The sequence below is a fragment of the Tiliqua scincoides genome, chromosome 4, assembly GCF_035046505.1.
Source record: "Tiliqua scincoides isolate rTilSci1 chromosome 4, rTilSci1.hap2, whole genome shotgun sequence".
Classification (NCBI taxonomy): Eukaryota; Metazoa; Chordata; class Lepidosauria; order Squamata; family Scincidae; genus Tiliqua; species Tiliqua scincoides.
In genome coordinates this window covers 172,844,922-172,989,100 of record NC_089824.1, presented here as the reverse complement: position 1 = coordinate 172,989,100, position 144,179 = coordinate 172,844,922, and the positions used below count along the sequence as shown (strand labels likewise).

The 144,179-nt window shown below is 42.7% G+C and overlaps 5 protein-coding genes across 7 annotated transcripts; 1 reads left to right on the top strand and 4 right to left on the bottom strand.

The window, feature by feature from the left end:
• Nucleotides 1–4,160: 4,160 nt before the first annotated feature.
• On the top strand, nucleotides 4,161–13,991 carry LOC136649492 (triggering receptor expressed on myeloid cells 2-like). Of its 2 annotated transcripts, none has more exons than XM_066626157.1 (5): nucleotides 4,161–4,240; nucleotides 6,585–6,929; nucleotides 7,472–7,529; nucleotides 11,574–11,734; nucleotides 13,587–13,991. In XM_066626157.1, exons 1-5 carry the CDS (start codon nucleotides 4,198–4,200, stop codon nucleotides 13,589–13,591), a joined length of 612 nt encoding a protein of 203 aa, XP_066482254.1. In that variant the 5' UTR covers nucleotides 4,161–4,197; the 3' UTR covers nucleotides 13,592–13,991. The 2 variants fall into 2 exon arrangements, with proteins under 2 accessions (XP_066482254.1, XP_066482253.1); XM_066626156.1 differs by having other exon boundaries at nucleotides 11,571–11,734.
• Nucleotides 13,992–30,818: 16,827 nt separating this feature from the next.
• LOC136648793 (large ribosomal subunit protein uL1-like) lies at nucleotides 30,819–37,082 on the bottom strand. Its single transcript, XM_066625028.1, has 6 exons — nucleotides 37,021–37,082; nucleotides 35,812–35,886; nucleotides 34,953–35,033; nucleotides 33,997–34,145; nucleotides 31,309–31,481; nucleotides 30,819–31,017 (listed from the first exon to the last, which is right to left on the bottom strand). The coding sequence occupies exons 1-6, from the start codon at nucleotides 37,023–37,025 to the stop codon at nucleotides 30,847–30,849; spliced, it is 654 nt and encodes a 217-aa protein (XP_066481125.1). The 5' UTR covers nucleotides 37,026–37,082; the 3' UTR covers nucleotides 30,819–30,846.
• Nucleotides 37,083–39,496: 2,414 nt separating this feature from the next.
• Nucleotides 39,497–49,904, bottom strand: FANCE (FA complementation group E). The gene is made up of 10 exons (XM_066625803.1): nucleotides 49,684–49,904; nucleotides 48,102–48,747; nucleotides 46,695–46,739; nucleotides 46,377–46,436; nucleotides 45,972–46,115; nucleotides 43,016–43,139; nucleotides 42,256–42,331; nucleotides 41,462–41,528; nucleotides 40,944–41,069; nucleotides 39,497–40,587 (listed from the first exon to the last, which is right to left on the bottom strand). The coding sequence occupies exons 1-10, from the start codon at nucleotides 49,902–49,904 to the stop codon at nucleotides 40,483–40,485; spliced, it is 1,614 nt and encodes a 537-aa protein (XP_066481900.1). The 3' UTR covers nucleotides 39,497–40,482.
• Nucleotides 49,905–54,160: 4,256 nt separating this feature from the next.
• LOC136649217 (probable E3 ubiquitin-protein ligase makorin-1) lies at nucleotides 54,161–66,162 on the bottom strand. Its single transcript, XM_066625678.1, has 8 exons — nucleotides 66,070–66,162; nucleotides 63,235–63,354; nucleotides 60,626–60,939; nucleotides 59,861–59,964; nucleotides 59,326–59,531; nucleotides 56,789–56,899; nucleotides 55,574–55,718; nucleotides 54,161–55,157 (listed from the first exon to the last, which is right to left on the bottom strand). Exons 1-8 carry the CDS (start codon nucleotides 66,144–66,146, stop codon nucleotides 55,002–55,004), a joined length of 1,233 nt encoding a protein of 410 aa, XP_066481775.1. The 5' UTR covers nucleotides 66,147–66,162; the 3' UTR covers nucleotides 54,161–55,001.
• Nucleotides 66,163–74,220: 8,058 nt separating this feature from the next.
• On the bottom strand, nucleotides 74,221–137,615 carry PPARD (peroxisome proliferator activated receptor delta). Of its 2 annotated transcripts, XM_066623566.1 has the most exons (8): nucleotides 137,527–137,615; nucleotides 130,553–130,654; nucleotides 94,760–94,999; nucleotides 93,416–93,567; nucleotides 89,430–89,568; nucleotides 88,907–89,109; nucleotides 85,911–86,361; nucleotides 74,221–76,330 (listed from the first exon to the last, which is right to left on the bottom strand). In XM_066623566.1, exons 3-8 carry the CDS (start codon nucleotides 94,893–94,895, stop codon nucleotides 76,083–76,085), a joined length of 1,329 nt encoding a protein of 442 aa, XP_066479663.1. In that variant the 5' UTR covers nucleotides 94,896–94,999; nucleotides 130,553–130,654; nucleotides 137,527–137,615; the 3' UTR covers nucleotides 74,221–76,082. The 2 variants fall into 2 exon arrangements, with proteins under 2 accessions (XP_066479663.1, XP_066479664.1); XM_066623567.1 differs by lacking the exon at nucleotides 130,553–130,654.
• Between the last annotated feature and the right edge of the window lie 6,564 nt (nucleotides 137,616–144,179).

Genomic DNA, 144,179 nt, shown 5'->3' with positions numbered 1-144,179 from the left:
CATTGCTGCACAAGTTGCTCAATAAAAATGGAATGAGAGCTATGAATGTGGAAGCAAAGGGATGGGCAGCTCAATCCAGTGTAAATTTCCGTGCAGTGATGTAGTATCACTGGTGCAAAGTATGCTGACACTGCAGGAGAATTTCAGGTGCTGGAGGTCTGCTCAGGGTAAGGGGACATTTGTCCCCTTGTCCCAGGGTAACCCCCAGCAGTTGCAATGGGACCTGTGCCAGCAATATCAGATCAGAACGAGCAGAAAGAGTTGTTCTGTGGCAGCCAGAACAGGGAGAAACAGTGGCTTCTTTTTCCATTCTCATTTAGCTACATTGAATTGTGCTTGCCACAGATGTTTCAGAATCTGGGTTCATGACAATGGGGCCCAATTCCTAACCAACTTTCCAGCACTGACACAGCTGTGCCAATGAGGCAAGTGCTGAAACCTGCAGTTGAGTGGCAGTCATGGAGGCCTCCTCAAGGTCAGGGAATGTTTGTTCCCTTACCTCAAAGCTGCATTGCCCTTATCTCACTGCTGGAAAGTAGGTTAGGATTTCACCCTGACTCGCCCAACAGAGCGTAAAAGGTGCATGTGGTTTGGAGAAGAGTGCAGGCTTAGCCCAGGATACAAGTGAAAATCTAACTACACTGAACTGGTCCATTGTGTCCCTCTGGAAAGCCAAGAAGCCATGCCCAAGGGCCAGCCACAACATGGCATATTGCAGGACAGAAAACAACCAGTTGGCACATGTTTGCCATGAAATGTGGGGCATTAAAATGTTCCACAAAAACACACCCACGCAGAGCAGCTATAGGAAAAGACTGCCAAGAAGAAGGCCTGCAGGGAGCAACTGCAGATACAAGCAGACAGAGGAACTGCTAAACTAAGCAAACAGAAGATGATGATGGAGGCTATGTGTGGAAAGAGGAACTAGAAGTACAGTGAGCTCACCATGGGTGGATTTCATGATCAGGTGGCAAATCAAAATGCACAGAGGAAGTCACCAAGTTATCCTAGTGATTTAGGGTGCAATCCTAACCCCTTATGTCAGTGCTTTCCAGCACTGGCATAGCAGTGCCCATGGGACATGTGCTGCATCCTGCAGTTGGGTGTTACTCACAGAGGCCTCTTCAGAGCAAGGGAATGTTTGTTCCCTTACCTCAGAGCTGCATTGCCCTTATGTCAGCGCTGGAAAGAGGTTAGGATTGCACCCTTAAATAATTATTCAGGGACATGATGGGTTATTTCTCTTCCCAAAGGAACTGACTATTCAAGGTTGTAGCCAGCCTTGCCAGCCAGGTGAGGCAGCCACATTTCTAGGTGGAGCTTTATATAGGTGACTGGGAAATCAGCAGTTTCCAGGGCCAGTCCTCCCATGAGACACACAGGCGTAGTTGCCTCAAGCAGTTGATTGGGGTGGCTCCAACGGCTTCTCGGTGACAACTGCCAGTCTGCCCATGAGGTGCACTGAAGCAGTTGCCTCAAGTGTGGGCACATACCCCCACTGCCATGAGAGCACCTCTGCCAGCTGCTCTGCTCATCCATTGCTGCTATATGGGGTTGGGCAGCTGCCACCTTCAGAAAAGCAATCCCTCACTGAGGCAATTCACTGCTTATCCCTCCCTTTGATTTACAAAGGAAGAAAAGGGAGTAAAATAGGAAGTGGAGAAGAAAAGAACAATAGGGGGTCTAGAGATCTTCTCATCACATTTTGGAGAGCACCAGCTACCATGGTTTCATTTTTTTTTAACTGCAGTGAATTTTCTTCTTAAAAGAGATTTTCATGTCACAAATGGAAACAACAGTTTTACAAAAAAAAAAATTATAACAGCTCAATCCTATCCTCACCGTATGATGGCAGTTCTTACAATCTGCCATCACATTGTATGGGCTGCCATCACATGAGCCACTCCAATGGCAGGCAGCTCACTGTCAATGGTACAGAAGCCAGTAAAGCCCATGCTAGCAGTGGTGAGCAGAAGACTGGCTGTTGGAGCATGTAAGGTGGTAGTGCAGCAGATTGGAGCAGTGAATGGAACAGGTCAGGTCCAGGTTGAATGTGGGGCACAGCGGATGTCAGCAGCAGACGCATTCACACGATTCAGAGCCCCCACCCTGGTCCTAACATGCGCCTTTTGACCTAACACATTTATGTCAACAAAATAACTGGTGTAGGTCTGTGTAGATGCATTGGAGACCAAGGTGTGGTGAAGGAGGTAAGTAAAAAACGTATTTACCAGTCCTCAGACAGTCCACCAAATGCAGCAGAGGCTGCATCAGCCAAACTCTGGCTCCAGTCCTGAACTCAACCAAGACTGTATATGGAAAGCCATTCTATGGATCTGTGAGTTTGTCCCCTTCAAGCCAGTTCCAGTGGTCAACTACCATCCACATTCCAGAAGACACCATAGCATGATATACCCAACATGTTGTCCTGAGGAGCTCAGATTTATTATTTATTTTTGTGGCCTGCCTTTTTCAGTTCTGGAGCTCAGGGTGGTTTACTTGGGGTTCCCAGTTGGTAACCCATTTAGCAGGCCTAGAATGACTTAGGGCCGAGTCCTATCCAACTGTCCAGTGCCAATGCAGCTGCAACCCAACCCCAAGATAAGGGAACAAATGTGCTCTTACCTTGAGAAGACCTCCATGACTGACTCCCACTGCAGGATGCAGAGCCGTGCCCTGTTGGCATGGCTGCATCAGCAGTGGGAAGCTGGATAGGATTGGGCCCTTAGCTTCAACAAGGTAGCTGTCACTTGAATCCTCAGAGTATGCCTTGGGGCAGGTATGCAGTGCAAGTTTCGCACTTCAGAAAGAGCCAAAAACAACATGGGGCACATTTCTGCCAGCCTCATATCTTTTGAGAAATTGCTGCATTTCAGAATCTTCTGCCTATAACATTCTCTGCATTTCCGGTCCATGTGTGAAGGTAGACAACATCTGTACAAGGAAGTCCAGTATAATACGTATGTCACATGCTGAAGTGTGTTCACTTTCTCCTGGAAACATGGTTCGTTTGTAAAGCCCCATGAATGAAGAGATTCTGTATCACACTCTCTAAAGCAAGAGATGAAGCTGGTCCACTCATGAAGATGGGTGAAACAGCTGCTTCAGGTGGCAGGCTGGGAGAAGCTGCAAATTGGTGGGAGGGTGCCTTGCACTCCATGCCCGGCCACCATCTCCACCAATTCACCACCCAGCCTGCTACTTCATCCTTCTTCTGCCCCACTCTTTTTCTCAAGCAAGAAGAGGATCAGGGTCTTAGTGACCCCATATGAACTCCAGCACAGCTGCCATGATTGCTTGTGATGATGACAATGAAAAATGTGGAACTGCTGTGATACTGTTTCAATCACTCCCCTCCTAGCACGATTAGAACAGGATCACATGTGCAACTTTATCTCCTCCACTACCTGGCTACTTCCTTAACCCAGGTCATGCTGGAGAGTGCTTGGAGCAGAACAATTTCTTCCGTTATTCTCCTATGCCCACTTGTATTAAGCCATTTCTGCCCAATATTGCACATGTGCAACAGGGACCATAATGTGTACACCTGTGGGCTGGGCAAAAATAGATTACGGAAGTGGTTGGGCTGTAGAGGAGGTGAAGGGCCCAATCCTATCCAATTTTCCAGCACTGATGCAGCTGCAATGCAGCCTTAATGTAAGGGAACAAATGTTCCCATACCTTTAGGAGGCCTCTGTGACTGCTGCCCCACCACAAGATGCAGTGCATGCCCCATTGGCACAGCTGCACCAGCACTGGAAAATTGGATAGAATTGGGCCAAAGTTGGCAGTAAGGGAAGGTTGGGGCTTATGTGTGCTAGCCTGCATGCTTTAAATAAAGGAGGAACATAATACTTGGGCTGTGCTTCAGATATCAGTCTGGGTTTAGTTAGGCCTATGTTCTTCAATAGTATCTTGATTTAATTGAATTTGCCTAGTGTGTATGGGCTATGATTGACAGTCAGTACGAATGTTATGATGCCCCCTTTCAGAATCCAGGCCAAGTTTTGTTATACATCATTGCTGATGCCCATATTTTCAGCCAAGACTTTTCAGCAGACTATTGCTTAATCCAAAACGGAGGTCAGCAGAAGTTCCTGTTCTTAGCCCTTTGTGCCTAGTAAGGCATAAGATTTGCTCTTTTGCAAGACCCATCCTTTGGTGAGGAACGTTCTTCTTTTGATCTCCTGGACAGAGATGGAGAAATTTGTGCATTTCATCTTCTTGATCTCCTTGTCAGGTATGAAATTAGAGTCCCTCTGGATGGAGGGGTGATTAGCAGGCTATAGGAATAGCTTATTGTCCAATATATAGTATGGACAAATATGGGCTGAAGCACCTTTATTCAGTTATCTTTCTCCTGATGGAGCTCCAAGACTAGAGTTTATTCCTGCCTGGAGACAAATAGCTGGGCAGAAGTGGTTTCAAGGAGAAAGTCATGGATTTGGGGGGGGGGGAGAGAGAGATGCAGCTTCCCCTCCTGCTCATCAATGGCCTCCACCCCTTTGTTTTATAGGAATTTAGAATGGCAGAGGTCATATTGCTATAATATCTAGTTTGCCCATTCAAGTGAAGTGCTGAAAAATAACCTGATGACATGCATTTGTCAGCCTGCCTGTACATTCTCATATAAGCTTCTTGTCTTTGTCTTTGTGTGTGTGTGTTTTAAAGATTGCAATAGTCTACCTCTGCTGTTTTCAAACTCCCAGGGAGTTTGAAAGCTGCAGTAAGTCCTTGCAGGGGTGGGGGGAAGGCAGCGGTGCGATCCCCAGGATCGTGCTGCTCAGGGGGGCTGCAAGGGCTTGGGTACACTTACCAGAGCCTCCTGCAGCCTCTCAGGGGTGCAGGGAGCCGTACGCGGCTGTCCGCAGGACTCCTCGATGTGTCACAAGTGAAAGTGGAGCAATTGCGCTCCATTTCCGGTTTAGCAGAAGCAGAGTGCAATTGCTCCACTCTCACTTATGAAGATTTGGGGAGCCCTGCGGACAGCCGTGTAGGGCTCCCCGCACCCTGGGGAGGCTGCAGGAGGCTCTGGCAAGTGTACCCAAGCCCCTGCAGTCCCCCTGAGTGGTGCAATCCTGGGGATCGCGCCACTGCCTCCTCTCTGCCTCCCCCTTAAGGGGAAACAGGCCAGGGCCCACAGGATGAAAACCCTGGTCTACCCTGTTAGCTGTTTGGGAGGCTCAGAAGCAGACAAGGAGAAATCCCTCTTGTCATTTAAAACATTAATATGACACAGTCATAGTCCTCTCTTACCTTGGAATGATAAGAGAGTAATATGAATCTCTTGTACTATGACTCAACCTTGCCATTCCAAACTGGCCCAAAGTCTTCTTATTCATCAATTTACTATGTGGGCTTTAAAATGTGGGTTTTTGATGGGAGTGAAGCCTGGAGCACAGATGAAGTCCTAAGCAGAACTTGTCTAGCTTCCATTGCACCTAGGGCCAAATTACAAAGCATGCATCTTAGACGATCCTTCCACAATTCAGAGATCTGAACTTACAGGTTCCAGACTTTGGCAGTGATGATTGACTGTAGCTTCTGTGCTGAAGAATGGAATGGAGAGAAGTGAGTAGACAAATGTCAGTAGCATTTCTTAGGAAAGGGATCAATCTCTTTATGTCTGTAGGACAGGAGCAGGAGTAATGATCAGGAATGGTGTCAGAGGTTAACCAGATTGGTCAAGAGCTTTTGCTCATCAGAAGAACCATCTGGGCAGATCAGCCACTGAACACTCATGATTGCATAGCATAATACCTGACTTGGATGAATCTGCACCTGAAGCAAAAAAGACAATTGCACATGCTAGAGAGATTAGAGGAAGGAAAAATGACACCCTTTCTGTAAACTGCTATCTGAAGCAACAGCAGGACATAGCATACCCTTTATTGCCAATTACGAAGAGCTACATCCTAAACACACTTACTAGGTCGTAAGTCCAATTGAACAGAATGGGACTTGCTTCCAAGTAAATACATATAGAATTGCAAGGATTGTGCTGAAGTTTATGTTTAAACCAATTCACCTTCCTTGCAATTCATAATATTCTGTTTTTTAATGTTGTCTTCCTTGTTTTTCCCATGTGGTATAACGCATCTTTTGTCTAACTTTTTTACCATGTATAAATGCAACCTTCTTTCATAACTAGTGGCTGAGTTTCAGGCTGTTCATCCCCTGCCCTCATATTGGGATACTCTGTCCCATAAGTGGTATGTGTGAATGAAGTGTCTAATATAACCCCTAGGTTCCATTTTTGTCAACAGAGCCCAATTTTCTTGCCTACAGTGATGCAGCTGGTGGGTGGGTTGCCCTCTCTGTCTGAAGAAACTTTAAATAACTCAGTGCCTGGTGCAAGCTGAATTCACACAGTTATTGACTACTAGAGCAACTCACACGCAATTCAGCAATTTATCCTCCTGCATCTAGGTATCATTTCCTCATTTATGCAGAACTCATGGAGGTTAAGCCTGGAACAGGTGGGTCATTCAGTATCTGTGGGAAGGGTGGTGTCAATGTCATAACTGATTCAGTTCTTAAGACAAAAATGGAAGAATGGAACATATACCTTATCCCCTTCCTAGAAACATATGTTTCAGAGGAGACTGTAGTGGTGAATGGTGTTGAAGGGAAGTCCATCTCTATCAACTGCACCTACAACCCCAAGGAGAACCAATGGAGAGAGAAGAGTTGGTGCAAGCACATCAGCAAGACAGAGTGTCAGTATATTGTCAGTGCCCGGCGCTTTTGGATGCAATTCCTCAAGAAGAGGAATGGCACCACTTCCATCTCTGACAACATCCAAGAGGGGATCCTCACAGTGACCATTAACCCTCTCAAGCTGCAGGATGCCGGTTTGTACCAGTGCAAGACAGACTTCTTGGGAACCAAGAACACCCTGTGCAAGGTGGAGGTGAATGTTCTGCCAGGTATGTCTCTAGTATGTCTGTAAATCAGTTGTGAGAGCTGCTGTTTAAATAGTCAGGTTTGTGACACAGTGCTATTACCCCAGTTAAGGTCACAGTCCTGCTGTTCAAAGACATGTCCAAAATGTAGCCCTGAAAATCTTGCACAGCTGGCAAAAACCAGCAAGATGATGAAGGGTTAACCCCTGTTAATGGGGCAAAGTGGCACATTTTAATTAATGGTTCTCTTTTATATTTAGTAAGGAGAGGGAGTAGCTCTCTCCTTGCTAAATATAAAAGCATAGTATTTTCCCCAGCAGCTCTTGAAAACTGGTATATAAGTATTTTAAATAATAACAGTAAGAGCCTTTTCCCATCATTTTTCTAACAGCCTTCCCGACTTTTACAGAAATAGATTCTTTAGGTCACAGATCATTGAGCTTTAATCCCCATCGTACATTTGCCCTCCAGCTGTCCGTTACTGATTGTAATAATGACCTGTTCTTTAACATTGTGTTGTCTCACTCCAACTATTTTTGGCAGCTAAATTGCTGTGCTTTTGCCAGCAGGCATATGGGAGACTGAGGCAGAAGAGGAGCCCAGAGTCATACACAGCATCTCCAGGTAATCCACATATTCATTTGCAGTGAATATTTTACAAAAAAAAATATGCAAAAGCTTGAGGTGTATCCTACCAACCCTGGCTACACTGACCTGAAGAGAACACAGTCAGTAGAAAGCATCAGGTATGGCACCACACTAAGGCAAAATAATAGAACATACAACTGGAGCCTTGTTTTTCAAAACAAATAATTAACAGCCCAATCCTATCCTCTGCCAGTCCATAGCATGCAGCTGCACCAACAGAGTCTGCGCACCATGCTATGGGGTGGGGGGCAACCAGAAGGCAAAACAAAGCTTTTTTTTTTTTACCTCTGTATAGACCTTCTGGCCACCTATGGGTTTACTCAGACCCATGCCAGCTATGGAGCTGGCATATGTCAAAGAAAAGAAAGGAAAGAAAAGAAAAGAAAGGGGAGGGACAGACTATGAAAGAAGGGATAGGATCCTGGCACAAGTCACTGTCACTGGGGGCTCCTGAACTGTCCTCTGCCCTCCCTCTCCCAGCCCTTGACATGCCCCTGCTGATGACTTACCAGAGTCAACTCCACAGTAGCAGGAGTGCAGAGCTACTGTTGCTCTGAGGTAGAAGCTGCAAGTGGTTTGGCAGTGGTGCGATTTTCACACAATTACTGGACCTTTTACAACAGCATATCAGGAGATACTTTGTTGTCAAAGGCCCATAGGATTGGGCACTAGAATATGGTTAGTGATGAAGACTGATGGCCAGAAATGCCAATGACAGGTAGATGGAATAGACAAGCAATGCCCATGCACTCAATAAAGGTCAGATCTGAAGCAGTGCCCAAATCCTGTGTGTGTGTGTGTGTGTGTGTGTGTGTGTGTGTGTGTCCTGCCCATGCCACCACCTTCCCTTGTCCTCCACCTTTGCCCATTGGATCTTCAAGACTGGCAGGATGAAGAGGATCTTGGGAGTAGTTCTTGGGATCCTCCCTGTGTGCCCAGTGAATTTGCAGAACTAGGCAGAGGTGAGATTCCATGCCCTACAAAATTACCATATTATTCATCCTCCTTCCCTGTGCAGAGAAGGGGGAAAAAACACAAATTTGGGGTCCTGTGGAATCTTATATTTCCTTGGAGACATCCTCCACTCTCTTTAACTGCATCTCACCAGGGATATGCAAGATTATTCTGACACAGAAATTACCAATTCTTATTATAGCTCCCACACTTGCGATCAAATCACAGAGGGCGGGTACAAATAGAACCACTACCATGAGATTTAATAAATTGCTGTGAATGTAACTCACTAGGGCTCTCCAGCTTGGACATCTCAAGAGTGATGTATTATTTGCCATGTTTTGGGTGCAAATAGACAGGATGGAAGCATGACTCAAATGAGGTTTTGCTGAATCCATATAAAGCAGTGGTGGGTTGGAGGGTGTGAGATCTGAAGAGCAACACAGAAAAACAGAAAGGGGAAGCTGAATCTTGCACTTTCCTCTCAAATGCATGCTTTAAAACTGGTTTTTCTTCTGGTGGAAGTTAACAGTTATAGAATCTAATCAGGAGAAAAATGGCAGTTTTTGGAGGAAAGGATGGGTGGATGGAATGGAGGTTTGCTGCAGCCCCTTTCCCTTCCCCACTTCCTAAGAATGTGGCAGCAACTCAACCCTGACACTCTGTTCTGATGCCATCATGTCTACTTTGGCCCTTAAAGAGCAGAGTATTTCCAGTCCCTGTAGAAAGGCTTTCCACCCACTCTTATGCTCCTGTGTGGAATGCAAACTCTTGGCAGTCAAGAGGATTTTACTCTTGCCAAAAGGAGTGTTAAACAAATACAACTTGACAGGAACAACATTTTCAAGACACAATGAACTGTGAAGGGAGGGGAAAGCGCCTCATAAATCTAACCAAGCTCAAAAATGTTGACTTTTTTCCCTCCAAGTAAATTTTGAGAGCAGTATTGTACTTCCATTCCCACATCCTCCACCGAGTTCGGTGACAAGGCACATCATCACAGGTGTTGTGCCATCCAGACACTGACTAGACTCAGGCTTGCTTAATTTTGGCAAAGCTGTTGAATCATGTGCCTTCAGACCACACAGCAGGGACTAGAGGAAGCCAGCTGACCAGTTTATGTTTGAAAACCTCACTGCATTCCACTGTCTCATCACATCTAGCTTGGCCCTCAGTGATCTATCTTACTGTACATGAGATTAACCAGCAGAGCTCAAAAGTAATTGTAGACCGTTATTCCTGACTGCCTTACTTAATGACGAATGGAACTATTATTATGTGGTGGTTTTCATTTCCATTGTTTCATCACTTCTGTAATTAATGCATTATTTATATTTAATGTACATTTATATGTTGCACCATGCGGGTTGTTCTAGATAATTTTATTATTTTTCTTGAACTAACGGGGAGTGTGGGAGACCCAGAAACAAACAACCTCTTAGATATTCACCCACCAAAAAAATCCCCAAACTGTAATCAAGGTGCTTGCCACCCCAGATAGGTCCTTCTCTTAACCCTCTAAAGTCCAGAATCAAGTCATTTTGGAGTGCTCTGATGGTTTCATAAAAAAACAAAATACTGTATCTGATTGGCAGCGGCATATAACACAGCAAGTGGGTGAATAGATTCAAATCCAGTTTCACATTAATGTAGCTAATTAAAAAAAGGTTCATCAACAGGAAATTCAATCGCATACAATTAAAAACATAAATAATATTTATTTTCAAAAGGGGTAGGGAACATACTTGCTAGAAGGCTACAATCCTTTGTGTGCTTTCCTGGAAGTAGGCCCCATTGAACACAGTAGGCCTTACATCTGAGTAGACCTGTGTGGGATTAGGCTGTAAAGTACAGTGTTCTTGGAATTAGGAACTAAACTTATTTTCCAGATGTATTTCAGGGCCTAAAAAGAAAATGACTGGCTGCCATTACTCCCAAATTTGTTGCTACAGAGAAAAAAAGAAACAGGAATTTATCCCATAGGCGCAGAGTACAGATCTCGCCTGGCCCTTTCTCAAAGGAAGCAAAATTAATCTCAGTCTCCCAGGGGCTGGAGCTCCTCTCTTTAGCTCTCAGGATCGGGTTAAGGGTGATCATCCCTCCCCTTCTGATGTGGACCAATAAATGTTTTACAAGGTCCAAGATAACAAGAGGACTGAAAAGTCAATTAGGAAAGCACATTTTCATATCAAATCATACCTCCCTGTGATAATTAGAGTAGGGCAAGGCATCCATGTCACTGTGCACCTGAGCTGGGAAACCATACCTCTGTACAACAACAAACTGATTAATATTTGGATTGAGAATTCTACATAAAGAAAACCAGTCTGGCCGGAATTCACAAACTGATGGCCCAAATCCTATCCTGCACCAGTCTGCATGGTCATTGACACTGTGGCCACTTCTGCCTGCAAGCCAGCTGGGTACCAGTCTGGATAGGAGTGGTAAGTAAAGAAAAATTTTACTTAACTCTCTGTCCACTACATAGGCCCCTATGAGCCCCCCTACTCAGCTCTACACCAGCTCTTCTTCTAGTGTAGATCTTAGGCTAAAGGGGGTGTGCCTGGGCCATCTGCTGCTGTCACTGAGATCTGCCCCATCCTGCCCCGTCCTTATCCCAGCCCTGATCTGTCCCCATTGCTACCACAAACTCTGACAGCTGGACTGTGCAGCACTGACACACTTGTCTTCCAGCCCTTTCACAGCAGGCAGTGCTCCACAGACTGACTTCCGTGATGGCAGACTGCTCAGTATGCTGGTGGACCTCAGGATCCAACAGTGTATCACATGGATAGGATTGGGTCTTTAATCCCTGGAGCATGACACATACTCACTATCTATGGTAGGCAGTATTAAATCAAGAAAACATGCATTCTAGTTAGAACTGAATGCTGTATAAGACTTCTGGTTACAAAGTAAAATAACAGTTGTGTTAAGGAAACTCAGGATTTTTAACTGGGGGTGTGTTTGTTGGAAACTGTTTCCCTTCCTCCTTTATTTTTATAAATGTTTACATACTAGAATCCATGCTTCATATAACTTTGCATTTGTGTCATCCCAAAGCAGACCATCAGATGTTGGCATAAATCTCTACTTCCTTCTGGCTGGATTCCTGGGTTGCAAACTCCTGGTTGCAACATTAATCTTGATTATTGTCAAGAGCAAGATGAACAGGACTGAGGATGAGAACAGAAGAGAAAATGAGCATCAGCTCTTCCCCATCGCAGGTGATGTCACAATTGGAGGTGTGAAAGACTGAGAGCAAGACTATCTTAAGGGCTTTTTTGTTTTGTTATTTGCTGCCACAAGCAAAACAGGGATGGGGCAAGGCTTAATGTTTTGCCTCAACCTAGAGCAGTGTTTCTCAACAAGTGGTACGTGTACCATCAGTGGTGTCTGAGCTGCTGTCCAGTGGTATGAGAAGTTGATTCTCCTTGTGAAGCTCTGCTTCTGCTGCCCAAGCTGATTTTTGTTACAGAATCAGCTTCTGTCTCAGGAAGGCTCCTGCTCACCAGCTAATTGTCAACAGTGTTGCTGACAATCAAGTGGTGAGCTGCCAGCCAGTAAGAGTGCAAATGTTTCCCGCCTTCTCTAGAAGCTTCTGCGCATCGGGAACAGCCATGGGTTGATATCACCAGTATTGGTGGTGCTTGAGATAGTCTATGAGAAGGTATATTGGGGACAAATTGAGAAACACTGACCTAGAGAAGCTAGAGTTGAGATCAGGTGAGGGTCTTTTCATGCAAATTGAGCATGTATCCCAGATCTCCTTGCAAGATCACAGGGATGCTAAAAATGATACCAGTAGCATGAGAACCAAAATCTGCCTGCTGCTTTCAGCATCAAAAATCTCCCCTGCTGCCCCAGGCAGCTGCCTAATCTACGCGTGTGGTCAAGCTGCTCCTAAAGCAGTTTCAGAACTTAGTGCAATTCAACTCTCATGCAACATAACAAAATTCTGGAACACATTTTCAGTTACTGTAGGGAGCTGGCCACATTGTGCGATCTCAGGCATCTACATTTTCAGAAGGATTGGCACCTCTTGAGTTGTGCTGTCCCAGGTGACTGCCTTACTCTGCCAGATGAAATGGCACCAGACTCTGACCAGGTTGGGGACTGGTCAAGGCTCTATGCCCATCAGCACATAGAGCACTGGTGTACCTGGGGAGTCTGGGAGGCAAATGCTCTGCAGCATCCCACGGGGGGGGGTGCCATGACCCTCCCCCCGCTGTCATTTTCTTTTTCTGGGCCCATTTTCGAGGCCTTAGAATGCCTTTTAAGGGCTGAGGTGGCTGCCTGCAGCCTCCCAGGTCCCCAGAAGGCCTTCTGGGGCCTTCAAAATGTTGAAAATGGAAGCTCCAGTTTTTGCAGAAAACTAGAAGTGTCATTTTTCAGGCGGGGGGCTGCATTTTGTGGTCCTGTGTCACTAGGTGGCACCAGGCACAAATCCGTAATTGGCATTACCACCTGGTCAGGCCATTCATAAACTGTCAGTACTGGTGGTAGTTGTAGTCACCAGGGTGTGGTGGGAGACACCATGAGGGCCCACTGAAAAACTTCGCCCCGAGTTGCCAGCAATCTAGCACCAGAACTATCTGCCTGCATAGTTAAGGCAACCTTGACAGAGATACAGTCACACCATAAACTCATGGATTTGTCCCAAGGAATCCTGGAAACTGTAGTTTTGGGAAAGTGCTGGGAACTGATATTAGAGAATGCCAGCAATGCAACCCTTCTCACTGATTGTGCCTTCTGGATAAAATCCCTGTCACTGCTAACTCAAACATTTAAATGAGTCACAACCACAAAATTATGCAACGTGCTTGCAAATCACAAGTTCTTAAAATGAAACACTTGAGAAAGAGTTGTCTTTTGTTGCTGAGCTTTGAGAAACACTGCCATTCCATTTTTCAATCTTTTTTTTACAATCACCAGTTGAAAGGTAATTTTTCAAAAGGTAATATGCTAGAGTATGCGCAGGACAGAAAAGACCCTCTGTTTAGCAATGGTGACCATGGGTTTTATTTGTCTCTCTGCTTCATTTCATTTTATAACTCATATACCCATCTCCATTTCCAGCATAACAGGAAAAGGTTGGTATAACTGGAGGTGATGGAAGGAAGGAGAAGAACAAGCAAGAATTCACAGAGAGGTGCATGGAAGTGGCTCTGACAGACATAGACCGTATGATCTGCTTGCTTTGTCCTGTGGCCCCATGCTCAACACATGGACTGCTGTGTTTGCACTTGCAAAGTCAGGACTTGCCAGCAAGATCAACAAAAATTGCTTTGCTGTAGAGAGTTTCAAACTGATGCTGCACAAAGAGGCACCTTTGTACTTTATCTTGGGAACAACTGAAAACACATAATAGCAGCTATGGTGTGTCTCCACTCAACTCTTTCTGTTGCAAAGAGTGGAGAATAATCATTATGTATAAAAAAGACAAGAAAGGCTGCAACTAAATGTATATAATTACAACAATTCAAAACAAATGCTTTATTATAACTGCTTCAAGTTCTTTCTTGGAGATTGTAAGAGTTCTATTTCAAGGCATACAAACAACACTTTGTGGGTCACCCATGAAATGAACCTGCACCAGTGAACCTGGAATGAATATTGCACATTTCCTCAGTACAACACTGATACTTACATTACCCCCAAAGTACACTCCTTTGTAGACATTGAAGAGAGTGGCATCTGAAGAGAGAAGACATCGAAGAGAACATCTTTTCCATTGTTGTGGCATCAGGGCTGGCCCAAGACCTCCTGACACCTGAGGCAGCATGCCAAATGCTGCCCCCCTTACCTAATGATGTATCAGCCTCTGCTTCTCCAATGTTCTAGCTCAGCCCTCCACATTTTCTCTTCCTCTCTGTCCTCATCTTCCTTTTCTAATCAAGGGAGTGGAAGGAGGAGGTGGTGGCAAGTAGGAAGACAGAGATGGGCACATCCCCAACAATCTACTGCCTGTGACAGCCACTTCAGTTGGCCTCATGGATAGGCTGGCCCTGTCTGACATAAATGCCTGCTCTACATATTCCATTGTGAAGACCAGAAGAAGGTAATGGGGCCTGCGTCTGGGTGTACTTCAAATAATTGTTGTTCTGAAAGGAAAAGAAAACAGGTCATTACAGCTCTGTCATATCTCTTATTATTAAAGTACAATTAACTGAAAAGTGCACAGAATCAGTTAGTACTCTGCTTCAAAGAATTGGGTACTTTGGTCAGAATAAGAGACAGCTCTACAATGATGCAGGGTGAAGAGGCCCACTTCAGGCAGTCAATTGTAGGCCACTTCTCAGGAGCAAGACCAGAACAGGATGAAGTCCCTGTCCCCACCTTGAAGATATGCCTGATAAGCCACAAAAATAAGTACTGAAGTACTTGCCTATGCAAGCATTTCAAAGAGTCCTGTCTGATTTAAATGCTCTTAACCATGGTACAAAGTACAGTCATACACAGGCAGCATTAGCATAATTCTGTATTTGATTACATGGGAGCCATGTGGAATGCTTACATATAGTGTTGCCAGATTCTCAGTCAGAGATTGGTCATTGTCTTTAAAGGGAGGGGTGCAGTCAGTGACTCTGCACTTGGACTGTGTGCCATGTCATTCTTCACTCTAAGGCATGTTGGGGCAGGGATTGGAAGGCCCCTGCTACTGGCCCACGGTGGCTGACAGGGAACGCACTGCTTTAGGGATTAAACATCATAACAGGACCAGAGAAGGTAGGTTCTCAGTGGGAGCAGCCACACAAGGCTTTTCAAGGTAAATTGCTGATCTGGAGTCTATTGAACGCTGTAGGCAGATTGCTGGGAAATGCTTTGGTAAGGTACAGTTAATGGAATTTCACCAAATTGTGTTGTTTACCCAAACATAGAGCCTTACGAGGAATTTCGTCACAATTCAGGTTGCAAAGGCCAATGGCGTCACTAGGGTTTGCGTCACCCAGTGTGGGAGGCAGCAAGTCACCCTCATGATGGACCCCCTCCCATGAAGTGGGTGGGCAAGGTGACGCACCATCACCCTGCCCAACTGGTTTTATTTGCTATAACTTTTGATAGAATAGAGATATTTCAATATGGTTTGGTTCACTGCATTCTGCATGAAAGCGTGCACCAAATAATATATAACGTGATGGTATTATTCCAAAATACCAATCTTTTTAAAATTTTGGCCAGTAATGGTATCATTCCCCCCCCCCCATGCACGTCACCAGATGTGGCCCACACCCCCGTAGGGATGCAACTGACAAAGGCCCAATTCTTAGTTGCACCGTCAGTATGCTACAGAAATAGATCAACACAGTTGCCTCAGCTGCAGTTTTTCCTTTCTTCCTGTTGCAATACCACCACTGGCTTCGAGTTCTTTTCAACACAAGCACCAGACCTAAACTATGCTTATGCCTCCTAACTAGAGAGCTTATTGCTTAATGAAACGGTTGATTACCAAATATTTCCTCATGGCATAACAAAGAAACATGAAGAGAGTTACCAACCCTCCAGGATTGGCCTGGAGTCTGTAGGAACCAACTCTAGATGACTACAGACAGCAATCCAGAATATTTTAACAAAGCCTCCATGAATTTCCAGCATTACATCATGTTGGAGAAAACTCTAAAACTGTTTTAGCCAGAGTTTGCAGCCCTATGAAGAAGGCCACATGGCCATGCTGAGTATGAAGGTTGACCATAGTCAATAGGGCAGTAGCCACAAAGAGGAGCAACTTGAAGGCCCTCTTCAGGCCTTCCCTCAGTATTTTCAGCTTCCATTTAAAAACAAAAGTCTCTTGCTAACCCTTTTACTTGTAGGGATATAAGGAAAAGTCAAGTAGGCAGTAATTTGTCTAATGGATCACTGAGTATCATAAAAACATAATTTAAACATTTTGGGCTACATGCATTAGTGTTTTCTATGTACAATGATTACTCACCCCCTTAGGCTCCTTCACCATATGATTTCTAGCTAACAGTTTGAGCTGTGGTTTTTTTCAATATCTGAGGGTTACTTCCCAAGTGACATATTGGTTCATATATTCATATTCACTAACCCAGTGATTTTCAATCTTTTTCGTCTCCTGGCACACTGACGAGGTACTAAAATTGTCAAGGCACACCATCGGTTTTTGGACAATTGACAAGGCACACCTTGTCGTTGGTGGGGGGCTCATATCCCCAATGGTCCTATTAATAAATGACCACCAAACTCCCACAGCACACCTGGGGACCATTCGTGGCACACCAGTGTGCCGCAGCACAGTGCTTGAAAATGGCTACACTAACCTGTTGTTGGGCACCAGTAAAGTATCTCCAATGATTTTTTTTAAACAATGTTGCTGTCCTCAAAATTTGATGAAGTGATACAGAAAAGAATATCCACCATCATCATACCCAAATCAACACACCCACTTGCACAGCTGCCCCACCCATTAGGCCAACAGAAGTTGGTCACCTCAGGCAGCAGATTGGTGTGGGGACTGATACCTATCCAGGGTGACCAGATGCAATGGAGAACAGCGTTCCTATCCCCTTAACCATTGCATAGAGGAGGGAATTTTGGCAGGTGCAGCTTTTTAAACCCTTCCATTTTGAGCTACACTTGCCAAAATTCTCTCTTCTATATGATGGTTAAAGGTATAGGCACTCTGTCCTCCATTGCATCTGGTCACCCTGTGCCTATCTCTGTCTGCCTACATACCTCCAATGCTCCTCCTCCTCCTTCCACTCTCTGAATTGGAAAAAGACAAGGATGACAAAGAGGTAGTGTGGAAGGCAGGGGAGTGGTGACCACTGGAGAGTGCGAGAAGCAGAAGCTGGAACATCATTGGGTAAGAGAGGCAGCAGTTAGCATGGTGCATCAGAAGATCTTGTGCTGAACCTGCAATATGTTCTTAGAAAAAGACATATAAGCAGCATTTGGATTAAAATAAAACATAGCTTTAATCTAGATAGTAACAAAGAAGCACCTAGCACAGCAGTTTCAAGCCTCTCAAATTTAATAGGCCACAGGGAATTTAGAGCACACCATCCAGTTACTATGTCCTTAACCCATTTTTGCCCAGCTCACAGGTGTACACATTTGGTCTCTGTTGCATATGATATATGCAACATTGGGCAGAAATTGCGTAATGCTGTTGACTAGAGACATCCCCTAACAACAGTAAACAATGAACTCTATATCTTTATCTACATCCAAATATCAATGATATATATGGAGCCACAGCACAGCCAGATCATGCTGAGATGGGATGTGGCTGTTGAAAGAAGGAATGAATTAGAACTAGACCTGTACAATAATAGTGGGTGTGTGAATATGTGTTCATGCCCACCAGTAGGGGAGCTGTTACCTATTCAGTTCCTAGTTTAAAAGCTTGTGGATTGCTCTCTCCTGCTTTGACTAGTATTTCTCAAACTGTGGGTCGAGATCCACTAGGTGGGTTGTGAGCCAATTTCAGGTGGGTCCCCATTCATTTCAATATTTTATTTTTATAGATTAGACTTGATGCTGCCATGGTACGTGACTGCATTTGGGGAAATGTTACAGACCTGTACTATGTATATTCTTTTAACAATGATATTCTTTTTATTTATTTTATTTTATTTTTTTCACAATGCTTTATTTATTTATTACAGATACAGGTAAGAAAAATTGGATAGACTTAGGGCTAGGACTACATAGGTTACACACAAGGGTGGTGGCCATCGATTACAACAAACATTAATCCAAATGGAATTATTCATCAATACAAAAATTATCATATTCATTAACCAACTGGTTAATACTTTAACATTCCATATTTTTCCTCTAACCTTATCTATCCCATCATTAAAAAACTTCAAATTTTTACTTATACACTCTTCTTACCACTAAACTAGTCTCTAAAATAAAATCTTTCTTATCTAATTCTTAATTTCTAATATCACATCTAAAAAAGAAGTCTCCGATTACAATGGTATTACCCCCTTCAATATCTCTTTTAACATATTATATATCATTTTCCATATCTATCCAATCAAAAAAGGCTTCAAATTTTTACTTATAGACTCTTCTTACCACTAAACTAACCTCTAAAATAAAATCTCTGATCCTTAATTTCTAATATCACATCTAAAAACAAATATCTCCAATTACAATGGTATTATACTTCGCCTATCCACCACATATTTATTAACCCAAAATACAGATTTAATATTTGCTCCAAAATAAATTGACATCTATAATTTATTTTATTTACCTTCTCTTTTAAAAAATAACCCTTTTATTTATCTTAATACCGCTTTAATTTACACAATACTTATATTCCAAATTTGCAATTCCATCTAATTTATTTCATATATTTACCACTTTAATTTTCAAAATACTTATATTCCAAATTTCCGCAATGTTTATATTTCAAATTTTCATTTACATCTATTTTGATTTAATATAATTTAAAAAAAATTCTACTTATTATTCAACCATTTTGACCTTCTTCTTATTGCTTATTTTGTACTCTATCTTATTGGTGTTCCCTCTTAGTCCTCCAACTGGTTCTTCCACTTCTTCTTTTTCTTCTTAAATCTGTTGATTTTCTTGGCCTCCCTCTGTTTTTCTTTTTTCTTTTTCATTCTGTTATTCTTGAATTACACTGAATTCTTCGGTGTCTTCCTGGCACCGAAGCATGCCTTAGTTGTTTAGGCACATGAAAACACATCTATTTCACAGTCCCTTCTGGAGCCCCCAAATTCACTGCAACTTCGCTGAGAGTTGGCTCCGCCCCCCCTTTTAACAATGATATTCAATGGGACTTAATCCTGGGTAAGTGTGAGTAGGATTGCAGCCTAGGATAGTTAAAAATTATCCTGCTTGATGATGTCACTTCCAGTCATGACATCACTTCTGGTGGGTCCTGACAGATTCTCATTCTAAAAAGTGGGTCCCAGTACTAAATGTGTGAAAACCACTGGACTAGATTACTCCCTAGTCTCTCTTCCAGAGGTGTAGTTGTTTTATGCCACCCTGCTAAGCAGCCGTGTCCATTTGCAGACATCCCGGGGGATGGGGACGGGGACTGGAAAGAATTCATGGCGAGGCCAGAAGCTGGGGAACTCACAAGACTGGACCAGGCACTCTGGGTTTGCCTCAGCTAACACAAACAAGCACCCAGGTGGAACACCTAGGAGAGCAGGGAGGAAACAGGGAGGGGGAAGGCCAACTTGGGGGGGCAGTGGCGTAACTAAAGGGGTGCAGGGGGTAGCAGTTGCACCGGGCATCAAGCTTTAGGGGGGCATCAAGCTGATCTTGAGACTAGTGACCAAATTGTGAAAATCTTGGTATGTATGCATATCATGTTATATATCTTTGGAAAGGTAATTTGATGCAGAATGCAATGAAACAAACTGCACTGGAATATCTGTATTCTATCAAAAGTTATGAACAAATTAACCAGCAAATGAAAACACAACTGCCTTACTGAACAAAAACTGGATTTTTAGTTTTCTTAACTCTTCTGACTTATAATATTGATCTGAGAGCCAATGAAGTATTATTATGTTGACAGGCTACAATGACATGTTATCATGATGCAGCATGAAACCAATAAGGTGTTTATATGAGTCAGCTCTCATTTCCACGTATCATAAAACAGTCACCCCTGCTAACTGGGTAAAAAGGCACTTTTTCAAGTGGTGCCCTATTTATATTAGAGGTTATAGGGGGAAAATAACCATCCCTCTTCACCCCAACACAGTGTCTTGAACTGATCAGGGACACACTTTTCATTTATTCACTTAATTAAATTTGATTTTGGCTGGGGGGGGGGGGCAGCTACAAATCTTCTTTGACCCCAGGTAGTAGATAGTTACCTTAGCTATGCCACTGACTGGGGGGAGACAGTAGAACAAGTGGGTGGCGAGCTGCTGGGGGAGGAGGTGGGTGCCTCCCAATTTTCAATTTTTTAAAGCCCAGGCGTGACATCACTTCCGGTCATGACATCACTTCTGGGGCAACATTTTGAGCTTGGCACTGGGCTACACGATCATTAGCTATGTGGGGGAGGGTATACAAAAAAGCCTGCCTGCTTGTGATGTGGCACTCTTGGGGAAAGGAGCTGAAGATGTCTGGCTTGCTGGAAACCAGCTACAAAGGGTGGAAAAGATGGGTGGGATGCCTCAACCCTCTTCCCACCACAGCTCTGAGGTGGTATTTATTTATTTATTTATTTAATTTATATCCTGCCTTTCTATCCCACAAAGGGTACTCAAGGTGACTTACAAATAAAACAGTACTAAAAACATTGAGGGTGTGTGTGTGTGTGTGTGTGTGTGAGACATTTTAAAACAATATTCTAAATAAATTGCTTATTTTGTTTTATTTTGCAGTACAGAAAAAACACTTTGTTTTTGTTAGCTGTGCTGTGAATGGTCTTGTTTTTTCCACAGTCCTTCTCACAGTTGCAACAGGCTGCATGGGCCCCATCAGTGACTATTCAGTGCCTTGTCTGTTTGGGCACATCTGGACAGCAGTTGCCCACAATCCTGGTTCAACATTGAAAATAGGAACTTGTTTGAAGGATCTTCCCACAACTCCAAACCCAGATAATGACAAAGGGAATTTGTTTCCTTCCGAAGGGCAAATTGACTACTCTGCTCTGCGATCCAAGCTGTATTCAGCTATAGGATGGAGCAATTCTCAGGTCTCCTGTTAGTGCTGATGCTATCCAGTAAGTGACAAAAGCGGGTTTCTTTCATGGTCATCAATATAGAATATAGTATGATGTTGAATTAACTGCATAATGAAATTATGCATTCCCACCCCCCATTTTTATGTGATTCCCATGATGCTTCTCAGTTTTTAATTATCATTAGTATTGTTTTACTGTTCTGGATTTTCTTATTGTTAAGTGATATTTCTGTAAGTCACCTTGGAGGTCCTTTGGAGAGCCAGAAGTTGGTGTATAAATATGTTAATAGATAGATCTCACTGATGAGAACAAGATTTTCTGCTATTTTTACAATCCTGACAATTGAGAAAGAAAGCTAGTTGATAACAAAGTGAGATTATGTTTCTTTCTCATGCAATAAGAGCATTGCCTGAGAGAGAGAGAGAGAGAGAGAGAGAGAGAGAGAGAGAGAGACTAAAGTGAATGTACAAGGTGAATGGAAGAGAGGTGGTTGCAATGTTGTGTGGAACACAGCTTATTTAGCTGCCAACATAATTGTAAGACAGCAAATTCCCTGAATCTGAGGCCTCAGATCAAGTCAAATACATTAAGTTGAAACCCATGATATGGGTGTAGGTGTGTGTGATACCATAGTCTTTCGAGACTGAAGGTTGCCAACAACAATTGGGAAAATTGGTACCTTTGATGTTTGCTGTCAAGTGAGAAAGGGATGGCTGTCAGCCCACTGAGGAGATACCCAGACCTTAAGGTTTGGATCTGAATCTCTTATTTCTTATCTTGTAGTTGCTTATCTCCTAGTAAGTGTCTACACAGTACAGTATCTTTACTTCTAGAATCAGGCACAGCTTTCCCTCACTTTCTAATAGAAAATCATGCAGGTCTCTGATCATTAAAAGAACTGCCTTATTTGTACTTGCCTTATCTGTCTAGTCTCTGCTATAGATCATCCATCAGGGTGACCAAAGCTATTCTGTTCTAAAACTGAGTCTGGAGATGAAATGAAAGGTGTCAGTAATTGGTTCCATCCAGGAAGCCCTGGATCAATTTCCTTGCCCAGAAATAGCAGGTTCAAAACTGACTGGTAGGTATCTAGTGATTCAGATATAGTGACTCTATTCATCTGAAATGTCAAAAAGTTTTTAACAGTTATATATAATTTTATGTATTTTTTCTGTTCTTTTCACAGGTTCTTTTACACCGAGTAAGACTTTCTCTGGGATTCTTGGCTTTGAAAGACCGAATGAATCAGCATATATAACAGAAGTTTTAACAATGATGGAAGGGCAGTCCTTTAACAGAATTGTCTTCTGTACTGAGGAAGGAGAAAAAGTCTGGTGCAAAGGAGAACTCCTGGAAGAATGTGACCTTGAAGTACCTCTAAGCCTCTTGGGATCAGGATGGAAACACATAACTGCTGACCCCACCCAAAGAGTTGTACTAAAGAATTCAAGCAATGGCTGTAGTTCTATAAGCATGTCAGCACTCCAAGTAGCGGACTCAGGGACATATTGGTTTGGGAATATTTACAATCTGAAAATTGCCCCTATTAAAAAAGTCAGACTGATAGTTCTTGAAGGTGAGTGCTTGTAAGTTGACATATTCTATATACAAAGTAAGCTCCTGGGGTAACTTGGGTCTAAGACCAGCTCAATATTTCATGGACCCTACCCTGTCTGGGTGGTCCCGTCCCTTCAGGTTTCTGGTGCGGTTTGCCTTGACAGATAGATGAAGTGATGACAGAACTCTCTTGAAAATTGATCTATCGCCACAGTATGAAGGTTATAGGCACAGAGGCTATCTCAGGAATTGGCAGTGAGCCAATATCTGGGCCATTAATACTTGTCCACTTAAACCACTGATAGTGGCCCAACTCTGTTGCAATTTACAGCAGTCAAATTGCATGGTGCAGCCTTCCTGGAACTGAAGGGATTTCATGGTTGAAACCTCTGGTAGAGAAGTTGAATGCCAGAAAGGCAGACAAGCCTACAAATGATAGGTATATTGCCAATAAACCTGTTCACCAAAGGCTGTAATCCTAACCACACTTTCCTGAGAGTAAGCCCCACTGAACAAAATAGGACTTACTTCTAAGTAGACCTGGTTAGGATTGTGCCTAAAGGTTAACAAAAAAAGCTGTTAGTTAAAAGAAATCATTAAAATGCCAGTTTTTTCAAAAGACAGAATGTGTTTTGTACATTCAGTGACTGCTTTGTAGTCACTGTTTATTGATTTATGATCGTGAGAATCATCAAAGTAGACAAAATTTACTAACCCCTCCCCCCCCCAAAAGCTGTAAAGGATAGCAATATGGCAAGTCCAAAAATCTTATTCTTTTCTTGGTATATCTTTATTTTCAGGACAGCAAAATAATGGCACTGTGACAACAACCAGTGAGAATGAACAAAGGTACCAACATGAAATATATAATTTAAAAGAATGAAGATTAGGGGATATGTGTGGGAGGGGCGGTTGGGGCTGAGTTTACTTTTTCCACACCTCTCTAGCATGGTTTGCTCCAAGCAAATTGTGCTAACAAAAGAATCATTGTAGAATCTACCAGCTAATATTTAGTCCCAAGGACAGGATTGATTACTGTACTGTGGATTGTTTCAGAGTTTACCATGTTGTCTTCGTTCTGGGTTCCATTGCGTTTGGCATAATCATTATTGCAATTATCGTGCTAATTGTCATGATGCTCATCAAGAGGAAAACGAGAGGTATGTTAATGTATCACTTTGTTCTCATGCAGCTCAGACTTTTTTTATTGCAGTCTTTAATTCATCACCTTATTAGTATTGAATGTATTTATTTACTTAAAAAGCTATATCCTGCCTTTCTGTTACTGATCAAAGAGACTAACAATTATACAAATGAAATACAAATAAAAAAATAATCAGTTAATTGAAAGAAACTAATGATTGAAAACTGCAGTCATAAAACAGATGTGTAGAATATATTAATAAAATAAAATGAGATTCTCTTCTTGATAGCAGCAGATGACCTGAATTTTGGTGATAACCCAAACTGTAGAGTAATAACATTACAGGTAAGATTCCCTTTCATAAGTTAGAAGTTCTGATCATATGCAGTTTCCTCTTTGTGGAAAACTAGTAGCATGAACATTACCCATTCATGAAGGGACATGTACTCAGGTATGCACTATTCTGCTAGACATCATGATCAATTCAAATTTTTGCTATTGCATCTACATGGGTGTTGGGATCTGGATTAACAAATAAATATCAAATATTAATGTCCTAAAAGTTTGCAAACATCTGTAAAATACTGTTGAAATTTGTTCCCATTACTGAAAGCTGCATCTGAGAACATCTTTTCTGAGCATTCCTAAATAATGCCCAGCTTCTCATCCGTGCCATTTTTAGTAACATAAAAAGCTGCATGAGGTACATGTATTTGTGCAAGGCAAGAGTGCTCTGGGGCTTTGCTTCTAAAAGTGTGGTCAGCAGACCAGTATTGGTCTGTGAGCCATTGACTGCTGGTCCACAGTATAGCTCTTGTAGCTTCTGGCTTCTCCGGTAGATTAAGGGCGCCTGAAGAGATTGCAGCCCTGAAGTCTTCTAAGGATTGCTGCAGGACTTGGATGTTGCCGCTTGGAGTTGGTGCACCAAGCCTTGTGAGACAGAAGACAAAAGAAGAGGGAAGCAGGAGGTCTCAAACATGCAGGGGAACAGAGTCAGGAACGATAAGGGGAGGCTATGAGGAGATGTAGCAGAAGACAGGAATTGGAGGAGTGGCCAGAAAGGGACAGCAGATGTGCTATGACTATGAACATTTCTACATTTCTCTCTCTCTCTCTCTCTCTCTCTCTCTCTCTCTCTCTCTCTATATATATATATATATATATATATATATAAGAGAGAGAGAGAGAGAGAGAGAGAGAGAGAGAGAGAGGGAGAGAGAGAGTTTTATTGCCCTAAACCAGGGGTCTCCAAACTCCGGCCCCGGAACGAGATGCGGCCTGCACCAAGCCTCTTTCTAGCCCACGGCCAACCACTTGTCCCCTGAAAGCCTCTGGTCCACTCAACTGAACATGACTAGAACTGTGCTCTGATCGTTTCTGGAGGGTCTTCTGAGGGCCAGAGAGGTTGAATAAATGAGCCAATTCATTCATTTATTAACTCATCTATATTCCATCTCTAATTTATTTAAATTTTATATTTAAATTTTTTTTCCGGCCTTCCACACCAAGCCAGATATTTGATGTGGCCCTCTGGCTGTGTAAACTGCCCTGAGCTCTTTGGAGGAAGGGTGGTATAAAAATGTGAAAAATAAATATAGATGAAAAATGCAAAACTCCATGCACAATGGTATGAATGAGAATTTAGTCTTGGGGGGGTGAAGTAAGGCTTGACCCTTAAACTGATTTTTTAATTGTTCAGATACGTGAAAGCAACATCATCAACTGTTCTTTGAACAAGGAAATGAATACAGTATACGCCATATTGAAGAACCCCAAATCAAAGACAGAGGATGCTACATATGTCAACACAAACTTTCCACTAAGGTCAAGTATCATCAGGCATTCTGGTGACCCAACTGGGGTACAATCCTGTTCAGGATCTGTGGAATATGCAACCATCATCTTTGGATCAGGCATTCCAGAGATCAGACAACCTGACCCTAACTTTAAAAACCATAAAGATTCTGCTCAAGTGCAATAATGAAAATACATGCAGTGTGCCAAGGGTTGTATTTGCTTTTAGTGTATATCCCAGATGTTACTTTAGTTTTTTGACATCTGCTGTCAGGCTTTTTTTTAAATTAAAAAAAAATAACAGGCTAATCAACCATTCTGTTAAACTAGGGCCAGTTCAGAGCCAGGTGCCTGTATCTGAGAGCAGTCTTGGCCTTATAATATGAAGTAACATTAACATAAACCAGCCTGTGACAGAAAGTTGGCTTTTATCTCTAATTGCAATCTATTGTCACTGCTGTAACATATTAGTTACAGGTCAATGTAAATAGGTCAAGTTGCTTTTGCTCCTTAAAAAGTCAATTCTCATTCATGCTAGATACATTACGCTCTTAATGTAAATGTTAACTGCAGTATATTATGAAATGTATGTATTGGGGATGAGGCTGTAGCTCAGTGATACAGTACATTACACCCAAATGGCTCCTGGCATCTCAAGATAGGGCTTAAAAAGACCCCTACCTGAAATCCTAGAAAGCTGCTACACTTCACTATAGTATATAGACAATAATAAGCTACGATCCAACTTCCTTGAAGTAGAGGCTATTATTGTAATTATATTTTTGTGCCTAAAAACATACCACATGGTGAATTTTAGGAAAACAAAACCATTTTCAAACACCTCTATGTATAATTTGAAAGCACCTTCAATATATCAGCCCTGCCCTCTGTGGTGGTGATAGAGCACGGCTGCAGCCCACTGCCCAGTGTGAGGAACTGAAGGCTGGGCTGCAACCAGGCAGGCTGGGTCAGCCCCATGAGCAGACCAACAAGGGGGCAGGCAGCCTGAGCGGAGCATGGTTATGGGTATGGGAGAGTGGAGACTCAGAAGGGGTGGTGGCCGAAGCTGAGAGAATAAGCCAATGATGATGGGGTTGGTCCTTCACTAATGGGAATATGAGAGACCATCAGCTTGCCAGACTTCTGGCCAAGGCAAAGGCCCAAGACCTGGGGAAGGACAGAAAGGAGACCACTGGAAGAGGAGCGTGAGTGCAGCAAACCCCTTCCCAGTTAAGTTTCTGAGTCCCTGCCTGCAGTCCCAGACTAAAGGGGATATCTCCTGAACTCCAGAGCCAGCAACAGGAAGGCCCCTGAGCCCAGCAAAATGTCCCTCATTTTACAAAAATGTCAGTTTTTCTAAGTGATGTAATTGAATAAATTTGTTTTTGCATTGAGACTGCACTGTAATTATATTAAACCTGATTGATGCTTACGAAATCGCACCTGTAAATAAAAACACAACACACTATATTTTGTGTTTTAATTCAACGAATAAAAAAATTCAAACACCTCTATAAGGGAGCTTCATATGCTCTTAGTGAAGAGAGAGAGAAAAAAAACACTGGGAGAATTCCCCCAGGAAATAAACTTATTCTGATAGAAGCCATTTGAGAGTGTGCCTAAAAAGGAACAAGAGATAGACATACACTTCCTTTTCAGTGAGCTTCACATTTTAGCATTTTAAAAAAATGCTGTATCTAGAAATAGCAAAGCCTGTTGCTTTAGAAGGAGAAATTATTTTCAGAAGAAAGCAGTGAAAGAGAAACATGCTTGTGCTATAATGAAATTAGGCAAAACACATAATCCTAATTCTACTTGTCACCAATTTCTAGGCAAGTTTAAAAATACTGTAGCATCTATCCAGAATCGCAGTGTGGATTCCGAGCCAACAGGTCCAGCACCGCTATGGTATTCTCCCTTAGACAGCTGCAGGAGAAATGCAGAGAACAACAACAGCCACTCTTTATAGCCTTCATAGATCTCATGACCGGGACAGCCTCTTCAAGATTCTCCCCAAGATTGGATGTCCACCCAGGCTCCTCAGCATCATCAGGTCTTTCCACGAGGACATGAAGGGCACTGTTGTCTTCGATGGCTCCACATCAGACTCCTTTGGCATCCGAAGCGGAGTGAGGTAGGGCTGTGTTCTTGCGCCAACCTTGTTTGGGATTTTCTTCACTGTCCTGCTGAAGCAGGCCTTTGGAACTGCAACAGAAGGCATCTATCTCCGGACCAGATCAGACGGAAAGCTCTTCAGCCTCTCCAGACTGAGAGCAAAGTCCAAAGGCCAGCTGAAATGTCTGTGTGACTTCCTCTTCGACGACGATGCAGCTGTCACTACCCACTCTGCCAAAGATCTCCAGTAGCTCATGAACTGTTTTAGCAAGGCCTGCCAAGACTTTGGACTGACAATCAGCCTGAAGAAAACACAGGTCATGGTTCAGGATGTGCTCACCTCCCTGCATTACAATCTCTGCCCATGAACTGGAGGTTGTCCATGTGTACCTTGGCTCAACAATCTCCGACACTCTTTCTCTCGATACTGAGCTAAACAAACGCATCGGTAAAGCAGCTACCACGTTTTCCAGACTCACAAAGAGAGTCTGGTCCAACAAGAAGCTGACGGAACATACCAACATCCAGGTCTACAGAGCTTGCGTCCTGAGTACACTTCTGTACTGCAGTGAGTCATGGACTCTTCGCTCACAACAGGAGAGGAAACTGAATGCATTCCACATGCGCTGCCTCTGACGCATCCTCAGCATCACCTGGCAGGACAAAGTTCCAAACAACACAGTCCTGGAACGAGCTGGAATCCCTAGCATGTATACACTGCTGAAACAGAGACGCCTGCGTTGGCTCAGTCATGTTGTGAGAATGGGCGATGATTGGATCCCAAAGGATCTCCTCTATGGAGAACTTGTGCAGGGAAAGCACCCTACGGGTAGACCACAACTGTGCTACAAGAATATCCGCAAGAGGGATCTGAAAGCCTTAGGAATGAACCTCAACAGATGGGAAACCTTGGCCTCTGAGCGTTCCGCTTGGAGGCAGGCTGTGCAGCATGGCCTTTCCCAGTTTGAAGAGACATTTTGCCAACACACTGAGGCAAAGAGGCAAAGAAGGAAGGCCCATAACCAGGGAGACAGACCAGGGACACACTACACTTGCTCCCAGTGTGGAAGGGATTGTTACTCCCGAATCGGCCTTTTCAGCCACACTAGACGCTGTGCCAGAACCACCTTTCAGAGCGCGATACCATAGTCTTTCGAGACTGAAGGTTGCCAACACACTGTAATCAGTTCTCCAGTAGTTTAAAAGTTTGCTTATTAAATACATACATGTAAATACTGCATATTTTATATCAAGTGGTTATCAAGTGGTTTTTGTAATGTGAAATTTAGGGACAAATTAGACATGATGGCAGAATTCTATGCCTTTAAGAACTGTCCCAGTGCTGTAAAAAGAGAGGAGCGGGATCAGATTTTCACAGCAAACAAAGGACATGAGGGAGGAATGAAAGGCTTCCCATCCAGACAGCTTTACTCAGCATGTGCTTTTCCCTCTTAGCTGAGCTTCAATACTGGAAGCATGCTCAGATGGGCAAAAAGCAGTTGGGAGAGGGGTTAAGAGGCACATGACAGGAAGGGCTCAGCAACCTTCACCCACAAGTTTATTCCATCGTTAAAAACAGCCACACACATACTGCTATCCCTTTTCCACATTAGGGTTAATTTTGTGTTTAAACATATCTGACCAGTGTGAGTCTTTCATGATGCCATTCAGACAGTAGGTTTCTTTTTGCTGGATGTTGTGAAAGACCTCATGTGATCTGCAAAAGTGATGCGCTTATTATGTATCCGCTTTAATGTTCAAAGCCTTACAGGGCCATTCAGTTACACCATGTTAGTCAAATTGACTTCATGGAACTTCTGGTTTATAGATCATTTACTAGTGAGTAATGAGTTTAGCTGAATTTTATTTATCATCACTGAATTCACAAGCAACTTCCAAATTATAGTTTGAGAAAGGTGGTGGTTTCCTTCCACAAACCAGTAGACAGAGGCTACTTTATATTTATGAGACCTCCAATAGGTTTGTTTTGAAGGGGAACTTCCCTGCCATGGAAGAGGCAAACTCTCTACCTATAAAATGGTCCAGATTGGCAGGAGCTTCTAGTGATTAATGAATGTGAAAGCTATTTCCCTTCCCACAATAATCTAAAGACACACCTTCATTATAGCTCTGTATGCTTCTTAGACCACAATTCTAACCTGTTCTGATACAGCCAAGCTGTAATGGCCTGCACTGTGTCCAACACAGGTTACAAGCAGGTTGGAGGTCATCTCAGGTACGGAGATATTTTTCCCCTTACCCCGTATAACACCCCAGCCTTCCTTATGGGGCTACTCAGATCTGTGCCAGCTATTTAGCTGGCGCAAATTTAAGAAGTCCGTGTAGGACTCCAAGGTCCAGGAGTGGGGGTTATTTGGCTTTCGTTGAAGGCAACTTTCCAGCTACGAATTTTCAAAATAACTTCAGCCCTGGCTTTTGTGAAAAGATTGTGCACTGCTTATCTTCTCCACCTCAACAGCAATCCACAGCTATATCAAACCTGGCATTATAAGCCAATTTCTATTCGTAAGAAAAGTTATAGAACCTCTTGTCAGCTTACTCAGCAGAACAATTACTATACACACTACAGACTCAAGTTCTTGAATTATTCAGTACAACAACTCAAAACCAAATTCATGATGGGTATTAAAAAAGGCAGGATCTATCCTGATGTGACCTCTGGCTAGATACTGAAGAGCAACTCCCCAATTCTCATTTGGTTTTTACAATCTCTGCTTTCTAACTGCTTGGACCCCAAATTCTCAATCTCCTTCACATGTGCAGTGTTTAGTCTGCATTCCTTCAGGAATCTGGGGAACTGGTTGGGAGGGAGCAGATGCAGCAAAATGTTAAGAAGATCTCTAAGGGAGTAGAATAGAAAGGCAGAGACGTGCATGAGGACATAGAACCTTTTGTTTCTTATGCTGAACTATATAGGTGCAGATGGCTCAGTCTGGAAGAACAACATTATCTAAGTGTTATCTAAGCAACAACTTATCTATAACTCAAGAGATGCACAGATTAGAAAAATGCAAGAGTCTGTAAAACAAGAATGCTGCATTTTATTATTAGTACAGCCGCTGGGGTTTTCCCATGGTACTCTTGATATACAAGGCACGTACATTTTGCCAGTTTTTCTTGAGCAATGATACTAGGAAATTTATAGCCAAATGAATGTTGTAGACCAATTCATCTTCTGCCATTTTAACATGGCCAACAGCAACAGCCAGACAGAGCACCTAAGAGGAGAAATTTAATACACATTTAATAACATTAAGTACAAATTTAATATTACAAATAGACACAAATGCTAATAGATGTGTAGTTATCAGCAAGTGAAAGCTAAGCAGTTGCCTTCCGGCAGGTAATTCAGAATTTCCATTGTTATGTTCATGATACATATAATATGTGGTTAAATATTGATTTCCGACAGTGCCTTCACAGAACATCTCCAGCCTGGTCTAGACATAAGTAGGGCTACGGCATAGACTTTCATAAGGGTCAATATCAAAATCTTTATACATTTTTACCTTTTTCATCTGAAACTTGATAGTGGACTTGACTTCATCAGCTTTGGCCACCATGTTCTCATTGTGAGTGAGGAGAGAGGGAAACTTGCCAGCTTTGTTCAGGCCTGGTCCCAAGATTCGAGGAATCTGTTTGATCAGAGATTCAGATGCCAAGAAAGCATCATACTTCTTTGCTGTAAACAAAAAAAATGACAATAAATAAGTGCTCTTACATACTCTCTTTAAGTCTAGTACAAAGTTGAACTGATCCTAGAAGTTATACAAAATCAGTTTTTCTTCTTTGATGGAATAACGAACACAAGCAGCAGGAATAAAGATCTGTGTACAACTACAACATAATGTACTTTAAAGCTGCTACAAGTGTAATTAGATTTGTATAAACAAGGCACCTCCCATGTAGGAATTAAACAGGCAAACTTTAAGTAGTTTATAACATGCAACAATTCTGTGTGAATTTTTCCACAAATATTTGCACTGGGAAATCAGAATCCTGGATTCTATGTATAAAGTCTGAACTTGCACATTAACATTCAGGTCATACATTCAGTACCTTCTAAAGAAAGGTACTGTGTAAAGAAAGGAAAGTGTAAAGTCATGCACACTGGGGCAAAAAATCAAAACTTCACATATAGGCCGATGGGTTCTGAGCTGTCTGTGACAGATCAGGAGAGAGATCTTGGGGTGGTGGTGGACAGGTCGATGAAAGTGTCGACCCAATGTGTGGCGGCAGTAAAGAAGGCCAATTCTATGCTTGGGATCATTAGAAAAGGTATTGAGAACAAAACGGCTAATATTATAATGCTGTTGTACAAACTGATGGTAAGGCCACGCCTGGAGTATTATGTCCAGTTCTGGTTGCCGCATTTCAAAAAGGATATAGTGGAAATGGAAAAGGTGCAAAAGAGAGCAACTAAGATGATTGCTGGGCTGGGGCACCTTCCTTATGAGGAAAGGCTACAGCGTTTGGGCCTCTTCAGTCTAGAAAAGAGGTGCCTGTGGGGGGACATGATTGAGACATACAAAATTATGCAGGGGATGGACAGAGTGGATAGAGAGATGCTCTTTACACTCTCACATAACAGCAGAACCAGGGGACAGCCACTAAAATCGAGTGTTGGGAGAGTTAGGACAGACAAAAGAAAATATTTCTTTACTCAGCGTGTGGTTAGTCTGTGGAACTCCTTGCCACAGGATGTGGTGACGGCATCTGGCCTGGATGCCTTTAAAAGGGGATTGGACAAGTTTCTGGAGGAAAAATCCATTACGGGTTACAAGCCATGATGTGTATGTGCAACCTCCTCATTTTAGAAATGGGCTATGTCAGATGCAAGGGAAGGCACTAGGATGAGGTCTCTTGTTATCTGGTGTGCTCCCTGGGGCACTTGGTGGGCCGCTGTGAGATACAGGAAGCTGGACTAGATGGGCCTATGGCCTGATCCAGTCGGGCTGTTCTTATGTTCTTAGAAGTTTAAGTAAAGCAAAATACACCCATTAGAGTTTCCCCAACATACATTTACACCCACAATTAAAAGAACACACAAACAGCAAAGTACAGAAGACTTACATCAAAGGCTGAACAAATGTTTACAAGATAAAATAAAAAAATAATAATAACTTTATTTTTACCCCGCCTTTCTCCCCGAAGGGACTCAAGGCGGCTAATTATGATTATATGGAGCACAAACATGAGAGAGCATAATAATCTTTTCATAGTCCATGATTCATAGAAGAGTGTGATTATACACTCTTTTTACAGCCTAGAAAGACTTGCAAAGTAAAAACACCACAAAATTCCACAAACCAGCAGTAGTGTGCTTTGAAAAAGCAAAGAATCCTAAATCCTAATCAAAACCCATACAGGAGCCATGCACAGTTAGATCTTTGGTTCAAGGGTTTAGTTTATGTTCAGCCCCCAGGGAAAAAAAAGACACCATTTATATAAAGATAAACACAAGTTGATAGTTCATCCCATTTCAGGGCTTGAGGAAGGCCAACAATTGTAACACACACTAAATCAGAGTGATAAAATAAAAATATAGAAATGTGTTCAAATTGTCCATCCTGGCTTAACTCAGGTCCATTTTTAAAAAGCCCAACATTACATTAATATGGTGCAAGTTTCCACTGAGCATAGTAGTACTTCTGAGATTATTAAAGCATTTGGTTCCAGAGGAGTGTGTCACAAGTTTCTACATTTGTTCTGCAACAGGCTAGATCGGTTTTTCCCAAACTGTGAGTCGGAACCCACTGGCGACCCACAACTGGTGGGTCACCAAAGACTATAGGTACTGTAATTACCCTGCAAAGAGCTGAGCTTGAGTTTGCAAGAATGTGTAAATATGGAGATAAATGTCTTTTTCTGGTTATTACATACATTACTACAGTATTACATACACTGGGACCCACTTTTTAAAATGACACTCTATTGGAACCCACCTAGGTTTACCAGACTTTTAAAAAAGGAGATCTAGAAATATATATATTATATAAAAAATTTTATAGATAGATAGATCTAGAAATATAGAGTATCATTTTAAAAAGTGGGTCCCAGTGCTAAACAGTTTGAGAACCACTAGGCTAGATACTAGCACATTAATACTCACCTACCTAAATACTCTTTTAGCAAGTTTACTCACTGACATAGAAAGTTTTAGACCTTTTACTGGTCCCATACCCAATTTTGCTCACCAAGTTTCTTCACTAGCTTCTTGTTCTTATTAAGTTTCTTTAGAGCCTCTATATCCATGTGAGGCATATCAACTGCTTTGGCCTCATCACAGTGCTGCTGGTCCCCCAGCACACAGATTGAAAATTTAGGTCGTGGAGCTGACTTCAGCCTGAGTGAGAGAGAGAGAGAGCATCATCATACAGTGCTAACTACCTGCAGTAGTACAAATCTATAACAGAAACTGAAGTCATGACTAAAACCTCGTACCAGCCACATAGCAAGATTCACAGCCCAATCCAATGCAGGTTTATTCAGAAGTCCCACTGTAGACAATGGGGCTTACTCTAAAGGAAGTGTGTATAGGGTTGCAACCTTAGTCCACCAGGGTCTAAACCAGGGGTGTCAAACATAAGGCCCGGGGGCCAGATGCGGCCCGCGGAAGCTTTTTATACGGCCCTCAGGCTTTCAGCTGCTGAGTAGTGCTGAGGTGTTAGTGCTGAAAGGGCAGCTCATATGAAAATTGGGCTCTTCCATATCTTGAAATATGATCAAGATTCATATATTTTCTCTTTTGTTATTTGAAGATAATGAGTTCCTAAGTGAGAAAAAAGTGTTTATTTTTGGTTATGATCTGTTTAATGACATCACTTCTTGCCTAATGACATCACTTCTGACCCTCAGCAGGCATCATGAATGCTATGTGGCCCTCTGTATGAAATGCGTGACACCCCTGGTCTAAACAGTGTCTAAAGAGGCTGGTGGGATCCACAAGAGTGCTTCACCACACACACACACACACACACACCCTCATGCTTTAAAAACCAGGACAGGGGTCCATCCAGTCACACCCACTTTCAAATAGGGATAAATTCTGCATTAGAAAATGCAGAACATGCTCCTAGCTTATTTAGCAGTCAACAAGTTTTATTATTAGCCATGCAGGCTGAAAACTGAGTTATATCAAAAGTAATCAAACCTGACAGTGCCAGAAAAACGCTTGTCCTTCTGTGGGTCATAGTTTTTCAGACTGACTTGCAATTCCACAGACTCCAAGAACCTAAGAAGAGAAGGCAAGACAATATTTACATTCATCTCCCCATAAGACCAAATTTGAGACCAAATACCACAAAAATTTAACCATAGAAGTAAATATTCATCCTTGCTAACAGGGCAAAGAACACCCTTTAAAAGAATAGTACTCATATTTAGAAAAGGGGAGAGCAACCATCCTCTTTCATCCAAACATAGCATCCCTTCACTGGCTGTTTGCTCGGGTCCCTCTTGCATTTTGAAAAAGGGGAAACAATTTTTTTAATTTATTGTGCTACACTTTAAATCAGTGTTTCTCAAAATGTGGGTTGGGACCCACTAGGTGGGTTGCGAGCCAATTTCAGGTGGGTCCTCATTCATTTCAAAATTTTATTTTTAATATATTAGACTGGTATGTGACTGCATTTGGCAAAATGTTACAGGTTTGTACTTTTAACAGGCTACTATGTATAAGCTTTTAACAATGACAGTCACTTCTGGGTAAGCGTGGGTAGAATTTCAGCCTAGGATTGTTAAAAATTTTCCTGCTTGACAATGTCACTTCAGGCCATGACATCACTTCTAGCGAGTCCTGACAGATTCTCATTCTAAAAAGTGGGTCCTGATGCAAAACGCTTGAGAACAACTGCTTTAAATGCTTTGTGAACTTTTTGTGTTGAAAGTTGATATATAAATATTTTAAATATTAGAAAATAAAACACAGCTTCTACTACTTTTCACAAAGTCATCTTTTCAGGAAAGCTTATACACACACACAAAACAGAATGATGTCAAAGAGTTCATACTTGCGTGTTTTTGTCTGACTTCCCTGAAGAACTTCTCGCACTGCTTCGTACAGAGTATCACGAGAAACTTTGCTGCTGTAGATATGAAAAGCGCACACACAAGTCATACCCAAGTCATACAAATAAATATAAATCAGGCATCATTATGCAAAGTAAATATAAAGCAGGATCCATTCTGGAATAGCAGAAACAACTGCAAGTAAATCATCAACCATGTGGTATAATGGACACTTCTCAGAAATAGACATTTGAAGGTACTTTCTCCTGATTTTAGAAATGGGCTATGTCAGATACAAAGGAGGGCACCAGGATGCAGGTCTCTTGTTATCTGGTGTGCTCCCTTGGGCATTTGGTGGGCTGCTGTGAGATACAGGAAGCTGGACTAGATGGGCCATTGGCCTGATCCAGTGGGGCTACCTTTATGTTCTCCAGCAGCTGCACGAATGCTTACCTCAGTCACCATTCATAAAAGTGATTCATAAATTCATCATTTCATTCCTTATGAAAATGAAAAGGGAGGTGCCAGTGTTAATTCAGCTTCCCTTAGCAATAACAGCATATAGCTGCACTGCAAGTCTCAGAGCTTGACAGGGTTGGCATGAGATATAACCTGGGAGGAGGACTCAGCTGTGTTTTATGGCTATGCTAATGTTTGCTCTGATTCTATACACCCCCCTAAAAGGGTGCCCCCCCCAAAGTGACACTGTAGATCATTGTGCTTTTGGCACCAAGGAAGGAGGGGCTGTTACTGGTTGTGCTTGGCCAAGTGCGGACAGTCACCCTTCCCACTCCAGAGACATGGGGGGGGGGAGTGGGGAGCGGTTGGGAAGGGTTCAGCCAGGAAGGGGGAGGAGGGCAGAGGCAGGAGCCTCCCTAGATAGAAGGAAGATGCTGTGGGTGGGGAGGCAGGTGAGGCAGAGCCTCCCTACCCAAGAGCTTCGAATAGCAGCGCCGCCTTGCGGTACTCCGGTAGGGAGGCTCCGCCTCACCTGCCTCCCCACCCGCAGCACTTCCCTTCTACATTGAGGCCTCCATGGGGCCATCCACAGGCTCAGCTCCAGGCCCTCCTGCTACCCCGCCCCCCAGGGGAAGAGTAGTTCCCTCAACAGCCTCCTGGACCTGCCCCCCTAGGCTGGCGAGCCCCTGCCGTGGGGGGGGGGGGAATGACCACAGGTGAGCAAGCCACGTCGCCCAGTCGCAAGCAAGTACCTCATGGTGGCTTCTCGACGGCGACCGGAAAAGGAGGACGGAGTTCCGGTCTCGCGAGAAGTGCGAGAGAGTGAAGGGGAGGGGCAAGGAGGACGGGCCGGGCGGCAGGCGTGCATGCGTACAAGCCACTGCAGCGTCTTGCACGCTTGCGCGGTGGGGCGCACTTGGGTTGTGCGAAGGGCAGACAGAGCCCTAAACCAGCAAAGCAAGTTTAGGCTGCAGTTCTATCTGCACTTACCTGGGAGGAAGCCCCATTGGCTATAACGGGACTTACATCTGAGTAGACATGCAGAGGCGTGGGTTCTGAGGCTGCCATCCTCTCCACACTTACCTGGGAGTAAGCCCCATTGGCTATAATGGGACTTACTTCTGAGTAGACATGCAGAGGGGTGGGCTCTCAGGCTGCACGCCTATCCACACTTACCTGGGAGTAAACCCCATTGACTATAATGGGACATCTGAGTAGACATGCATGGGATTGGGCTGTTTTAGCATTGACACGCAATGTCTTCTGACACCTTTAACACAACCACAAACCTGCCAGAGGGTGAAATTCTGTCACATTCATCCACATGAATGCCATTTCTCATCACCACATCCTGTGGCAAGGAGTTCCACAGACCAACCCCATGCTGAGTAAAGAAATATCTTCTCTTGTCTGTCCTAACCCCCCCCCCAACACTCAATTTTAGTGGATGTCCCCTGGTTCTGGTGTTATGTGAGAGTGTAAAGAGCATCTCTCTATCCACTCTGTCCATCCCCTGCATAACTTTGTATGTCTCAATCATGTCCCCCCTCAGGCACCTCTTTTCTAGGCTGCAGTGGCCCAAACGCCTTTCCTCATAAGGAAGGTGCCCCAGCCCAGCAATCATCTTAGTTGCCCTCTTTTCCACCTTTTCCATTTCCACTATATCCTTTTTGAGATGTGGTGACCAGAACTGGACACAATACTCCAGGTGTGCCCTTACCATCGATTTGTACAACTAGCATTATACTAGCCTTTTTCTTAGATACATTTTCTAATGCTAATTCCCAAGCATGGAATCAGCTTTCTTCCTGTAACAAACTTTCTGTGACAGTGGTTAGGTCTGAACTAGTCTAAATAGGACATGAAATTTGCTATTTTGCTAACTTGCCAGAGAGTGAGCCAGCCTGAACACACTAGATTGCACATTTCTTTTGCCACAGGGCTCCTCTCCTAATGGACTGTGATAGACTTCCCCTGTTGCTGCTCCTGCGGGAGTAGGCAAAATGAAGTGAACTGTAATGTAATGCTATACAGTGACTAGTCAACCATCCAGCAGCTGCCTTAATTTGAGAGCACCTCAAGGAGCGGGGTGGTCGTGAAAGTGAATGCCATTCACAACTTTAAGTGCACATAAAGTTTTAAGAATATGTGAGACCATTTTAATCTAATATTCAATATTTACAATTAGAGAACAAGCACATGGACACAGCTCGATCCTAAGCTTCCTGACACCCAGAGGAACAGCTGTGACAAAATGGTGACCACTGTGTCCTGTGGGTGTTGGGAAGCTGCTGGAGCTCTACTCCGGACCTCGTTTGCCTCTTTCCCCTGAGAAACTGCACAGGCCGCCACCATGGGGCCTCTCAAGTCTGTCCCAGCTATTTTGCCTCCACCGGTCCCATACCCCCTCCTGGGCCAGTTCCTCCCACCCCAGAACACCTCCCCACTGCCTGGCAGTCTCACTCACCTGCAGATAGTGTTGGGTCCAGTACCAGTGCTCCCTTCTCCTCTGGTGCTGTAAACATGCTTTATGAAATATATATGTCACCTAGCGCCAGCGCTATGGCCCAATAGGATTGGGCCCTTAAACCTTCCAATAATAGGGCCACGACTTGGAACATTTTGTCACCTCTTAATCCCAGATGGCCACTTTATTCTCTGGTGATGAAATGGTTGTTTAGAATGTACCAGGTGGTGTAAAGAAAACAATACCAGAACCATCAAATAAGAGCACTCAAATCTCAAATTTCACCTTTCATATAATTTCAGATGAATGATGTTCGAAGTTCTTATAAATACTTAAGTTTTTATAAGAGTTAAGTATTTAACATTTATAATTGTTTTTGCTATGTTTTTGCTTAGTCATGTACATTGATTGGTGCTATATAAATAATTATAATCACCCTAGCTGAAACCGCTGTAAATATTTCCATTTACAATCAAGTAAATTTTAATCGAATATTGTACAGATTTTGAACATTTAGCTAAAACATCTTAAACCTACAAAGGAGCTTACACTTTTGGATTAAACCCTCTCCCACCTTGTGCTTCTCACACTATTTGAGGAAACATATTTTCACACATAAGATTTCAATTGTTTCTTAAACGCTATTTAGATATAGCATACTTGCTCAACAGAAAATCTCCATGTAGGTTCAAAAAAAAAAAGCACACCACAAAGTATGAAGATAACATGTTTATTTTTGTTGCAGTTAACATTTGGAATTCATGTCAGCCAGCGCAAAAATCACTAACCCTTTCAAATTGAAAACCTCTGTTTTTATCCAATGTTATTAGCTTAGGTTTTATGGGATGGTGTTCTTGCCCTCCTCAAGGACCCAAAGAAACAACTTCCTTTAGTAACAACCTTATGGGCAGTGACCCAGATACACCTTGTGCTCTCTAGAATATGGTAGTTGGCCAAGTTCAAGCCTAGTTGGATGTTTTGTTCTTCAAAGGCAGGTTTTCCCAGTTTGTCTGCTGTGGCTTGCTTGGCTTCCTGACTCTCCTGTTTGCTACTTGCTCAGGTAGTAGAAACAGAAGGTAGAGAGTGTTAAATTTTATGTAGTTCTCTCCTCACTAACCCTCTGTTTTCCGCTGCATACTATACTCTGATGCAGGGACAGCTGGCTATCTTGCTCCAGCCTTCCCCGTTTTGCCTGCTTTGCTCCTTTCCCTTGATCTGTCAGCATCTCTTATATTCCAAATGAAATTGGATCAACCAGGAAGTATCATGTCCCCTGCACCTGGTCCTTCCTTTTCTTGCATCTGTCAACACCAGTGTACTTTCCCCTCCTCCGAGTGGTATCATTTTGGGGTGGCCTAAGAGACTGGTTGCCCATCAGCCTGTGTAGTGGTAAGCTAGGGAAGTCACCATGCCCACTGCTCACATGGATTATAATAACCCTTTATTTTTAATGTTTTCTTAAGAAATCATGAAAAATATAAATAATGCTACATTACAGCAGTCCAAGATGATATTCATCTCTGATTTTATCCATGTAAATGCTGAGGCTTCAGGTTCTCTAATGGCCGTTTTTGTTAAGTCAAAGAAATTAGTATTAAGAGTTAATACTTTATCAGAAGATAAAGTTCATATTTGATTCCTCAGCCTCTAAGGTGCTTCCATTCTTTCTGCATCATTACCAGCACTGAAGAAAAACAAGGTTGTCTTCCTGCATTCTCAACAAACAGAAGGCAGTCAAATCTACTTTTCATTTGGTGATCAAACGCTTTAGTGCAACCTGAAGAGACTTCTTTAAGATGGTTTTGTTGAGGTCCAGAGCACAGGATAAGTGATGCTGGTGGGACAATGTAATCTGAAAAGAGAAACAGAATGTAAGCTATGCTGGTTCAAACCCAGGTTGATTCTCTGTCCACACCATCCTCACTCTGCCTCTTAATTGCTGAGTAGGTCTACTATAAAAGTTGCAAGACAAAACCTATTCTTTTTCTGTATGGACTTACACTTAAAGGGTCAGTTATAGTTTGTCTGCTAATCCATAGTGCTACTTTGTCCTTTCTCTTAATTCCTTGGGGCTGTGGGAGGATTGTTTGCTTAAAGTATTTTTAAAAACCCATTTCACCAATGGGGTGAAATGTATCCATGGATGTATACAGGGGATTAAGTTGCCATTTCCCACCATGCTTCAAAGCTCCTAGCACAATCACTTACACTGCTTTGGTACTTAGTCAGTACAGTCAAAACCAATTTGGCATAATGCATCGACTTGGCAAACTCTTGAGCCATCTGACAAAGATTTAGGACCAATATGTTGAAAACGTCAGGAGACAACTCCACCTAAAAAAGGAATGGACAGAAAGGAAGGGGAGAGTGGAAGAAAGTTACTTTAAAAATTAATCTGCTACAATCTGAGCAACTGTTCAGAATGTAGAAAGTCTTGAGACAAGCCAAACTGGTAAAAAGTCAAATTGGCACCTGGAGAGGAAAAAATTTGCCCTGTCAGAGACCCCAATGAACAGAACAAAAACTCAAATCACAAAACATTTTGATCCTATTCTTAACATTTTCCACCTTCAGCAAGGCAAACACTATGATGTTGGGAGAAAGGACAAAAATGTAGTCATCAGAACAGTCAACACACTGGTGTGAGGAAAACAGATTTTATTCTCTAGTTATCCAAGTAATACATGTCATCAAATACTGATGCACAGAAAAATGCACAGACCTACCTGTCGCCCCAACAAAGAATGTACAACTGTGAGAAGATCTTCTGTCCAGGGCATCTCTGTGATCTGACTATAGAGGTAGAAAGGAGAAAGAGATCAATGGAGGGAGAGAGAAGTGAAATTATTTGAAGTATGAAATTCGTGTCAATCACAATGACTCTTCCTTGATTTATACCACAAGTGGCTAATTAAAATTGCAGGCGGCCTGCATTTATGTAAGGGTTACGTTCCAAGATCAAAGTGTAGAGCCAAAATTGTGTATCTTTGAAACTCCATTGAAGTCAACGTATATGTACTGTTGGTTTAAGAACTAAAAGACATGGCAACTGAGGGAACAGCAGCTTCATGCTCCCATTTCTGACTTGCTCTGTTACATAAACAAAACAGAAGGGTGAGTGGAGTCACCCGCACTATTCAAACTGTTATTCATTGGGGGGGGGGGGAGGCAAATACTTGAATTTGCAGGAGTCAGTCATATGTAAAAATGTGAACTGTGTCTCTTCTAAAGAGTTTTAGGAGCCTTTCTATAGATGAGTGGTTACAGAAGTTGCGATAACTAAAAGTACAATGAAAGATACCCTTGTAAAAAGCTAGCAAAATTTAGTTAATTTTTTTATAAATAAGAGAAGTAATTTGTTCATTGTTACAGTGTGCAGATAGATATATGGATTTCATAATGAAGGGGAACACCATTTAAATAAAAGCTCAATAAAATTGTGCTCAGGATTATCAACAAAATGCACTTCAATACAATTCCTACATTACATTACATTTCATATTATACTAGGAACATTTACCTGAACACCAGTTTCACATATTCAGGCTCCAAGCACTCTTCAATTAACTTGCACACTAGCTTCATCTGCTCAAGGCCTGCAAAAGCAAAACTAAGGGACTTGAAAGTTGCCTTTGTACAGTATTGTTCAAGGAACACATACAGATATTGTAACCAGATAGATAAGAGAAATGATTAAATTCTCTTCAAATGGAACCCAAAAAATTGGTCAAGTTACAAGGAACTTGTCTTTTACTTCCAGAGCTTACTTTCTAAATATGCTGTCAGAAGTCTTCCAAGTCAGGCATCCTGCCAGATATATGTGATTATTTGGGAATTAAAGGCTCTCTGTACATGGTCAGAGATGTGCCTCTTTATTTTAACATCATGTATTCATGGTCCAAGCTTAAACTATGAAAACAATTTCTGGCCTAAGCCAGTGGGAGCAAATTCACACAAAGGTGGACTTGGATCTAGGTTCAAATGCTATGTCTGTTGTATTGCATGACCTGGGGCAAGTATTCATATGTTGCCAAGAAAAACAGTTGCCCTATATTACTATCCTAGGATCCCACTGTAAGGCTGCAAAGAATTTTGCATATTACAATGATGAACAATATAAGAAGCTCAGAACAGGAGACAAAGCAAAAAAAAAACCCAACCCCTTTTAAAATAGTTTAAGGCATATTTCTGTCTTCACAAAAAAAACTGAGCACCACAGCACAGTACAGAACAGACAAGGCCAAACAGAATTTATATTAGAGCAGAGCTAATGAGCTCACCTTTCCCTGGAGCCCGCAGAATTGAAGGAACTAAGGTACAACAGACTGGACGAGCATATTTGGAGCAGAACATCATCAGGGCAGTTGTGAGTGGCCAGGAGGCTGGCTCAGTCAGCAAAAGAACCTACATGCCACAAATCAGCAGAGAAAGAGAGAGAATATTATTTCATATTCTGTCAACAATCCTGTATATCAAGATGACACAAGGGCATTTAGGTACATCCATTTGGTATGGTCAACAAAACCTATATTTAGGAAGGCAGGGGCAGTCATGAGTCTTTCTAAATTAGAGAGAGTATGCTAAAAAGATCCAACACCTCTTTCAAGTTACACAGGCCAACACACATTTTGCTTCCTTAAATGTTACACCAATTCCTGGGTATACTTGGGGTGCCAATTCCAAAAATGTCATCCGTTTTGCCCTATCATGTCTAGTTTTGGAGAGACAGCATAGCCTCTTTAGTGAATGGTTCAAGCAGCTTCCTCATGAGGAAGGCTACACCATGGCTTCCTCATGAGGAAACTGCTTGAACCATTCACTAATGAGGCTATACTATATCTCCAAAACTAGACATGATAGGGCAAAACGGATGCCATTTTTTGAATCGGCACACCAAATTCATATCAAACCACCATAAAGTTTGGGAAAAACTTTTCTGACCCTCAATTTTGTAGGACTGTGTTATTTTACTCTTATGTTGGAAGTTGACATGGGGATGGAAGAGGATATACCAGATCAGACACTATCACACAATCCACAACTCACAATAGCACCCAAGACCATTGCAGCAGTTCATTTGGCTAGTGGGATCTGGGGATAGGATGTAGGATGCAATTCTATCTAATGTGTGATACTGCAAGTCACAGCATTTGTAGACCCTCTCGTAGGAAACAATGACTGGACGAACTACTGAGTTTAATGTAATTGTTATTAATTGCATTTTGAATAGTCTGTAGTTATAATCATTCAGAACAGTCTGGGGATTGTCACTGATTACATTATTTGCTCACTCTTAAACACAGTGTCAGATAAAACAGAGATCAAATATACATTTCAATGGCCAAAACCAGCATTCCAGGAAAACTGACACCATCAAGGACATCATCCAGCCATCTTACTTTGACACTCTTTAGTTTGCTCTCTACAAGAAAGAACACTCTCTGCATTCTGCCAATAATTTCTTCCTGATATATGTCCATCTTCTTCCCATGCCTGGCCAGATGTATCCTAAGCACTTTATTTCCCAAAGGGAATATTAACATTTAAAAATCATATAGGCATATTTTAAAGAAAGAAGATTCATGAAGAGAACTAAAGACAAGACTGCCAAGAGAAAGAATGAAATATCAGAACTTCAGAAACTGAAGAATCACATGACATGGGTATATTAGTCTCCAGTTTTTTTTAAATTAAAAAAAACTGAAACTACAGGAGTGGAGGAATTATTGAGATTTGGGGGGGAGGAGACTTTCTAAACCCTTTCCTCTCCAGTTGCTTTTTCTGCTCAAAATTTTCCACTCCTATCTGCTTTTCTGTCAATAGCGTAAGAGTTATAGGCATCCTGTTTTCCTCCCCAGTGAATGGAAAAGCAGATGGGGTGAATTTTCAACAGACAAATATCTGGGGGGTATGGTTAAGCAGCCTGCTGATGTGTTCTCCTGATCACAGCCTCCTATGGCTATTTAGTTATTTTAAATCAGGCAATTATTACACACCTGTCCATGGCAATATCTACTTTGGTCCTCATTCACAATATGCAAATAAAGATTGCAATCCTTTCTTAAAAGCATGACTAACAGCCCAATCCTAATCCTTGCAGCGCCACCGGGTGCAGTGACACCAAAAAGGCTGCCACTGCAGCCAGCAGCCCTGCAGAGGCCAGAGGAGGACGGGGATGTTCATCCCTTCTCCCAAGTAAGGGTGCAGGCCCCACAATGGGGTTACTCGACTTTGTGCTGGCTATTCTGCCGGCACAGATTGGAGAACCTGTGTCAGGGTTTTCAGTTCAAAACGGAGGATAGAATCTGGCGGAGACCTCCACCGATCCCACCCCCTTCCACCCTGGCCCACCCACCACCTGGCACACCACCACCCAGCGGTTTATCTTACCTTGGCAGCCACACGTTGTCCTCCTGCTGGCACCAAGGCACAGCGCTGGCACTCCCCCCTCCAAGCATGCCGTAAATGTACTTTATAGCACATTTACACCTAATGCTGGCACTATGGGCCCTTAAGATTGAGAGCCCATTCTTATGCATGTCTACTCAGGAGTAAAGTTTTGCATCTAAGGTTGGGCACAAATACTTGAGCTTCATTTTAGCAATATTTGTCCCTCTAAATCACAGGGTCTCACTAGATGGGCAGGAGGTCTGGTCTAGAGGGTACTCATAGAGCCTCCGTTAGCCTGAAGATAACATCAGAAGGTCGCCAGTTCAAGAACATTGGTAGCTCCCTGAACGGCAAGACCTTGAAGCAGCTGACAAGCTGAGTCGAGTTATTTCATCTGTTCTGAGCGAAGAAACATCTTGGCTGCCCTCCATGTGGGAGCTGCTGTCAGCCTGCGTGGGAGGCACTGGAGGCCAGAAGTGAGATCAGACCTGGAAGATCCATCTGAAATGTTGTGTGGTTCTTGAAAGAGAGAACCGTTTATGATTGTAAAAATCCCCTTGAGGGATTTAGAAATGCCTGCCTATGTAAACCGCCTTGAATAAAGTCAGAGGAGTAATCCGATGACCAGAAAGGCGGTATATAAATACCAAGTTATGATGAGGAGGAGGAGGAGCAAGGAGATTTCTTCTGTAAAGCTTCTTCCAAGACAGTGGACCTAGAAACCTTTGCCACTGAACAAGCAGGAGAAAGCAGTGCCCTTCATTAACAGTAAATCCAGCAACAAACCAAACCTCTGAAGTTTCTGCCAGTTGCAGGGACAGAATTTTACTTTGTTTAGATTCTCACCCGTGACAGGAAGAGCTTTCCAGCAAGAACTGCTGCATTACTATATCCAAGATCAGGTGAGAGCAAAACTAACCAAGTGCAGAACCGCAAAAGTTCATTCTCTGGACGCTCCGAGAGCTGTAGTAAAGAGCACAGACCTTCCAGCTAAAAAGAAAGGAAAAAGGAAACAAACATCACCAGGACTGATCCATTTCCCAGATTGCAAGAAAGGATTGCAATCATCACTACCCAGTCAGTGAAAAATAGGATTCCCCTTACAAGGTTTCAGTAGGATCCTGAAGTTTGAAATTACAACACTTACCTGGGAGTAAGTCCAATGAATTAAGTGAGACTTACTTTCAAGTACTGTAAATTGGGTTGCTAAATGCCACCTACACAAAAGTAAATGCTCTGTAGCATACTAACCTGGTTTGGGCTACATTCATTCAAAACCTGTAACTCAGGAGGAGCAATCCCATCAGAAAGCTAAAAGGAATTAAAAAACAGAACACTTTAGAGGTTTTAGAGAATGGAGGGTGTGATCACGAAACTGACCAAAGAACAGATTGTGTTTTAATGTCATTTTAAAATGTTTTGTTAGCCACTCTGAGTGATTTTAAAGGAGAATGGTGGACTATGAATATGTTTGTCTCTGAAATAAAGATCTCCCCAGCTGAACAAAATTGTCTTTTAGGAGGTACATCAGCCTTCTGTCCAATGTGAAAGGCAGGAGCAAATACTTACACCAAACTGCATCTCTAGAAGTTCTTTAAGTTTGGGTACATGTACCTAAAACACAGGAAAGAAATCAGTCAAATCACTCAGACCTCAGCTACTTTCCTCACATCAGTCTAAGTAGCCTGAAGAAAAGAATTACTATATAAATAATAAGTATAGTTGTATAAATAAGTTAAAGTCAAGTTTTGAAATGTTTCACAGTGATGCACATAAGATCTACATTTCTAGAATAAGAAGTGGGTAATGCAAAAACAAGGGCTCAACATGAAGGACTCTTGGGGCCTAATCCTATCCAACTTTCCAGTACTGGTGCAGCCATGTCAATAGGGCACACATTGCATCTTGCAGTGGGGGGGGGGCAGCCATGGAGGCCACAAGGTAAGGGGACATTTGTTTCCTTACCTCAGGGCAGCAACGTGGCTGCATCAGCACTGGAAGATTGAATAGGATTGGGCCTTAGTAAACTGAGGGTACACCTATAGAAATGCATTTGATCCCTGCAAGACACACAGATTCTCTTATCTTATAAGCCCCTATCATCTCAGGGAAGGTGTCTTCCAGCATGAGGTTCCCCAGCCCTTGATATCTTCTGATGAGGTCCTGATCCAGATTCCATCTCACAGGAAGGTTAAATTAGTCTCCATCAGGATCAGGGCCTTTTTGACAGCAGCCCTGATGCTTTGGAACTTTCTTCTTAAGAAAGCTTGTATAGTCTCCTCTATATTTTCTGTCTGAAGATGTATAAGAAGTCTTCCTCTTCTGAAAGCTGTCGATTGTTCATTGCCACGCCCTATGCCATATGTTCTCTTGGATTTTTGTTTAACTGCTGCTTAATTGCTCATTGCTTTGGTTTTTGTTAATATTGTATTACTTTGTGGTTTTTTTATTGGATATATTTTTAATTTGTATAAACTGCTGTGAAATTTTGGGTGATCAGTAGTGATCAACTGGGGTTGGTCATCATCCGCATGCAAGTAAGACAGGGATGAGGGTGGAGCTAGTGTGGGCTCTGATGTCAGCACACTGTTGGTGAAGGAGTCACACATGCCACATTATGACAGCATACATACCCCAAAATGTTAAAAAAAAATTGGAAATTTTATACCACTTACATTTATAGATCCTGTATAGACATATTGTCTACTGTACAGACATATTGTCAACCCTGTTGCCCATTTCCATAAGCCAAGCAACAGAAAGAGACCCTTTGACTCCACAATTTGTTCTTCTGACAACCTCCCTAAAGCTCACACCTTACATCCTGCAGATGTAGAGCATGTTTCATCTGTTCGGGATAATACTGCTTAGTGGACGCTAACAATGAAAGCTGCCAGCCCTCGCTAGTAAAGAGGATTATGTTTCATATATTTGCAGTGCCAGTTCACCAAGAAAAATAAGAAAACTTAGTAATACCTTAATATGATCAGGGATCTCTGCTGCAGTGTCCTGCTGGGAACTATGACTGGCAGTCCTCCTTTCTACTTTCTCCTTTTGAGAACTATGATAGTTGTTGTCTAGGCTGTGGACATCTTCATTTCCAGAAGCTTCCTTCACAAGTGAATTCCCTATACTAAACTCCTGCTGAACAGTACATGGTTCAGAAAGTTCTGTATCCAATTCACTAACTTCCAGGCGAGACCTCTTCTCTTCAGGACTCGGAGTTTCCCCAGTTACTGCCTTGTTTTTCCAAATCAGAGACTCAGTGTCTGATGCACTTCCACTTGGTACTAAGCAGGGTTCTGCCCGTTTAACATACCAGCTTAGTCTTCTTTCTAAACCACTTTGTCTGCAACTAGAGGGCCTAGCCTTCTGGCATAGTTCTTTCAACTGCTGGTGACATGAATCTGTTAGTAGAACTGATGCTGAAGAGCTCTTATCTTGCAGCCCAGCTTGTAGTAAGTCCCTCAGTCTCTGCACCCATAAGTCTAGGCTTGGCTGCTGTCTAGTGGCCTGAAGTAGACAGTTGAGGCAGTCTTTTGGAACTGAAGACTGTATCATAAGCAGCAAGGAAAAGAGATTTCTTTGGCATAACACTGGAAGCAGCAGCAATAACGGTTTTCTGAAAGGAGCACATGGAAGATGAAAAGCAGACAGAAGTTTACTCAGTCACCACAAGAGAAGATATAAAATGGACAGTGCAACTCCTTCTACAGGGCATACCAAGAATTACAAGGGACTGGATAAGTGCCAAAAATGGCATCCCTGTTTTGAGGTCTCTCCAACGTGGAAAACTTGCCTCATATCCTGACAGTGTGCATTTCCCCATCGCAAATCATTTGCTGTGGCTGATGGGGGAAACACACAGCATCATGACAACACAACACAAGGTGCTATACAGATATAAGAAGCTGCCTGACACTGATCCAGAGTATTAATCCTTCTAGCCAAGTACAGTCCATCCAACCAGAAGCAGCATTCCACAGTCTCAGGCAGCCCTACTTCCTCAGAACTTTTTGGTTTGGAGAAACTGGGAATTGAAACTGAGCCTGTTGCATGTGAAGTGCATGTTCTGAGCTATGGCACTGTTTGGATACCATCTTTGGCAATAGTTCTGCATATTTCATAACATGTATAGTTCTGCCATTGCAGGGCAACTGAAGGTCTCTTAACTCCTCAAGGAATGTGGATTTGAGGCCTTGATGCAAAGACGGCGGTAATGCAAGAAAGAAAATATAGTTTCACTGCATTATAATACAGATACCAATATAAAAAATATCAAAGATTTCCTGACAGAGAATTATTAATACACTAAAACAAGTATTTATTCATGCACAGAGGTCTGACTCGACCACCTTTCACAGCTGAAAGGGTCTACTACAATCAATAAGAGCAGGATATACACCTCAGAACATTCTTACTAGTGCTGAGCAATCTCCCATACAGTGGAGTGCATGTCACATGCTGCATGATCAGATTTTTGAAGACTGAAATAATTCTGGCATAAAGTAAGACATACTATTCTAAATGTTTTCAGTGGAAGACATGAGCAACTTACAAGGCAAGGGTCTTCTCAGGCCCTTTGAGTACAGGCTCTTGAGCACATAAGTTCTCCGTAAAGATATGCCAGTTGAAACCCTGCCTTGGTTCTTCCATGGATTGGGAACGCTGAAGGAAGCGGAAGGCGGCCAGGGCTCCCCCAGGCCCAGACAATGCGCAGAGAAGGAGACGGGAAGACTTATCAAACCGCTGGAGCCAAGGTACTGGGAGACTATCCATGCTGATGACCATCAGTGCTGTTAAGAGGAACAAGGCAATGTGAAAAAGTACAGTATACTAAATAAAATGATAGAGCTGATGAAGCATACCTGAAAGTCACCTAGTACAACCATATGCTTTAAGACAGACCCTTCTTCAGGACTCCACACTGTTTACATCAAAAAATTACAAATAAGATGCAGCTTAAGCTACTTCTGCCCAATGTTGCAGTTATGCAACAGGGACCAAAAAAAGTACACCTGTGGAGCAAGCAAAAATGGGTTTCACAGAAATTCCAAGAGAGTGAGCTCCATGGACTGTAATAGGACTTACTTCTGAGTAGACACACATAGGACCGGGCTCCCTATATCGATTTCCGGTGAGAAAGAAAAAAAACCCTCCCAACAGTGTGCAAAGTGCCTCTCCTGCGAGTCATCAGAAGGGTGCCGCACTGGGGGCCCTGCCCACAGCAGCAGCAGTGCTCAGGGGAGGACGCGCAGTTCTGTCCAGCAGCTGCTGCTCTCCCCGCAAACTCCTCGCTTACCTGCTGAGCGGCTGGTTTCGAAAGCGCCACCTGAAGCCCGCCCTCCTTCGCGCCTGTGCAGCAGCTGCAGGGCCAGCCCAGCCCAGCTCATGGGAGGCGCCTGCTGAGCGGCGCGAGAGGCGCAGCGGCGCTGACTGGAGAGGAAGGCTGTTTGCAGGCGCCGCTAGTGGAGATCTGGCTCGGGGCTGCGGAGGCGCAGCGGAGAGAGACGGCCCCAAGTAGCAGGCCAACTCCTGCACTGCTGCCAGCTCCATATTCCCGGAGGGGGTAGCCCTGTGAGGCTACAGTCCTGTACACACTTTCCTGAGATTAAGCCCCACTGCATGCAATGGGACTTATTTCTGAGTAGACATGCAGAGGATTGCACTGTTGAAGCCCAATCCTATGCATACCTACTCAGACCTACATTCCATTATAGTCAATGGGGCTTACTGCTTGGTAAGGGTGGCTAGAATTGCAGCCTGAGAGCCCAGTCCTATGGGCTCTGAGCACTGGTGCCAGGTGTCTTGAACATGCCCTAAAGCATGTTTATGGCACCTAGCAAGTAAGGAGTGCTGGCCCAGTGACAGGCAGCGCCGCGTCCAGCACCAGATGGATGCCACCCAGAGCACAATAAGAGTTCTGGGTGGTGGAAAGATCTTTTGGGGCATGGAGGTGGTGTTCTGGGGCAGCAGGAGGAACTGGGGTGGGAAGGGGTTGGATTAGTGGAGCCCTGCTCTGCCGTATCCTATCCTCCGTGACAGGCTGCAGAGTCCAAGACAGAGGCTCTCAAGTTTGCACTGGCAAAATAGGGGCTTTCTCCAGGGGAAGGGACAAAATTTTGGCACTGCTGCACCTGGCTGGGGATATAGGATTGAGTTGTTTGTTGCAACATAGACAGGTGACAACCTGCAACAGCAGTCTTATTGCTTGCTGAGAAACCCTGCTATTTCCATAAAATTTCCTCCTGCCAAGCAACATTTTGTAGGATTGCAACCTTAAAATATTGACCTGCCAGTTTCTGTAACTAAAACCCACTTCATTAGATGCATGAGGTATGTTTAGAACTGCAGCTAGTCACTCTGTATGCTTGACAGCTCATATGGCAGAGCCTAACAGCACTGCATGTTTACTCAAAAACTAATGTCCATGTAAGTGTGCATAAGATTGTACTGTCAGACCAGCACCCAAATGAAGTGAGATTAGAGCAAGGCTAGTAATGTATGAAGGCAGGTTAAAAAAACAACCTTGAATTCAATAAACCATGGCATAGTTTTTTCAGCACACTCCTCAACCCCTTCAAGTTAATTATAGTTATGATTAATTCCACCCTTCACTACATGGGTAATTTCTTTAGTACCAAGGAATGCTTACAGACAAGTAAAGCTTCTATGAAAATAAAGGTAGCTCCAATGGAACCAGATTACTGGCTGAGAACATTAAAAAAATGACTACTGGACTGATGTAACTGACATGGGGAAGTCACCAAGTGCATCCACTTCAAGCCAGTATTTAGCAATAGTTCCAGCTCTCAAAAATAGGTAAAGAGTAAAGCGGCATAAAAAGTATTACAGAAGAAATTGTGAACACGGAAGACGGAGGGAAATGCAACATATTGCAGGTTATATGCTATGCTTCAAGAATCAGGTTCTGTTCCACAGAACACATATCCCTATTTGATTCAGGCTCATAGCACTACTTCAAATTTTTTAATTCAGTTTTAAAAAGAAAGCTTCCCTCTTTACCTCACTTTTTCCTCTTTTGGGAACAGTGAATTAGGCACAAGCCAGAATGCTCAAGGTGGTTACAAACATGCCTATAGTCAAGCCCGCAGCCATTTTCAGCCACTGTGCCACTGCATGCTGGTGTGCCATGAGTGGTCTACAGGTGTGCCACAGGAATTTGGTGGAAGGTCATTTATTAATAGGGCCAGTGGGAGATATGAGCCCCCACTGGCAGCATGGTGTGCCTTGATAATTGTCAAAAACCTGGTGGTATGCCTAGACCATTTTAGTGCCTAGTCAGTGTGCCATGAGATGAAAAAGGCTGATAATCATTGAGTCAGGGCCTAGGAGAGGGGGGTAATTTGTACCCAGGCCCAGGGTCAGAAAAGGGCCCAGAAAGTTCCTGGGACATGACATTTTCTTATCTCACCTGAACTTGCTGCCAGTGCATAATGCCATGTTAATTGCTGTTAACAGCAATGCATGTTAACAGCATGTTAATTGCTGTTGCAAACCATAAACACCAGGCCCAGGAAAGCATCCATGACCCTTCTTAACAGTGTCAAATCTGGGAGGAACCCGACCTGCTACAGTAGCTCTTTGGCTTATGGATCCCATAACCATGAAGGAGTATATAGAACCTCAGAGACCCAGCTGTTGGGCTACAGCTGCCGAAGTTCATTTTGATCTATTATTGCTGCTGCTGCTGTTGTTGTTCATCAGTTGTGTCTGACTCTGCATGACCCTATAGACCACAGCACGCCAGGCCTCCCCTGTTGATTCATTCTAGTGTGGGACTAATACGATGATGCTAATTTTCTGCAATTGATTTTCTATATTTCAAAAATTTTAGGGTGACTTAGGAGCGTGTTTGCTTTTCCATATTACTGTTTCTAGCTTCCAATACCGCATGGTCGGGTAGACCTGGACTCTGCATCAAGAAGCCTGGTAGATCTGGGCTCCAAAGGCTATTGTGTCTGTCATCACCCTCTCCCGTCCTATTTTGCCCCCCTCTCCCCCATTGCCCCCCTTCCCTTTTGGGAAGGGGCCCAGAAGAAACTTTGTACCCCTTGCTAAAATTCCTCTCATAGGCCCTGCCTATAGTTCATCATCCCCCCATCTGCACTCTTATATGAACTATCTGGGAGGAGAGACGGCTGTGTTCTACACCCCAACAGCAATTCCCCTCTCTACTGGCAGCCTAGAAAAGGCTAGCCCTACCTTATTAGAGGTACAACTTACTAAACACCAAGCACTTACCTGCTCATTAAGTTTTTTTTAATGACTTCCACTTCAGTAGATTCACCACCTCCAGTTGCAAGCCCTGCATAAGCCAACTATGAACATCATTTGACCACAGGGAAATAGTTCTTGTGAGACCAGGGTAGAGAGACAGGGCAGCTGGCAGCTCATCCCAAACTCAGTTTAATAGTGCCCTGCAGCAGTGGTGTAGGGCAGGAGATATGATATTCTCAAAGACTACAAACAAAAAAATTTACTTTCTTTACTGGTATATTTTCTTCTCCTATCATTTACTTTTACTTTGATACATTTTCATTTAAATATTTAGTTTCATTCTAAACTTGTGTGGGTTGAAATATTTAAAAAGATAATATTGAAAGTTGGGATAATATAAGAAGGTACAAGTGCTTCCTTTTTATATTATGCATAAGTTCCATTTACTTAAACAGTCTGCTTCCTAGGACCCTACAAGCCAAGCCCCACTCCAGTCATGCCACAACTTAACACTTCTCAATACCTTCTCTGGGAAATGGCAAGATTCTAACTACCTGCCACGGCCACTCTATGGTCTGCAGCCAGCCTTGTCCATCAACAAGGATGGAGAGGTACATTTCAGTCCAGGGGGTAGGTAGAAGGTACTGCAAAGCATAACACTAAAGCATAAAAAAAAAAGATTCCCACTTTCAGCATATTTGCCTGTCCACACAGCTATGGGAGATGATTGTTGTATTGCATCATACAAGTTCAAAACAGGTCATTAACAAGAACAGGACACCTTATATAGCCACATTTTTAAATTTCAGTTTATTTTATGTTCTCCAGAAGCTTCTTGAGTTAAAAATACACATGGGGGGCTTGTGGATCCCAGATCCCAGGGACTAGGGTCTATCAACTTTCACTAATAATCCTCTAGTACTAAACTGCATCACTGCATCAATAAAAATTCAAGATTTAGTATAGACCTATCCCATTTTCCCCCTCCCTAAAGCCTACTATAGACACCCAACAGCACTGCTATACAACAGCAAGATGCAGGTGCCGCCTGCTGTAGCTAATAGCACTGCTCAGCAAACCTGACTTCCTGAGGAAATGAAATAGCAGCATGAAGATATCACAACACTCAGCCTCTCCAAAGTACACCATCTGAGCACCATAAAACCTGGCACCTCTCCTAGAAGAGGCAGCTGAGACTCTGTTCTGGGATATGCAAGATGCAAAAAACTGGCCAGGTGCAGGGCTAAACCAGGCTTTAATAACTGTTTAGCATTACATCTGAACCTGGCATCCATGTAAGGGCAAGGAGAGGAGATGTGAAGACAGAGGCAAGCAAAAGGTAGAAAAAATGGCAGTGTGATTAACGAGGTGTAAAAATGTCAAGTGGTGATGGCCTTCTCTTGCCTTGTGAATCAGGAGGCCTTCCCCAACATGGAATGGGTTCTAGCACTTATGTTCTCCTAGCTTCTGGTTTCCAGCCAAAAATTACAAGACCTGCCAGACAACTAAGAGCCATTAAGCCGATTATGAGCCAGACATCTTTCCTCCCCATCCCTGGCCTCCTCAAGCCACAGCTTCACATGTCATTAAGATTGTTCCCAGAACCAGCTATATAGTCTCGGATGAGTAGGTCATCTAGTCAGAATCACTTGTATCCCAGAGAAGAAAGTTTGAATAGTCAAAGTCCTCATGCAAAAGCGCAAAGGTAAGAGCCCACTGGACAAAGTACATGTCATCGTCGTCATCATCCTCATCTTCATCCGAGCTCTCAGATGGAGATAAGTTGTAGACCTGCAATATTGAAAAACAAAAAGGCAAATCACACCAAGTTGAACTACCACATCTCAGCACAAACCTTTTTTTTTTCAACCAGGTAAATAAATCATATATAGACCAGATAACAGGATTACCTGGGCCTCCTCATTTACAACTGCTGAAAAATGAGAATCATCCAGCTGGTGACAAAATAATGTGTTACAAATAGAAAAACTAGAACTATCCTGATTGCTTGGAAAGGCAACATTTTAGGGAATCCCCATGAAACAATGTGCATTTCAATGCTGCAGGCCTTTGCAAAAATGCCTGCAATCCTGCTGGACAGAATCTTTGACCAGCAGAATGTCCTGTTCCTGCCCTGGGAACTGACTACTCAGCAACTGGTTTAAGTAGTTTGCCTTCTTGAGCATTGTCAGCACAATTTTACTTACAACAGGTCTCTGCCTTCGCCGGTCTGGTCTCTGCCTTGGCCTAGCAGTAGGAACCTGGCCTCCAGGAAGCTCATGACGATAGATGCACTCTGATTTAAAGGGGCAATGACCATTGCTTCTGACAAAGAATTTGCATCTGATTTTGCTACAGACAAGAAAAAATTGGTTACAGCAGAGTAGACGCTTGTGGTCGTTTCTTCAGAAGTCAGTCCCCAAGTCTTCTGGCAAAAGCTTATTTAGTTTTAGATCTATAAAATTTCAAAAGCATTAGAAGGTGCAGTGAAGATGTTAGCAACTTCCTGCATGTCACTTTCTCATTCACCCTCTGGTTGTGCAAGAGGAGACCAAAACATGTTGGACCAAACCAACCTGTCTGCTGTTGCAGTGTCTCAGCCTGACCTCATGGGGGGAGGGGTAGATCCACTGCTATCAGAGGAAGAATTGATGGCCCAGGTTAGGGCTGGCTAGTTAACCAAGGTATTTTCTCAGCATTGGAGCACATTGTTTGAAGAGAGAAAAGGGAGCCAACTGTACCATTTGCTCTCTTTTCACACACAGAGCACTTGGAATAGTAGCTCAAGAAATCTAACCTAGAGCAAGTTGGCAAACAGCTCTTGGCTCTTTTCTTAAACAGGCAGAATTAGAAATGAAAAAATAGGCAAAGTATAACACAAGGAAAATACTTGTGATTGGAGGCAAGACAAAAACATCAAAGAAATGCTGAAGAAATCCACATACACGGGAGAAAGAAGAAGGATGTCCTCTATCACCAGAGGGGTGGACTATATTGGGCCATCAGCTCTGCTCTCCAAAACAAGCATGCAGCCCTCCCCCTATTTTACCCTTTTAACATGCATCTGGATTTGGGGTTTGGCACCTATCATTGGCTACCTCCAAGGCTGGAAATCTAGTCTTAGGAAAAGATTGGAAAACATGAGCCTTCCTCCAAGCTAAGCTCAAATGGGAAGTCTCAGTGAATACCACTGTTCTAAATAACATAGGTGCTAGATAGGATGACCTTTCCAGATGAGCCACACCTAAAGATCCTCTAACCTGGATAGGGAGATGCAAGGGATAAAGAGATCCTAATGGAGAGCTTGGAACCAGTCTAATTCAGATGCACGCAATTCATTTTCAGCATAGGGTACTGCTTTAATAACAGCGTGAAAGCCTTCTGCACGTCAGAGGACACCTGCTGAAGAATTGTTTACTTACCCAGTCCGTGCCTTGAAAGTCTCAATCAGCTTTTGTTTCTCCTCTGTATCAGAGACCCAATATTTATTGGGGATATAGTAACTTGAAGTGACTCTGCACTCAGGGCAGCCCCTATGGGACAAGAACACATAAGACAAAGTTCACAACTCATTTGACCCTGCAACTGAACATGTGATTTTGAAGGGGCTGAACATAGGAAGGAGCAAGGCGAGAAGGCAGGGGGGCCAGAATTCAGTAATCTGGTCTCTTCACCTTAACCCCTCTGGGTGGACTCCTGGAACATGTGCTGCATTTTCCACTTTGTTTAAAGAGTTTGGTGGAAGAGGGAGTAAATTAAGGGGTCTGCAGGTTGTGGGGGGTGCTCCTGGCAGCAGTAGTGTGGAGGGCAGCCTCAGGCAGCCCAATTGCTTCAACCAGCCCTGTATGTATGAATGGTGTCATATGAAAAGCCACCTTAAACTATGTAAGAGTGTTACACATTTGACTACTGCTTTGGTCTTTGACTACTACCAACATAACAAGTTGCTGTATACCTGCCTGGCACAGAAGGCATGCAATATTATACCCACACATAGCTGTGATTTAGATATCCTTTTATAGTTTTACCACACAGTTATGTCTTTGTTTATGACCTTTTCAGGGGGTAGCAATTTCATAGACAGTATTTTCTTTAATCAAGCTGTTATAATCCCACCTTATTACACAAGATAGTGACTGCTATGAAACAAGTGAAGAACTGAATTTGTAGATGTATTACACCTTCCATGTGGATCTGCTTACTCAGGACATGAACCAATGCAACTGTGATTGGGTAGGGCTGATCACATGCATCAAGTTTTTGGGGGGCAAAAAAATCAGAACTTCACATATAGGCTGATGGGTTCTGAGCTGTCTGTGACAGATCAGGAGAGAGATCTTGGGGTGGTGGTGGACAGGTCAATGAAAGTGTCGACTCAATATGCAGCGGCAGTGAAGAAGGCCAACTCTATGCTTGGGATCATTAGAAAAGGTATTGAGAACAAAACGGCTAATATTATAATGCCGTTGTACAAATCGATGGTAAGGCCACACCTGGAGTGTGCAGGGGATGGACAGAGTGGATAGAGAGATGCTCTTTACACTCTCACATAACACCAGAACCAGGGGACATCCACTAAAATTGAGCATTGGGAGGGTTAGGACAGACAAAAGAAAATATTTCTTTACTCAGCGTGCGGTTGGTCTGTGGAACTCCTTTCCACAGGATATGGTGATGGCATCTGGCCTAGACGCCTTTAAAGGGGAATTGGACAAGTTTCTGAAGGAAAAATCCATTACAGGTTGCAAGCCATGATGTGTATGTGCAACCTCCTGATTTTAGAAATGGGCTATGTCAGAATGCCAGATGCAAAGGAGGGCACCAGAATGAGGTCTCTTGTTATCTGGTGTGCTCCCTGGGGCATTTGGTGGGCCGCTGTGAGATACAGGAAGCTGGACTAGAAGGGCCTATGACCTGATCCAGTGGGGCTGTTCTTATGTTCTTAAGTTCCTTCTGTCAAATCTTTTCATATTTTGAAACAAGCTGCTCACGACATTGTTTTTTAACAAACCAGCATTTTAAAAATCTGTTAATTAGTAACTGACCACAGTAATGGCCTTAAGATTCCATTTCTCAAATAGGCACAAGATGTATCTAGGAACACTAATGGATATGGCTGCACATAGTGTATCTAATAAAACAACTACTCAAGTGGATTGCCACAGATTAGTAACTGCCTCATCACACAAGTCCTTGAAAATGACTATACTCCCTTACTTCCTGCTCCTCATAACTCCAGAAGGATGGTTTGCTTCTGTTCCAGAGTTTTAGCAATTACAACCCACCATCCCAATAGTTCTCACACATTTAGCACTGGGACCTACTTTTCAGAGTGACAATATGTCAGAATCCACTGGAAGGATGTCATGACTGGAAGTGACATCATCAAGCAGGACAATTTTTAACAATCTTATGCTGCAGTCCTACTCACACCCAGAAGTACACCCCATTGACTATCATTGTTAAAAGCATATACATAGTAGCCTGTTAGAAGTATAGATGTACAGTACAGTCACATACCATGGTAGCATCAAATTTAATATATTAAAAATGAAAAATTGAGATGAATGGGGACCCACCTGAAATGGGCTTGTGACCCACAGTTTGAGAAATACTGCTCTATCCCATACCCAAGGAACAGAATGGGTCTTCCAAAGCTTCTATTAGCTACACAGCCACGCCTAGTGTATGGTTTCGTGATCACTGGGTATAGCAGACAGAACCCGGGAACTAACTCTCATTTATCATAAATGTATCCCACCCTTTTTTCCAAGGAGCTCAGAACCAGAAAATGTAATTGTCTTTAGAGACAGACTGTACAGTATATGCAAAGCTCGGGGCAAAATATCCTTAAAGGGTCCAGAATGCTCATGTAAACGCGACTGTTGTAGTACAGAGATTTCTCACACCCACCCAGCGCAGACAGAAACAAAGCAAGCAGTTGCTGCAGAGCACTTACTTTATTACTGCATTTTGAAAATCTCGGCTCTTTCGCCACTTCCGGATGCAGCCAATGCAATAGGCATGGGTACAGTTGGGAAGAATACCAAAGAGACGTTCTTCAGGCAAGGCCTTCTCAGAGATTTTGTCCATGCAGATGCCACATACCATATCCTCACAGTCTTCTACCACAGCAGCAGCTGCCGCTCCCACACCACCAGCTGCCTGAAAGGGTAACATTGTGGCTGTTTAGCCTTTCCAAAGGAAGTTCCTTGTTGCCTTCTGAACTACTCTGATCTTCAGAGAGAGACATCTTTGGCAACTTTAGGTCCATATTTGTACCATGCAACAAAATACACCTGGAGTTTAGCTCAGAATAGAAATTCTACTTACTACCTAGTTTGCTGCTGTCTTGCAGAGGTTTCACCAAAATAGAAATGGGAAATCTATTATCCTCCCATTTAGGATAGAATTCTAAGACCTCAGGAGAATCCTTCTGAACTTCCTAACACTGTCAATTCTCATAATCTTGATCTTCAAAATGTTCCACTTACTGTTGACTCCTCTGGAACAAGAGAAACAGAAGGAGGCTCCTTGGTGGATCCACCTTCTAGTGCCAGGCATGGAGGATCAGGTCTGTGTTCATTGGATCTGGAACCTGACCAACAGAGAGGCAGCTAAACAAGAGATCATTTTTGCTACCAAGTTCACCCCAGTATGTCAGAGTGTTTTGGGTAAGGCTTAAAAGCCCTCCAACCATGTGGGCCAATTCCATTGTTAACACTAAATAACTGATTTATGTAATTAGGCAAGTTTAATATCTGAGCTGGACAGTAGCCGGTCACAGAACAGCTACTCCCTTGCAGCTGTGGTATTGCTCAGGTATCCCAAATAAACTTAATATTGATAGAAGGGGGAATGGTTGCTTGAACTGCCTCACAAGCGACATCAGAATATGGACAAGTTTAGACCCTCACACTCTAAGCACACAAAGACATTTTAATCCAGAATTATTAATAGGCTCTCATACAATGACAAAGATCCAGAGAAGCAGACTAAGGGAGTGGAAGCATTTAAGGCCACAAAAGACCGAGAGCTCTTTTAATGTGGCCCATTTAACTTGGGCCACAAAAGAACAAGAGTTTGTGAATCCAAGACACAATAGCTCAAATGGAGCCAATCTGTCATGCTTCTATTCAGCCTGAATGGTAGTTGGCACTTTGGTTCCCTCCAAAGTTACTTTCCTTCTCTGGGACATGTAGTCAAGAATCCAGCTGACAAAATGCCAGCCTCTCTGCATTAAGCATGCCGGGCCTTACCTGGAAGGGTCTGTCGAGGAACAAATTCTTTGCTGAGGGCCCAGTTAGGTGGATGCCAAGGAGCAAGGACTTCCTCCTTATGCTCATCTTCCTCATCAAATGACATGCTCATGCTTCCAAAGTTCATTTGCAGCTGTGTCATGCTCGAGACAGCTGGTTCAGAGCCACGCCGGGCTCCTCCCCAGCTCCTTACTGAAGCATCTGGCAAGATGGTGGGCTCCGAGCCTCGACGGTTCAGTGACAATGGACTTTCTCGGAAGGTAGACTCTGAAACACATCTGTTCAAGACTGGTGCTTCTGAGATATGCTGGTAGCTGAGAAATTGAACACAGATGAAGTCTCACTGACAACACAGAAAGCAAAAATTTATCCCAATTTATTTAACAGAAAATCCCAATTTATCTTTCCCTGATTAAAACATCCAATTCTATTAACTCACTGCTCAAACTATCAGACAAAATTGCTGCAATTTGTGGTCTACCACATCTGCCCTCTGGAACTACAGCATTTGAGTACAAAATCCACTTTAAGAGGATTAGAGCAGTGTTTCTCAACCAGTGGTATGGGTACCACCACTGGTATTCAAGGGACCCTGTCACCCAGCAGCAAGACCAGGAATGCAACACAACAAACAGCTGTAAGAGGCTTGGCTAAGTGGGCAGAGCTCCAAAGCATGCTTTTCCATGCTCAAAAAAACCCTTCTATCCACCCTGAGCCTCTTACTGGTATAAGTATCATTGCATCTGGCCTCTGAATCCAGATGCAACTGGTGATGATGTAATCACCAGTTACTTCCGGTGGTACGTTGAATAGATGGACTATGTGAAGTGGTACAGTGGAGGACAAACGTTGAGACACACTAGGTTAGAAAGATAATCAGATCCTAGTAGTAACAAGATTTTGGGCCCAATCCTATCCAACCTTTCAGAACCCATACAGCCACAATGTAGTCCCAAGGTAAGGTCACAAGCATTCTCTTATCTTGAGGAAGCTTCCGTGACTCACCGCCCCCCCTGCAGGCTGCAGCGCACATCCTGTGGGCCTTTTGTATATGCTTTTAAGCATGCAAACCATTTCATATCTATTATCCTGTTGTAATCCTTACCACAGCCCTGCAAGGTAAGTATTATCCCCATGTTGCTAATGGGAGAGCCAAGGCTGAGGGACTAATTTGCTTATGACCACCTATTGAGCTCATGGCAGAGGCAAGGTTTGAGCCAGAGACTTTGCAATGTATAGTTCAATCTGCCAGCACCATCAAACACCAGTATCCTTTAGGAGCCTAGTAATAAAAAACAAAGCCTAAGCAGAAGAAAATCCAAGGTCTGTGGCATGACAACCAGGAAAGAGTGCTTCAAAGTCACTAGTCTACATCAGCCAAACATCCACCAGGAAGCCCCTCATTCTCTCATCTCCACCAACAGTGGTACATAGTTGGTCAATGTAAGCCTTGCACAGCTTGTAAAGAGATTCCAGAGATGAAAGCCTGAAGTGCTTTGAACTTTCTAATTATACAAATCCTGCCACCCTCTACACTGCAGTACAAAAAGCAGCACCAATATATGGTTGGGGGCACAGCTGGCAGAGAATGAATCACACTGACACAGGGCTGCTGCAAAGTTTTCAGAAGTTAAGAGGTCTCATTTGGAGTTCTGCTAGAAGTTCACAACAGCAGCAGCCAACCAGACACTAACACTGAGCCCATTTGAAAGACACATGCTGGGTCAGTCATTGGGCTTGCAGTGCATAATCTATTCTTCCCTTGCTTTGCGCAGCCTATCACCAAGACACCACTTCCAACACCACCATTCATGTATGCTCCGTCTTGTGCAGAAGGCACTATAGCACACAGTGCATAAAGTTTTCAACTTGGCCAGTGAATCTGCATGTTTACTACATACACAACTTAATGCTACCTGTTCCCAAGCATAGAAATTGTCTTGTTGGATCAGGGCAGAGGCCAACCTGTTCTGCAAGCTTACTGTTACCTTTATTATATGCTTCTAGTCTCCAGTTCACACTCAACATCTGGTAGTAAAGAGAGATGCTGCTTTTGAACATTGAAATTCCATCTGATTATGTGTAATAGGTATTGATAGACATATGGTCAAAGAAGATGGGCAATTTTTCTCTCTTTTTGAAGTAGCCTAAGCTTTCTTTAAGCTATGATGGTCATGACCATAGCTGTGCTAGTTATAGGGCTAGTCATCTCAGACACACAGAGTAATTCAGACACAAAAACAGAATAACAAAAGTCACAAGGTCATGTATTCCGAATACTACAGCTAAACCAGAGGTGGTGGAACTGAAGACAAACACCACCACTTGAGGAATAAGACTTTCCCTCATAGGGAATACTTCCACTAGGTGCTAACAATCAGAACAGTCAGGGATGGAACTATGATCTGCAAGTCAGACTCCCACCTTATAGAATTCTTTTTCCAGACTGTGGCTAGGCACCACAAAATCCCACCTTTCTTGAAAAAGAACATTTTACATATGGAACATGCAATTCGAATGCATCTGAAACAAATGATCATGCTTATCAAAGTTTACAGTTCCTTGTGCCTAACAGACATAGGGACAATTAAATACAAAGCAATGTTTACCTGCATCGGTCACCATAGCCACAGAACCCATTCTGGAAATACCTGCAGATCTGGGTCGACTTCCTATCATGGGAGAATCTGCAGTTCTGACCCCATCTGCAGGATCCACGGGCAAAGTTTCTGAAAACAAAGTAGAAGCAGAATTTGTCATAAGAATCCAATGATCATCCTAGATGGGGGTATCTGGATGGCAAGTTCTATTAGAATCAGCGCGGTGAATGGAAGTTGAACATTCCTATCCTGGGCTGGGTTTTACATACTGGGTTCCAATGGGGGAAAAATTATTTACATTAGACTTAGCAATTAATACCATGAAATCACTGAAATTATTATCTACTGTGCCATATTTTATTAGCACTGCTCATGGACTGTCGTCATCATCCAATATTAGTTGCTCTTAATTCTATTCCCTCCACATGGCCAAATGCAGGTGAAAGTCACTCCAAAGTTCAAAATAAACAATTATTTCTGAAGCACACCCCCACATTTAGAGATATTCCTATATAGTTCTGATTTAGTTTTAGCCCGATCAACAGCATTCAGCAAGGAATCCACAACCATTTTCAAGAACTGCTTCAACTTTAAGCAGGTAAGGAAGAGAACTGCTATAAGATACATGTTCCCTACCACAAGTTACACTTTGTTACTTAAGCTTTACTACAGACTTTGACAAGCCACTGGATATGCAGGATTTAAGGTTCTGTTTAAGGCCAAGTCATGCAAGCAGCTCTGGGAGAGGGGGGAGAAAAAAGTTGGGACATGAATAGGGTCAGCAGCATTCTCATCTAAATGTACCACTATCTTATACCCCCCTGAAGGAGGAGCAGGACCTTGTAAATCAAGACAGTTAAAGGGCTGGACACCCTGGTGGATGTCCAGAAGACACAGAGGACAGAAAACTCCACTTGATTGTATTTGCTGTGTGTAGAGTTGAAAAGCCTGAAAAAAATAGGCAGTTAGATGCTGGACCCAGATTGTCAAAACAAAAACAGTCAAGAACACAAGGAAGTACTTTTGTCTGTGCTAGGTGGAGGAAGTGTTGTGAGGTAAGTGGGGAAAAAAGCATCATTTCAATATGTTCCCATTGAAGCTGGGGACAATTCCCAAGAGATCATTAAAGCACATGAAAATGCACATGCAATGTGGGCTTCCCTTCTCACTTCACTGTGCATACAAGAGCTCAGTCCTATGCCTGTCTACTCAGAAGTCCTATTATAGTCAGTGGGGCTTACTGCCAAGAAAGTGTGGTTAGGATTGTAACCCTAGAGCCCAATCCTATGTGTGTCTACTCAGAAGTCAGTCCCATTATAGTCAATGGGGCTTACTCCCAGGTAACTGTGGATAGGATTGCAGCAGCACTTTCAACAATTCATCCCAGAATAAGGTAAGAACTAGGAACTTGGCTGGTCAACCAGCCAGCCTTGTGCCCTAAACAGACAACTAGCATGGAGACTGGCAAGTCTTGGAGCCACAAAGTTTGGTGCTGGCTGTTTTTTGGGGGAAGGGGGGGAAGGGGATGCTACTGCAAGTTCCGCCTCTGCCATTTCAAAACTTCTGCTGGGAGCCTATCCCAGGGGCCAGGCGCTTCTGCAAGCGGAAGCTGGCTGCTCGTTTTGTGCTCGCCTTCCCCAGGCAGAGGAGAGTTCCTTGCTCCGCGTTCTCTTCTCTTCTCATCTCTGCGCCTCCACCAAGAAGTTGAGTCACTTCGCACCCAGCCACGTCCCTCCCCTCCGTCCTGGCCTCGCTGAAGAGCGACTGTGTTTCTCCCAGCCTTTCTGCAGACGGAAAAGGGAGGAGGGTCATGCTCCGAAGTGAGTGTGTGTGTTTCCGAGGGCGTGATCTGGTGCGCGACTCTTGTTTTTGTCTGGCTACAATGGACGCCACATCCTGGGGAGAAGAGCCACTCCTCGCTGCACATGAACCAGTGGCAGGGAGTCACCCCGCGTTTGCACTCTCCTGCAAGCGAGGGGTAGCTTAGCAGGGGGTAAAGGATCCTGATTTACAGCATAGGGTAATGGATCCAATTTAAAGCAAGGGGTAAGGGATCCAGATTTACAGCCCATCTCATGGATATGGGGTTTACTCCTAGGGAAGCAACTCAGCCTCAAAGTTAGTTCCATAGAGCCTCCAAACTTTTCAGCACCCACTGACCCTGCCCGCCCTCAAAGCAAGCTCAGTTCTCGGTGCGCCACACTCAAAGTCCAATCCTAGGCGTGTCTACTCAGAAGTAAGCCCCATTATGGTCAATGGGTCTTACTCCCAGGAAAGGGTGTTTGAGGATTGCAGCCTCAGCTCGCCCGTAGGTGCTGCAAGACTCTGATGCAAGTGCAAACAAGGTCACCCAAAGTTTGCAAGGACCGGGAAGGAATCCTCACTCCGATGGTAGGGCCAAAATGGGACCGCTACTGAGCCACTTGCCCAGGCGAGAACCTTAGCAGCACAGGCTACAATCCTATCCACACTTTCCTCGGAGCAAGCGCCATGGACTATAATGGGACTCTGAGCAGACATGCATCGGGCTGGGCTGGGCTCTAAGGCTACAATCCTATCCACACTTACCCGGGAGTAAGCCCCATTGTTTATAGTGGGATGTACTCCTGAGTAGACACGCATAGAATTGGGCTCCAAGGCTACAATCCTGTCCTGGGAGCAAGCCCCATTGACTCTAATGGGATGCACTTCTGAGTAGGCATGCATAGGACTGGGCTCACCAGCCAGCCCCTTTCCCCGCGCGGGGGAAGCTCCCTGCTGTGATGCGGCCACTAGGAAGCACATGGGGGCCGGGCTGGGCGCCACGCTGCCAGGGGACGCTCCGCGCTGCCCGCAGCTCCCTACCTGCACGGGACCCTGCTGGAACCGGGCCCCTTGGCGGCCTTGCGGGCACTGCCTCCCACCGACAGCCAGGGCTCCATCGCGCCAGCAGCCGGACTTGGGCTTCCCTCCCTCTCCGGAATATTTATGGCAGGGGAGTGGTTTGGGACGGGGCAGCCCATTGGAGAGGGCAAGGCGGACACACCCGGCCTCCCCGCAGCCCGTCGAATGGACTGGCTGCTCGGACGGGAAAGGGACGCGCTCCTTCCCCCATGTGATCGGGGTGACCAGGCGCAGTGGGGCGCCCGGAGGTGGGAAGCGGCCGGGCACCGAAGCGCCGCGGACAACATTCGCTTCGTGGCTTCCGGGGTAGCTTTCCGCGTGTCGATGGAGCACAAGGCGAGCGCTGCTTGTGGGGTTAGGGTGCCTGCAGAGAAGCCATCGAGTTGGGCTGCAAGCCTATCAACACCTACCTGGGAGTAAGCCCCGTTGACTATAATGGGGCTTACTTCTGAGTAGACATGCATAGGGCTGGGCTCTTAAGGCTCAATCCTGTCCAACTTTCCAGCACCGATGCAGCTGCAATGGAGTCCCAACATAAGGGAACAAACATCCGCTTACCCGCACACCCCATTGACACAGCTGCACCAGCGCTGGAAAGTTGGATAGGATTGGGTCCTAAGTCTGTTGCTGCAAGAACAACCAAGATTCTAGTGGCATCTTCAAAACTCACCTATTTCTTTGAGGATAAGCTTTGCAGATTTTACCAGCTGCAAATGCCACTGGCAAGTTTGTACACGTGTAGGACAGTAAAAAAATTATATACGGTTGTCATGATCCGCTGGGGTTAGGTTCCTGGAAAACCTAGAGTGGTGGTTCTCATGCGGTCCTCAGCACTGGGACCCACATTTTAGAATGAGAATCTGTCAGGACCCCCTGGAAGTGATGTCATGACCAGAAGTGACATCATCAAGCAGGAAAATTTTTAACAATCCTAGGCTGCAGTCCCACCCATTTACTATCATTGTAAAAGCCTTGGCAACTTTATGAACCAACTTGGCTGCCTTGAATTTATGAATTGTCCTAGTGCTATTATTTTAACTGATGGACTTGAGTGGGTGATCAGACATAAGATAACACGGTCTTAGATGGCTGTAGGCTTTGGAATGTAAAATGCAACAGTGTTTGGGAGGACAGAGAGATAGTTACAAGGAATCCTTGCACAGGAAGCTAAGAATGTTTAGGTATAATAGATGAAATGGAGGCATCTTTGGAGTGCCATTACCCTCTTTAGGAACCAGCTGCAGGATGAGCACTTGCATCATTTGTCTGCTCCTAAGGTGCTCTGTTTGTATATTTGTAAACCAATATTGCAAGCACACCATGTCTTGTGTTCTCTCAATAACAGGAAATGAAACCCTGCACTTAAAATGGCAGTTATTGGTCTTTTAAATTGCAAGTACAACTAAGGAAGAAATAGCAATGTGGACCTGTGTCTGTAAAGAAGCAACTTAGCAGCAATTTCACACTCAAAATGTAATTTTTAAAAAATGTTGTGAATCTGTAGGACAAAAATCTACAGCTGCTGTAGTGTTGTGGCTGTGGGTGTGAACCAGAAAGGCCCAGCTCAACTTTTGTCTTATCTATAAACTTGCTAGGTGACTTGGCAAGTTAACCCATACTCTGTCAGCCTCTTCCTCCTCTGTAATGCAATGTCAACCTACATTGCAGAGTTGTAAGTGGCAGAGGAACCCATGTTTTTATCACAGAGTAATAATAGTTATCCTTTAATGATGGAGGCATTCTTTATATCTGTTTTTTGAAACCAATGACTGATGTTCAGTGAAAAGCAGCTTTATGAGCAGGTTAAGTCATGCAGATATTGCCACAGTAAATAAGATTACCCACCACCCATCCTTCCCTTCCTAATCACATTTATTGCTTAAGACAGAGGTACCTGCATCAGATACAATCAGGCAACATTTATACATTCAGGTAAGGAGTAGCTGCCATGTTAGTCCTATTAAAGGAGACAAAGTGGATTCAGTATCTTTACATTACTGGTTCCCAACCTGTGTCCACAAGACCCTGAGAAGTGGTCCACGAGGTCTCAGGAATAAAATAATCTTTGATCAGTTCCAGCATCTTGCCAAGCAAGCACGCGGCAGTGAATGGACTGTCTGCAGCCAGCACCAAAGTGCCAGCTGCAGGCAGTCCATTCTCCACCCTTTGGTGGTCCATGGGGGAGTGCTCACTTAAGAGATGCTTCCCCATGGACCACCAGAGAAGGTGGAGAACAGACTTCCCACAGCTGGCACTGCATGTGGTTCACAGCAATTCCAATTTTTGCCTCAGTGGTCTGCGGGCTAAAGGTTGGGAACCAGTGCTTTACAAGCATGAAGATCTAATGGAAGTGAGGGGAGTTTTCTGGTCAATCAACAAACATGAGGGGGGAGAATACTGAAAAATATGAAACATCACCCATGGTTAAATATGTAAAATATCTTTTCTGATGCTTGTGGCAACATCCTACCCATGTATTACATGTTTTGCACTATGATTGTGAATAGGTCTTAATCTAAGCCAGAGGTCAAATTTCTCCCCTTCAAAAAAAACAAAAAATACATTTATTATTCCAGGTTTCAATTGTTCTCAGCACGTATGGAACAGTAGACTTTGTAACTGAGTAACCAGCACACATTTGGAGTCAAGGCTTTTAGATCAGAGACTTCTAGGCATACATCTCCTGGTCTCTTAAAACTGACAATTGCTTGTGAACAACTTATTTGGGGGATGGGTGAGAAGGATTATGATTTCTGGTATGGCTGTTGTATCGCTCTTCAGGCTAACAATGTGATAGGTTGACATTTTGATTCGGGGAAGAAAGGATGGGCTTGGGATAGTACAGCCCATAAGGAATTGGACAGAGAAAATTAAGTAAGGTCAAATGGCACTGTTTCCTAGCTCAAATACTGAGATCACGTCTGTTTCAACTCTTGATATGAAGCACTTGAGTATTTGTGCAGAGATGTGTAAAAAACACACTGATGACACCGGTTTATTTTTTTTTTAGCTGATTCTGGATCTGGTCTCTCATCCTGGGCAGCATCTAATATGGGCTGGGGTTATTCATCTGTGAGTTGATGAAAGCTAAATCTATACAAGGAGGAAACAATTAGTTACAGGGTCCTTTTAGCTAGAAAGAAGATATTAGTAGGTGATAGTTGTTAGCCTTTCCCAGGTCACAGAGGTGGAGTACCACATAGATTGAGAAAATCTATGAACTGCCTTATACTGCATATGACCAGTGGTCCATCTAGGTCAATATTGTCAAAAGAGACTGACAGCAGCTCTAGGGTTTCAGACTGGAACTTTTCTCTAGCCAACGTGGATATGCCAGGGATTGAACTGGGAACCCACTGCATGCAAAGCATTCACTTTGCCACCGAGACATAGCCCTTCCCTGCATGTGTATACAGCAACAGAGACCAGAGGCCAACAGCATTACAAAACAGCACCTACAAAGTAAAGTAGCATATATGCATCCACTTCACACCTGTGAAATTCCATTGGTAATTCCATTTGCCCAAATGCTTGGTTTTGTCTGTCCAGAATGAGAGTCTCCATTTGTGTTCTGTCCCAGCATGCCTCTGGATAACCCACGATCTTTTGCACAAGACTGTTCCATTCCAATGAGTTTGCCAGAGCTTTCTCATATTAAACCTGAAACAAACTGTATGTTCTAATAAAATGTTTTCATCCAAATCATGTCTTCTATTTTTAAAAAAAGTTTTGATGAACCAGCATAAGGCAGAATGTACCAAGGTTCAAAAGCTTGCACAACACAATGAATTATGGCTGAGCTTTCATAAATGGTATCATTTTCCTTTACTTCTGACCTTGACCACAGACCGGTGGAAAAGAGAGCCTAAAATGGGTGAAAGAAGTGCTACAATGTAATAGTTTCTTAAATATTTCCAATTTATTTAAAGTTGTCAGTCACTATTTATATTAAAAACACCTGGAGTTTGTACTTCTAGCAAAAATATACATCATTTTGAAGATTGCTACAACATCCCTTCCCCCCCCCCCTCAAAAAAAGGAAATAGAGTGTGTGCACTCCTCAAGTGCTGGAAATACATGTCTAGCATCTCCTGAGGGACAGCAAGGTGTCAGGTGAAGAGGCCTTCAAAAAGATAGTTGGTGAAGATGAAGGTCTAGGGCAGGTACTCAAAGTTAAAAATCACAAGTCATTCTTGTCAGTGATTTGCCCGTCGCTGGCTCTGCTACATGATGATTCCAAATCACTTTACTAAGATTCCATCAGCCTCACACCATTCCTGTGAGGTAGAACATCTCAGTTTTTCTGATCTGGAAATAGAGGCACAGCTAAGTCAAGTACCAGTCCAGTAGATCAGTGCAGAGCTGGAAGAAGACTGCAAGGATTAAGCACCTTGCTTCCCCTGCACAACACACACACACACACACACACACACACACACACACACACACACACACACACACACACACACACACACACACACACACACACACACACACACACACACACACACACTTACTTCAGCCAGTTACATTTATAAGCCATCATGTCCTGGTAAGTGAACGGAATTACCCTGTGGTCAAAAGGCTTCAACAGATTTCATGACCTTTAGGAACCTTGGCAGGGAGAGAAAAGCAGAAAATAATGGGATTTGCAGCTAAAACACTAATGGTCCCCATGACTAGAATTGCAGTCCAACTCCACATTTGAGCAGACATGCTTAACATTTCTGTTCTCTAGGCACCACAATGGGATGGTGATCTAGTTTGGGACTGTCACCCTTGGCCACTTCTGCATTCCCAGTTGTGGCTGCCTCTGTTAGCAATTGCCACTTGACTGTCCTACAGAGAAGGCTCTCACTGGTACCAAGAAGTCAAGTACTTTACCAACAATAGTCCCAGGAACTACAAGTGATTTGTCAGGAAGAAACAGCAAGGCTTCCATGCACAGCAGGCCTTTTATTTATTTTATTTTTTTCATTTGAGACAGATAGGATCCAAAATGGTTGAGATGAGAGCTCTTATGACCTTACCACTATGTTTTCAAAGAATTTCTCTACTAAGAAATCAGCCCAAAGGGAAAAAGAGGAGTGTCAGGTATTGCAGCATTGTTGGGTAATAAGGAGATGTCAGAGGTTTTCCCTGCCCAACAAGCTGTTACATAAATAGGTCTTGCCTTTGCTGCTGTGTATCCCTACAACCAAGAAGACAATCACACAGATTCCAGCATTATCAGACATGCGCAGAAGAGAGCCTTGAGACAGCACACAACAAAAAGGAACAAGAACCTATGAAGATAACACAGTCTGATATTGCTTGAATTGCATAGAGTTCTGGTCACCACATCTCAAAAAGGATATAGTGGAACTGAAAAAGGTGCAGAAGAGAGCAACAAAAATGATTAGTGGGCTGCGACACCTTCCTTATGAGGAAAGGCTACAGCTTTAGGGGCTCTTTCGTCTAAAAAAGGGGCCTGAGGTGGGGACGGGACATGATTGAGACATACAAAATTATGAAGGGATGAATAGAGTGGCTAGACGGATGCTCTTTTCCCTCTCACACAACACCAGAACCAGCGGACATCCACTAAAATTGTGTGTTGGGAGAGTTAGAACAAATAAAATATTTATTTACTCAGTGTGTAATGAATCGGTGGAACTCCTTGTGACAGGATGTGGTGATAGAATCTGGGCTACATAAAAGGGAATTGGACAATTTTATGGAGGAAAATTTCATCACAGGTAACAAGCCGTGATGAATACACCTCCTTATTCCTAGGAGTAGGCTATATTTGAATGCCAGATGCAAGAGAGTGGCAAAAGGATGCAGGTACCTTGTGTGCTCCCTGAGACATCTGGTGGGCTACTGTGAGATACAGAAAGTTGGACTAGATGAGCCCTTGGCTTGATCCAGCAGGGCTCCTCTTATGTTCTAAGAATTGGTGGCAATGTAGCCAGGTTATGAACAAAGCCTAGCCAGGTGGGTGCATGACTCTTATTGCCATAATGGCCATTTTACATTGTTGTTTATTTAAATTAATAACAAGCAAAAAGTTTTTAAAAACATCCAGCCAGAGCAGTTTGCAGAATTACAAGTTAGAACAACTTCAGAGATTTCCACTATCTGGCTAAGGTAGCTGGGTTACATAGCTTTAATAAAAGGTGAATCTTGGGGCCAAAATTCAGTTCTGATAATGTTAAGGGCAAAACATGCTTCTGCGCAGCTTGTTTGTAATAAGCTGGAACATTAGGAGGAGAAGTAAGTTAGAACAGATCTCATTTTATGCAGCAAAATCATTTGCTTTGTTGGATGCTGGGGTTTCCCATAGGTCACAGGGAGTTTGAGGACCGCAATAAGTCCTTGCGAGCAAGCGGGAAAGGCAGCAGGGGTGGGGGGGAAGGAAAGCAGATCCATCGCGCTCCGCCTCCAGTTTACAATTGCAAACCAGAAGTGGAGCACAATCGCTCTGCTTTCACTTTCTAAGACATGAGAAGCCCTATGGAGGGTCACGCAGGGCTCCCTGCACCCCCAGTAGGCTGCTGCAGGGACTTGTAAGTGCATGCCAGTCCCTGTGCCTGTTAGCAACGCAATCCTGGGGATCACATCCCTGCCCCCCCCTGCCCCCGCCCCTTAAGGGGGTAAAGTCCAGGGCCCACAGGCTGGGGTATCGCAACTCCCCAGTTTGAAAAGCCCTGCCATAGGTGTATGTCTGGCCCAATCAGCCTTCCCAGATGCACACACAGGTTTCTCAAGGTGAATATTTGAATACACAGTGAAGTGTGGAGCTACCCTCAGTATGCAAACACAGCTTTGTCTCTGGAAGTCATCGTCCAAAATTTTTACACAGTTGCACATGAGGACCACTTTATGGTCATCTCACATCCTCTTTTTTGTCACATCTCTCTGAAACAGGTTGCCAGGCTCAGGCAGACTACAAAGTCAGAGGGTATTGACCAATGAGCAAGCTGCAAAGGTGGCCTAGCAGTCTGCATACTACTCCCATGCTGTATGTATTCAGGCCTGTCTTAGCCCGAAGGAAGTATCCATCCTAACTTCAGCATGTCCTGAAAGCAACAGTATACATCTTGGGTGAGCTAGGACCGTTATTTCTGCTACAAGTGATATCTAACATATTTCAGAAAGCCACCAAAATATACTGAGTAATCTCAGCCCAAAGCGATATCAGTCACTCAAACCAGCTTTAGGTGCTCTTGCCCAACAAATCTACACAATTCCCAGACGAAGAGTTGTATCTTAACACTAATGAATGTGGAAGGAAGTTCCTATGCAGAAAACTTCCCTGCCCATTGCCCAGCCAACAGCATCCACAAAATCAACTCCTGGAGGTCAGGGGATACTCCAGAACAAGATGGAACACGGCACAGAAGCTGCTGCAGGAGAAAGAAGTTGCTGCAAAAATAACCTCCTCTCTTGGGTAAACAGAAATACCCTCTGTTCGCATAAAAATGGCTAGGATACTACCCAAAGCGAATATCTTCTTGTCTTGCTTATTGGGGCTAGAGTAGAGGAAAATCTCAAAGGCACACTGTCCACTTTCTCAGGCCCACTTGTGCCTGCTAAGTGGGCAAAGAGGCACCTTTTAAAGTTGTGTTCTCTTATATACAGCAGGGGAGAACAACTGTCCCACTTCACCCCAGCACGGTGTCCTTTCTATTGACTGTTGATGGTGTCTCTTCTGCATCTCATTTTAGATTGTGAGCCCTCTGGCAACAGGGAACCATTTATTGATTTATTTTGCTATGTAAACCACTTTGTGAACTACCTTTTTAAAAAAGTGGTAAATAAATATTCTTAATCATAACAACCATACAGGCACAGATAATGGCCAAAAATGAAGCTCTTGCAAAGGGTGTGTCATGCAAAGGGAAACCTGGGTCAAGAGCTTTAGTGTCAGAGAGGAAAAAACTGGTGTGGTAACTATTCTTCCTTCTTTTTATACTGATAAGGAAAATCGAAATTAAAAATATACAGTGCAAAATGCAAAACAGCTATATTAGTTGTAGTTTAAAAAGAAGCTCATTAAAATGGGGGGGGGACGGACGGGACGACAATGACTACATTATTTGGGTTGAAATGAAGGGACTACCAGTAAAATTCAACACCTTCCCAAAGTTTATCATCACACACTCAGGATGTCATTACATACTGCTTACTAATTCAAAGTTCTTTTGATAGCAATTTCTCTCCCAATCCCTGCTAAAAGCATGCAATCCATCTGAAAGCATACTGAAATAAACAAGATTGCCTAAGACCACACAGCAAGAAAACAGAATGAGAACCTCAGTGCCAAGGTTCTCAGGCCTCTCACCAGTATAATGCTGATCTTTACTGATGGAGTTCATACTGAGGAATATATTGGAAATCACAGATGGAAAAAAGCTGACAAGGTCACACAGGGTCTCAACCATTTCAAGGCAGGATGGCTTCACCTGGTCTATACATTCATGCAACAATGATTTCCCACAACTGGGAATCTTGATACCCAGCAGAAGAACCCTCTGCTAAATGAATTTAACAATGGTAAAAAGTGCCAGAGTGAGATCCCTAAAGACGGTAGCAGGTCCAATTCAGGAAGGTATAGATAGAATATACTGTAGTTTGTTCTAAAACCTTAAACATAAAAGTTGTGACTATTTGGGGAAGAAACCTCAAGGAAGAGATACTGAAATGCTGCTCACTTATGAGGAGGTCTCCATTTACTGTAGTGGTGAAAACAAATGGGTAAAACTGAGCACATTGAGTTTTATGTGCTTGTAGGAAAGGCACAGTTGCGATTCACACATCAAGAGTCCTTCAGCTCTCTTGGGAACAATTTTGGGAATACCAGGAAGACTGGAAGTAGGGAAGAAAAGGAGTATCAAAACAAAAAAAAAACCCATCACCACTCTTCTCACAACCTTGTGTTGCCCTGATCCACAGTGGCCTGTCTGCTGCCTTTCTAAGAGCAGAATTCACATTTCATTCCTCCACCAGGTGGGGAGAGAGATTCAGTTGCTTACGAAATGATCCTTCTTTTCAAACGCAAGGAAGTGCCAGATCTACCTTGGCTCAGATGAAGCAAGCAAATGGACTTTTGGCAGCTACCAACTAACAGCAAACACTCACATTCCCTTTCAGGTCCAACTTTGGCAAGCACTGGAGAGCAGCGCAAGGAAAGGGAAGAAAAAGCCCTCTCCTCTTTGGCAAGTTAACAAGTGCCACACATGCTCAATAAAGAGCTTCAACAAAAGGCTGCTGTAACACAAGCAGAGAGAGAGAGCAAGAGAGAGAGAGCGCGCAACGTGAACAGGAGGTATCACCTTTTATGCAGAAAGCATATCTTTTTTTGTGCACTGAAGGGGATGACCAAAGGTCTCCCTTCTCAAAAGTGTCTCCAAAAGGAGTGTTCGTACCCTTCATCAAACATTTGGAGATTTCTTTGGGACAATTTATACACAGATACACATGCACACCCTTTCTTTGTAACATCCTAAAGTTTACAGCTTAGGGCCAAGCTAGAGTTCAGAGTGCAATATAAAAATAATATACAACAGATATATGATGTTAAGTGCTGTTCCTGTACCTGCCAGGCAAGCCATCGCTTGCATTCATCATCCAGACACTATTACTGTTGTCTAACAGAAAAATCCAACCCATAGTTCAAGAGTATTTGCATGGTGTTTGTAAACACATCAGCTGCTCTGGAACAGTATAACAGCTGAACTGTAGCAACAGATGTTTAGCTTATGATGTGCCTTTAAGTTTTCATTTAGTGTATGTTAACGGAAGCCCTGACCTACCACCATGTGGTAGATAGAAAGTCTTATGCTGTACACCCCTACATACAATACGCAGCAATTGTTTAGAAAAAGCAACTCCGAAAGAATGAATGGAAGACACAAGGGGATTTCTTTGCTATTGTACAAAGCATTTTGGTGGACTCCATGGCTTTAACCTATCTCATAAATACAGGCTCCTCAGTACATGTCTTTGTAGATTTCCTGCAAGAGTGGATGCAAAGAAGTCTCTGCTTCTGTCTTTTTGATCTTCTGCACTAGCTGTGCATGCTCAGTCACTAGCTGCCGCAGGTCAGCCATCTTCTGAAGCAACTTCGGGAAGAGGTATTGAGTGTCTGGGTGATTAGCCTGCAGGTGGAACTCAAGGGCCTGGAGGATATTATCTTGAATCTCCTCTACCTGTTTGACGTTCATCAAACCAGGACGGTCTACAAAAAAAGAAGAGAGAAAGATCAAATGAGATAAAAAATATTTAAGCCTCTCAGCAATTCCTTATGAATATTTGTCATTTTACTAAGAATTTCATCCTAGTTTTTTTCTCAGTTGGATTTTTTTCTGTCTGCAGGAAGTTTTTTTTTTAATGGGGGACAGGATAAAAATATACAACACCTTCTCCTCACCTCCCCCCCCCCCAAAAAAAAATCAGGGACAAACACAGGCACAATTGTAGTGATAACAGTCCAGGAAAATGTTAACTTCTTGATGCTGCTGATTGTATAAACTGGTTCTAAGGCAATCAACTAGTACTAGCAGTTCTGAACATGTTGCTTAAAGTACTTCTGAGTCCTTAAAGCAGATTCATGGCCATAAGTAAGGAGATGAATTTCCAATCACACTTCACCCATGTGTATTTTTGTCGCCCATGAATAGAAGGACAGTTAATGTTCTATCTGCTATTTTTTTCATACAGTTATAAAAATCTGGAAATTTGTGTTTTCACATGTTAATCTCTCGTTCCTGTACAGAAACATCTAAATGATCACCATGAATAGGTATGACAGAATACCTCTTCATTCGTTCTGTGGGCATCTGCAGCACAGCCACCACTGCCTACCAATCAGTTCTCAAATGGAGTTGAAAGGGATGGACTAAGAAACATTATCAATTTTACCAGTGTGGTTGTTTGATCTTCACAAAAGGCAAACATAATATATGCTGGTGAAACTGACAACACTGGTCAATGTCATGGGGGGGCAAAAAGGTGAAGGAAATAGAGTGCAGTATTTGATCAGTAGGCAGCATGTGTTATATAGCTGATAGATTGTTGCCAACATAACACAATGGAACTGCATTCAAGCCTAGTTGCAGAACAGAATGGGTCACCATACTAGGTCAGGTCACAGCCACATACATTCTTTTGAATCTCAACCACACAGAAGCTGAATGCTTTCATTTCAAGGAACCTTTGCTCCAGTTCAGCCAACAGACAGGAGCAACATTTTAGGGTAGGGTAGGGTAGGGTAGGGGTGTATGTGACATCTGTATTCCCAATAGGAATGCACTATCTTTCATGTCTCACTACAGAATCTGATCAAACTGGTTCTACAGGTTTCATGGCACTTCAAACTGAATGGGAAATACCCAATTCCTCCACTGAAAAGCAATAAAAGCAGTTTCAAGTACAGCTTGGTCTATGATTGCTGTAGATGCCTACTGGCTAGCGTTGCATGACACTACTGGTGTCAAGTTAACACATTCCTCTCACCCACCCCATAATCCTGGAAGCAGTTTCAAGTGTTTTTCATACATATTGATTTAATCATATGCCCATAAACACACACATGCCTCTTAAAACAGAAGAGCACAAGGCTATCTAGCTGCCTGACTGCAGTGTCTGATGAGCACACTCCACTATATTTCCTTGATTAACAGCTATTGAAGCTAAGCTGGGGCTCACATCATTGTAGAGGAGGGTTCTCAAACTGCTGGGTTGCAGCCCAAGAAAGCCCGGTATCTGCCCTCTTAAGGGGTGGGACGGGCAAGGGCATGGTGGCAATACGATCCCCAGGATTGTGCCGCTGCTGGAGACAAAGGGGCTTTTTAAAAACTTACCCCTTTCTGCACCAGCCTCCAGGGTGAGCGGGGAGCCCTGAGAAGCTTTCTGGTGGGCATCCCATGCCTCAAAGCAACAAAAATATGCTATCACGGCCCAGTTGTGGGTTACAATAGCACAACCAGAAGATGATTGCGATCTCATTTTTTCATTAGAGTACAGTACTTTGAACAGGATCCGTACCCTACATGGTGTTTGCCAGGACTCAATATTTAAATGGGAGCTAATATCTACCCGACAGTGTGATTGCGGATTTTCCCGCCAAACCATATACCACACTGAGGGCGTATACTGGCCCATAGTCTGACTTTTTCATTGAAGGTAACTGTCCTTGAATGGCTGGACGAACTGGACATTGATATTTGATCTAGTCTAATTGTTATATAAGTCCATGTATTATATGTCATACGCTAAATAAATAAATAATTATTTTGAGGTGTGGGGAACCCTGTAGAGGGCTCCGTGGGGCTCCCAGAGGGTGGCACAGAAAGGTATTTTTTTTAATCCCCTTGGTTTCCAGCAGCGGTACGATCCTGGGGACTGTGTTGCCTCCATCCACGCATCTCCGCAAAGACTTATCAGGGTTCTCAAACTCCCGGTAAGTTTGAGAACTGCTGCTATAGAGGTAAGAGGAATACTGATCAGAAAATATTTTATTTGTAAGCACCAGGATGGCCTGACTCAACACTGGGAATCCCAGTTCTAATAGTCTAAGTAAATTCAGTCCTAGTCAATAGCTGGATGAAAAACTATCTGGGAATTCCATGTCTGCCATCTTAAGTTACATGAAAGATAGGCTAGATATAAACGTAAAAAATAAATTTTATGTTTCCCTCCTAATATTACTACGACCAGGGGAGGGGAACTTCTCAAAGAAGAGTGGTGAGTGGAGGAGACAACACTATAAATTCCCGTCCCTGTACTTTAACTCCCCCCCCCCCCCCCAAGGCTCCCAAAAAGAAGGAATTACTGCATTACCATTACCTTGGTAAATGTGGATAATCAAACATAGAAAAGACTACCAGAAATTGTAAAAACTGCATTAGAGGACACATGTAATATTTGAAACAAACAGGTAGCAGAACCATTGGTAGAACATTTTTCTAGATACAATCCAAAGTTTACTGAATTTCTCTTTTGTTTCATAAAAGTGAGACTTGCAGAATGCAGTGTTAGGTGTTTTTTTTTTCCATTATCACCGAAAAAAATCACACCTATATAAGGAATGATATATCACTCAACCTCATGAGTAGAAAACAGGGTGGTGTGTGTTTCTTATAGTTATTCCCAAGAGGGCAGTGGTTCTCACCCTTTTCAGCCCAGGACCCACTTCTGAGAATGACAATCTGTCTGGGAACCACCGGAAGGGATGTCATCAACCTGGAAGTGATGTCATGGCAGGAAGTGACATCAAACAGGAAGTGACATCAGTGTGATATCAGAGCCAGAAGTTATTTCATCAAACAGGAAGTGACATCACTGTTCTTACCTAGGAACTCAAACTGTAAATGACAAGAGAAAATATTCCAGCTCAGAAGCTTTTTCCAATTCTCACTACCATTGTACCATACCAGAAGTAAGCCCTTCTTACTGCCCATTGTGTTAAGTTGGGAACATCATTTAAAGTAGCTTTGTGATATTGTCCAAAAGGAAAAGTCCTTAAATCTTATTACTCACTCCCTGGAACTAGCCTGGGTCATGGTGCTTTGGAGACAAGGATGCCAGCAGGTAAAACAGTGTTTGGGTGGGCATAGGGCAATGTGGAAGTCAGGGCTCCTGAGTTCACAAAATTAATGACATGATTCTGTGCTCTGAAAAGGTCTGGTGTTTATATTTAAAAAGCAATTATCCATTTCTACTGAATATCTTAATGCTTCCAGGAATAAATGTGAAAGTTTAACAACTTGCATCCGTAAAACCACCACCAAGAAGTAGGAAGTTTTAAACATATGCCAGAACTGTCAGCTGGCAACAATTAAGCAAAATTGGTGAAAGACTATGGCAGAGCTGTAATTCTCTGAAGATTGAACCAGAGATAAAAGCAAGGAGTGAGTCTTGTGGGCTTTGAAATCACTCAGCTGCCAGGACAGCCACCACCATTCCCATCATCAGTAATGCACCCCATTTCACAAATTACCCTGAAGATTCCAAATGCTTCCCTGCCACATACACTGACTTTACTTTCAGTTAAGTTCACATACAAACCTAAAGATAACCAAAATCATGGAAATGGAAATGACATAAGCGGTCATCTAGTCCACCCCCTCTCTGTAGCTTCTCAGACATATGCTCAGTGCTTACTTTCAGCCCATTTCACACACAACCCTGAAGATCACCAAAATCATGGAATGACCTAAAAGGTCATTAAAAAAGGGACATAGTGGGCATAACGGAAACCTGGTGGAATGGGGAGAATCAGTGGGATACCGTAATCCCAGGCTATAAACTCTACAGGAGGGACGGGGGGGGGCGTGTTGGAGGTGGGGTGGCCATTTATGTTAAGGAAGGGATAGAATCCAGCAAAGTAGAGATTGAAGGTGGGTCTGACTCCACCATAGAATCTCTGTGGGTTGAATTACCAGGCTTGTGCAGCGATGTAATACTGGAGGCGTGCTATCGTCCTCCAGACCAGAAATCGGATGGGGACCTTGAAATGAGGAAACAGATCAGGGAGGTGACAAGGAGGGACAGGGTTGTAATCATGGGGGACTTCAATTATCCACATATAGACTGGGTCAATTTGTGTTCTGGTCACGATAAGGAGAACGGATTTCTTGATGTGCTAAATGACTGTGGCTTAGAGCAGTTAGTCACGGAGCCCACCAGAGGGCAGGTGACTCTGGATTTAATATTGTGTGGTACACAGAACCTGGTTAGAGATGTAAATGTTACTGAGCCGTTGGGGAACAGTGATCATGTTGCGATCCGTTTTGACATGCACGTTGGGGGAAGAATACCAGGCAAATCTCTAACAAAAACCCTTGACTTCCAACGGGCGGACTTCCCTCAAATGAGGAGGCTGGTTAGAAGGAGGTTGAAAGGGACGGTAAAAAGAGTCCAGTCTCTCCAGAGTGCATGGAGGCTGCTTAAAACAACAGTAATAGAGGCCCAGCAGAGGTGTATACCGCAAAGAGAGAAGGGTTCCACTAAATCCAGGAGGGTGCCCGCATGGCTAACCAGCCAAGTTAGAGAGGCTGTGAAGGGCAAGGAAGCTTCCTTCCGTAAATGGAAGTCTTGCCCTAATGAGGAGAATAAAAAGGAACATAAACTGTGGCAAAAGAAATGTAAGAAGGTGATACGGGAGGCCAAGCGAGACTATGAGGAACACATGGCCAGCAACATTAAGGGGAATAATAAAAGCTTCTTCAAATATGTTAGAAGCAGGAAACCCGCCAGAGAAGCAGTTGGCCCTCTGGATGGTGAGGGAGGGGAAGGGGAGATAAAAGGCGAGATGGCAGAGAAATTAAATGAGTTCTTTGCATCTGTCTTCACGGCAGAAGACCTCGGGCAGATACCGTTGCCCAAATGGCCCCTCCTGACCAAGGAGTTAAGTCAGATAGAGGTTAAAAGAGAAGATGTTTCAGACCTCATTGATAAGTTAAAGATCAATAAGTCACTGGGCCCTGATGGCATCCACCCAAGAGTTATTAAGGAATTGAAGAATGAAGTTGCTGATCTCTTGACTAAGATATGCAACTTGTCCCTCAAAACGGCCATAGTGCCAGAAGATTGGAGGATAGCAAATGTCATGCCTATCTTTAAAAAGGGAAAGAGGGGGGACCCGGGAAACTATAGGCTGGTCAGCATAACATCCATACCGGGTAAGATGGTGGAATGCCTCATCAAAGATCTCAAAACACACAGATGAACAGGCCTTGCTGACGGAGAATCAGCATGGCTTCTGTAAGGGTAAGTCTTGCCTCACGAACCTTATAGAATTCTTTGAAAAGGTCAACAGGCATGTGGATGCAGGAGAACCCGTGGACATTATATATCTGGACTTTCAGAAGGCGTTCGACACGGTCCCTCACCAAAGGCTACTGAAAAAACTCCACAGTCAGGGAATTGGAGGACAGGTCCTCTCATGGATTGAGAACTGGTTGGAGGCCAGGAAGCAGAGAGTGGGTGTCAATGGGCAATTTTCACAATGGAGAGAGGTGAAAAGCGGTGTGCCCCAAGGATCTGTCCTGGGACCGGTGCTTTTCAACCTCTTCATAAATGACCTGGAGACAAGGTTGAGCAGTGAGGTGGCTAAGTTTGCAGATGACACCAAACTTTTCCGAGTGGTGAAGACCAGAAGTGATTGTGAGGAGCTCCAGAAAGATCTCTCCAGACTGGCAGAATGGGCAGCAAAATGGCAGATGCGCTTTAATGTCAGTAAGTGTGAAGTCATGCACATTGGGGCAAAAAATCAAAACTTTAGATATAGGCTGATGGGTTCTGAGCTGTCTGTGACAGATCAGGAGAGAGATCTTGGGGTGGTGGTGGACAGGTCGATGAAAGTGTCGACCCAATGTGCGGTGGCAGTGAAGAAGGTCAATTCTATGCTTGGGATCATTAGGAAGGGTATTGAGAACAAAACGGCTAATATTATAATGCCGCTGTACAAATCAATGGTAAGGCCACACCTGGAGTATTGTGTCCAGTTCTGGTCACCGCATCTCAAAAAAGACATAGTGGAAATGGAAAAGGTGCAAAAGAGAGCGACTAAGATGATTACGGGGCTGGGGCACCTTCCTTATGAGGAAAGGCTACGCGTTTGGGCCTCTTCAGCCTAGAAAATAGAAGCCTGAGGGGGGACATGATTGAGACATACAAAGTTATGCAGGGGATGGACAGAGTGGATAGGGAGATGCTCTTTACACTCTCACATAACACCAGAACCAGGGGACATCCACTAAAATTGTGTGTTGGGTGAGTTAGAACAGACAAAAGAAAATATTTCTTTACTACGTGTGTGGTTGGTCTGTGGAACTCCTTGCCACAGGATGCGGTGATGGTGTCTAGCCTGGATGCCTTTAAAAGGGGATTGGACAAGCTTCTGGAGGAAAAATCCATTACAGGGTACAAGCCATGATGTGTATGTGAAACCTCCTGATTTTAGAAATGGGTTATGTCAGAATGCCAGGTGCAAGGGAAGGCACCAGGATGAGCTCTCTTGTTATCTGGTGTGCTCCCTGGGGCATTTGGTGGGCCGCTGTGAGATATAGGAAGCTGGACTAGATGGGCCTATGGCCTGATCCAGTGGGGCTGTTCTTATGTCATCTAGTCCAACCCCTTGTCTCTAGCTTCTCAGACATATGTTCAGTGCAGAAGAGATGACCAAGGCACTTGGAGAGATGTATCATATCGGTTTGACTACTTTTAATGGTGTGCATCAGAGAAGTGTGGGGCGGGGCCATGGAGCATCCCCCTCACAGCTGTAAAGATAGGGATGCCCTACCGTTCTCATCCCAGATGCTAAAAGGAGCCAAACAGTGGGGTAGCTATATTGGGAGCCCTCGCTTGTCCTGGCCTCTCCACACTCCCTCTCGCCTGGTTGAGCACGTGACAGCAGAGTGTGCGCACTGAAGCCGCCACCCATGGTCCCCACTCAGGACGCTTTTCCACTCCACCTCTCGCCTGGCTGAGCGCATGGCAGCAGAGTGTGGGCGCTGAAGCCTCCTCCGCAGCCACCCATGGTCCCCACTCCAGGGCGCTTTTCCAATCTCCCTCTCGCCTGCCTAAGGTTAAAGGGAGCCAAACAGAGGGGTCCTGCATGCCCCCAAGAACAAGGGAGCACTCGCCTGAAAATCTTCAAGTATGCTCTCCTCTTCTCTCCCCTCCTTTGAATGGGGCTGGGCAGTAGCACACCCACAGAGGAAAAGTGGCATGCTGCCTGCCCTGCGCATGTGCAAGCCGCTCTTTCTGTTTGTTTACTCTGTGCCTGGAAGCCTAAAATAGCTCCCCAAGGGTCTGTTTGCCCTGTCTCAAAATGGCGCCGCCCGGGTCTACTTGCCCTGTCTCAAAATGGCGCCGCCGACTTCATTTTGCCCTTTTTCAAGATGGTGGCCACCATCTTATCGCGACCCACCAAGTGGGTCACGACCCACAGTTTGAGAACCTCTGCAATAGGAAATAGATGTAGCTTCAAGTCAGCATATTTATAAAAAGAATGAGTCATGAGTATAGCAAACATTCATTTAACTGATAACTAAAGGAAATGCCACAAGACTTTTGACTTGAATTAAATTCTTCCCCTCAGCTCAGCTAGAGCAATGTTATCTGCAAATTATTTCACTGACAAAATTTTCATTGATAAAATTCTTCCCCTCAGCTCAGCTAGAGCAATGTTATCTGCAAATTATTTCATTGACACAGTGATAGTGGGGATGATCCTTTTTCAGTTCTTGCAACATTTTTGAGTACATACCACAGATTGGTTCCACAATGCATAATAATATAGGAGGAGAATATCTGAGCTCAAGAATCTTGAGGTTGAAGTTGACATGGACTTATTTGTTCCGAATACAGGTGGAGCCTACGTATCCGTGGATTTAGTTCAACGCAGGTTCCCCAGACCCATAATGAGCTAGCTCCACCTAAGCCCTCCAAAGGGTGACCAGAGCTTCACTCCAGTCACCTCCAGAGGGCTTTCTGAAGCCCGCAGAGGCAGCATGAATCAGCCTACTGCCTCTGCAGGTTTCAGAATAGCCTGGAAAGGTGAAAAAATGCCACTTCTGGTTTCCCTAGCAGAACTGGAAATGACTTTTTTAGCCATATAAGGCATTCTAAGGCCTGGGGAAGCCCCTGGAGGGAAACCGGAAGTGGCGTTTTTTGCCTCTCTGGGTCATTCTGAAGCCCACAGAGGCAATGGGTGAGTGCATGCTGCCTTTGCAGGCTTCAGAAAACCATCTGGAGGTGACAGGAGCACAGCTCTGGAACCCCTTCGGAGAGAGAAAGGGGCCAAAAATTGCAGATTTGATTATTCACAATTTTCTGTATCAGTAAGAGGTCCAGGAACGGATCCCCTGTGGATACCAAGGCCCCACCTGTACCAGAAAATAAATTTGTCTGCTAGTGGTATTGTTTCTTTAAATGTAAATATATTATTATAACTGATTATTTTCAAATATGATATGTTGTAGGTATGTCATTATTTCTTACATAACCAGTTTCTTTTGATAATTTAATAAAGCAATTATAAATTGTTTAATCTTTCCTTTAGCTCACCTGGAAAAGAGCTTACTTGAAATTTATCAGATGATGGCAAATACATTTTATTGGAGTTTGTTAATTAAAAAACTTTTTCCAGCTTTTGGGATCTCTTCTTTCCCCTCAGACTATGTATTTGTCAAGGTATCATCTAGCCCAGACTTCTCTGCCCTTCCCCCTCAAAAAAGAAAAAGGCCTTGAGGTACAGAACTCTCATACTTGAAAGTGCCAGAAACCTTAATGAAGACACAAGAAATCAAGAAGTTGCAGAAGACCAGAAAAGAGAAAATATGAACCATTGCTGAGAAAAGAAATTAAAAACAGTAAGTTGCAGGCATGCTAGAAGAGAAGAAAGAAGCAACAAAGATGTTGTGGAAAGAGGGTTGCTGGATATGGGTGCTTGAACATTCAAGAAGGAGGGCAGCAATCCAAATTCACCCTTGGAAGAGGTAGGGAATAGAAGTGCTTTGGAATTTGGCTGATGCATGAAGAGAAAGAACAGAAGGAAAATACTACTAGTGATACAACTACTGGTAAATGGGGGCTACTATGTTACTTAGGGCACTGGTAAAGCTTAACACCATTTCCACAGGTAGTACAGTAATCCTACCCTCTGACCATGATTAAGTACCCATATTTGCAATATTTGCAAAATCTCATATTTGTATTTGCAATGCAACCTGCTTTACCATAGCCCTGTACCCATCAGCAATTAATCCCCACCCACCCACCCACCCGCTTAAAAGACTCCCCAGTCTCACCTCCACACAGGATAATGGCAGCTACGAAAAGAGACAGGTCACTGTCATCCAGCTCTAGGGCATTGAACTTCACAGCAAACTCGAATTTGGGCTCCATGATTTCACTGAAGGGCTTACGCAAGCTGCGCAGGAACTCGCGTGTTACAAAGCCATTCCCATTGGCCACCAGGAGTCCATCCTTGTTCATGATGGAGGCAAGCATGGCAAAGATGGCCTCATGCACCCCGTATTTCAGCAGAGTCACTTGGTCATTAAGGTAAAGGCTGATGAAGCTTGGGATGCTCTTGGCAAATTCTGTTAGCTCCCGCACAGTTTCCACTGATGTGCACTGGCAGCGGTAAAAGACATGGACGCCAATTTCCTTGTATGGTGGTATTCCATTTACCAGCTGTTTCCACACCAAGCCCTTTTCTGCTTGCCACAAGGTATCCATGTCATGAATCACAAAAGGCTACAAAGAACAAATGCATGAAGTTATGATACTGTAGTAAGGAATCTAGCCAATGCCTGAACAAAGTCATTATGAACATCCATCTATGGAGCTGTTAATAATCAAAATTTTCCTAAAAAGAGATCTGATGTTCCTATCACAGTCTGGTCTTAGACGAAGAATTAAAATGATAGTTCCAGCAGGCTTTTCAGCACTTGTCACCTCTGAAATTGCTTTAAACTGCTAGTATTTTAATGACATTGTTTTCACTGATTTATTATATTACTAAATAATGTCTCCTCGAATTTATTTATACCCTGCCTTTCTATATAAAGTAATTAAGCACAAAACCTATAATCTTTGCAGCAACACAACGGCATGCAATAAAAATGCAGCTATAAGAGTTTAGTGAATTCAGGAGATACCTCTATCATTGCAGAAGCAATACAAGCATAATAACTCATCATCTAATCCTGAAGCTGTTCTCCACCAATCCTAACTAATCTTTTACAGTACTAAGTGCACAATCCTATCCAACATTCTAGTGCTGATAGCTGTGCTAACAGGGCATGTGCTAACGCCGTAGGAGGGGTGGCAGTCATGGAGGCTCATCAAGGTAAGGGAGCATTTGTTCCCCATACCTCAGGGCTGCTTTGCAGCTGCATCAACACTGGAAAGTTGGATAAGATTCCTCTGAACTGCCTGAAAAGTGGTTCCTGAGGGTTGCAGGTGCCTCCAGCAATAGCATAAGGGCTTTAGAGGAAATCTCCAGAAACCAGACAAAGGTACCATATGTGGGAAGATCGCTGCATCCCTGAAACTTCTACCAAGCAAACTGCTACCAAGCATCCCTCTACCTTCAGAAATGGATGTGAGGATATCCTCAGGGTTCAGCAATGGGGAAGAGAGTATGGAAAAAAATGACTTGCCCAAACGCTATTGTTGCTGAAGATTACACCCACAGGAATTTGGATGTCAAAATTCAGTTCGCCTGATACCTGCAAGCCACATAGGGAGTTTGCCAATTCCAACAGTGATAGCAAGTTGCCAAGTAAGGTATTATCCAAATAACCATATTTAGGGGAGAGATAGGAAAAACTGATTAAAATACTTTCTTTTTTAGAATGATTGAACTACCATTCAAGCTGGGTTTTAAAATAACATTACATAGCTAATTTGCACTGCTACAGATTGAAAAGAATTCAAGATTCAAAAGGTAGCAATGTAATGGCAACAGAACTATTACTGCTTATAACTGGATCTTGTAACAACCAGAACTTCTGAGACTTGCTGCTGGTAAAGCACTTGTCAAATGTTGCAGAATACAGAACATCTTCAGATATTTATTTATTTAAATTATTTATATCCTGCCTTTCCCTCTAAATAAACAGATTTGGTATAGAAGTACACCAAATAAACACAGAAGTTTAGTAGTGCAATATAGGAGCCTACTAAGCATATAGCTCCTGTAACATGCTGGAAAAGACTTAACACAAAGTTAACTTAACAAGCCTCTGACATTTTGCTTCTCACTTCCCTCAAATGTCTCCATCTTTTGTATCAACTGAAAGAAACTGACCAATTACTGAAAACACAGCTGAAAGTTCAAGGAATAAACTGAACTGAGAAGCTGTTCAATCTGTGCAAACCTTTCAGTTTCTGATATCTGTCAAGTTTAAAGTGAATGTTCAGACTAAGCAATTATGGAACCAGGACACTGATTCTAACTAGAGTTTTGATATTTGCATAAATATAGTAATTCCTAGGGTGGGGCAAGATATAAACCTAACAAAATAAAGATAAACAAAATGAGGTATCTATAGTTGTTATATTTATGGTATACAATGACAATCATATTAATTTTTCAATTGTAGTATATCATTGAACATCAACATTTATTGTTAGTCCCCACATTTCATTATATGGATGTTTTATTCTCTGAGCTTATTCTTTTGCAGTATGATAATACCTACGTCTTTATATTGTTTTGAAGTCAATATGATAAAACCTTTTATTTACTATAATATCTCCTTACACAAGACTTTTCTGCTAGTCCTTCCATGAGCACAAGAGGCTTAAAACTTTCTGGGTCCTTCATTCCAGTCACTTTGGGATTACTCTGGGCAGAAAAGGAAGGATTTAAATCAGGGCAATTAAAACTAGAATTTTTGGAAAACCATATGGGATGGAGATTTAGAAGAGAGAGGGAATTTCTTTCCTTGGGAAATACTCCTTCACCGGTAAGAAATGAGATAGTTGTTAACTTTTGTCCCCCTTGCATTCACAACTGAATCCACTGTGAATGGTAATGACTACTTACGACTTAGTAAACACCACAAGTACAGAAAACATTTGGCTTTGCAACTTTTTTCACCTTTTGGTGATGAGATTCAGATCATGCAACCAAACCTTGAGCCTTTTATGAGTGAGAAAAAACTGCTAAATAACACTTGGATGTGTGCTAGTCGGTTTTAGCAGCTCCTGCCCAGCTATTGATTGGACTGCAAATAACAGGAAGGTAACAGGCTCTTCTTCATTTTTAGCACCCTGGGACTGAGGTACTCACTGGGGTGCTGCTGGCTTTCCCAGTCAGAATGCCTCGTGCTTTCTTTTTGGTCATGTTGAAAATTTTCAGGTAGGCATTGTAGATGTGCTTGGAAAAGGATTTCAGGTCAGCCACCTGCTGGTTTTGGCAGCTGATTTCACTTGCTGTCAGTCCTGCTACTAACTTCCTTTTCTCAGCTTCAGGCATGCGGCCAAAACGAATGGCTGTGGAACAAGAAAGCCAGTATAGTTACAAGTCCTACACAAAAAATGGTAGGACCAATTCTCTGCACAACTGCATCACTAGACCTTTGTTTAGAGAAAAAAATCCAAACTTTAACCTTTTTTCCCCATAAACATTCAAATACAGACAAAGTAAAACAGTTACTAAAAGTGTATTCAAATTACTTAACACAAAACAGCGACAAACAAGCTGTAGGTAATCAATATTTCACCCTTTCCAGCTAGCTACGCTACCCCTCTCTCTCTCTCTCTCTCTCTCTCTCACACACACACACACACACACTGCAAGAAGAAAGCCTCACCATTGTGTGACATGCCCAAAGAGAGGCATTTCTGAAAGCGGCAGTACTGACACTTGTTCCGGTTCTTTTTTTGAATCTTGCAGTTCCGATCACATTTCTCATACTCCAGCTTCATCCGGATTGTTCGACGAAAGAAGCCCTGTTGATAAGTGACAGCAGAAATGATGCAAGGGGAGAAAATAAGAGTAAGGTTGTTCTGTTATAACAGTGGACATTAAAAAGTTTAATACTAACTTGAATCTTGGAACAGAGAAACACTCTGTGCAAAAACGAAAAAGGCTTCAGAACACAAAATTATGGCCCAATCCTATCTTTACCATGTGCCAGTGGAGCATACAGCACTTTGTGACAATGTGCCTTCTGGGGCAGGAGAAGGGCAGGGAGGGGTTGTAGACAGGTTGGGGCAGCAAGGACAGGCTGATTGGGCCCAAGGGGGGGGGGCAAGATCAGCTGCACTGGTGCACGCTGCATCCTATCTCCCTTTCCAGGCCTGATTCGCTGACACAATATTGTTAACACTGGTCCAAGTTAACCCACTGCAGCTGCTGAAGTTTACTCTGGTGCAAGGGAGCAAATGTCCCATATCCCGAGACCTCCAGCAGCTGAGATTCCCATGCGAGATTAATTGTAGGCCATGCCGGTGCTGCTGCATTAGCGTGGGGAAATTTAGTTAGGAATGGGCTCTATGTTTGTCACAAGAGATGAGGAACACACAGGAAAAAAAGTTAAAGAGAGAAGGGAAGTCCATACATGTTTGTATTATAACAGAAACCAAGAATGTGTGATACCACAAGTGGTCAGCAGGGGGGATATGAAAACAAATTCCAGTTTTCCAACGTAATTGTTTTCTCTCCTCAGCATTTTCTTGTTTTGGCCTTGAAGAATTTTAACATCTGAGCAAGTAGCTTAGCTCCTTTGGTATTTGTAGTAGGGGGTGGAATTTTATGACTGCCACAGCTAATCATGGAATTGGGGCAGAATATGTTCATTGGTACCCTGTGGCACACATCAGCCAAGGAGAATCTCTAAAAACAATCTCTATGTTCATTGAAACCAGAGATTCACTAGAGACTAGAGCAGAGAAGTGTATAGAAACTGCATAGCTGGAGAATGCATTTACAAAAACAGCCAGCAAGACCAACATGCCACTTCGTGACCGATTCCAAAGGGGTAGCTATGTTAGTCTGTGCAGGTTGGAAGTCTTATTACCTGCCTGTTTTAGTAGGACATAATTGTGTGAGCACAACACCTTATTACAAACATTGATTTGCACATAGGGGATTTTGCTCCGCACTGTCAGAATACAGATCTTTCTTAGGCCTTCATTCTGATTGCGACAGAAAGGCATTTGAATCTTTAGCTAAGAAAAAACCATTAAGCTTCTTTTCCACAGTTTACTGTTGCCTGATAGCTTTTATTTCTTTTTATTTTGATGCTTTCAGGGAACACATGTGTGCACATGTATATGTGGTGCTGGATGTCTGCCAAAAGCAGGGATGTGACCAGTAACATGATGTTAGTTCCAGGACTGATGGCAAGAGGCCTCAGATTCACAGGCAAAGAATACCACACTTTTAATGATGAGAGCAATCACATACACCCTGCCATCACAAGGCTGATTTAGATGGAGCTTTGCTGCTACAACATTCTATGGGTGACCACATCTTGTGCAGCAAATTTGACCTTATGAACAAATGCTACCTCCTAGGAGCTTCTTGACCCAGAAAAACAAGTTAATACAACAAAAGGATTCCCAGTCCTAGCTGCCCTCGCTAATTTTGTGGCTAAATTCAATCAAGGAGACACGTTAATGAACCAACAGAATTCCTGAGCTAGCTACTATACACTCAGCGAAGTGCAACAACAAAAAAAGCACCTATAATAATAAGTCAACAAATAAAGTTCCTTCATGAGTTAGCCCCATAAAAGAGTACATAGGATTCTGTGAGTGAAAATATAAAAACCTGGGTCACTAGATCCTCATGTCATTTGTTCCTTGCCTTCATTTTTACTTCCTATCAGTCTGTCATGCATTTGACCCATTGGTGTTGTGTGTAGCCATTCTCATTCCAGCCACAACCAAGAAACAATGTGCCAATCCAGCACCCAGGGTCAGTAATCCCTTCTCTCCTTTCCAACCTTTCTCCTTGCTTCTTTCCCTGAGTGCAACTAAAGCTGCTATGCTAACTTTCGTGAGTCATCTCATAAGTGCCCCTTTTCTCTGGGAAAACAGCTCTGACATTCTTGTCCTGATTCATTCCCTCAAGTGAATTCAAGCTACCACCAAGTTTTGGGGGCTAGCTTCAAAAACCCTCTTTCTGTCTTTAATCAGGAGATTTGCCCATTCTTGGCACTCTTCTCCTATGGCTCCTGCAACACACCACTCCCTACGTAGCAGATACAAATAGGTAAAATCGGACTTTGCTGCAGGCTTGCTACAGATAAACAAGTACCCCATCTTTAATCGTCAGTATTAACACACTTAGTATTCTTGATTTTCTGCCTTTGCATGAGAACTGTCCATGTATCTATTTTAACTGTTTTAGAGGAAGCCCGGGATCAGCTCCAGGCTGCCATTAGGAATTTCCTTGACCAACACACCAGTTGCTTGAATCCAAGCTGCTCAACAAAGTCCCCTTCAAGCAGCTGTAATCAGAGTTAAGAAGGTTTATCTGGCAGAAGAGATCAGCTACCTCACACAAATGGGTGAAGTGATTTCATGGTCTGCTGAGTTAGAGCCCAATCCTGAGTTAGAGCCCAAACCTCGGCAATCTGGTTTTCTGCCAGAGGCTTACCACCGGGCTACCACCTGTGCTAGCCCAGTGCTGGCCGGCACTGGGAGGCATGCCAGGGGGAGGGAGCGGGGAGACAGAGAGGCAGGTCTGGTGGAGCTCCACTCCACCGGATCCTGTCTGTTAGTGTAGGGCTCGGCACCCTACACAAACGCATTTACCTAAAGTGAAATAAAGTGAGCAGTCCCATTGCGGGACTGCTTTCCTTAACCAGGAGAAGGGGACTGTTGCCACCCGCAGCAGCCCAAGGTGTGCAGGATGCGGCAGCAGCCATTTTTGGTGCCGCCGAAGCTGGGCGTCCCAGGCAGTTCAGGATTGGGCTGTTAGTCTCTGGAACTTCTTGCCACAGGATGTGGTGATGGCATCTGGTCTAGGTGGCTTAAAAAGGGGATTGAACAAATTTCTGGAGGAAAAACCCATCACGGATTACAAGCCATGATGCGTATATGCAACCTCCTGATTTTAGAAATGGGCTATGTCAGATGCAGGAGAGGGCACGAAGATGCTTGTTGTCTTGTGTGCTCCATGGGGCATTTGGAGGGCCACTGTGAGATACAGGAAGCTGGACTAGTTGGGCCTATGGTCTGATCCAGCGGGGCTGTTCTTATGAGAAGCTCATGCCTATAGACCTTGGTTTAAGCAACAGAGAACTGCTCTCCAGCTATGGATTGTTGCTGTGACCCAAACCTCAGGAACACTTCGCCCTTCTTTTCTCTCCAATTCCCCAGTACCCTAAAACCCCAATTTCCTAACCCTGGGTCTCTCAGGGAAACCCACATCACTTTCCTAAGTTCCTTCTCCTCCTTCGTGCCTGCACCATTTTGCACTTCTTTTCCTTTCTTCTCTCTCTGCTGCTTTCTAAACTTCATAGCAACTCCTTACACTTAGAACCTAGCTGTGAATAAATGGTTAAGAGATACTGATTGCTTTATTTTGATTGCCTTTTCCAATTATTGTTTATTAACCATACAATAAAATTTGTTCTGTTGCACCTCAGCCCTGTGTCCCTTCCCCAATGAGCTACGCTATTGGCCAATACTAAGAATCTCCACATACAAAACAGTCGTCCCCCCCCCCCATATGTTCATGTTGAAATGCGCTCCTGGTAACACTTACTTAGTGCATGTTATGAAACAGCCTGCCTCCTGTACCCTTTGGGCTATACAAAGACTGTATCCTGCATGCTGTCCATACCTTGCAACCCTCACATGCATGTACTCCATAGTGAAATCCTGATGCCTTGTCACCACAGACTCTGCACTCTACATTCAGACTTCCTGAAGTTGCTTCATCACAACCCATCTGGAGTTGATCTGACAGAGAAGGAGAAGAACTCTGGGAAAGATCTAGAGGGAAATACAATGGAAATTCTTTACATTTCTGTATTGCAACAGTATACAGCCAGGCACACTACAATTCTACAGCAGAACCTCTTCATTTTCCATGTACATTCCCCTGGCAAAATCAAACAGTTTGTACTTCTAGACTGCTGAATTTTAGAGAGCTCTGGCGTCGGCCTGAATTTTGCATCACTGAGTACAATGCTGATATAACAGTTATCTAATCCATTGCTTGTGGGATGTATGCAAATTCCTTGTTTGTTCATGTCCAGAATGGACAAGGAACAAGGACTAATTTCAATCTCTCCATTCAGATAAACTTGCAACACTATTGCATTAGAGCCCACAAATACAATGATATTTAAGTAGTTCACCCCAACACTCCGGTACATTGCTAAATAATGTAATTTAGAATGGAATTTCTTGCCACTGCAACTATATGTGGGGAAGTCTTTATGGCTAGATTACACCAACTGTATTAGAAAGCCTAGCTGTTCAGCAAAGAAAGTTAGTTTTGCATGGCATAGTATATTTCCAGAACTCAGACTCCTGTCTGAAAAATCAAGTAACCCTTATAGCACATAAAATTAGCTGGTCTAGATGACATATGAGCAATATATGAAATCGGTTTTATCTGCAGTTGCTGAGAAAAAGGTAATCTTGGACATGCCAAAGAGAAAGAAATATAAGAGTATACAATTATTGCAACAGCCCTAACCCAGTCAAATCAAAAGCATCTCACAGGAATGTAATAGGCTAAAAAAAAATCACACATTCTAGATTTAGGATATATGAGATTTCGCTTCTGCAGTATTTTAAGCATAATTCATATATAATTAATGCTTGAAACCTTCTCACTCCAAACAATACTGCAATATTTTCCATCATGGAATAATTATATTTGTTCAAGATAGGCATCAGCTACTTACAGGAAACCTGGGCTCACACACTCCCTTCTCCTTTTCCCTTAAATTTCAACTCTAATTAGAAGTAAACCGCTGCATCTGAATGCAGCAAAATACAATTTGTCCATTCACCAGGATTCCAAACCAAGTCCAGATTCTGATCATAGGATAAGATGACTATCTTCCTATGGGTTAAAGTCAAAACTAGTTGAAGAGCTTATTCTGCCCTATGCAAAGCTAACCATTCATTTATTTATTTTTAAGTTTCTGGTGTGTTTGCCTTTCCAACCTACCTGTGTAACTGACAGAAGGTGCTGAATTATCTGGTCCTTCATTTGGGTCTGAGGCTCCACTTATTGCTGTCAATACCTCTTCCTCTTCCTCCTCCTCTTCCCTGACTTCAGGTACTTCCTCCTTTGGCTGTTCCATAGCTGATTACCACCCTTCAGTGCCAAGACTGCAGTCCCTGTCATAGCTCCAGCATCATCCACGTCTGTTTGGAAATGGGCCTCTATCTGGCTGTTCCTGCTAGCCTGCAGGGAAAAAATGGGAAACATTAAAAGCGGTTGGTAACTATCTCAGGTGGTGCAATAGAGCTATCCCACTACCACTAGGCAATGATGAATAAACAGGGCTTGGCACAGTCTGTACAGCAAAAGGGGAGGGCAGAGGCTGCACCCATCATTAGGCAAAAAAAGGGGGGAACCTCCAATCAGGTACCTTAAGAAAAGATTTATTTACAACAGGTTTTAGTTGGTCCACTGCATTTCAGCATGTGTCCTCCTCAAAAGTACTATGAAATGGAACAATTTTTAAAAGGAGAGTGAAAGCAAGATAAGAATTTGCAATCAGTTTATCACTGGGAGATCCCGTTAACCTCTGAACTGTCAACAGGCGCAGAACTAGAGATGTAAAATTTACGGAAATTTTGAAGCTTGGAAAAAAAACCCAGTTTTTTGCTGTTTTTTCAGAAAAACACAAATTTTCAGAAAAATTGAAAAAATGCTACATTAGCACTTTTTTTCTTTTTCAGACCGAAAGTTATTCTGTTACTTTAGGAACATAAAATATGACTGTGGACAATTTGACTTGGCATAAAATTATCACAACTAGCGTATTAAAAATAGAGTGTATCCAAACAATTATTACAAACAGCATTTCCTTTTTTTTATAATATTTGTAATAATAACAAATGGAGCAACAAACTCCTGAGCTGTTTACTAGTTTATGTGGAACAGACAAAAAACCTCCACAAAACAATATTAAAACTCCAGAAGTAATAATTATTCATATTTCCTCTCCACAGTATTAAATAAAAATAAAAACCCATTCTTATAAAAAGAATTGAAGGGGTAAGTGTATAGAAGGGTGTGGGACTAAGTTTCAATGAATGGGCATGAAATTTAATCAGAATCATTTTCTGAGCTGTAATGATCAGTATCAGTTTCAGTCTCTGCTTCTGCAGCTATTCTGTTGTGTCTGTCATTATCACAGTTATTATGGACTTCTAAAAATTGAAGGTTCGCCCGGATTGAAATAAGCTTCTCTACCCTTTCATATGTCAGTTTATTTCTTGATTTAGTGTGTTTCCAAACATAGACCAGATTCTTTCACATGCTGCAGAAGATGGAGGAATCTGAAGAAGGCGAGAAGAGGAGACAGAGGCTGTGATGTGCAAAGACCTTGCCACCATGTTGCAGGAGGAATATGTTCGGCAGAATCCCAGACTGCATTCCTGGACCAAATCCCTGAAGATGTTCTATATTCTGTAACAACTGAAAGTACCTTCCCAACATCAAGTTCTAAATGTGATGCTTGTTTTGTAATCCAGTCAAATGTAGTAACAGTGCTATCATCACTTCTATTTCCACCTTTGAATCTTGGATCCAGCAGATTTGCAGCAGCATGAACTGGATGGCAACAAAATTCTACCCTTTTTTAAATAAACTCTTTTGCTTTACTTTCTTCTATAGTTGTAAGTGGAGATATACTGAGATTTCAAAAAAGTTGTTTTTATCTTGGTCGTTAGATAAGGAATTTCTGACAAAACTGCACTATCTGATTCAGATGCAGTTATTGCTGTAGCAATTAGTTTTAGAATCTTCAGGGAATTTTGCAGCTGAACCCAGAAGACATCCTGATCAAGAACAGTGTTTCTCACACTCCTGGGTACTTTAAGATCTTCAACTATTACTGTTTCTTGAAGAGGTTTTTCAGTAAACTTTCAAATGAGATCACCACTCCAGCCCACCGAGTTTTACTACAGAGCTTTAGGGTCAGTATTTTATTCTTTGCATTTTTTTCTACTTGCTTCTTCTTGTAAACTGCAGCTACAATATGAGTACCTTTTACATGTTTTATAATTTATTTTGCTCATCTATAGATCATTTGAAGGGTGTTGTTTCATTAATATCATTAAGAAGCAAGTTGAGCCCATGAGATGCACATCCTATTGCAGTAATATGTGGATACTTATGATCTCCCATGCTTCATATTGCTGGCATTGTCAGTCAGCAAAGCAAATACTTTAACACTCCCAATTTTCTGTAGGACTTCACATATTGATATACTCTGCAGTATGTCTGTTTTCTCCTGTTTCAATGCTTTTGTAAAAAACTGGTTAAGGTGTTATAATAAAATTTAAAATTCCTTCTCCTCTCACATTTGTCCATCCATCTGTAAGTAGTGCAAAACACAGTGCTTCATTAATTTTTCCTTGCACAGATTCCATTACATGTTCATATTCCAACTCTAAAAGAGGCTTGCTCAAAGAATGTCTGCCGGGCAAATGGTATGATGGTCTTAGTAATTTCAAAGCTTCCTGCCAGTATATATTTTCAGGTGTTCCAGAAGAATATATTACTCTTGCAAGAGCTTGATCAATTTTTTCCTGATCTTCAGGTGTCATCTTGTCTACAAATGAAGTTATTGAATAATTTTTGGATGCAGCTGTCTTCAGTATCTGTTCACTTGAAAATGCTGCTGATGGGACAACACCACTTTGGGTTGCTGCTAATGTTACAGATGGAGTAGAAAGAGGACTTCTTGAACAAGAACATTGAGAAAAACTATGTGCATTTTCATCATTGTGGTCCTCTTCACTTAGATCCATGAAGGATTTTTTAACATCTACAGGAAACTTGTTACATACTAGAATGTGTTTTGTCATCCTGGTAGCATTCATCTGACAATATTTGCACATCACATTTTTCTTCTCAGAAGAACTTGTAATGTGAAAATGCCTCCATAAGCTAGATCGGGGTGCCCAAACCCTGGCCCTGGGAGCACATGTGGCCCTCGAGGCCTCTCAATGCAGCCCTCAGGGAGCCCTCAGTCTCCAATGAGCCTTTGGCCCTCCGGAGATTTGTTGGAGCCCGCATTGGCCCAACGCAACTGCTCTCAGCATGAGGGCGACTGTTTGACCTCTTGCGTGAGCTGTGGGATGAGGGCTTCCTCCACTGCTTGCTGTTTCACGTCTGTGATGCAGTAGCAGCAGCAAAGGAAACTTCATTCATTCATATAAGTTCATCTTTAATATATTCATTTATGTAAACTTATGTTAATTTATTCAAATTTTAAATGTAAATTAATTCTTTTATTCACCAGTCCCCGACACAATGTCAGAGAGATGATCTGGCCCTCCTGCCAAAAACTTTGGACACCCTTGTGCTAGATGTTGGTCTCACCATTTTCCTGAGGGGAGTAGGAAAGAAAAATAACACAGGCCAACACACATTTTGCCTCCTTAAACGTTACACCAATTCCTGGGTATGTTGGGGGGGCCTATTCAAAAAATGGCATCCGTCTGGCCCTATCACGTCTAGTTTTGGAGATATAGTATAACCTATATGGTTCAAGCAGCTTCCTCTTGAGGAAGCCTACACCATGGCTTTTTTCCAATTTTTCGGAAAGAAACAAAAAGGCTTCAGGAAAAAAGTGGGGGGGGAACCGTTTTTTCCCCAAATTTTTCCGGGCCTTCACATCTCTACATAGAACTCATTATTTGGAAGGGGGGGGGGAAAAAAGAGAAAACCCTTTCCTCCACATAAAGTGTGGAGCTGCTGGGCAACGGAAGACAGTTTATCACATAGTGCTAAACTCTGACTGCTTTTCTACAGAATGAAGTGAGCATTTTTTATATTTCTGCACCCGAGTAACCTTCCTTCTTAAGTCCAGTGAACATAATATTTCCCGTGTATTTATGAAAAGTCCCTGGCCTTCTTTGGAAATGGCTTTCATTAACAACAAGCATATTTGTTCTGTGATCACACCAGCACAATTTCCAGTCACCACAATTGTGAAAATTGCTACCAACCAGATTCCTTGAGTACCCAGTTCATACATTGTGCTTTTCCATGTGAAGATTTGTCTAGCAATAGTCAAGGTTGCTTACCTGTACATAAAACACACTGTATGATCTCGTACTCAGAGAAATGTTCCTCTAACTATATGTACTTAAAAAAAGAAAAAAGTACTATGATTTAATACAATGAAGTCACTGAGGTTGCTGTCTGAAACAAAGATCAGCAGGAGAGGGGGCTTTTTAACCTTTTTCCCTCAAGCAGTTTTATCTTGAAAGCCCCTCCCCCCCCATGAAGCTGCTGGGGAAGAGCATCTAAGGATGACTTTCAGCAAAAAAAGGACCGGAGAAGAAAGCATTAAAAAGGCTATGCTTGTGTGTGGAGGAGTTCACCATACTGATGTTCAAACTGCAATCTCAGTGGCTGCACTAAATAATTTTTAAAGCGAAAGAAGACCCTATCCACCCTCCATTTTTACACCTAATTCATTCAGAAGTGTCTTGATTTTCATACTTTAAAAATATTATTTCCCATACTTGATGGTTTTAGGCAATCAAGGAGCTGAAATTGTGCAACCACTGAACTTTTCTCCTGTACAAAGAAATGCTTGAGTGTTGGTTGTAAGTGTAGTCTGGAAGCTGCCCTCAATTCTCTACCCTCTGTTTTTGTTTTTCAATAGCCAACATCATCAGGAAACAAGAGATTGACACAAAGGGGCTCCACCAAGCTAAACTATTCCCACAGACTGTTGCATTTTGCCTCTGTAACTCTCTCTAAATTTCATGCCATTAATCTCTGCTGAGTCCAGGCTTTTCTCAACAGACACCTTGTAGAACTATAAACTTGCCAGTGTAGATTCAGTGCCAGAAGCATTTAATGGATGGATTAGGCTTTGCTGGAGGTGGGAAATCTTACACAGGGCACCTCAAGAAAATGTACACACACTTTATAATATCAAATTTATTATGCTATAATTCACACATACTATATAATACACACATATACTACATATGGTGTACACAGAAGCAGTTGCTTGACCCAATTAAATAATTAGACCAAATGCTCAAAATGTTCCCCATTGGTAAAGGTGTTTGAAAATGGTGTTATTTACCTTACTCAGAAGTCAGCCTATTCTGTTTAGTAACACTTGGGCTGAAATCCTATCATACTTACTGGAAACAAACACCTCTACCTATTGGTATTTATATACCACTGACACAGTTGACTATTGAAGCAGATATTGTATATACAAGCTCTATTTTATACATGACTATTTCCAAAGCAGCTTGACATCAAATGAGGGACTGTATGTTTGTAAAAATGAAGAAGGTAGCAGAAAAGGACACTGTGTGAGGATGGAACATTTCCCCAAACTGACACTCTGATTACTGGGCCAGTTGGGCCACACACTTTATTTCATTCATAAGATTTAATGAAGCCAGCACAGGATGCAAAAATACTGGGCTGCTTCATGACGAAAGGCACACTGCACCTGACAGACGCCAAAGGCTGTATTTCAGACTCAACCATACAACCGGCTGGCAAGAAGAAAGTAGCATGACTGCTATTTGCTAGAGCAAACTCCAGACTCAGCTGAAATCATACCACTTTCCATCATACGTGAACTCTTTCAGCATTTTCTGTTCATTTATTTTTATTCAACATGTTATAACCAATCCCCAGCTAGCTGCCAAAACAATTTTGAATGCCTTCTTACTGCTCTAAGCAGGTGTTAAGCCTCATCCAACCACAACGACCAACAGCAACAAGTTCTGGAGTACATCCCTGTTATTTTCTTCATCTTTCCTACAGGAGATCTAGTCATCTTACTGTTGCCCCACCTAGTTGTGCATCCTCTATTTCCTGTGCAGAGCAAGAAATACGAACACAATACAGTTAGGGGGGAAAATGCCTACCATATCCGAAGACATTTTTAAAAAGCCATGATATACAGCTTATTATGCTATTTTAATTTTTTTGCCTCCCCCAATGGCCAGTGCTGCAGAAGGTCAGTTGAAAACCCCCATTCAGCCTGCAGCAGCATGATCGTGGGGATCATGTCACTGCCTTTGCTCCTCCCCCGCAACAACTTACCCCAATTCCCAAACTCTTGAAGAGTTTGGGAACCGTTGCTATATATTGTGTACTGTTTGCCACATTTTTGCCTTTCCACAACACTGTTTTTACTTCTATTTATACTGCTTGTTGGCCTGAATTACTGAATTGTCCCAACCGTTTTTATTTTCTGTATGTTGTATGCTTTTACTGTTTCAGGTTTGTTTTTATGAAAAACTTTGTAAGCCACCTTGGGCATTTCCCTTAGCAACAGAAAGTCTGGATATAAGTTTTACACACACACACACACACACACACACACACACACACACACACACACAGTCTTCAAGGTCAAGAGCTAGGTCTCACCTCAAAAGCTAATCTGCAACATAGGACCCATTTTCAAGAGCCCAATGAACAAGCAGGGAAGCAAATGAATGACCATAGTCCCTTTTCTTTGTACCCAGTGGAACATAAGTCACATTTCCTAGTTAACCTACTCATTTGTTTCCCTATTACAGAAAAAACTTTTCTAGTACAAGCGTGACAAGGGCCAGTTTCTAGCAACCAGCTCACATTACCCTGTTGTCTGTTATCTTGAAGAGCCCTTGCACAATTTCTCTTCCCAGGAAACACACATCATATCACAGTGCTGTTGTTCCAGAGACTTGGACAGAAGAACAGCTGTTGCTGTTACTGTGGCCCATGAAACAACTTTGTGGCACTGAGCCTAGGCCTTAATACAGAGATGCATGTACCACAAAATACCACCTTCTGCAATCAATAACTGCCCTTCTTTCTAGAGCCCTCCGAGTTGAGAATCAAAGAACCAAGCAAGTTGCAGAAATGAAATTGCTCAAAGGGGAAAGGTCAAAATAACAAACATTCTATAATACTGTCATAAGAGAATGGGGGGAGGAATCTTAATATGCATAATCAATACCTGACAGAAACTCTGCTGATGGCAGAGCACATCACACACTAAGTTCCTGCTCCTTGTGTAAAGGCAGCTCAGCTGACAAGTTATCCATTTCATTATATCTCACCCAATGCCATTCCATAGCCAAATGATTTTGTAAAGGGAAACTGGGCAGGAGGTCTGGTCTAGAGGGTATCACCAGTTCGAGGCCACCGGCACCGTGTGACCTTGGAGCAGCTGACAAGCTGAAGCCGAGCAATTCCATCTGCTCTGAGCGTGGGAGGATGGAGGCCAGAATGTGAAGCCAGATCGGATTGAAGCACCTTGAATGTAGTAGTTCTTGAAAGAAAGAACCTTCTTTGAAATTGTAAAAATCCCTATTTAAAATAGGGATTTAGATAAAGCCTGCCTATGTAAACCGCCTTGAATAAAGTCTTGAATAAAGACCAAGAAAGGCGGTATATAAATACCTGTTAATAATAATAATAATAATAATAATAATAATAATAATAATATTATTATTATTATTATAAACTGCACCACATGATTTTAAATTAAACTGCTTTGCATCACTTCCTGCTCCTATGATTAGCTACACCCCAAATTGCTAAACCAAGAACTAAGGCAGGTATTTAAACACACACATACACTCCTTTATTTGCAAGTGCTCTGCCATGCAACATTCTGAGGATTATCCCTTCAATTCCTACAGTAGAACCTCACCTTAAGAAATCCATCTTTAAATTTGTTTTTCTTACATCTGTATCCCCCACCATCATGAAAAATACAGTACATATAGTTGTACCTTTCACTAAATTGTACTAGAAACATTTATCATTTTGTGGCAAGAAACAGAAAGTGAAAGTCACTGGCAGTTCTGCTCCTTGTACCCTCAACGCATACTGTTTTGCTTAGATATAGCCAGGCAAATTAAATGCCAAAGTTTGTTTTTAAGAGTTATTTATATTTTAAGAGACAATATTGTGGATGAATTTTGAGACAAGCTGAGAATTTATATGCTTCTATTTATTAATGAAGTAGGACAATTTTACTGAGAGTGGGTATAATCAAGAAGTCATCTCCTTTTACAGTTCATGAAATAAGAGCCAGAGGGGAAAATATTATTTAGTTAGATATTGACTTTCTAGAGTAAAGGTTTCTCCCCTGCCAACCAATACTCCAACATTAAAGATAGCTGTGTATGTGAACAAAAATTAGGAGTCCAATGACTTCATAATAACAGCTCATTTGGTGCAAATCTTTTTGCCTCAAGGCTCAGTTTTGCCCATCTTTTCCCTGCAAGTTCTGAACAGTAAAGCTTGACATTAGGAAGGTGCCTTCTACCTCAGTACTGTTTACAGTGTTGCATCTCTCCAGAATTTTCAGATAGGGGCTTCCCCAGGCCTACCTGAAGATGCCAGGGATTGAACCTGGGGTGTTCTGCGTTTTCTATCATATAAATACAGCCAATGATGTATACTTTCTACAGCTTTGTAGAGACCTGAGGAAAATGCAGGTTTTGAAAACTACATTTGGAGCCAGTGAGGGGGGGAAAAAAAGTACATAGAAATCTTTAGTAAGTTTAGTTTCCTTCACACACATTCCTCAATCAGAGCTTGTAGAAACTGAACATTACTGCCTTTACACAGAAGTCAGTGGGAGAAGGTTGCTCTGGTTGGCTGCACCCTGCTGTTTTTATTCTCACAAAAACTCACAGCATCAAATAGTTATCACTTCTTCTTCGTAAATGAAACAACAGAGCTCTGAACATTTATTTTCCTCACTGTCTCCAAGTGCAATTTTCAAACAATACAAAAAGTAATCATACAAGAATGTGTATGTATAAAACCCCCATGTTTCTAAGAGTGCCTATAAGAGACAAATCTGGAGAGCCTTCTTAACTGAAAAATTCTGGTACCTTGAGGACATACAGCATGCACATACATATGTTGGGGGTGTATATATACATTACTTACCTGTAGATGTGCACATACATAAGCGCTTACCCCTTTCTGTGCTCTGTAATACCTCTTTGCATGGATCTATTTTTGGGGCCAGGAGGAAGTGCCTTGCCAGCTTCTGGCTCTACCTCCCACATTAATTTTTCATTTACAGTGGGACTATGCAAAAAAGTGAGAAAAATAATATGGCCTGCTTTTAAATAAGTGGAGAGTGCTTCCCTTTAGCATCTTATAGACACTGAGACCCCATTCACACAGACTGTTATCCTTGGCCCTTTCCCACACACTTGAACTGTAGGAAATGGCACACACAGAGGAAAAACTATTCACTGTAGTTTGAGAGTAATGAGCTGAATCTTTAAAAAAAAAACCTAAATAAGATGAATACAGGACCTTCAGGAAGTGCATCTGGTGGAGGTTTTGAGAGCTGAGATGAAACCAGGCATGAAAAAGCTGTACTAAGATAAACACAAACACAGCCACATTACCTAACCTCCAATAAGACTTTTTTTAAAATCTCTAAAACCAAATCAGAGCAATGAGTCCTAGATGTTTCATTTGAAAACCAAATCAGAGCAATGAGTGCACATGTTCCCTTTGTTCACAGTACACTAGTGTCTCAATATAATGATGGCACATTGCCCAAAATGTTTCTCCAGAGGCCAGTACTCTACTCCTTTAGGCAAGCTCAAAACAATATTAAAGCTCACTGCTTAACCAGGCCAAACATAGTTCACTCACTATGACAAGGAAAGCATAGCATGTGCACGGACCATTTTAAACAGGTTACAACCCAACCCTAACCTGCACTGTATCCAGTGCAGGTTAGGAGGCGGCTGGAGATCTCCTTAGAGTAAGGAAATATATTTCACCTTACCCTTGGTTAAGCCCCCAGCCACCCCATGGGTCTTCTTGGATCCATGCCAGTTATATAGCTGGGGTAAGTCTGAAAAGCTGGTGTAACACCAAACTGGCCGGGGGGGGGGGGGCTTAGGATATGGTGAAGGCCTGCTCCACTGATCCACCCCCATCCTGAGCCTAATCCACTCCATTCTGCCCTCCCGCACCCAGAAACACCCTCTCCCCGCCATCTTCCCCACGCTCCTGTGCCTCTCAGCACAACCTTACCTGTGCTGGCCAGCAATGCTAGCTCATGAGTAGTCGCAAACGTGCTTTACAGCATGTTTGCAACAGTTGGAGCCAGCATAGGGGCAGCTGTGCCAACTAAACCAGCAGTTAGGATTGCACTGTTAATCTTCTGTGCAACACAGCACAAGTTAAATCCTCTAGACCAGGGGTGCCCAAACCCCGGTCCGGGGGCCACTTGCAGCCCTCAGGGATTCCCAATCTGGCCCACAGGGAGCCCTCAGTCTCCAATGAGACTCTGGCCCTCCAGAGACTTGCTGGAGCCCACACTGACCAAAGCAACTGCTCTCAGCCTGAGGGCAACTGTCTGACCTCTCACATGAGCTGTGGGACGAGGGCTCACTCCATTGCTTGGTGTTTCACGTCTGTGATACAGCAGCAGCAGTGAAGGCTGGCCTTGCTTTGTGCAAGGTCTTTTATAGGCCTTGAGCTACTGCAAGACCTTCCTTCATTCATATAAATTCCATCTCTAATATATTCATTTATGTAAATTTATTCAAATTTGAAATGTAAATTAACTTTTTCGGCCCCTGACACAGTGTCAGAGAGATTATGCGGCCCTCCTGCCAAAAAGTTTGGACATCCCTGCTCTAGATGTCTGGCATTTGTCACAATCCTGAAATTCATCCAAAGTGATATCCCAAGAGACTTTACAAAGAAGGCAGCATCAATGCCAAAGTTTTGCAGTTGGACTACATTTAACACAAGAGAGGCCCATTTTAAGCTTAAATTATTAATCCATCATTTATGGGCAATTTTGCTACACAGTAAAAATGCTACACTGCACAAAGCACACACAAAGCACACTACACAAAGTCCTGGAACGTGCTGGAATCCCTAGCATGTATGCACTGCTGAAACAGACGCCTGTGTTGGCTCGGTCATGTCGTGAGAATGGATGATGGCCGGATCCCAAAGGATCTCCTCTATGGAGAACTCGTGCAAGGAAAGCGCCCTACAGGTAGACCACAGCTGCGATACAAGGACATCTGCAAGAGGGATCTGAAGGCCTTAGGAGTGGACCTCAACAAGTGGGAAACCCTGGCCTCTGAGCGGCCCGCTTGGAGGCAGGCTGTGCAGCATGGCCTTTCCCAGTTTGAAGAGACACTTGGCCAACAGTCTGAGGCTAAGAGGCAAAGAAGGAAGGCCCATAGCCAGGGAGACAGACCAGGGACAGACTGCACTTGCTCCCGTTGTGGAAGGGATTGTCACTCCCGAATTGGCCTTTTCAGCCACACTAGACAATGTTCCAAAACCACCTTTCAGAGCGCGATACCATAGTCTCTCAAGACTGAAGGTTGCCAACTCTAACTCTACACAAAGCATAAGAACTGCCATCTAAAACCAGTTTTCATAAAGATCCCTAGAGAGTCGGAAATTACTAACTTAGGTTAGTTAAGGATTGACAACTTAAAAATTAAGGTATTATTGTTTCAAAATTAAAGACATTGGTTTAGCATAGTGGCTAAGAGATTGAGCTGCAAATCAGAACTTCACCAGTTACAAACTCACTACGACATAAATTCACTAGGTGGCCTTAGGCAAGCCACTCCCCCTCTGCCTCAGCTCTCCAGTTTCAATATACAGTGGTGCCTCGCATAACGAAAGTAATCCGTTCCGCAAGTCCTTTCGTTATGCGAGTTTTTCATTTTGCGAAGCACGTTTTCCCATCGGAATGCATTTAAATTTATTTAATGCGTTCCTATGTGCAAGAAAAGTCAGAACAAAGTCAAATTTGGTTTACAAAGTGTTTATTAAGTGCTCTTTAAAGGCATACATACTGTACAGAGGATTTCAAAAAGGGGGGGATGCTGAGTGGGGAGCTTGAAGGCTGTAATCCTGTGCACACTTTCCTGGGAGTAAGCACAATGGGACTTACTTCTGAGGAGACACGCACAGGATTGTGCTCTAAGCTGGGGAGGACAGAGCAGCTGCACTCAATTGCTTGCTTTTGCCGTGATCATGGGGGGAAACGTGAAGGAAATGGGGCAGTAAGCGGGTGAATGAGCGATGGGGGGGATGCTGAGTGGGGAGTTTGAAGGCTGTAATCCTGTGCAAACTTTCCTGGGAGCAAGCACAATGGGACTTACTTACATAAAGATCCTCCCCTTACTAGGGTGGACGGGATCATAAACTGACATAAAGATCCGCCCCCTACTAGGGTGAAAGGGATCATAAACTGACATGAAGATCCGCCCCTTACTAGGGTGAACAGGATCATAAACTGACATGAAGATCCGCCCCCTACTAGGGTGAACGGGATCATAAACTGACATGAAGATCCGCCCCTTACTAGGGCGAACAGGATCATAAACTGACATGAAGATCCGCCCCCTACTAGGGTGAACGGGATCATAAACTGACATGAAGATCTGCCCCTTACTAGGGTGAACGGGATCATAAACTGACATGAAGATCCGCCCCTTACTAGGGTGAACGGGATCATAAACTGACATGAAGATCCGCCCCTTACTAGGGTGAACGGGATCATAAACTGACATGAAGATCCGCCCCTTACTAGGGTGAACGGGATCATAAACTGACATGAAGATCCGGCCCTTACTAGAGTGAACGGGATCATAAACTGACATGAAGATCCGGCCCTTACTAGAGTGAATGGGATCATATACTGACATGAAGATCCGCCCCTTACTAGGGTGAACGGGATCATAAAGTGGCATGAAGATCCCCCCTTAAGTCAAACCAAAACCAAAAAAAATTCGTCTTGCAAAGCACGGGTCATAAAAATTTGTTGTGCGAGTTACCAAACTTCGCAAAACGCTTTCGTTCTGCGAGTTTTCGCTGCGCGGGGCATTCGTTTTGCAAGGTACCACTGTAGATATAATAATATTTATCATACAGGGTTGTGGTAGGATTACACCAAGAAAATACACATGAAGCACTTTGAATGAGCTACATAAATTCAAAGTATAATAATAATTACCATTCAATTCCTCTCAGCAGTATTACAAATACCATCTGCAGCACTGCACAAATCCTTTTTCACCTTGGTGAAAAATTGTCTCTGTTCTAACCAGTGAACTGAAACTACCACCTCCATCACCAGACAATCATCATAAAGGATAGTTGGAAAATATAATGTCCTAATATCTACAGACTGATTAGCTATATATCCCACTGAAATCAAGAGGCTTTCCTGTCCAACAACATACATTCAAAGTCCTACTGCAATCAATAAAACATACCTTTAAGAAATTTTGGATCAGGCTCCCTTTATACAGTTATTGCTGTACCCCAAGAAAGTGAACACTATCCTGATCCGTGGAAATGCCATATTCCTACAACAGTGTTTTTCTTGCAACACCCCTGCATTCCAAAAATGGCAGGGGGATTCGTTCCTGTGGAATCAGTGTTCATTTAAAAGCCTCACCCATTTCAGTGGATGAAAGCAAGAGCAGCCATCATCCTAAGTGAAGCTAACACAGCAAGTAGGAAAGCAGCTGTTAACAGTAGTAAGTAATCAAAATAGAGTGAAAGAAGCCGAGAGCAGCACAAACACAAAGGAACATTGTGCTGGGAGGCTCTTCCATGCTTGGCTCCAAGGACACAACATGAAAGAAGTTTTTTAATTGACTGTAAAATGAGTGGGGAAGGGAAACTTTCTGCTACTGTCAGCTAGTAGCATTAAGATGACATTTGCTAAAATGAGCCAGTAAGACTCATTCAGGTTCTCAGCAGACTGTGCTCACACCAACAACATCGTGATTGGAGCAAGATCTAATTTAAGAGCATTAGAGTAGAGAACATTCTCCTCCTTCATTCTGTCTGGGATCTCATCTGCCTGTCCATCTGCCCTTCCCCCCCATCTTTGGCAGATAGGAAACTGAAGCAGCAAGAAACATTTCTAATGTAAGAGCAACACAAGAGCTGATTATCTGCTTATGCAGACAGTGGGGGGAAAAGTGAAAAAAAAAAATAAACTGCAGGTGTATAAACTCATGTTAGCAGCCGCTTGCTCCCCTGGAGTGCTTGACCCAAGGCTACATATTTCTTGAGCAGTTTTACCAGTCCAGCAAAGCATCTCCTGCATGTGCTCTAGCTGTATTTTTTGAGCAATTATCTCTTTTGTATTCCATAAAAGCAGAACACATAAGCATTTGCTCACAATCACTTCCCAGATCTGTCTGATTGGTACTTAACAAGAATACACTACACACCTTAAACAGAGCTGCACATATACAATGTGTGTCAAACTTTCACCAGCTTTTGCATTAAGAATATTACCTGGAAGCTAAAGGATTAGCCATTTTTCTTAACCCTTTGAAAAAGGGTACCTGCTCTTTCACACTTCTTGCCCTCTCTGCAGTCCTGCTCCTGTGCCTTTAACAGCAATTTGGTACAAACAGATTTCAGGTGGTGACTGTTTTCCCACCATTTATTTCCATGGCAGGAAAAACTTTACCTCTTTAATTGCTGCACAGCAAGTTGCTGCTAAAGTCACAGAAGTATGGCTAGTAAAAAAGGGTGGTCACCCAAATTCCTACTCCTTCCTAGCTATTTTCTCTCCTTATTTTCCTTCAATCATTTGTCTGATCTCCACAGAGCCTTTACCCCTCATTAAAGTAAAAAACATATTTATAGGCTTGACTGATAATACAGTACATTCAGCATGACCTTGTTTTTAACATGGCCCATGAAGTCCCTTTTGCTTAGTTCACAAAACTGTACAGCTTAAGTCAATACTACTTCTGGGTGTTTTGCATTTGAATACAAACCTCATGGGACAAAATACAAAGGAAACAGGTAAAGCTGCAAAACATCTCCATGACTGACCACTGCAGAAGAAAGTTGCAAACTAATGACTGAATGAGACTGATGGTGTTCAAAGCAAAATTTCCACTATGGATTTTGTGGCCAACAATTTACTGATCTCTGAGTCGTGGGTGGATTAAGCCACATACTTTATTCACTACACCTACATACTGCTAGGCAAAACTGTTCTGCAGTTAAGTATCTGAACTCCAACACAAAATGCTTCTTCCAGTGAGTTTTAAACACCATTCACATGGAAATATCTTGGAGTCTGTCCCATTTCACAGGACAGTCATTTCTCCAGGGATTCATGTATAATATGAACTGCTTGATATGCATTTCATGATCCCTCTGTCTCACACATCAGCTTTTCTATGCTAACATCCTCCCAACTGTTCTTATTTACTGGGTACAATACCAATCTTCCAATACCTGCCTCTAGTAAATCACCATTTCCACTTTTACTTGGGGGGGGGGGAGAGACAGACAGACACATTTTTTAAATAGAAACATTGTTTTGAATAAAAACAGATGGATGCATGAGCACTAGATTCTCTTCATATCTCCTTATCTATGTGGATAGTAAATGTTGCTGACTACATTTAATTATGTTGCAGCTATTCTATACACATACACCCAGACCCATAGTGAAATTAAACTATCAACTGGTCGTATCTTTTCAAAAGGAAAATGTTGCAGTCAGTTTACTAAGATAAACAATTGCAAAATCCACCATAAGACCACTTATTGCAGAGTAAGTGCATTCAGCAGGCAGAGAGGATGCTTCAGGAATGGGTGGGGACACTTAGGTAAATGTGTGACCCATGGTTTGACAGTAGGAAAGTAAAAAAAGTGACCCTGTGAAGCAGTAGAAACTATGCTACCCTTATAGTTCTCATTGGTGCAGCATTTTGAGAAACAAAGCAGTAGTTAAAAGCCAGAGAATACTGATGTGACTTGAAGTGTCATACAGTAGTATAAAATACACTTCAGACATAACAGCTAAGTACAGTATTATATGCAGAACTTACTTATTTATTGCTTACCACTGCTGTTTTGGATTTCCCGATGTGCTAACAGCTGCTGACAATGCCCTACTCAACTGCTGCATACTGGTTTCACATATTCTGTGTAACCAATTGCAGTGATCAAACCTATCAATCATTTTGATCACAACATACTGTTTCTAGCCATTTATTATGCTCCTTGAGAACTTGGCATAATTTCATATGCCTCTGTCTGTTTAAAATTAATGCATTCAGCCTTCCTATGTCGCCCTGCTACGTACAGTACTTATCACTCTTAACTACAGAGCTTTGCATTCACCCACCACTTTAATCCTTGTATTTTGTACACGATGTCTGGCGGCAATATATTTATCATTGCATATTTTACAGCTGTGAGGTAGTCTTCCAATTAAATATTTTTATCCAGAGATTTGTACTAATTCATCTAGATTTCATTTCCTCCTCTCCAGTGAATTGTATATTTTTGTTACAACTCTTCATCCAGCTCAGGGGTGCCCAAACCCTGGCCCGTGGGCCACTTGCAGCCCTCGGGGGCTCCCAATCTGGCCTGCAGGAAGCCCCCAGTCTCCAATGAGCCTCTGGCCCTCCGGAGACTTGCTGGAGCCCGTGCTGGCCCAACACAACTGCTCACAGTGTGAGGAAGACTGTTGGATCTCTCACCTGAGCTGTGGGATGAGGGCTCCCTCTACTACTTACTGTTTCACATCTGTGATGAAACAGTGGTAGTGAAGAAAAGGCTGGCCTTGCTTTGTGCAAGGCCTTTTATAGGCCTTGAGCTACTGCAAGACCTTCCTTCATTCATATAAATTCCATCTCTAATATATTCATTTATGTAAATTTATTCAAATTTTAAATGTAAATTAATTCTTTTTTCCCCCAGCTCCCAACACAGTGTCAGAGAGATGATGTGGCCCTCCTGTCAAAGTGTTTGGACACCCCTGATCCAGCTGATGGAACATCTGTCTCAGATAAGCATTTATAAAGCACATTTCAAGCATTCAAAAGTATGTCATGGGCTCCTTATAACAGCCCTGTAAGGCAGGCCAGTATTATTATTCCTATATTGCAGTTGGAAGGACTGAGGAAGACAAAATGGAGGCTTGCCTTCAGCTCAGTTGAGATATCACCCAGGGACTTTCCAGTTCATGTTCATCCGATTTATAAATTGTGACTCTGTAAATTACAATAATGTTATTTTAGAAGCCACATGCATTCAGGGAGCCCAGTATGACCACAAGTTTAGAAAATGAAGAGGCAACACCATATAGTAAGTCTACTAGAAGAGGATCTGGTAGTAAAGTTTCTGGAAACTGAAGTCTAGAAACTGAATTTAGATTTCCAAAGAAGCAAACACCATACCAGCAAGACATATTTCTGTTCTCACTGCAGTTAAAGCAAGGCCACATGTTAACAGCCTAGTATATCATATCTACTTAGTGTACACAAACACATGAGTCTATAACCTCTTCCCAGAACTGATTTTACAAGAAAATATCAACAGACCATAAATAAATGTTCCTTTACACATACAATTTTTTTTTAAAAAAGAAATTTCATTTTTGTTTTTCCAGGTGTATCATTTTCAAGTTTATACATGAAAGCAGCTGCCGCTATACTGTCTAGTACTGTTCCAACCCTTCTCAGGTGACAAAGCATATCTCTTTGGCAGACAACCCACCATATTGGCTGAACAGACTGTAAAACAGGAAGATCTGCCAAGTGCATGCTGTTGCTAGAGATAGTCAGGTTTTCTGGAAAGATTCTCCAGGACATTAAGCAACATTTTGAGGAATCAAATTACCAATTGGGGAAATCAATGAAATCTACAGAGCACTGAGCCCCTGTTAAGGAGTCTCACTTTATACTCTATGAATGAAAAGGTATAACCATTATATTTAGTTATGTGCGTGCACACTTTATGTATATATTTATAATTTATATTTATATAATATTTAGATATGTACAGAATCCAACATAACAGGAAAAATGGATTAGCCTCTCATTAACTCTCATTAACTCATTTCAGTGTAAAAGACCCCTGGCGAAATAAGATCAGGTTACTTGGTTCTATCTTGAGTAAATTACCACAGTTATTATTAGGCAACATTAATTGTCCCCTATGGAAACCACTCACCTTTCTGTCTGCACTGGGCTATGTCATTTGCCTCTAGTCCTTTGGAAGTGGATCTTTTGCCTGTCTTGGACCATGCCACACTTCTGATCCCTTGGACAGATTCCCCACAGAACTTATCACTAAGGTGTCCAAGCATTTGGGAAAAGTGGAGTCTCTAACAAATTCAGCTTCTTGGGGCACAAGACAGCGTGTAGCTACATCCATTACTGCTCAGCAAGCAAGCAAGCACAGGTGCAATCTATTTATCCACAGATTTTTTATCTGTGGATTTGTCTCAATGCAAATCAGGTGGGGGGAATTGAAAGTTGAACTGATGCATTGTTCCTTTCAAGGCAGCCCAAAACACTGTAAAAAGGCTCTGCCTGGCACGGGCAGGGAATAGCCCTGGAGTCATGGAAGAGGTTCCCCTTGCAAAGGAACAGTAAGACTCCTGGATCCCCTGAGGCAGCAAAGAGGTTGAAGAGGGGAAGGGGGGGCAGAAAACCTCTACAGCCAGAATAAGGAGCAAGGTGGAGCACACTAACTTGCTCGAGCACTCTCTCTCTCACTCACTCTCTCTCTCACACACACATAGGCAGGTGTGGTAGTAACAGAGGGAATTGCTTTAAAAAACCCAGGGAGTGTTTGCCCAATCCCCCCCCTTCAGACTGAGATGGTGCAGGCTGTCTGTGCTCCAGCCTACTGAAACAAAAGAGCCCAGCAAGCAAGTCTTCCCAGCAAGGAAAAACATGAGATTTAGGCTACAATCTGATCCACATTTTGCTGGGAGTAAGCCCTATTGACTAGAATGGGACTTACTTCTGAGTGGGCAGGCATAGGACTGGACTCTTAAAAGCTCAGCATCCCACCTGTGAAAGAAGCTGAGACAACTGGCAACAGGGAGGGCTGAGTACAGAGCAGGGAGGCGATTGAGAACAGCTGCCTTAGTTTCCTTCCATCCCCAAGTGTCAGGCTCCAGCATATTTGCTTAACTCTATTCAATTTAGCACAATGCATTTTTTCTTAATCGTGGCAGATCAGGGAACTGAACTCACACACATAAATAGGTTTCACCTGCAATGGCAAATTATCCGTCATCTACTTTTTTTTACAACCTTCCAGAATTGCGCTTTCGCCATCAAATATAAACAGTCAGGTGTCAAAACACTTATATTGCCCCAAATTTAAGAGATGGTTGGCATCCTTGGAGAGTGGAGAATGGAGAGAAAAATGAAATTTTTGTTGACCTGTCTACACATTCAGCATCCAACATAGAAATTTTTAACCAAAAGGTTTAACCTTCAGATAACAGAAAGCCAATTTCTGCATTAAGTATGGCATTCTTAGAACTTTCCACTCTTGCCACTGGAAACTTCCACTATGCAGATCATGTGATCCATAGTGACCCTGCCATAACTGTCACAATCAAAGAATTTTTTCTGAGATAGTGAGACAATCAGAATGATATCCAGGCATAAAAGTCTGCTTAAATCTTAGAGATAATCACCTATCAGCAATTCTATGTAAAGATCCCACAACCAAGAAACAGATGAGATTATGCAAGTATTAAATCTGACCTATAAAATGGGAACATATCAGTTGTGTTATGCAATGTAGGTGTATCTTTTTTCTGAATAAAATGTTTTAAAAGAATTCCTGATAAACAGTAGAGTCAGTAATACTGGTGGTTTTTTTCCTGCCTAAAACATTTACTTCTAAAACCATTAAACCTAGACTTTGTGCAAGTGAATCCTGCTTCAGATTTTAAGTTCTGGTCTTTGCTGACATTTCATGTGGTTTCAGTTAATTACTCAAATAGCTTCAGCAGAAGTTGGCATATTTTTATTTCCTTATCTAGGAGGGCTAATTTCCAGGCACAAATAACTCCTCAGTTTTGTACCATTTAAATAGTTAGTATTCACCTAAGATTAATGGAAAATGTTTCTTTCACCTCTTCTACATGTGATTTAGAATTGCTGAGTGAGAGATCAGGGAGGATTACATTTGCAGAACTGTATTGTTCCATCTCATTTACCAGCCATATAATAAACACCTTCCTGTCTGGCACTAAACACACTTTCAGAGTGCAGGACAAAACAACTTGTAAATATGAAGAGGCATGTCTGCATTGTTATGTTTATCAGATACTATGCCTATGAGTTGTTCAGAACCAGTGCACCTAAACCAATATCATGTTTTAGGGAAAAGGATATGAGAATCATTCTGAAATTCATTTAATTCTACATAAACTGCAGCATCCAGGGCCAAAAATGCAATGCTAAGAGGTAACAAACCAACCTCATCATCCATCCTGCGGGTCAAATAAAGCAAATACATCATCTCCCATGCTGATGCTTCAGAGAAAAAGTAACAGAAATTATGACTCCACTCATTCTCATGACAGGCTAACAATTCAATATAAATTACATATAATAAGATCAAACTAAAATGTACACTAAAATTCATGTCACTTAGAAGTTTAATCCTAGCTATCAAAAGACAATCCAAATAAGGTGGTTTTCCAAAGAGTTCAGAAACTACTGAAGCTTTGGTAATTCTCAAATGGTAGTACAGCTACCATGAATCCTTTGCTGTTTAAACTTGGCACAGGAAGTAATCAAAGAGGGCATTCTCAGTAAATATTAAGATGTATCTTCATATCTCATGGTTATGGACAAAATAATGAGACACACATTTAAACAATATTGGCCTACTTGTTTCAAGGTGAGGAAACTCTGAAGTCAAATGCCCATTTGTCGAATGGTAGAAAGTGCCCTAAATGATATCAGTCAACATTAGTTGTCAAACTGCTAGCCAAGTATCAGTTATACTTGGTAATTCGTCTTACAAAACTAATACGAGTTAAGATTAGAACCTGAACCTAAGTTTGGCGAATATAGTTGCTGAGCAAACCCCATGAGAAAACCCTCAATTCAACTGAAACTGAGTGGAAGAGAAAAAATAAAATAATGTTACTGGAAGGAAATTTTTTGAGAGCTAGTGTGGTGTAATGGTTACAGTGCTAGACGTAAACCAGAAAGGCATAAGATCAAGCCTCAGTCATAAAGTTCACTCACTGATTGACTGTGGGCCAGCCACTTTCAGTCTTTTCCTCACAGACTTGTTGCAAGGATAAAAGGAATGGGAGGGAAAAGGGTAGTACTATATATAAATGAGAATATTTTTCCCCCACAAGAAAACTGCATTGAAACATTTATATTTAATGTTTACATTTGACATTTCTATGCATAGAAACATTTATATTTAAGTTAGGAAATAGAACAGGCTCCTCTGTATCCGCAAGGGATCCATTCCCGGACCCATCTACCTACAGATACCAAATTCTGTGCAGATATCAAATTAAAGCCGGGGGGGGGACCGACCCATGCAGGCAAATGGAAGTGCCTTTCCAAAGCATCTGGGAGGCCTTCTGAGGCACATGGAGTCCTCCCAGACACAACCAGAAGGCACTTCCAATCACGTCCAAGTGGTCTTTGAGGCCCTTCAGAGGCACTGAGTCAAATCAGTGGGTGCCAAACCCCACGGATAAGGAGGGCGTACAGTATGTTGTGAAGCACAAAAAATGCAAATCAAGGGTGATATGTATAATTACTAGAAATCTTAGTAGGAACATTTTTTTGTTTCCATTACCACTTACAAGGTGCAAACGTGCTTCCACCCAGAGAAATAATACTTATGATTAACACAATCTTTTAAAAATTAAGAAGAAATTTGTATACAAATCAGATACAGTCAAACAATTTGAGGCCAACCACTGTTCCTTCTGCCAGGGATGGCACAATCTGGAACACTGCTCAATGCCGCCTCAGGTATGTCCACTACCACCTCTGCATTTAAAAAAAATGCCCTTGCCTTGCTCCTGGCACAGTTTCTTCAAATGCATAAGTGCAGGAGTTCTGGTTTGATTTAAAGAGGCCACATGAATGACTGAGCTGCTTCATTTGCACAGTCCGCATAAGTCAGTCCAAAAGTCATGTACTTCCACATGCACCAGGAGCAAGGTAAGGACAATGATGATCCACTTTCTGCTTGTCTTTGTTGGCCAGAAAATGGATCAGTGAAATGCATGCATAAAGGGAGAGGGGGAGGAGGCAGCAGCGTACTTGGAAGTGAAGACACTTTAGATCTGCTGCCTTCTTACTAGCCTGGCAATCTGCCACTAATGCAACCTGCATCACCTTGCCTAATGGATGGGCCATCCCTGTCTTCTGCTAATACAAGTCTGAAGCAGTTGCACATGAATAAGTGCAAGTGCTACACAATGTTGCTTGCTGAGGGAGAGTCTGGCTTCTGTAAGGGTAAGTCTTGCCTCATGAACCTTATAGAATTCTTTGAAAAGGTCAACAGGCATGTGGATGCAGGAGAACCCGTGGACATTATATATCTGGACTTTCAGAAGGCGTTTGACACGGTCCCTCACCAAAGGCTACTGAAAAAAACTCCACAATCAGGGAATTAGAGGACAGGTCCTCTCGTGGATTGAGAACTGGTTGGAGGCCAGGAAGCAGAGAGTGGGTGTCAATGGGCAATTTTCACAATGGAGAGAGGTGAAAAGCGGTGTGCCCCAAGGATCTGTCCTGGGACCGGTGCTTTTCAACCTCTTCATAAATGACCTGGAGACAGGGTTGAGCAGTGAAGTGGCTAAGTTTGCAGACGACACCAAACTTTTCCGAGTGGTAAAGACCAGAAGTGATTGTGAGGAGCTCCAGAAGGATCTCTCCAGACCGGCAGAATGGGCAACAAAATGGCAGATACGCTTCAATGTCAGTAAGTGTAAAGTCATGCACATTGGGGCAAAAAATCAAAACTTTAGATATAGGCTGATGGGTTCTGAGCTGTCTGTGACAGATCAGGAGAGAGATCTTGGGGTGGTGGTGGACAGGTCGATGAAAGTGTCGACCCAATGTGCGGCGGCAGTTGAAGAAGGCCAATTCTATGCTTGGGATCATTAGGAAGGGTATTGAGAACAAAACGGCTAGTATTATAATGCCGTTGTACAAATCGATGGTAAGGCCACACCTGGAGTATTGTGTCCAGTTCTGGTCGCCACATCTCAAAAAAGACATAGTGGAAATGGAAAAGGTGCAAAAGAGAGCGACTAAGATGATTACGGGGCTGGGGCACCTTCCTTATGAGGAAAGGCTACGGCGTTTGGGCCTCTTCAGCCTAGAAAAGAGACGCTTGAGGGGGGACATGATTGAGACATACAAAATTATGCAGGGAATGGACAGAGTGGATAGGGAGATGCTCTTTACACTCTCACATAATACCAGAACCAGGGGACATCCATTAAAATTGAGTGTTGGGCGGGTTAGGACAGACAAAAGAAAATATTTCTTTACTCAGCGTGTGGTCGGTCTGTGGAGCTCCTTGCCACAGGATGTGGTGCTGGCGTCTAGCCTAGACGCCTTTAAAAGGGGATTGGACAAGTTTCTGGAGGAAAAATCCATTATGGGGTACAAGCCATGATGTGTATGCGCAACCTCCTGATTTTAGAAATGGGTTAAGTCAGAATGCCAGATGTAGGGGAGGGCACCAGGATAAGGTCTCTTGTTATCTGGTGTGCTCCCTGGGGCATTTGGTGGGCCGCTGTGAGATACAGGAAGCTGGACTAGATGGGCCTATGGCCTGATCCAGTGGGGCTGTTCTTATGTTCTTATGTTAATTCAACACAGAAATTAATGCAAGAGTTGACTACTATATCATTATACTGACTGAGAGTAGCAAGTGAACACAAACTACTGGTATAACCTAATTATCCACAGATTTTTCACCTGCAGTTTTATCTCAACACGATGAGAAGGACCCCTTAAATTAAAGGGGAAAAGTCGTTTAACAAGAGCCTCCTTAGTGAGAGAGAGGGCAGCTGGCTGACAATCCATCAATCATTCTCTCTCCTGGCATTTAGAGCAGCTTCACTGCAAACAAGCACCCCCCTCCCTTCCCCCTCAGCATGTGAAAGAATGCTAAATGGCAGTGATTATCACCTCCTCCATTCCCCTCCTCACCCCCATGTTGTGGCTCCTGGTGAAGGGAGGGATTGCTGCCTTGGAGTGAAGCCTTTCTAAGCACCTGGAGAGAGACTGTCTGCTTGATGCATTACAAAGTCAGTAAGGCTGTTTTTAAATCATTGAGCAAATTGACATTGTTTTTTAAATGGATTTGCTTTAATGCAATTTTTGCCATCCGCGTGACTTCTGGGAATGGAACCTTCATGAATACCAAGACTCAACCTATAATATTAATTTTTCTCTCTCTCTCTGTGTGTTCATATTCTCATTCCACCCTTTCTTCAAGCTCTGCAGATCAGTATAACACACGTTTTAAAAATAGAACAATTGCTCTGAAGGGCCCTGCAAAGCTACTTCCATAGCTGCTAAAGCTTTTCTTTCCAAGTGAGCAACTATCAACCTAGTCTCTGCACCTTTGGTGAACTCCTAGTTCACTAGGCAGGCTCCGTGTTACGGTCTTTGCCAGGAAGGTTTGGTTCAGGCAATGACCATCTGATGGGGAAAGTGTAGTCCTGAGATGCACACTTTTTAAAGATTCCCTGTTGTAGTACGAAGCTTTACAGAACACAGAAATTTGGTTTCCCTCCCTGGAAAGGGGGAGGGGCTAGATCAAGCGCAAGAAATCAAAGAAAAGCATTGTGTCTCAGACTGTTCTGTTTCTGAAGAAAAAGACAATTCTGAAGAAAGAAGTTAGAACTTTCACTCTGTCAGTAAAAAAAGCAAAAAGGAACTCATTGGGTAAGACACTCAAAACTCCTTGACCAAAGAAATTGGTTTGCAATTCCTCTACTTGGAAAGCTTGGAAAGACTCTGAAGTTGGGCCTGCACAAGCATACATCCTGTACATGAGACTGTAAAGTAGGGTTGCCAATCCCCCAGGAATCAGCATCAATTTCCAGGTGATAAATGAAATCAATTCTGGATATTTTAACATCTGCCAAAATTACATCATTTAAAAAAATAATATCCAGGTATAGCTTCAGTCAGAGTTGGCAACACTACTATAGAGGTTCATTAAACAAAACACAGATGCGTTAACACTGTTTTATTGCCTTAGGAGATTATTCTGGCAACCATGTATACAGTGGCTCTAGACCAGAGATTTTCAACATCTTTCTTCTCACAGCACAGTGACCTCTACGGTCTTCGCCTCTTGTGATGCCACTTCTGGCTTCTGTGTAATTCTTCCAGGTTCTGCAACTCTATTTCTAGGACAACTATCTGTACTGACAAATTGTCTGTTCCTCTTCCCCCATCAGACAATTGCCCTAACACAGAGCCACAGAACTTGGAAGAATCTTCAACTATTTTCAACTGCTGTGCTCCAAACTCCCACAGCACACCTATAGACCTTTTGCAGCACACCAATGTGCTGCAGGACACCAGCTGAAAATCACTGTGCAGCAAAAGGTCCATAAGTGTGCTATGAGAGTTTGGAGCACAGGCTAGCTCAGCCATTAGATGAGTTGAAAACTCTACCTCGGGTGGTAAAGCGGGAGAGGTAGCAGGTTGGTGGGGGTACTCTGTACCCTACACCTGCCTGTCATTCCAGCCCACTGCCTGCCTGGAGGATGACTCCATCCTCTTCTTCCATATTAGTGCACAAGAGGGGGATTAGGAGGGCTTACCTCTCTATCCAATGGGTCCCACACTGTCACCTTGGCCATTTCCTCTACCAGCCAGTAGAGTGGGTGCTGGGAGCTCCAAACCCTCTACTGGCTACTGGAAGAAGTGCTGGTGGTCATGATAGATCAATTAAGGAGAGCAAGCTTCTCATCATGCTCCTCATGTGCTATTTGAGCACGCAAGATGAGGCTGCTAGATATGCAGGCAGATTCTCCCACTGTACATGCACACTCCTCTAGTGTGAATAATTGAAGGTGCATGCTTGATAGGATGCAAGTACTGACAGCAGTGTTTTGGGGAGATCCAGGCAGGATTTCAGAACTAACCAACCTTGCCTGCAAACACACAGATTCAGGGCCATCACCAGACCCTCAGGCCCAAACCAGATCTGGATCCACCTGTATGTGTATTAAAAAGCCCAGAGCAACTTATATGGGAGGGGTATAATTTTTTAAAGATTAAATTAACACACATTAGTTATTTAAATGTTATGTAACTCCCTATCATCCAGGATACTGAGTTCTCAGCAATTCCTAGCATATGTACCTTAGTAACTACTTGGGCGCCTTTAGTACACACTAGCCATACAGCAGTCCACATAACTACAGAGCCTCTAAGAAGCACAGCCTCCTACGACACAAGACCAGATACTACCTTGGATTACTTGGGGAGGCCATCTTGCATTTCTTGCCACCATCTAAAGTTTGGCTGGCAGGAATACATGATAGGGGCTTACTTGAGGCAACACCTAGGATCTGGAACACCCTACCACAAGACAGCCTTCTGGCTCTCTTCCAAATGACATTTCAGTCTAAATCAAAGATAATTTTGTTCCAGAAGCCCTTTAACCATATGTATGCTTGACTTTGTTTGCTCTGCCAACTCCCTATTGTTATGCTGCTGTCATTTTTTTTATTTCTAATTGCTAAATTTTAATTATTGTTGCTTTTAAGGAATTTTTAAAAAAATGTGACTTCAAGTGGTGAGAAGTCCAGGGATTGCACAATAGGGTTTATAGTACAATCCTATGCAGGTCTACTCAGAAGTAAGTTCTATTATGTTCAGTGGAGCTTACTCCCATGAAAGTGTTATAGAATTGAAGCCTTAGTCTCCTTTGGTTGAAAAAAGAACCAGACAAAGACCTCTTTCAGGGGGGGAATGGACGGACGGATAAAAACAAGTTTGGTCAACTGTGGAAGCAGGTTACTGCAAGAAAGAAGCAAAAACACTAATAAGATCAGAGCAACTACACCCTAGTTGTGCCTCAATTTTGGTCAACATCAGTGGAAGCTCCCAGATCTTTCAATGTCCAGATCCAAAGTTGATACAAAATGTCTGTCTGTTCCTTTCACTAACTGGAGAGGCAGGAGACTAACCTTCCAAAGGCAGGAGAGAGAGAGACAGACAGACATCAAAGGAGGATTAGGGTTTTTCTTTTACATTCCTGGCTACCTTTAGCTGCCAAGTGATAGGTCTATTCACAGTAATCAAAACATGCAAACCCAGAGCACCAATTATTCTGTATCACACTTTCATTATAATAGCTGAATAAAATTCACAAGACACAAGAGAACTTAAATGCTAACACCCATGGGAAGTACTGGCCCAGAGAGATTAAGAGAGATTCAGGGCAGTGGCATGTTACACTAGATTCTATGAGTTTTTTTCACCATTTCTAAAAGAAAACTCCCATTAACTACTCAAAAAGTCCCAAACTACAAATAGTAACAACAGAATGTGAATAGATCTGGGGACATTTGTACTAATCCTCATCCTAAATCACACTGAGGCAGCTAGAATTAGAGACCCACAGGCCTCAACTCACGCCCTCCTGTTCTAAATGCTGAGCAAACAGAATTAAGGCCTTATATACCACCAAGCAACCATGTCAGCCCTATTGCACACCACCCTAGATGCAGTCTTCCCCACACCTTTCCAATACTATAATAAAAAACATGAAAACAACAACTCACCCAATAAGGATACTTCAGCTGCTGGCCAGCCCCTTGCCTCTTAGCTCAACAAATGCCAGCAACATCTGAAAAGAGCATGTGAGATTGTGTACTCTCTAGTGCTCCGCCTCTGCAAATACCACCTGCTCTGGATGTTTATGAAATTGCTGGCCAAGAAAATAGCCCAGCCTTCGCTTCACGGCTGCACTCAAATTCTTTGCCCTTTCTCAGTACAGTTATAGAACAGGGTTGGACATGAAGTGCTGTTTCAGTGAGAGGGGAACAGAGCATACTGAAAATCCCACTATGGTGTTATTGCTAATTATTCAGACACAGGAGGTGATGTGGGTACAGAATTCTTCCTCTTTTGATTGGAGGCACCGGATGTCCCACAGTGATTCAGAGCTTGCATGTGTGTTTTGCTTCTGCCCCCTCCTTCCCACTAAGGTTTACACACTTCCTGAAAGAGTCTTTGACATAGAATTCACAGGCATGAAACTGGTTCAAGTTGCTCTTTCACCCTGTGATGTAGACATCACACCACTCCCTGCTGATATACCAAACCTCAGTAAGGCAGAGGGGATAAGTAGGACAGTTTCAAAACAAGCCCTTCGGACTCTTCAGACAGGCTGTTTAAGGTTTGCAGACTTCCCACAACTACAAACACAAAACCAGAAGTAAGGGAATGGACCTCACTGAACCAGACCAATAACCAGAAATGCAAACCAGATTGTATTGCATCAACAGAATACATTACCCTGACACACACATACGCCCTTCTTTGAAAGGTTCATGGCATTTATGGACAGAGATATTTAACCAATGACAAGGCTCCAAAGCGAGTTAAGCTTTCAGGATCTTCAACTATATGTTATCTTCCAATGCAGCCCAGCTAGAGAATCCTTAAAATCAAATGAATAATGTAGGATTTTTCTCCCCTTAAGATTACAGGTCTGTGTGCACAAGGGAAGGGCGTTCTAACCAAATCTGCCCAGCTTCCCAGTCCTATTATTTGATTTATTTTACTATGTAAACCACTTTGTGAGCTACTCTTGTTGAAAAGCAGTATATAAATATTCTTAATAATAATAACTCATCTCTTATCAAGCATATGGTTGGTAAGCCACAAGATCACCCTCCTCTGTGCCTCTGTTTACATATCAAGCGAACAATTTATTTGCCCCAGAGGAGTTATTTCATTCTAACATCTTACATCCGAGCAGCTAAAACAAAACATTTCATGTACAGTTCAGACTTTATACACTGGGACTTGACAGAGTAGGTGTGCCATTGAACTGAAAACCAGCCTGACGTTTGGGAGAAAGTCCTTATTATTTGCAAGAGTGAAGACAGAAGAGTTCATCCTGTACAGAACTGCTGCAGAAGCTCTAGACAGCTCAACAATAACTCAGGACAGCTCAACACTAACTCAGCTCAACACTAGGGCTCATTTGGGATCTTTGCAGCATGATCCGTTCTCCACCATAAAGGGTATGATCCAGCTGGACTCTTTGCATAGCATGGACATGAGCATGATCATACTCTCTTCCTCTCCACCAATAGTCACCTTCCACCCTGGTGAGTAGGCTTGAAGCCTTGGTTTTAGATTCTTTTCTCTCCTTCATCCTCCCCCCATCTGGTCTGTCATCAAATCATGCCACTACAACACTGCCAAAGAGTCCCCTCCTCTCTGTTCCCTAAAAATAATAACTCATACCTTGCTAATCTCCCATTTAGATTATTGCAACCCTCTCCTCTCTGATATTCTGCTGGCTTACCTCAGACTCTTTTAGTGGCATTCTGCCACCAAACCCATTTAACAGAGACATGTGTTGAGGGGAAGCAGAGCCTCACCTGTCATACTCCAATGAAAAATAGCCTCAGCATCCCTTCTGATTGTGCACATGCTCCACTCACATTTTGAGGGACTGTGTAATCACAGAGGAGGCCGAACTCTCGTCTGCCACAGCTCCGGTCTCTTCCTATATAGAGACTAGAGCCGCAGAGGTTAAAGCTCAGCCTTTGCTGTGACTGGGCATGTGCTACAGCTTCCAAGTAGGATGTTATCATACAGGGAGATTCTAGAGCTGCAGTACATGCCTGCCAGAGTTTGGTGGTGCTGGGAGCTGCTCCTTAATCTCCCTCTTCTAAGGTTTGGGAGACACCTGAATCAAAGTGTGCAGTGGGGAAAACTGCCTGGAAAGAGAAAGGTATGGACCAAAGTTGCATGGTTTGAACTCCTCATTCTCTGCAGAGTTGCTTTTGTTGTTGTTTTTTTTCTTCATGTGCCTGTTACTATACAGTGGGAGACTAGAGCTATGGCAGCAAGAACTCAATCTCTCACTTTGGTTGTGCATGTGCTGTGGCTTTAGCACTCAGAATGCATTGCAGCACTACAGCAAGTGCCTCCCCAGCCATTCACTTCCCCACTCATCACTGCCATTTACCTGTCCCTCTTCACTCTGACCATATCACATTACTTCTTAAATCAATGCACTGGTTTCTTGTTTACACTCAGATCTAGGATAAACTCCCAATCCTTACCATCAAAGCCCTCCATGGCCTCAACCCTCCTTACTTTCTACTTTTAGATCCTGTTACATCCTACTCTTTGCTTCTCTAGCTCCACCACCCTCACCTGCCCAAAGGTCTTTTGCACTGTGCCCTCTCCCTTAGTGCCTGGATCACCTTCATTACCAAAGGTATGCCTCCTTCAAATCCCTTTTCAAAACCCACATTTTCCATGAAACCTATGACACTATTCTCTACCTTTTCTGCAACTACGCCTATCATGTGCATGATATAATCACATATTCCTGCACATCACACTCCAGTGTTGCCTCCTTTGTTGCCTGCCACAATATTAGATTGTAAGCCACTTGCGATTGTGAGCCACTTCTACTCTATACTAAGCACCATACACACTGATGACTGCACTCAAACAAACAAATGCAATCCAAGCAATACACAATGTCAGCTGACAGCACCTGATTCAAGCACATTACTAGAGTCACATTTCTCTTATTCCCTCATTTCACCAATGAGCTGATGATCATGGAAAACAAATGCCTGGCTGGTACTCTCTCTAACCCATGGGAAAGAAGGAGCGTCAGCACCTCTTCCTGGATAAATGGATCTTGGGATTGGGACCTCCTCTATACCACTTTGTACAAGTCAAGAATTTTTAGTCACCATAGCAGTCTCTTGACTGTGTGCACAAAGAATGATCCATGCACAGTAATAAGTTCCCACATAAGGACTGCCATTTGATGTAGTGGAGCCAACAGATCAATTTTTTCTATCAGGTTACCTAATTTTTAGTGATAGATACAAATTTATTCGATACACCACAGAGATTAGTTCTTTTCTTCTAACATGTCAATTTCAGCATAGAGCCAACTTGCCATACTTAAACAACAATGTTTAATTGGTGAATCAAGTCTTCTTTCCTAACGTTGTGCAGTATCTTTATTACTATCAGAAAGTTAGATAAGCTCAGACTTTACCTTAAATCACTCAGTAACACTACTATTTAGCCAAAAGGAGCAAGTTCTTTGAAATATCCTTAAATGATGACAACATTCTTCTAAAACATCCCTGTTCACTGCATTCTTTCAATCTTTCAAGGAGTTCAGAATGGTGCTTTAGCCTTACAGCTCTGTGAAATACATTGGGCAATCCAATATTGCTCTTCCTCAGGCCTCTCATTTCATCCTTATCTTTATCTTCAATTCAGAGGTATAAACATAATTCTTGTTTTGTTTTATGTGTTGAGTGGTTTTAGTTGTTGTTTTGGAGTATTAATAATCCTTCTACAACAACCTGGAAGGTTGAACATTATAAGTGCTATTTTATTGGTGGTGTATGAAGAGAGACATGCTAAATTGCCCACACCCTTCCAATGAATTAATGACTGGGAAAGAACTTGTAGCTAAGTCTCTCAAGTCCAATTGCAGCACTCTTTCCACTAGACTACACTGGTTCTCATTAATGATGGCAGGCGTGGAATGTTAGCATCATGTGCTGTTTGTTGAGCAAGCCCTTTAAGGAAAATTCTACAAAGTAAACAGACGCTTATTCCTCCCATGATTTGCAGAGAAAGTAAGGTAAATAAATAATGAAAAGAGCCAAGGGAGGAGAGATTTACAGAATCCTGACATTCTGACACCCTAGTCAAAAACAAGAAATTTCATTCTTATTCCCTTTTCTTTCCTGCTTCCAAACATAAACTTTCATACTATCTTCAGCAACAACATAGCAAGTTTTGTTCCATAAACATTGTAAGTGGGAACTGTAAAACACACCCACCCACCCTGCTTTTCTTTGTTTTAAGTGGAATGCAGCCAAATGGGACTATCAATTTGGGTGAAGCAGTGGTGCGGAGGAAGGATTCTTCACTCCATGCCATTTACCGTAATCAAAATTGCCCCCTGTATTTTTTTTTTTTAATGGGGAAGAGAATAGGCATGATCCAGGTGGTGCTCCTGGATCTGCAGCTGATCCTGTATTCCCGGATGGTGGCTATGGCCAGGGGGAGCCTTTGTTCAGCTTCAGCTGATTCACCAGCTGTGACAATACCTGAGCCGCTCAGACCTGGCCACGGTGACCCATGTCCTAGTGACACCTAGATTAGATCACTGCAATGTGCTGTACATTGGGCTGCCTCTGACGACGGTTCAGAAACTACAACTAGTGAAGAACACAGTTGCCGTGTGGTTGCTGGGGCTCACTGGTTCAGCTCAGCTGGGCCGCTGCTTCAGCGACTACAATGGCTGCCGGTTCATTTCTGGGCTGAATTCAAAGCGCTAGTTTTGACTTTTAAAGCCCTTTACAGCTTGGGTCCAGAGTATTTGAGGGACTGCCTCCTTCCATATAATCCTTCCCGTCCTCTCAGATAATCAGAGGGGCCCTTCTAATTGCGCCGCCACCAGTAGAGGTGAGGGGGATGGAGGCAAGAAATAGAGCCTTCTCGGTGGTGATGCCCCATCTGTGGCATTCCCTCTGCCTGAAACTGAGAACAGCTCCCTCTTTGGAGGCCTTTTGGCAGGGTCTCAAGACTTTTTTATTTAGGGAAGCTTTTAAATGTTGACATGGGGGGCTGACACTTTTTATGAAACAACTTTTTAACTGATCCAACTGTGTAGTACTGTTTTTATGGTTTTAATTGTTTTTATTAACATTTAGATATTTTATCTATTGTATTATTTTGTAAGTTGCCTTGAGGGCCTCTGAGTGGGATGGAAAGGCGGCATATAAATTATTTAAATCAGTGGTTCTCACACATTTAGCACCGGGACCCACTTTTTAGAATGAGAATCTGTCAGGACCCACCGGAAGTGATGTCATGACCAGAAGTGACATCATCAAGCAGGAAAATTTTTAACAATCCTAGGCTGCAATCCTACCCACACTTACCAAGAGTAAGTCCCATTGACTATCATTAACTATCATTGTTAAAAGAATATACAGAGTAGTTTTCTAAAAGTAAAGGACTGTAACATTTCCCCAAATGCATACCTTGATAGCATCAAGTTTAATATATTAAAAATAAAATACTGAAATGATTGGGGGCCCACCTGAAATTGGCTCACAACCCACCTAGTGGGTCCCAACCCAGTTTGAGAAACACTGCCTTAAATAAAATAAATAGAGATCTGGTGCCACACTGCCCCACAGATGCGACTGATCAAACAGCATTTTATTGATATACTGCATTTTATTGAAAAAGAAAACCCACCCCCTGCAATTATGGATCTTCCATGTTTCCATGATCTTCCAAGTAGTTTGGCACTAATGATCTTAGTACTGGCCCAATCCAGTGGTACTCAAACTTTTCCGGCCAGTGGCTCCCTTAAGGTCCAAGAGAGATTCAATGAGGTTCAACCCAGGAGCACACAGAAAGCGCACTTTCTTACTGAAGTGGCCAGAAATATTAACTATATTAAATATATTAAATATATTATATTTATTATAATATATTAAATATATATTAACTATATTAATATTAATTATATTAATCATATCATTAATTAAATGCAGATCTTAAAAATATATTATTAATACACAGCAATATACATGCTTTATAAATTATCAGCTGCTGATCACTGTTGGAGACAGGATGCTGGAGTAGATAGATTTTGTCTGGTCCAGGAGGACTCATTTTTTTAAACTTTGTAAGCATACCAATAGAATTGTTTTATCAAATGAACTTTGTGAATCAACATTACACACACACACACCCCTGCAGACCCCAATCCAACTAGTCATTTCTCCCATTCTCCTTGGATAGGACTGAACCCTTTAATTTAATGAAATTAAATTTTTCCAGCAGCTGGTGGGGAAAACAAAAATAGACCATGAAAATATATCAGAGCTGATAAGGGTTTGGTTAGGAAGCTGATTTGTCTCCTATACTAGGAGATGCACATCTCAAGCCTTTGCATGTCTACTCAGAAGTAAGTCCCATTAGAGTCAATGGGGCTTATATATATAGGCAACCTTCAGTCTCGAAAGACTATGGTATCGCACTCTGACAGGTGGTTCTGGCACAGCGTCTAGTGTGGCTGAAAAGGCCAATCTGGGAGTGACAATCCCTTCCACACCGGGAACAAGTGCAGTCTGTCCCTGGTCTGTCTCCCTGGCTATGGGCCTTCCTTCTTCGCCTCTTTGCCTCAGACTGCTGGCAAAGTGTCTCTTCAAACTGGGAAAGGCCATGCTGCACAGCCTGCCTCCAAGCGGACCGCTCAGAGGCCAGGGTAAAGTGTAATGGGGCTTACTCCCAGGAAAGTGTGGATAGGATTGGGCTGACAATCACTTCATCAATGGCTTATTGATGTGTAATGGGGCTTACTCCCAGGAAAGTGTGGATAGGATTGGGCTGGCAATCACTTCATCAATGGCTGATAAGTATTCCCTTCAAACAGCAAGATTCATCACTTTAAAAATACAGCCTTTCCTCTTCAGTCAAACAACAAGATTAATAAATCACTTTAAAAACAGTACCCTTTTTCTGCTCATGGCCAAGTAAAGTGTGTGCTTCTCTCTCTCTCCCCTCCCCCATTTGCCAACTGCATGGAAACAACTCTAAGACCCCTGGTGACTGGTAAAATAGGAAGTGTTTTATTTGGGGAGGGGGAGGAAAGCGGGAAGGTTTGGAGATCGAAAGGGGGGAGTGGAAGAGGGAGGGGGTTGAAAAGAGAGATTTCACTTTGATGAGAAGCAATCCCGGGCTGGGAACTAGGAACCAACCAGACAAGGATCAGCGAGGGTTAAGGACTGCAAGCTAAGCATGTTCAGTACTTGCCAGATGGGGGTTGGAGTTGAAGAGGTAACACAGAAGAGGAAGCCTCAGAGTGAAGAGGGCGGGGCTGCAGCAGCTACTCTCGCAGCTGAGCAACTCCCATTTCTTCTGCTTTAAAAAAGCGCAGACGACGGGCAGAAGACGAGCTCGTATTCTGCCCAGAGGTGTGACTGCATCGCTGCAAGGGGACATCCCATGCCTCCCTAAAGAGCCGTGCCGCACAGTTTGAATAACACTGGCCTAATCCTATCCTCCACCAGCCCACAGCATGCAGTACCAACTATGGTAAAGTAAATTTTTTTTTACTTGCCTCTCTGTAGGCCACCTGGCCTCCACTGGGTCTCCTCTGACCTACAGCAGCTATTTACATGGTGTAAGTCTGAGGACCCTTAGGGTGCATGTTGGACCAGAAAAAGGAGGATAGGATCTTGGCATGCACTGTTGCCACCAAGATCCTCCCCCTCCCACGCATGAACCCCCCTAGTTCGGCCCAGTACCCACCCCAATCGTTCCCTGAATTTCTCCACTTTACCTGCTCTAGCAGAGCATTCCAAAGCCACTGGCCATTTGCACTGGTGGCTCCAAAGTGCACAACAGCAGTGTGGCTTTGCGTCACCACAATGGGGTTTATCTGACTTATTGTGAGATTATTATTAAGAATAGTCATATACCACTTCCAATAGGAGTAGTTCACAAAGTGGTTTATATAGTTAAATAAATCAGTACAGGTCGAACCTTGTTATACACTGATTTTTTATACATGGATTTGACCCAACACGAATAGCCACTGCAAATGAGAAGGAATGTGCTTGATCCCTAGAGAGGGGGGAAAATACATCTCTTTAAAATCAGTTTAAAAAAAGCAAACTTCTTTTCTTACTGTTGTAGAGAGACAGTCATGCATGCAGGCGATCTTTCCATTCTTCAGCTGGGCCAGGCAAAGGCAGAGGGTCCTTCACATTTCTAATTGCTAACTGCCTCACTACAACAATAAGAAAAGCTGTTTTTAAACCACAATTGTAAAGGGATACACTTTTTAATTTTTTTAAACAGCTTTTATTTAACGCATTGTATGTTATCAGCAGGGAGTCCCAGAACCCCTGCAGATGTTGAGGCATAATCTTATTTCCTTAGGAGTAATGGAGGGGCAAGAAACCTGGATGTCTAAAATCTATTTTTCCACTGTTTTTTTATTCATTGATTTTTTTTTATTCACTAGGGCAGTGGTTCTCAAACTGGGGCATCACGACGCCCCAGGCTGTGGGCCCTGGACTCTGTCCCCTTAAGGAATGGCGGCGACAGCAATGTGATCCCCAGGATCGTGTCACTAAGAGGGGCACAGAGACTGGCGTGCACTTACTAGGCGTGCCTCCAGGGGTGCAGGGAGCCCTGCGTGACCCTCCGCAGGGCTCCCTGAGCTTTAGAAAGTGAAAGCTGAAAGATCACACTGCACTTCTAGTTTGTGATTGCAAAGTAAATGCCAGTCCCTGTACTCCCTTAGCAATGCAAACCTAGGGCATCGTGTTGCTGCCTCCCCTTGCCCCTGCAAGAACTTAGAGCAGCTCAAACTCTCCCTGAGAGTTTGAGAACCGCTGCACTACGGGTTCTGGAACAGAACCCCAGCGGATAATGAGGGACAACCTGTATTGTGAGATCTGTCAGTGTAAGCTCATCATTGGATTGGGGCTGTTAGTTAACCAAGTATAGGAACTGCAATTCTTACTAAGGTTTTAAAATAAAAACAGAGATTGCCATGTTTTAGAAGATGTTTTAACAGTATGCTTGTTAAGCTGTCCTGTCTGTTAAAAAGCTGTTTTCTAACAATCAATTTTATCAGTTAAATGATGAGAAGACTAAATATACACCTAGAACCCCTGAGCAGCTTTTAAGGGAGCCACTTTTTATTGTGGCTATAGACCATGGGGAAGACATTAAGCACACCTTTGTCTCCATCTCCCCACAAAATCTTCAACGAAGGCACTAGCCAACTCACCAAGAAACAGAACACGTTTTGATCTGGCCATGAAGAAAACTCTAAGACAGGGGTGTCAAACATAAGGGCCAGGGGCTGGATGCGGCCTGCAGAAACTTTTTATCCGGCCCTCAGGCTCTCAGCTGTTGAGCAGTGCTGGAGGAGTTACTGCTGAATTGGGCTCTCCCATATCTTTGTAGCTCAGTAGAGATCTTCCTGCCTGATGAATAGCAGCAAGAACAGAAAGCTAATATACCTTGCTGGTGTGTGTATCTAAGTGTTTGTGTGTGTGTTGGGTAGAGAGGGAAAGAGATAGCATGCCCTTAACTGAGCAGCAGCAGGAGGAGAAGCAAACTGTTTGCAAGCTGAGAAACTGAGTTTGCAAGATCAAAGGAGGCTCAAAATAAATTGTACTGGAGCACTGTGGAATGGGGTGAAAAGCTGAGCCACACCACTGAATTATACCAGCCACAGAAAGGAGAACCTACACATCACGAACTTTACATCCTTTGGAACTGGGCTGGGAGTGAAGGCACACGAATGAGATTGTTGGATAACTTAAAACCTGGAGTGCAACAGAACAGGCAATGCATTGGGATGAACTGAAGCACTGGGAGAGGAGGCCTGAAAAAATAAAGGAATGTTGCAACACAGATCCTTGCTCATGCCCAACCCTAACTCTCTTCACAAGTGTGCGCTATGACATAAAACTCTGTGCTAGCTATCTGGGTGAAGGGAATTGGAGGAAATAGAGCCAGAAAGTTGTCAGAGGGGGTTGATCTGCATGCAGCTTAGCTGGTGTGCCCTTTAGGTGCATCCTAAAGCTTTTAGAATATTTGACACCAAGTGGCGTCAAATAGGCAATTGAGTGCATTTGTGTTTGTTCATTTGTTTTGTATGCTTAATGTTACAGCCAATGGGTGTCCTGAATCTGTTCCACATAGTGCCCAAACAGATGTGTTGATTTTTTTTCTTTGGGGCCCAGCCAATTCCCAATCCCAGTTTCACTGTTTCTCATCCAGTGACACGATATAATCCAGAAAAAGATTTCAGATGTGTGCATGGCATTTAATGCTTGTTTAAAAGCCAAAGGGTGAAAATAAGCAAGTATTGATGATTGAAAAGAATATGCAAACAGGCACTTGAGCATTAATTAAATTTAAGCTAATGCAAAATTATGAAAAAATTGCAAAAAACCCCAAACTCTGTCCTGAAATTCATCATGAGTCTTAAAATGAAGATCAGGTTCAGAGTATATCAACTTACCTACAGGAAAGCTAACCAAAATGAAACACTACATACTGCTGTTGCACTACATTTCTTTGCAAGTCAGATCATTTTTCACTGGTACTGAAACAACAGTCATGTTACTACAAGTAACTAATCCTATTTATATGAAATATAATTAATATAATTGCCATACATTATACATATGACTGACGTTTGCATATCATTTTATATATTTTCTAGCCCATCTTGCATTTCATTTTGAAGATAAATAGGATAGGAAGTGTAAAACAAACCTAACCCAACGTGAACTTTGGTAGATATAATGTGCATGCAAATCAGCTCTGAAGTCCCACAGATTTCATCAGGAATTACTGCGAACTATGACTCAGATCTGAGTCTGAACAAATCTGAGTAAGATTTTTTTTTTTTTTTAAATAACTAGCCCAAGGTTCACAGAAGTTTAAGAACAAGGGCAGGGACTGAGGAAATTCTGACTCCACTTGTTCAGCTTTAAATCAATGAAAAGAAGCTGATGACTTTTCATTAATACCAGTGAAAGAGACAGAAAAAAAATACCAATGAAAGATAGGAATGTTCAGCAAATATGTGGACTTAGCTCTACCAACATAACATTACAGGTCCAGCCTATTTATACACGGATTTTTTATACACGGATTTGACTCAAAAGGAATGGCCCCTGCAAATGAGAAGGAATGTGCTGATCCCTGGAGAAGGGGGAAAATGCATCCCTTTAAAATCCGTTTAAAAAACTGAACAGTCCCTTTAACAATAGCGTCCTTAATGAGAGGGGGGGGACAGCTGGCTGACAATCCATCAGTCCTCCTCTCTCCCCTCCCTTCCCCCTGAGCACGTGAAAGAAAGGTGATCACTTTGCACTGGTGAAGGGAGGGGCTGAGTGAAGCACCTTTGTAAGCGCTTGAAGGACTACTGATTGATGGATTGTCTTCTTAATGACTCTAATCTTACATCACAAAGGTCAGCAAGGCTGTTTTTAAATCACTGGAGCAAAGAAAATTTGTTTTTTAAATTGATTTGCTATAGTGCATTTTTTGCCATAAATGTGAGTGCTTGGAATGGAACCCACACAAATGAGTCTCAACCTGTAATTGTTTATTATGCACGTTAAAGCGCAAGTTTTTTATTTCTGCTCTGGCAAACTGTTTGATTGTATTCACTCATCATCATATCACTGATGTAGTCCCTCTTATGGTCACTATTTCTATGTAACACAGACCAGCAGTTCTCAAATTTCAAGCAAGTTTGAGAACACTGGTCTTTGCCGGGGCATGGTAATGACATGATCTCCAAGAACGTGTGGCTGCCAGAGAGCAAGAGGTGGTTGTTGTTGTTTTTTAGATGTACCCCTTCATAAGCCAGCCCCTGAGGGGAAGTGGGGAGCCCTGCAGAGTCCTCCGCATTGCTCCCCATGCATCAAAACAAGGAAAAAATGCAACTGTGACCTGAAAGTGGGCTCCCTGCAACCCAGGGAGGCCAACACAGAAAGGGGTAAATTGAAAAAAAGCCCCTTAGTCCCAAGCAAGAGCACAATCCTGGGGATCACAGGATTGCCTACCTCCCTTCCCCAATCCTTAAAGGGCCAGGTACAGTGCTTCCCAGGCTGGTGAGTCATGACCCAACTGTTTGAGAACCAATAACATAGACTATCCAAAATATGTAAGAACACATTCTTTCCTTGACATCCAAAAACATTCACACAATCAGAAATGCAGAACAGAATTATCCTGCTAACTAGGCACTTCTTCAAGTAATGCTCCTCTTATACTTAAGAGGGGGAGAGTAACTAACCCTGTTTACCCCAGCACAATGACTTTTCTAATAAGTATTTGCTGGGGTTTCTTCTACACCTTTTTAAAGCCCTTTTGGGACAGGAAGTCATTTAGTTATTTGGTTTTCTCTGTAAACTCCTTTATGAACTTTTTGATGAAAAGCAGTACATAAATATTCTTAATAAGAAGAATACATATGACCCAATAAAAATAGAGATATATGAAGAGCACAGGAATGGTACACACCAAATGCCACTAAAGAAAGTATCTGAAGGCTGACATCTGATTATGGAAGTCTCAGCTTTCAAATACAAGAAACTAATAATTAACAGATACAAATGTTTTATAATATTGATTTTGTACAAAAGTTGCTAAGTGTTAGCCATACTTACAATATCCTACACAAATCTATGCCAGTCTGTGACAGCAAGTATACCATTCCTACTGCCAATGCAACACTGACTTTTACCACTGGGTGGTCATGAAAGCTATTCAGAATGCCCTGACAAAGAACAACTTCACATATCACTTTTCCTGACACAGATTTAAAGGCCATTCAGATGTAATGTCAAGCCACTGTTTGGTTTTACAAGAATTAGAAGATACAAACCTTGGGCTCATGTAGTCCCTCCTCCCCTCCTGTACCAAGACTAGAAGAAAACTTCTGATTCCAGTTGTCATTTTGTTCATATTCAGAAAGCCATGCACTTGTCTGAACTGGCATCAGAAGTTCCTAATCTTGGTGTACTAGAGGAGAAGGGAATGTGCAAACTTGAGGCTTGTGCCTGCTAATTCTCCTAATGCTGAACTCTGGTTTGACATTATGTCTGCCTCAACTTTCTATCTCAGAGGGGTATCCATCAGGTTGAATCAAGACTTACTCCCCCCCCCCCCCAATATGGAATTCATGTTGAGAAACCCAGCAATGTTCAAACAAAAGGAGTACATTAATTTTATCTCCCTTTTAAATGCAGGACAAATCAACTTATACTTTCCATAAAGTTTGGACAGAAAAAAACCCAAGCATCTATCTGCTAACTAGCTACAAATATCTGGGAAACAATCTGCTAGAAGCAGGTAACCTGCTAGAACTCAGGTCTCCCAAGTGGATAATTTGCATCTTGCAAGCTGCAAACATTTTTCATCTCTTTTTCACTGTCAGTCCTTAAAAAAACCCCAAACTTACAGAATTCTTCTCTGTGTCAAATTCAAATTTGGACAAATGCAGGATCAACACAACTTACAGCAAAGGTCTTCAACAGGCGGGTGATAACATGACCTCACAACAGGTACACAGCAGTACTGCCACTGCCTTTTTAATTTTGAGGTTGATGTCTGCACAGTTTGAACAGGAGCCATGGCTAGGGATCATAGATAGGCAAATTCCAGAGATTTGTGTGGGATGAAGCCCCACAATCTACAGACTGTGTAACCCTCTGTTTCTCACCTGTCTACCTTCTCTCCCTGCTGCAGTACACCTTCTGCCTTGCCTTCTCTTTCTGCCTTTCAAAATTGAGTGCACACTGTTATGCCTTTTTCCTCTCCTCTTCTTGCAGTTGCCATAGAAAGAAAGAAGGGACAGAATGACAGAGTGGCAGCGCACATCAACATGCCACTACAAGGTGGGAAAAGGAGAGTACTGTAGCAACATGGTTGCTCACTCACCAACCAGTCAGCTGGCTCTTGAAAGCAAGTCCTACGTACAGGTTGGCGTTTGAGATAGGTCCTAACTCTTGAAGACCACTGCCATAGAGCTACACATTATTGATAACAAGAAATTTGAAGAGTATTGTACTCTAGAAATAGGGCTATTACAAAAGCTTCAGCTACATAGCGTTTTGTTAAGTTTCAAGATGCACTGATTCGATCCATCCAATCCCTTTATGCCACAGAACAATGGTGCCACTCCATTCTAGTGCAGTCAGTAGACCAGAAAAGTCACCAGATCAGCAGAAATTAGATGATCTCAACATTGCATAAAACTCAAGAAAACATAGTACCTACCTCCTTTATTTTAGATCCTACTGTAAACACTTTTGCCCTAACATGCTGAACTTGCAATGTGGAAATGTTCTAAATATTAACAGACCAGTTTGCAGAAAATTATTAATACACCACCTAAGAATATCAAGCTTTCTTTCTTGAAAGATGTCATAGGGAGGGTGGAGTATCATCACAAACTGGATAAAACCAAGGAGAACAAAACTACCCAACACCAACTCTATGCCAAAAAAAATCACAGCCTGGTCTCAAAGTAACAGGGGCATGCTTTGTATACCAGTCAATCAAGCTTTCCAAGGACAAGCAGTGACAGCACTTATTAACTACACTTGATTGCTTTACTTGTTGAATTGCACAATTTTTACATGATAGCAGCCTGCAACAATTAAGGTATAACCTAGTATTCTACAAAGAGGGTATCAGCTGTCAGAACTTATAGTCCACAATCTTCTAACAAACCTCATCTGACCTCTAATGACTTTTTGTAAACAAGAAGTGCTACAAGAAAATTATACAGTACGGGTGGTTTATTTTATTTTCTAAAGTCAATAACAATATTTTCCAGAGTGACACCAACAACTCTAAATCACACTCCTGCTTCAGGATACTCATATTCTGAAGCACAGACCTGAACAGAAGGTTAATATAGCTGAGCCATCTTGTATTACACAGTTAAGAAATACAAATCAGGTTCCTTATCATCTGATTCTCAACACATGAAAGGCTGGAATCTTCCAGAAAGTTATACAATAAACTGAAAAACAATGCAGCTCACAGATACAGATAAGCTCCAGCCTGTTAAAAGCACTGCAAATGACATGTTATTTAAAAAGACAAAGTTACCTTTTAGGAGCCGCTATCTCTGATCACCTGTAGGTGAGAGCCACCATGTAGACACCATGTCAGCATGAGGGAAGTCCCAAGTGAAAGAAAACTGCAAGAAAACAGAACACATTTCCACTTCTGTGTATAACTGCCATTAAAAAAAAAAAATCAGACAAAGTCCAAGGATACAAACCTAAATGTACCTATCAGGTAGTAAATGACGCTGAACTCAGTGGGGCTTTATTCCAAGTCAACATGCCTATAATTGGGATTTATTTTTAATGTATGTCTCTACGCCATAGTGGGCCAGTAAAGTCAAATTCTAGGTACAAAACTGCATGTTTTCTGGGGACCAGGAAGACTGGGGCGCTTCTCAAAGCTCCATGTGTACTGCCAAGAGCTCTTATGTGTATTTCCACATACTACTATCCCTATTGGATTCAGGTTTAAAAGTTTAAATATCACAATCTGCAGGTCTTAAATTAGAAGGGTGGGTTTAAAAAAAAAAGAAAAAGAAAAAAGGAAATACTAAGTTCTTCTTATTAAATAAAATGAATACAAGCTGAATTATAAGGTAAGCAAGCCTTACAGTAAATCTCAAAACTGAATAAATGCCTAAAACATTTCTTTTTAGATTAGTCTACTAATGAGACACCAGGTTTCAAAATGAGTGAAGCTTCTGTGAAACGTTTCTGCTCCACACTGTGATTCTTTCCCTGCTGTACAACTGTTTGGTAAACTGCCTCTTTCTCAAACCCTAGAACCCCTGGGGGCTGGGGGATAAGAATAGGCCCTCAGTTTGGCTGTACTTGTTGTAAGAGGTGACTAAACAGCCACTGGGTAGATGGAACTCCTTAGCCTGGGAAGGCAGCTCAACTGAGAGAAGGAAAACTCTGATCCCAAACCTCCACTGCCTTATGGCTACATCTAGTTATAGAAAAGCCTTCAGGAGTCAACCTCGAGGCAAAATCTGGAGCTGGAGTCCCTGAGGCAGTTAATGGCTGAACACAGTCAAGTTCTGGCAACTCCTGCGACGCCACTGGAACCAACCGTATTGGCTTCTGCCTTTCCATTGGACCATTTCAGCGACGTGCAGAGGGGGGATTTGCTGCATGAGAAACAGTCTATCCTCCATATCTACTTTACCCAGGCTTCACGCACTGGAGAGGACACTCTGTTCCAGAACCACCATTCAGAGCACGATACCATAGTCTTCCGAGACTGAAGGATGCCAACAACATGATTTTATTATTAACATTTTAGTACCAGATGTTCTGCAGGTTTTACAAGTTTTATGACTTTTTTGTATTATATGCTATGCTGTTTTATGCTTTTATGATGGGGTGATTGCAGTTTTAATAGGTTTATGAATTGTTTCCTACATTTTATATTTTTGTAAGCTGCTTTGAGTGCCCATGTAGAAGAAAAGCAGGGTAAAAATTGAATAAAATAAATTAGTGTATTCTACCAGATACATGAGGTTAAAGGAGCCTTTTCTATGTAAAAATGCAAAGTGAGATTATCTTCATTTGGAATCATTTATTCAAGGATAAGAGATCAAGTAAGAACTAGAAAAAGCTGTAAAGCAGGCATTTCTGTCTCTGAACAAACCAATAGTGAAGAAGATGGGACTAATTTTAAAGTTTTTGTGTAGCCTTTACTATTGTGATGACTATTTTGAGTTAATAAAGTTTTAAGATCAGCTTACAGAATTCAGGGATCTATTGTAAATATTATATATAAGTGTTTTGTAGGGATGGGAACTCAAGTCAGGTGACTTGATTCCGAACATTTTTCACTGACTTGTGGAGATACAAGTCACCTGCACAGATGACTCTTGCATTGACTCAAGTCTGAGGCCACTTGAATCAGCACTGATTCCCCACACATGGACACTGGAGTCTGTGTGTCTGGATGTTCTAGCTTACTTTTTTGCAGCATGAAAGACCTCATGGCGCCATCATTTAGACCAGGTGTTGCGCTCTTGTTGTCACTCCACTTCAGAACAAAGTACTATGCTGTAACATACAGGTATCTACCCAGTACAGGACAGCACTACATTTGTCTGGGAAGGATCTAATTCATCACTAACATTTACCTTAACTTGTACATCAGAGGGGAAAAAAACAGCATACAGTTAGAACAGTGGTACTCAAACTTCTCTGGCCAGTGGCTCCCTTGACCCCCGTGGCTGTTGGCCATGACTCCCCATAATGTTCCCAAGGGCTGGAAGTGACATCATTAAACAGGAAGTGGCAAGAAATATTAACTATATTAAATATATTAAATATAATATTATAATATATTTATTATAATATATTAAATATATTAACTGTATTAATATTAATTATATTAATCATATCATTAATTAAATGCAGATCTTTAAAATATATTATTAATACACAGCAATATACATGCTTTATAAATTATCAGCTGCTGATCACTGTTGGAGACAGGATGCTAGAGTAGGTAGATTTTGTCTGGTCCAGGAGGACTCATTTTTTTAAACTTTGTAAGCATACCAATAAAATTGTTTTATCAAATGAACTTTGTGAACGAACATTACACACACACACACCCCTGCAGACCCCAATCCAACTAGTCATTTCTCCCATTCTCCTTAGATAGGACTGAACCCTTTATTAATTTAATGAAATTAAATTTTTCCAGCAGCTGGTGGGGAAAACAAAAATAGACCATGAAAATATATCAGAGCTAATAAGGGTTTGGTTTGTCTCTTATATTAGGAGATGCACATCTCAAGCCTATGCATATCTACTCAGAAGTAAGTCCCATTAGAGTCAATGGGGCTTACTCCCAGGAAAGTGTGGACAGGATTGTGCTGGCAATCACTTCATCAATGGCTGATAAGTATTCCCTTCAAATAGCAAGATTCATCACTTTAAAAATACAGCCTTTCCTCTTCAGTCAAACATGTTGGCATCCTTCAGTCTTGGAAGACTATGGTATTGCGCTCTGAATGGTGGTTCTGAAACACAGTGTCCTCTCCAGTGTGCAAAGCCTGGGTAGAGTAGATATGGAGGTCAAACAACAAGATTAATAAATCACTTTAAAAACAGTACCCTTTTTCTGCTCATGGCCAAGTAAAGTGTGTGCTTCTCTCCCCCCCCCCCTTTGCCAACTGCATGGAAACAACTTTAAGACCCCTGGCAACTGGTAAAATAGGAAGCGTTTTATTTGGGGAGGGGGAGGAAAGCGGGAAGGTTTGGAGATCGAAAGGGGGGAGTGGAAGAGGGAGGGGGTTGAAAAGAGAGATTTCACTTTGATGAGAAGTGATCCCAGGCTGGGAACTAGGAAGCAACCAGACAAGGATCATCGAGGGTTAAGGACTGCAAGCTGAGCATGCTCGGTACTTGCCAGATGGAGGTTGAAGAGTGAACACAGAAGGTGGCAGCCTCAGAGTGGAGGGAGAAGAGGGCGGGGCAACAGCAGCCACTCTCGCAGCTGAGCAACTCCTGTTTCTTCTGCTTTAAAAAAAGTGCAGAAGACGGGCTCGTATTCTGCCCAGAGGTGTGACTGTATCGCTGCGAGAGGACATCCTACACCTCCCTTTTGAGTTCCTGGTGCCTCCCTAAAGAGCTGCGCCGCACAGTTTGAATAACACTGAGCTGGAACTTCCAGTGTAAATTTCACACTGCCCCTTGCTAGTATTTTATATGAATGTGCTGGTAGTTCACCTCTTGGTATCTCTATAATGAAAGTCCTATACAGTATACAGGTGGAGCCTCTTTATTCACTGGGGTTCCTTTCCCAGAAAGCCCCCCTCTGTGGATACCAAAAACCTCAGATAAAATCTGCAGTTTTCAGAGACCACCTTCACTCCGAACACAACCAAAGTCTTGCTGCGATCACGCCCAGAGCCATTCTGAGCCTCAGAGAGGCTGTGGCTCAGAATGCCATCTGGAACTTTTTTTTACAACTTCCAGAAGTCAACAAAAAAGTCTCCAGGTAGCACTCTGAGCCTCAGAGAGGCCGCACACCACTGTACGCAGCGTCTCAGAGGCTCAGAAAACCTCCTAGACACGACTGGAACAAGGTTCTGGTCACATCTAGTAGGCCTGCAGGGGTTGATTCAGGTGTTCGGCATCCATGGTGAGGCAAATCCACTGGTAGAGGTCCATCCTCTACTCTAAATGAGCAAATAAACCAGAAAACCACCTCAATTTTACAGAAGGTGTGCCAATAGTTACACTGGGGTAGTTATACATTTGGTGCAGATATCTGCCCACACAATGTCACCAAGTAAAAGTTTATGCTCTGGAGAAATCATTGCCTCCTAAAAATCAGATCACCAATATAGTACAATTATAGTTATTCCCAACATATGCAATGCATTTCTGTGAAAAGGTGTCTTTCTGTGAAAGGTGACTGCAATAGTGACAAAAGACATTTGTTAAATAGTGCCCTGTAACATCACCACTAGCCATGTTTAGTCCCTCCTACATCTTCCTGCAATTAGGAATTCCCTACGTATTTTCTTGTTTACCATTTCCTTCTGACTCTTGCCCCAGTTATGCTCTTGCACTTGCTCCTGCCAACAGTGAAGTGCACACTTCCTACAAGGTTCACACAAGTAGGTGCACATGCCCCCCCCCACACACACACACCTACGAACAAGGGGAAAGGGTTCCCACTCTAGTAAAGCTAGCTCTGCAGCCTTTCCAAGTCACAGTGCTGGAGAATTATCATCCATATTCAATTATCATTCATACTTAAACCCACTTTCCCATGAAACTGAAGTCAAAGGCAGTTGACTAATTAAAAATCAGTACCAAACTAAGAACAAAACCAACATTAAAAGAACAAACATAAATAGTACTAACAAAGAGCAAAAGCCATCCACAATTAAAACCTGCCAAGGGCTTTAACAATTTTTTTTACCTGGCATCTAAAATAATTCAAAGAAAGTGCCAGGTGAGTAAGTTTAGGAAGTATATTAAACAACTTTGACACCAAAACAGAAAATACCATATATCTGGTAGCAACCCACCTAGCCTCTAAAAACAGAGTCAATTAGAGCAGTGATCAGTAGATTATCTCAATGTACAGGCAGGTTTATACAAAAGATTATTATTGTTAATATTTATATACCACTTTTCAACAAAAAGTAGTTCACAAAGTGGTTTACGTAGCAAAACAAATCCATAAATGGCTCCTTGTCCTCAAAGGGTTCACCATTTAAAAGGAAATGGAGAAGGGACACCAGCAACAGCCACTGGAAAAGACGCCTTGCTGGAGTAAAGAGAGACCGTCGCTCTCCCCCTCAACTTTAGGGGGACACAACTTTAAAAGATGCCTCTTTGCCCAATTAAAAGATCCTTCAAATGCCTTAGTTCAAGACTGTTTAAAACCTTGTATGTCAGCTCAAAAACAGTTTTATAAATTGGACCCAGAAATAAACTAGGAGCCTGTGGGAGCCTTTCAGCACCAGCAAAATATGGTCACTGTGGCAGCAGTCATAGTCTAGTTTTCTGCAACTATGCATTTGTGCAATGCTAGCAAAAGGACAGAAAATTATTCCAGAGAAAGATTTTTGTGGTGAGTTGGTTTGCTTTTGAGTCCTTTAGAGTAGCTCAACGATTTCTACAATTAATGGATTTCTCCACTATCATCATCAGAGATTTGCTGAAGACTTACTAGCGTGGTTTTAGTTTTGACTTAAAAGTTGCATTTATTATACTGGTTCCAGCATCCAATGAAGAGGCCTAGTAATCTACTATCTCCAAGTCTTAAATGTTAAGTATTAAACAAAAAATTGGGTTTTTGCCTTAGGGACCACTACAGACCAATCAAAAGTTCGGTTCTCAGACACAGCCCAGCAATTGAAAATGCGGCTTCAACTACATTCCCAGAGAGAATGGATTTTCCAGAATAAAAATCCATTAAAAAAAAGCAACAAGCAACTGCTGATATTGTCAATGGGAACTTAAGTCACAGTCTGGTAGCACAAGCATTCTAACTAGCCTGAGCTAAGTCTACCAACCAAGGAAGATTAAGGAGACAAAAAGCAAAATTAAATCAGTCTAATCCAAACTAGCACTGATGCAGCTAGGCTGCCTGGCCTGCACTGTATCCAGCACTAGTTGGGAGTTGCCTGGAGGTCTCCATGGGGGTAAGAGGATATTTCCTCCCTTACCTCAAGTAACACCCCTACAGGGTTTGTTGGATCTTCACCAGCTTCTTAGCTAGTGGAAGTCCGAGTGGCCCTGTGTAAAGCTGCCTGGCCTGAGAAGGGAGTTAGGATATGGCAGAGGAGGCCTCCTCCAATCCCTCCCCTCTCCCAGGCCCAGTGTGGCCCCCCCATTCCACCCTCCTCCCACCCAAAAAAGCCCCCACCCTGATTCCCTCCCTGTACCCTGTGCCGCTCGTTGCCTTACCTGCTTCTGTCAACAGTCGAGGGCTTCATATGCAGCGCTTGCGGGACAGTGCAGGCCACTCTGCAGAGCTGTTTACACACACTGTGTTGTTTGTGATGCAGCCAACACTGTGGCCACTGTGTCAGCACCACCAAGTTTAGATTGTGCTCTGGTCATGCCAACTCAACAGAACAGGAGTAAGGCCCTAGCAAAGTCTGAACGCTTACCTTATTTTTTTCAGAATCTCTCATATACTGTAAATACTTATTTTTAAAAAAGAATGAGAATTTCAAA

Excerpts from the sequence above, each read along its gene's own strand:
- LOC136649492 (XM_066626156.1), top strand. The coding sequence starts at position 4,198 with ATGGAGAAATTTGTGCATTTCATCTTCTTGATCTCCTTGTCAG. Across the intron at positions 6,930-7,471 it reads GGAGGTGAATGTTCTGCCAG|CAGGCATATGGGAGACTGAG; the intron begins GTATGTCTCTAG and ends TGCTTTTGCCAG. Across the intron at positions 7,530-11,570 it reads GTCATACACAGCATCTCCAG|CAGACCATCAGATGTTGGCA; the intron begins GTAATCCACATA and ends GTCATCCCAAAG.
- LOC136648793 (XM_066625028.1), bottom strand. Across the intron at positions 31,482-33,996 it reads GAAGCTAGTGAAGAAACTTG|CAAAGAAGTATGATGCTTTC; the intron begins GTGAGCAAAATT and ends TTTTGTTTACAG. Across the intron at positions 31,018-31,308 it reads TCAAGTTTCAGATGAAAAAG|GTGCTCTGTCTGGCTGTTGC; the intron begins GTAAAAATGTAT and ends TTCTCCTCTTAG.
- FANCE (XM_066625803.1), bottom strand. The coding sequence starts at position 49,904 with ATGGATAGTCTCCCAGTACCTTGGCTCCAGCGGTTTGATAAGTCTTCC. Across the intron at positions 46,740-48,101 it reads AGATCCCTGATCATATTAAG|GTACATGTACCCAAACTTAA; the intron begins GTATTACTAAGT and ends CCTGTGTTTTAG. Across the intron at positions 42,332-43,015 it reads TCTGCGGGCTCCAGGGAAAG|GCCTTGAGCAGATGAAGCTA; the intron begins GTGAGCTCATTA and ends TTGCTTTTGCAG.
- LOC136649217 (XM_066625678.1), bottom strand. The coding sequence starts at position 66,146 with ATGGAGCCCTGGCTGTCGGTGGGAGGCAGTGCCCGCAAGGCCGCCAAG. Across the intron at positions 60,940-63,234 it reads GGCTATGGTGACCGATGCAG|CTACCAGCATATCTCAGAAG; the intron begins GTAAACATTGCT and ends TCAATTTCTCAG. Across the intron at positions 55,719-56,788 it reads ACTTTCAAGGCACGGACTGG|CAAAATCAGATGCAAATTCT; the intron begins GTAAGTAAACAA and ends TCTTGTCTGTAG.
- PPARD (XM_066623566.1), bottom strand. The coding sequence starts at position 94,895 with ATGGAACAGCCAAAGGAGGAAGTACCTGAAGTCAGGGAAGAGGAGGAG. Across the intron at positions 89,569-93,415 it reads ATGCATGTGAGGGTTGCAAG|GGCTTCTTTCGTCGAACAAT; the intron begins GTATGGACAGCA and ends ACTTATCAACAG. Across the intron at positions 76,331-85,910 it reads TGCCATTATCCTGTGTGGAG|ACCGTCCTGGTTTGATGAAC; the intron begins GTGAGACTGGGG and ends CTTTTTTTGTAG.